General features: G+C 55.0%; 5 protein-coding genes across 19 annotated transcripts; 3 read left to right on the top strand and 2 right to left on the bottom strand.

Annotated features, from left to right (window-relative positions):
• Nucleotides 1-1,111: 1,111 nt before the first annotated feature.
• On the bottom strand, nucleotides 1,112-25,901 carry PRPF8 (pre-mRNA processing factor 8). The gene is made up of 43 exons (XM_061604677.1): nucleotides 25,742-25,901; nucleotides 23,656-23,770; nucleotides 23,344-23,512; nucleotides 22,324-22,488; nucleotides 22,018-22,236; nucleotides 20,986-21,198; nucleotides 20,384-20,509; nucleotides 20,198-20,303; nucleotides 19,586-19,776; nucleotides 18,578-18,697; nucleotides 18,146-18,335; nucleotides 17,673-17,792; nucleotides 17,353-17,487; nucleotides 17,102-17,231; nucleotides 15,830-16,026; nucleotides 15,388-15,594; nucleotides 15,136-15,299; nucleotides 14,815-14,941; nucleotides 14,447-14,639; nucleotides 13,929-14,116; nucleotides 13,251-13,489; nucleotides 12,307-12,453; nucleotides 11,963-12,173; nucleotides 11,574-11,690; nucleotides 11,214-11,461; nucleotides 10,935-11,114; nucleotides 10,600-10,735; nucleotides 10,306-10,475; nucleotides 10,075-10,204; nucleotides 9,699-9,845; nucleotides 7,284-7,444; nucleotides 6,965-7,156; nucleotides 6,230-6,467; nucleotides 5,945-6,073; nucleotides 5,740-5,853; nucleotides 5,398-5,571; nucleotides 4,935-5,128; nucleotides 4,178-4,417; nucleotides 3,900-4,041; nucleotides 2,877-3,017; nucleotides 2,557-2,696; nucleotides 2,129-2,331; nucleotides 1,112-1,492 (listed from the first exon to the last, which is right to left on the bottom strand). The coding sequence occupies exons 2-43, from the start codon at nucleotides 23,753-23,755 to the stop codon at nucleotides 1,338-1,340; spliced, it is 7,008 nt and encodes a 2,335-aa protein (XP_061460661.1). The 5' UTR covers nucleotides 23,756-23,770; nucleotides 25,742-25,901; the 3' UTR covers nucleotides 1,112-1,337.
• Nucleotides 25,902-26,126: 225 nt separating this feature from the next.
• On the top strand, nucleotides 26,127-51,793 carry LOC133374123 (apoptosis-inducing factor 3-like). Of its 6 annotated transcripts, XM_061604602.1 has the most exons (20): nucleotides 26,132-26,274; nucleotides 27,521-27,669; nucleotides 41,645-41,726; nucleotides 42,577-42,686; nucleotides 43,181-43,290; nucleotides 44,784-44,828; nucleotides 45,046-45,127; nucleotides 45,209-45,321; nucleotides 45,669-45,755; nucleotides 46,647-46,738; nucleotides 47,104-47,234; nucleotides 47,505-47,620; nucleotides 48,026-48,097; nucleotides 48,294-48,357; nucleotides 49,052-49,128; nucleotides 49,205-49,322; nucleotides 50,399-50,497; nucleotides 50,593-50,668; nucleotides 51,221-51,325; nucleotides 51,424-51,792. In XM_061604602.1, exons 3-20 carry the CDS (start codon nucleotides 41,662-41,664, stop codon nucleotides 51,455-51,457), a joined length of 1,596 nt encoding a protein of 531 aa, XP_061460586.1. In that variant the 5' UTR covers nucleotides 26,132-26,274; nucleotides 27,521-27,669; nucleotides 41,645-41,661; the 3' UTR covers nucleotides 51,458-51,792. The 6 variants fall into 6 exon arrangements, with proteins under 6 accessions (XP_061460581.1, XP_061460587.1, XP_061460586.1 ...); XM_061604597.1 differs by lacking the exon at nucleotides 49,052-49,128 and having other exon boundaries at nucleotides 26,127-26,274; nucleotides 50,399-50,668; nucleotides 51,424-51,793; XM_061604603.1 differs by lacking the exons at nucleotides 49,052-49,128; nucleotides 51,424-51,792 and having other exon boundaries at nucleotides 26,131-26,274; nucleotides 51,221-51,305.
• Nucleotides 27,705-36,040, bottom strand: TLCD2 (TLC domain containing 2). Of its 2 annotated transcripts, none has more exons than XM_061604604.1 (4): nucleotides 35,728-36,040; nucleotides 34,941-35,023; nucleotides 31,384-31,466; nucleotides 27,705-29,221 (listed from the first exon to the last, which is right to left on the bottom strand). In XM_061604604.1, the coding sequence occupies exons 1-4, from the start codon at nucleotides 35,943-35,945 to the stop codon at nucleotides 28,853-28,855; spliced, it is 753 nt and encodes a 250-aa protein (XP_061460588.1). In that variant the 5' UTR covers nucleotides 35,946-36,040; the 3' UTR covers nucleotides 27,705-28,852. The 2 variants fall into 2 exon arrangements, with proteins under 2 accessions (XP_061460588.1, XP_061460589.1); XM_061604605.1 differs by having other exon boundaries at nucleotides 35,135-35,796.
• Nucleotides 51,794-67,461: 15,668 nt separating the features above from the next.
• Nucleotides 67,462-90,575, top strand: WDR81 (WD repeat domain 81). 2 transcript variants are annotated; one of them, XM_061605430.1, is made up of 11 exons: nucleotides 67,462-67,776; nucleotides 69,659-73,263; nucleotides 74,467-74,574; nucleotides 74,991-75,181; nucleotides 78,491-78,681; nucleotides 78,964-79,126; nucleotides 79,790-79,922; nucleotides 80,885-81,577; nucleotides 82,240-82,385; nucleotides 86,843-87,022; nucleotides 89,383-90,575. In XM_061605430.1, exons 2-11 carry the CDS (start codon nucleotides 69,684-69,686, stop codon nucleotides 89,701-89,703), a joined length of 5,706 nt encoding a protein of 1,901 aa, XP_061461414.1. In that variant the 5' UTR covers nucleotides 67,462-67,776; nucleotides 69,659-69,683; the 3' UTR covers nucleotides 89,704-90,575. The 2 variants fall into 2 exon arrangements, with proteins under 2 accessions (XP_061461414.1, XP_061461415.1); XM_061605431.1 differs by having other exon boundaries at nucleotides 67,467-67,776; nucleotides 74,473-74,574.
• A 944-nt stretch (nucleotides 90,576-91,519) lies between these two features.
• On the top strand, nucleotides 91,520-104,148 carry SERPINF2 (serpin family F member 2). 8 transcript variants are annotated; one of them, XM_061605446.1, is made up of 10 exons: nucleotides 92,009-92,289; nucleotides 93,023-93,127; nucleotides 93,672-93,722; nucleotides 95,436-95,745; nucleotides 96,633-96,776; nucleotides 97,359-97,562; nucleotides 98,926-99,068; nucleotides 99,377-99,581; nucleotides 103,073-103,431; nucleotides 103,767-104,148. In XM_061605446.1, the coding sequence occupies exons 2-9, from the start codon at nucleotides 93,062-93,064 to the stop codon at nucleotides 103,411-103,413; spliced, it is 1,464 nt and encodes a 487-aa protein (XP_061461430.1). In that variant the 5' UTR covers nucleotides 92,009-92,289; nucleotides 93,023-93,061; the 3' UTR covers nucleotides 103,414-103,431; nucleotides 103,767-104,148. The 8 variants fall into 8 exon arrangements, with proteins under 8 accessions (XP_061461427.1, XP_061461428.1, XP_061461432.1 ...); XM_061605443.1 differs by lacking the exon at nucleotides 92,009-92,289 and adding an exon at nucleotides 91,520-91,649 and having other exon boundaries at nucleotides 103,073-104,148; XM_061605444.1 differs by lacking the exon at nucleotides 92,009-92,289 and adding an exon at nucleotides 91,520-91,649 and having other exon boundaries at nucleotides 93,020-93,127; nucleotides 103,073-104,148.
• Nucleotides 104,149-105,610: the final 1,462 nt, after the last annotated feature.

Raw genomic sequence — 105,610 nt, 5'->3', positions numbered from 1 at the left:
GAAGAACTTTAGCAGTTTGGGTATTAAGTGCGCCTTGAAATGCTAGGGAGGGACTGCCCTCTTGGGAGAACCCTCTAGTTCGTTTTTATTACATTTGTGCCCCACTTTTCCTTCAAGGAGCTCAATGCTCTGTGTCCCGTTCCCCCATTTTATCTTTACAGCAACCCTGTGGAGTAGGTGAGGCTGGGAGGCGATGGCTGGCCTAGTTACCCACTGAGCTTCATGGCGCAGAAGATCCTGCTGAGCCCCTTTTAACTACCTGCACCCCACTGCATGGCATAGCAAGCCTGCCTGGTAAACTGGCATCCATTAAGGAGAGGAGGCAAAGAGCCCACAGGCTGGCACCCAGGCCCACAAGCTGCACAGTGGCCAATGGAGTGCCCCAAAGGAAGCCAGCAAGCAGGCCACGAGCACAACAGCAGTGCTTGCGATTCCCATAATTGGTGGCACATCTGTTCCCTAAGGGGCTTGGCCTGCAGGCGAGTGACGGACCAGAGCAAGTGAGCCTTACCCTGTGCCAGCGCCTTTTGGAATTGCATACAACTGCTTTATGGCAGAGACAGCCTCTTTTGCCCACCAAACCCAGCACTACCTGCTCTGGCTGGCAGCAGCTCTCCAGATAAGAGTCTTCCCCACCACCAGCTACCCCAGAGCCTTTTAATTGGGAATGCTGTCAGGAGTCGGACCAGGGACCTTTTGCATGTAGAGCACAGCCTCCACCACTGAGCCGGGGTGGCCCCTCCATGCAGGAGAAGAGGAAGCTGCCTTCTATACCGAGTCAGACCACTGGTCCATCGAGTTCAGGGTTGTCCACACTGACTGGCAGCAATGGCTCTCGGGGGTTTCAGGCAGGGGGTCCTCCCCAACCCTACCTGGAGATGCCAGCTGGAGATTGAGAACCTGCATACAAAGCATATCACGCCAGCAACAAAGGCACAAAGCCGAAGGTTTCCACAGCTCTTGAGAATAAAGTCAGAGGGCAAAATTAATGCCTGTGCGAACTTCTGCGCAAAGAAATTTAATCTGGTGCGCCTCTCTTATAACCCAACATCCTGCTGTTTCTGGAGAGAACTCCACCTGCTGGATATTCATTTTAAAGACCACCCAAGTCTCCCATTTATACAAAATTTTATTAAACAATTGTGAAACTACACTTGGAAGCAGGCACTACACATACACACACATACACACTTTGCTGAAGTGCTGCAAACTGACTCAATGCAGAAACCTAAAAGGAAGGAGGGGGAAGCTGAACATTTAACTCCACAAGGAAGGTCACACAGCAGGCGGCAGTGCTCTGTTGAATGTCAACAGTGTGCAGTCGAGGTCATCCCGCCTTAGGAGTAGAGGTCTTCCCGGTCGGCAGAGTACACCTCCCCTTCCTGCAGGAGGGCGAAGTTGAGGAAATGGGAGGGGCGGTGGACCTCGTGGTAGAATTCTTTGGGGTTTGCCAACTGCAACTCGTATTTCATGTTGGGGTCGTGACGGACACCTGGAACAAGACAAAAATGAGCATACATCAGTCCCTGCAAAATGGATGCTACTTCCTCGCTGGGAGAAGCTGGTGACAAAAATGTGGAGCCAGGGATGGGGCACCGGTGGCATCGCCAGTTGTTTTAGACCCTCCCCCAACTCCCAGCAGCCAGTGTGGCCAAGGACCAGGGCTGATGGGAGTTGGAGTCCAGCAACGTCTGGAGGGCCACCGCTGCCTCCCATCCCTGGGCTAGGCGGATGCCGCTGCTACTCGCCCAGAAGAACAGAGAGCACACTCACGCCTTTCCTTTCTGAGCAGAACAGCCACATCCTGCCTGACAGGAAGCGAAGGGCCACACGTGACAGAACAAGCGTCGTGGTGGAGGGCACGGGTGGCTGATTTTCTCAGCATCCTCATCTCCTCTACCTCCCTCGCCCCCCCAGACAAGTTGGTGACGCAAAAGCTCAGAGCACAGGCCACGCTGAAGAGGACCAGAGCAAGAAATAAATCAGCCTGAGGAACAAAGACCATGAGAAGGAGGCTAATCGGGAAGAGTCGCCTCCTTCGTCACAAGGGAGGTCAGAGGAAGAGGCTCTGTTGGGCCGTGGCAAAAGGACCGGGCTCTGCAGCAGCAGGCGGCCCCTTCCAACTCACCCATGAAATTGTAATTCCAGGAGCTCTGGGCGGGCACCATGAAGAAGCCCAGAAAGCGGTCAGAGAGCAGCATCTGGACCCTCTCGTAGTGGGAGGGCAGGTAGCCCTTGGGGTTGTTCCCTTTGTCCGTGTTCTGCCTGCCCCACTCGTAGCCGCTGGGGGTCAGCTTGTAGGCCGTCAAGGTGCAGGAACCAGGGGTGAAGCTGCGCAGGAAGAAACGCCGGGATGAGAACTAGTGAGGCAGGGGGCAGAGAATGGGATCACACACCCCACTGCCGCCACTACAGAGCTGAGCGCTCCTTGCAGCAACGGGGCCCCTCATCCCTCCAAGGGACCAGAATAATCAGGCACTCAAGCGGTTCACGTGGGGGGGGGGAGACCCAAGTCCTCAGGAGGGCTCCACAACCTCTTCCTGCCCCTGGACTCGCCTGCAGGTGATGATGATCGTCTTCTCTCCATCCCAGGAGGGGTTCTCAGCCATGACTTTGGCGTGGGTCGTCACATCTTGCGGGGAGAGCTGAGGGGACTCATTGGGCTGCGTGTGGATCCATCCCAGGGGCTCCATCTCCTGAAAAACCAAGGGAGGGTCACCACTGGCTAGAAATACTTTTTGCCTGCATTCTGCCTGCCCCACTCGTAGCCGCTGGGAGTCAGCTTGCAGGCTGTCATGGTGAAAGAGGCGGGGGCAGAATACCACCCACTGGAGCTGCCTCCCCTGGTGAGTTTGGGGTGTCTAGGGCAGACCCACCTTGAGGTACTCGTGCTGTGGCAGCTGGCCGGGGAGATGGACCGTCTGGTGAGTGCCCCACTGTGGCACCATCACAATGCACCGGATCTCCTTCACCTGGGGGTTATCTGGGGGGCTCACACCATACAAATATCCTGCAATCTGGGGGGGGGGAGAGTTTTCCCACATCAGCAAGAGTCACAGGAGGGGAAAGGCCCAATAATCCCCGCAAAGCAAAGCTTTAGAGAAAGGGAGAGAGAGCCTGAGGAAGGAAGTTGGAAGGCAGGAAGGAAGGAAGTTGGAAGGCAGAAAGGAAGGAAAGGGCTTTACAAGAAATGTTCACATCCAGGTACGGGGAGAACTACAACTACCCTCCTCCCTGGCCATGCTGACTGCAAGGCCTGATGGGAGCTGTAGTAGCTAGAGGGCCAAATGTTCCCCCCACCGGCAATTAGGAGATCCAGTGTGTAGGTAAGGTTGAACAAAAAGTCTTGGCTGGAAAAGCCAGAGGGGGTAGAGGGAGAGGGCAGGATATGAATTTAATCAATCAATAAATATGTAAAAATGGCAAAAACACTGCATTGACATTGTTGTCTCTCACACACCCGTGGAGGGGGGGGAACAACTAAGTTGTCATACAAAAAAGGCACTGCTGGAAGTTCTGCCCATTTCATAGCAGAGATACGGCCTAGTTATAAGGGTCATCCCCCCTTCCCCAATTATTTACTTATTTGTGCTTTTCGGTCTCTTATACACCATGTTATTAGTTGAATTATTTTTGTACTCTCCTCTGTCCCCTCTTCCACCCCCTGAAAAATCATAGAATTAAAATGAAGAAAAATTAAAATGTTTTTGCTCAGGGAGAGAGCAGAGATGGCCACCAGGGACCGGAAGGGGAGGTCAGTGTGTGGAGGGATCAGGCAAGGCCAGTCAGGCTGGGACTGGGGTGGGAGAAGCCAAGAGGACTGGAGGGGGAGGGAGAGGAGCCTGAGGGCTTAAGACCACCCCCCCCCAACACCAGCAGCAAAGCCAAGGCAAGGGCACCTGAGCACGCAGGTCTGATATGCAGATGAACTTTTTCAAGACATTCTTGGGAAGGATGTAGGTGTAGCCGGTCTCCTTGATGTCATCCGACGAGACGTAGATGTGGTTTGTCCGCAAGTGGAGGTTGGCAGCAGAGATGGCCCTGTTGTTCGTTTGGGGGACGGAAGGTTATAGGGCATCCCGGGACCCAGACACACACACACACACAGCTCTCCCCTTGGTCTAAGCCGGCCTCATCAAGGGCCGCCACTGTCACTGCCAGCCCCTCGGCTCCTCACCTGACACGCCACTCCGTCTTGGAGGAGAAGGTCTGCGTCTCGTAGTTGCTGGTGGTGGACGTGATGATCTCATCGCCGTGCTTGTTCACCGTCCGTGTCTGGGTGGCCGTCAGCTGGGACTGCTCCTTCGTCTGCTTCTCGATCTCCGCGATCTGCTGGCGCTGCTGCGAGGGAGCTGAGATCTCCATGCCCAGGATGATGTCCCGGATCTCTGACTGTGTCAGCGAAGCCACGTTCACACTGGCAAGAAGAAAGTGGGGGAAAGGTGACAGCAGCAGCCAGGGGCCTGCAGATAATTTTCAGCCCCCAAGCTGCCAGGCAGGGCAAACACACACGCTCCTTTCCTCAAAATCTGTGGTGGGTGCCAAGATGGGCCCAAGGAGGCAGGGGTGAGGTGAATGCGGCCCTCAGGGCCTCCCCATCTGGCCCTCAAGACTCCTAAGGCCACATACACGCACCCCTCATCAGCCCTCCTCTGCACCCTCCTCCCAGAGTGTTTTTGCCTGACTGGACTGTGTCCTTCTAATGCCTCTAGCCTGCATGTAGGACACAAGAGGCCACATTTACAGATTGTAACCAATGCTACTAGCAGTAGATCCACTGATGTTCCAGACATGGCGAGCATAGGCTCATTACTTCTAACAGGTCTACTCTTGAGTAGGACTTAGGTGGCGACAACGCTACGTTTGTTGCTCTGCCCACCTTGACCCCCTCGGGCTGAAGAGATTCCCTCCCCTCTGCGCCAGGGACTACCTACTTGTTTTTCTTGCCATAGTCAGCCAATATCAGATCCTTCAGCTGCACCTCCACTTTGATCCACTCCTCGTCTGTCAGAGTGGGCCAGATGTGGTGAGGCTCCGTGACGGTGGTCTTGTCCGGCTTCAAGATGACCTTGGCCCGGTCGTTGTTCACGTGCAGGGCCCGAAGAATGAGGATCAGACGGGAGAAGGCCTGGAGGGGCCAGGGAAAAGAGGAGAGGGAGCAAAAGAGAGGCTGCTGAACCGGAAGCAAACACGTCCACAAGAGGAAAGGGCCTTGGGAGCAGGTCCTGGGCCCCGCTGGAGGCTCTCTCTAGAGCAGCCCTTGGGAAGGAAGCCTCAAGAGTTCAGCTGGAGGAGGGAGGCGAAGGCACCAATCTCAAGTCCACAGGGGGAGGCACTCCCTCACAGGGGACTGAGCAGCCAGCCTCTGCTGGAGGGGGCCACCATCCCAAGACTCACTGTGTAGGAGGAAATAGTCTTTAGCCAGTCGTCGTAAAGGTTGAAGAGAACCATCTGGGGCTCTGTCGCCTTCAGGATGAGGTCCCCAAACTTCTCCACTTTCAGGCAGGCCTGGAAGGGCAGCTGCAGCTCCGAGCCTTTGATCACAATGTTGGGGAAATCCAGCAAGTGCACCTGGGCGGGGGGGAGGGGAGAGGCTGGTTACGCTGCGCCAGCAGCCCAGATTCCCCCCCCCCACCGCCCGTTCCAAAGCACTGGTAGGAGCCCCTGAGCAGAGAGCGCTGCCCTCCTTCCCACAACCCACAGCAGAAGCAACCAAGGCTTCCTTCCTTTCCGGCCCACCTCCAGAGGGTCCAGCATGCCCTTCCGGGTGACAATGATCTGCTTCGGCTGCTCCTCCACAGGCAGGGACCGGATCAGGGCTGCCACTTCCTCGGCCGTCTTCCACTTGGCCAGCTGGAGAAGGGAAGCAGAGGTGCTGAGTGACCCAGCCCGCCCCGTCTGCCGGCCCTCTCCTCCCGCCTACTCCAGCGCCCACACCCCTCACCTGGCCCAACCGCTTCTGCCCTGCCCAGACAGAGGTGTGGATGATCTTCAGGAAGAGCTGCCCAGTCCGGGGGTTGAAGATGAAGATCGCCCCGTTGATGGGCTTCGTCGTCAAGTTCCCTTCAAAGGTCTGAAAGGGGAAGAAGCAGAGACTTGGATTTTCGGCACCCTCCACAGCCACCCAGCTGGTTCAAGACAGGCTACACACACACGTGCAAAATCCAAGAACATGGAAGCGTTGCTTATCTCCCTGCCCGCCCGCCCCTGCACTGGTGGCGGCTCTCACCTTGTGGATGGTGACCCTGTAGACGTTGGTGTCGTCCACAAACCAGATGATCTGATTGGAGAAGAGTTCCCCGTAGTTCTGGGAGGACAGGTAAGGCTCGGTGGGTTCTGAGGAGTACAGCTGCAGCCCCTTCCGGATCCGCTCCCGCAGCACGTACAGGGCGGGGTTCGCCTTCATGATCTTGGCCATGGCCTGCTGGATCAGTGGCTTGCTACCTGGGAACCAGTTCCCGTAGGCGCTGGGGGAGAAGGGCCAAGGCAGGCACATCAGAGCTATAGCAGGCCAGAACTAGCCATTCCCCTCCCTCCAAACAGCTGACTGCACCCAGAGACACCTGGCTGGTCAAGAAAACTTACAAATGGACCCAACTCCACGTGTATTTCCAGTCTGATCATGTCAGTTTGTTTATCTGCTCTTTGGTGGCCACGGGAGAATAAGGTCATCGCTAACTACTAAGCCTGGTGGCTATGTTCCACTTCCACAGCTGGAGGCATTCATGCATCTGAATACTAGTTGCTGGACACCGGAGGAGGGGAGAGGTGCTGTTGGGCTCGTGCCTTGCTTGCGAGTTTCCTGTTGGAGCATCAGGCTGGCCACTGGGAGACCAGGATGCTGGAGTAGGCAGCCCCCCCTTGGCCTGATCCATCTGCAGCCAGGCTCTTCTGAGGTTCTTAAGAAGAGGCTGAGCACCAAAGCCCTGCTCAGGACCCTTAGAAACTGTGATTACACACTCACCTGTGTAGGTTGTAGGCCAGGTCAATGGCAATGAGGACCCCGGTGGGTGAGGGATAGATACTCATGTTGTCTGTGGTGTAGTCCAGAAACTTTGCCCGGGCATAGCGCTCGATGTCATGCGAGTCATAGTCACCCCAACGCAGTTGGATGTCGATCCAGTATTTCTGGGTGGTGGTGCTGTCCATCACGTCCCTGAGCAGGAAAGGAGGCGGTCACTGGCAGGTGGCAAGCCCAGGCAGGCAGCAGCCCGGGGCCTTGTCATCCCGGGATGGGGTGGGGGTCTTCCCTTTCCCCTCAGAGGAGCAGCGGGTGGACTTACTTGGAGTCTGCCAGCAGGGAGGGCCGAGAGACGTTCCACTTGTAGGAGGCAAAAAGGAGGATGTCCGCACAGGAGGAGTTCATCTTGTAGGACTTCCGGGGGTGGATGGTCTCCTTCTGCACTGTCTCGATCTCCAGGGCGTCCAGCTCTTGGTCAAACACCTGAGGACAGATAGACTGCTCTGAAGAGCCCCAGAGTGCCAGGAAGACCCGACCCACCTCCAAGAAGGCAGCAGCAGCAACAGGGCGATCCACCTGAGCCCCTCGGAGGCTTCAGAGATTTCTGCAAGGTCCAGAAACTACCTCACTGTGCCAAGTTGGTTCAACTCGAGGACGTGGACAAGGTGCTTGGACAGGTACGTGCAACCACTTCGGTACTGGATCCTTGCCCCTCCTGGCTGATAAAAACTAGCAGGAATGGAACAGGTAGCTGGGCCAAGGAAGTGATAAATGCCTCTTTACGAGAGGGAGTGGTCCCGGGCTGTCTGAAAGAGGCAGTGGTGAGACCACTCCTGAAAAAGCCTTCCTTGGACCCAGACAATTTTAACAGCTACAGGCCAGTGGCGAATGTTCCATTCCTGGGCAAGGTCTTGGAACGGGTGGTTGCTGGCCAGCTCCAGGCGCTATTGGATGAAACTGATTATCTAGATCCATTTCAATCGGGTTTTAGGCCCGGTTTTGGCACTGAGACAGCCTTGGTCGCCCTGTACGATGACCTATGTCGGGAAAGAGACAGAGGGAGTGTAACTCTGTTGATTCTCCTTGATCTCTCAGCGGCTTTTGATACCATCGACCATGGTATCCTTCTGGAGAGGCTCGCGGAGTTGGGAGTTGGAGGTACTGCTTGGCAGTGGTTCCGCTCCTACTTGGCGGGTCGTCTCCAGAAGGTAGTGCTTGGGGAACATTGCTCGACACCGCGGGCTCTCCAATATGGGGTCCCGCAGGGGTCAGTTTTGTCCCCCCTGCTTTTTAATATCTACATGAAGCCGTTGGGAGAGGTCATCAGGAGTTTTGGAGTGCGTTGTCATCAGTATGCTGATGACACGCAGCTCTACTTCTCCTTTTCATCTTCTTCAGGTGAGGCTGTCGATTTGCTGAACCGTTGCCTGGCCTCGACAATGGACTGGATGAGAGTTAACAAACTGAAGCTCAATCCAGACAAGACTGAGATGCTGTTGGTGGACGGGTTCTCTGATCGGATGGTGGATATATACCCTGTCCTGGACGGGGTTACACTCCCCCTAAAGGACCGGGTTCGTAGTCTGGGAGTCTTTTTAGACTCTTCCCTCTCACTTGAGGCTCAAGTAGCCTCGGTGGTTAGGAATGCGTTTTACCAACTTCGGTTGGTAGCCCAGCTACGTCCCTATTTGAGTAAAGAGGACCTAACATCAGTGGTACATGCTCTGGTAACCTCACGTTTGGATTACTGTAATGCGCTTTACGTAGGGCTACCTTTGAAGACAGTTCGGAAGCTACAACTAGTGCAAAATGCGGCGGCCAGATTGCTGACAAGGACCAAGCGGTCCGAGCATATAACACCTGTTCTGGCCAGCTTGCACTGGTTGCCAATATGTTTCCGGGCTAGATTCAAAGTGTTGGTATTAACCTATAAAGCCTTATACGGTGCGGGACCACGATACCTTGCGGAACGCCTCTTCCGATATGAACCGGCCCGTGCACTACGTTCTGCTACGAAGGCCCTCCTCCGGGTTCCAACTCACAGGGAGGCCCGGAGGGTGATGACAAGATCTAGGGCCTTCTCAGTAGTGGCCCCCGAACTATGGAACAGTCTCCCTGAGGAAGTATGCCTGGCGCCGACTCTGCTTTCCTTCCGGCGCCAGGTCAAAACCTTCCTATTCTCTGAAGCATTTTAAGTTACATTGATCTAATTTTAATAATGTTTATTGTATTGTTGATTGTATTTTAATATTATTTTGTTATTCATTGTATTTTTATACTATTTTATGTTCACCGCCCAGAGAGCTATCGCTAGTCGGGCGGTATATAAATTTAATAAATAATAATAAAATAATAATAATAAAGGAAGATTTTATATACGGGCAGTTAATTGGGTTCAACAAACAAACCCTCTTAGGGGCTCCTACCCTTCTTTCTGCACATTTGGTGCTTTAATTTTTACCCTTTTTTCAGAGCGGGGGAAACGGCAGAATTGCAGGTGCCAGAACTATCTAGGGAATTCCCTGCACAGTGGCTGGGATCTGGACACGGCTGTCTGTTCAGCCTGAGGTCTCCACAGCCATGTCTGCGAAGCAGCTTTGGGGTGGGCCGTAGCGCAGCAGCAGAGCACCCAATGGCATCTCCAGGTACGCCTGGGAATATCCCTGGAGAAGGGCTGCCAGTCAGTGTAGGCGATACTGAGCTAGATGGACCAAGTTTCACGTGGCCGCCTTCTCACCTGACATAAGTCCATGACGATGCTCTCGTGGATCTTCTGCCACAAGTGAGCACGGAAGATCTGGATGAGGGAAATCTTCAAGGTGGGAATCTTGCCGTGCATGAAGATGCCCGTCAGATCAAGCTGCACCTGGAAGCCCACGTACACCTGGAAGAAAGTGGCCAGACTGGGCTTCAAACCTTTTGTGCTCAGGAGAGAGGGGGAAGCGAAGAGGCCAGATAGGAGGAGAGCATATTCGCAAGTGCGGAGAGTCACAGTCACTGCCTCCCACCTGCTACTCCTCAAGAGACAACACAGAAGGTCCCCTCTCTCCAAATCCAAAAGCTGAAGAGCCGCACTGAGGAAAGTGAGCAAGGAGGAGGAGGAGGAGACTCACATTGGCTCTGTTGATCGTGGGAGACCACCAGAGCGTGAACCTTCTGTTAGGGATCTGGTTCAGTCCTGAGCGCTGGGCGTTGGTCAGTTTCTTCCACTTCATGGACTCCTCAAACCCACTGGCTTTTTCCCTGGAATAATTCAAAACCCCACAAAGGCATCTGCCATGAGACCTGCGCTCAGGTCTGCATACAAGCTCCCCCCCCAAGCCCAATGCCTGCCCCCTCCTTACCAGAAGAGACCCTCCCAGGTTGGGAAGTAGGTCCCCTTGAAGAGCGTGTGCTCCAGAATCCCCTCCACCCCACCAAGGGCCTGGATCATGTCTGTGCGGTAGTTGTTCAGGTTCCAGAGCTTCCCGTCATGCCGCTGGTGGGTCCACCAGAATGGGTTCTGCTTTAGGACCTGGAGGGAGGAGAACATTAGCAGCAGCGGAGGCCTCAACACGACCTGGGCAGCTTGGAGAGGGGAAAGGCAGCTCAGTCAGCTGCCAATGGACCCTGGCGCCCACCTAACCCTAACCTCATACCTGGTATTGCTTGAAGTCCGTCCTGACCCTCCAGCCCTTGTCATAGGCGAGGGTGTGTCGGTCCTTCTGGAAGAGGGTGTTGATGCGAGGGATGCCCCTGTCCCAAGAGTCCTCCAAGTCCTCGAGAGTCAGGCGCCTGGAGGGAGGGAAGGAAGGAAGGAGGGAGGGAGGGAGGAAGGAAGGAGGGAGGGAGGGAGGGAGGGAGGGAGGAAGGAAAAGATTGTTGGCTTCTTACTTTATTTTTCTCTGCAAGGAAGGAGTTTCTCTGCAGCCAACGCTGTGGCAGGCTCTGGAGGGAGAGGGAGAAGGAGCTCATCCCCTGCCCGCAGACGCACCTGTTCTGAGCAATGGCCTCCTGCCTCTTGAGTGCGTACTCCGCCCACACCCGCTGAGAGTCAATGAACTCGCTCTCCCACGGCTGAATGTATCTGTACAGGTTGGGGATCAGTTGGTCCTCCTCGTGGCTCATCCCCGAGCGGAAGTGAGTGATGCCCACGTCCGTCTGCTTGGACCACCTGCGGGACAAGTAGATGCGGGAAGAAGACTGGCGGGGACAGAGAGGTTGCTGCGAGGTGCTCCAGTCCCCTCACCCCCAGGTTTCCCTCCCTGCTCACCTGAGGTCGGACTGGGGGATGAGGACGTGCCCCATGGACAGCATGCCCAGGCCCCCCAGCTCCTTGGGCGTGTAGAAGACGACGGGCGGGAAGCGGCTGGGCATCTTGGAGTTCAAGCCGATCTTGATCCGCGTTTGGATCTTGTTCTCGCACTTCACCAGCAGGTCCAGAAGCTCCTGTGTGTTCACCACGGCCTCGCGGAAGTAGGTCATCAGCCCAATCAGGGCCGTGTTCCACTTGTTCACAATCTGCAAGCGGGACCAGAGAGGAAGCCCTCACAGCTACTCCGCCACAAGTGATTAGGAAGCAGAAGTGGCCAGACCGAGACCTGACCGCCCTCCCTCTCCCTGTCCTCCTTACCTTGGTGAAGGTGGTGGAGCCCGAGGCCATCAAGATCTGCCTGACTCGGTTGTGGAACCTTTGCATGGACTCATCGTCCACCCGCAGGAAGCACTGGGCTGTGCGCTCCTTGGTCACCTGCAAGAGTGGCGGACATAAGATGCCCACCTAGTCCAGCATGCTGTTCTCACAGCAGACAACCAGATACCCATTATGGGACGACCACAAGCAGAGCGCGGGGGCAAGAGCAGTTTCGCAATGCTGTGCAATTAATCTGTGTTTTCTAACCCACTTGGAAGCCATCTGGGCATTAAGCGGTATAAGCAATATTATTGTACTTTAACATATAAGACAACAACATTCAGAGGCATGCTACGTTCCCATCCCCAGCCAAGCAGCCCGCCCCCCACCTCATTCTGCAGGTTCCAGACACCATCCTTGTGGGTGAACTCTTCGTAGCTCGTGCGGCACTTGGGCAGGATCCGGCACTCAAAGCCGCACATGTTGAAGAGCAGGTTGGGGTTGTCCTTGCTGTAGACTGACACGAAGCTGTTCTCCCACTGCACGGTCGTGACGGAGCGGGGCAGGCGGTTCTTGATGTCCCAGAACACAGCACGGCCGCTGTGACAAACAAGGGAAGCAGAGGAGGAGGCTTGGACCCAGCCACTGGCTCAGACCTCGGGCCCCCTGGGCTGGGCACAGGTCGGGGCCAGGAGGGCAACCAACTCCCCTCGCCCAGCAGCCAGCCACTCACAGGTTGACGTCGTGCTTCATGAGGCGCATGCGTGCATCTCGGGGCCAGCACTTCTTGTTGTTGTAGCCCACAATGTTCTCGTTGTTTGGGTCTGGGTGCTCCGTGAGGTAGCGCTGGATCAGGTCCCTTGCCTCATCAGCGGTGAACCTGAAGACGCAACAGAGGGAGGAGTCAGGGGGCACCTGGACTCCACACCCAGGACAGCCAAGAGCTACCCGTGGGCGACGCTGGAGGAGGACAGGCTGCGTAGGGAGGGCCTCGCTGGTTGGATCCGGGTGCAAATGCTAGCAGGGGAAGCTGCCCAGCGGAGCTCCAAGGTCAAAGCAACAGGCTTTACAACTTCCTGGGTGGCAGAACTAAGCTAAGCAATGGGAACTTTTTCCCACCTGGACAATTCTGCAGCAGGAGCACAGGACGCTCCCGCATACAGAGTCGGACCGCTGGCTTGGCACTGTCTGCACAGACCCAGCCCTCTCTGGAGACACCACTGGGCACTGAACCCGAGACCTCCCATGTGCAAAGCAGACACTCTGCCACTGAACACGTTTGTGAAATCCTTTTCGGGGGTGGGGGGGTGGGGATCTGATGGGGTTTTTTGTTCTGGACTGCCCTGAATGCCCCACAGGGGCCTCTTCCAACTCTGACTCTCGCAGGAGCACAAGGAGCTGCCTTAGACCGAGTCAGGCCACTGGCCCACCTGGCTCACTACTGCCTTCACTGACTGGCAGTGGCTCTAAGGGGTGTAAGGAAAGGGGGCAGCCTTTCCCCGCCCTGCCTGGAGATGCCGTCTAGGACTGAGCCTGGGAGCTTCTGCGCGCAAAGCAGGGGCTCTGCCACTGAGCTACAACGGCCCTTCCTCGCGTCATGAGCCAGAGCCGCCCGTCTTCTGCAATGTTTGGGGCACAGGGGAAAAACCCACTGCCGGTCCTCCCCCCGGCCAGTACCTGAAGAAGATGTGAATGCGGTCGATGTATCTGCAGAAGAGGCGGATGGGATGGGCCACCTCTGTGGCGATGTCTTGGAAGCTGAGGAAGTCATTGGGCATCTGCGGGGGTCCGGCCATCTCGCTGGCGCGGTGCAGGCCGAGCACCAACAGGTCCATCACCAGGCCGTAGTACTGGACGATGAAAGAGGCGAACTGCAGCCCTCGGATGATCCCGTAGGAGTTGGTGTGGTTCATGTCCTGGGAGGAAGGGCAAGCAGGCTGGCTCAGTCGGAGCGCTGGGGACGCAAGCCAGCCAGGGCTCCGCCTGGGGGAGGAGCCAGGGCTCCGCCTGGGGGAGGAGCCAGGGCTCCGCCTGGGGGAGGAGCCAGGGCTCCGCCTGGGGGAGGAGCCAGGGCTCCGCCTGGGGGAGGAGCCAGGGCTCCGCCTGGGGGAGGAGCCAGGGCTCCGCCTGGGGGAGGAGCCAGGGCTCCGCCTGGGGGAGGAGCCAGGGCTCCGCCTGGGGGAGGAGCCAGGGCTCCGCCTGGGGGAGGAGCCAGGGCTCCGCCTGGGGGAGGAGCCAGGGCTCCGCCTGGGGGAGGAGCCAGGGCTCCGCCTGGGGGAGGAGCCAGGGCTCCGCCTGGGGGAGGAGCCAGGCCACCAGCACAACCACCACCACACCCGGCCACAGCGAGGGCACCTTGTAGTTGATGACCACGTTGTTCTTGGCCGTCATGTAGTCGGCGATGTTGTGGTCAACGATGAGGCGCAGCAGCCTGTTGAGCAGCGTCAAATCAATCTTCTCGTACATCTTCTCAAAGCGAGACTCCAGCATGACGTTGCACTCCCCTTCGCTGGTCTCCCACACGTCTTGCAGGTTGTTGATACCTGAGGGAGGCAGAAGGAGCCCATCTCAACCCAGCCGCCTGTTTTCAGGGGAAGGAGGGCGCAGGGGAGCCCTCTGGGGCTGTCCACGTCCCACTGGAACCGAGGAAGAGGCCAGGGATCGATGGCTCATGGCTCACGGCCAGGGCCGTCGGCAAACCCACCCAAGCAGGAAGCGAGCATCCCTGACTCAAATCGGACAGCCAGCCACAACGATTTCCCAGACACAGCGGATTCTGCTCAGACTCCACTGCAGGGGGCTGAAGGCACGGATGCTTCCCACAGGCAGGCAAGAAACCAGAATGAACAAACAGGACCCTGTCCCAGTCTCACCCTGGCACCACTTGTACACCAGCAGCGGAGGGGGCTCCGTGTCCGCCGGCTTGATCCAAGGAGGGAAGAGCCGCCTCTTGTCTGCCTCGTACCACAGGTACTGGTCCAGGTAGGCGTCTGTGATCTTCTCCAAGGGCTCCACGTCATAGACAGGGACCAGGTGGCTGTAGAGGTCCATGAACTCAATGCCCACCTGGCCAAGGAGGAAGCAGAGAAGAGTCAACCAGGGGCCAGGAAAGGGCACAGGGATTTTCACTGCTGCCGCCATCGGAGACTCCATACACAGGCACACCAGTGGAGGCCTGAAGGATGCAAAACAATGCCAGCCCCTGCAGGCATCCTGAGCCTCCCTCCTCCAAAAGCCTCACCTCCTTGAAGGCTCGCTGTGTCAACAAGTGTCGCTTGATGCGAGACAAGGCCTCGTGGGGGTTGTCGTACGCCTGCTCAATGAGGCCCAGCTCCTCCCGCTGAGATTGGTTCAGACGCGACTTCACGCTGGAAGGAAAGGAGGCTATGACCAGGAGAACCACAATCGTTCCCCGCAGGTCTCAATCTGCAAAGAGAGGCTGGTTCTCCAAGCCCACCAAGGAGAGCTGCAGTATCCCAGCTCAGGCCTGGCACCTTCCCTGGCACCTGTCCCACTGCCAGCTCCCCACGGTGCCCCTGCCCGTCCCCTCCCGCCATGTTACCTGTAGGCTTCCTTCAGCCTCTCCAGGGCCAAGATCAGCAACTTGGTGTCGTGCTTGTAGGACAGCGGAGGGAACGGGATGGGCGAGAACCGGCGGCTCTCCAGCCAGTGCACAGTGGTGGTGTAGACGGCCACAGCCTCCTCTGCCGTGATGTATGGACCGTCCTGCAGGGAGAGCAGCAGCATTAGGCGTGCATCCCTGGCCCAGCCCACTGGCCCCTCCCACCCCCGGGGGCCCCCCCACGAGCCCCACCTTCAGGTAGTTGTGCTGCCGCTCCTGCTCGGCTTTCAGGTACAGCCTGGTCAAGCGGCCCAGGTTCTTCTTGCAGACCGTCTTGTCCACAGTGGCGCCACGGCGGATGCGCTCCCGGTTGTAGTGAGCCGTGTTGGTCCACCAGTCGGCTTTGGCCTTCACGTACCGCAAGATCATGTTCTCAATAGGGGTCGGCAGCCCAGGCACCTGGCAGCAGGGAGGAAGGAGGAGAGGGGCAGGCTGGTTAGAGGAGCGGGTGTCACCGCAAAGCAGCCCCTCTGGAAGCAGCAGCAGCAGCAGCAGCTCCTCAGTGGCAGAGCACCTCCAGTGGCATCTCCTGACAGAGCTGGGACAGACCGCCTGCCACGCAGGATGGGCAAGACTGTGCCGGGTGGACCAATGCCTGAGTCAGTAACAGGCGGAGGGGCCAGGCTGGACTTGCCTTCCAGGGGATGTTGGCCTTCCAGCACCGCCACGCCTCACTCAGGTGCTGCAGGATGGTCCGGGCCTTGTTCTGCTTGATCCCCTCGGGCATCATGTCAAGGATGTCGTGCATGACTGCCGCACGCAGCTCCAGGTCAAAGTGAGACTCCACACGCTGCTTGGTGACCGTCTTGGCCACACCCTTTGAATGACGGCCTGGAAGGAAGGAAGGATCGGTCAGAGGAGACGCACAGCCAGATGAGCAGCTACGCAGGAGGGAGACTCCCAGAGGACAAAAGGGAGGCTCAGAAGGTCCTGGAAGCTTCTCTGGACATGGAAGGCAGACTAAAAAAAACGCTCTTCCCTGCATAAAAAAAGGCTTGGCAAGTGCCAGCAGGGGGGCTGTGAGTCCTTCGCTGCTGCAGAGCTCTGGCAGAACCAGGCAGGCGAGTCTCCCCAGATCTGCTTATGGGTCAAGGAAGGGAGGCATGACAGTGAGCATCATCTTGTGCTCCCAACCTATTCTGACGACTAGGGGAGACGTGCAGAGCGCACAGCCTCCTCCACTGCAGGCGGGGGAGCCCATTCAGAGGCGATGGGTTGGGGGGACATGGAGGACTCAAAGGCGGGCCTTGGCCTTTCTTGCTCAGCAATTAAGCTTATCCCGTGGGAGGAAGTCTGAGACCGGAGACGCTTTAAGTTGGATTCCTGCACTGAGCAGAGGGCTGAACTGGATGGCCTTACAGGTCCCTTCCAACTCTTCTATCATTCTAAGGTCTTACTGGAGAAGGCAACAAGAGTTCAGGGGAAACAGACAGTTCAGCTGGGCGAGGCCTTTTTAGTGGTGGTGCCAGAACTGTGGGATGTCCTCCCTGCAGAGAGGATTTGCTGGCCTCCATCCCTCTCTTTTTGTTTTTAGGCAGCTTTTCACATAAAAAGCAACATATCATTGTTACTGCTCTTTATTCGCAAGATTTACACACGTCATGCACTGCTGTTTTTCTACTCTGTACTGTTTTTAACTGTACTGTTCTTGACATCGTACTCTTGTATGCCGTTTCTGAACAGCTTTCGAGGAAAGGGAGACGTAAATACTAATAAAAAAGGAAATAATCCCAGCCAGCCAAATGCCTGACATAAACCCCTTTATTTGTTCCCCACATCTGGGCATTCAAAGGTATACTGCCGCTAAACAAGGAGGCTCTGCTGCTAGCTATTGCACCCAGCACCAGCCACTGAGAAACATTCCTTCACTGGAGATTTCCCCACCACCTCCCAGATCCCCGCTCACCTTCAAACTGCCTGGCCAGAAGGTTGCCCAGCCAGCGCTCCAGCAGCGGAGTGATGCCTCGCATGAAGAACAGCCACACGCGCCAGCCTGGAGCCCAGAAGCCACAGCCGGGGCCCTTCCCCACCGGCCCCTGGTTGTTGGGAGGAAACAGAACATGGAAACTTGCAGGCTGCCTGGGAATTACCGTGTGTTTCCGCCCCCTTCCACTCCTAGCCCAGCCACACCCCGGCCAGGCGCTCTGCCGGACTCACAGTGTTGAAGCGGTAATAAATGAGATGCTTCAGGTCTTTGCACATCCGGATCTGCCGCATCAGCTTGTACTTGTACCTGTACATCCCCGTCAGCTGCCCGACGTGGGCAAAGATGTACTGGAGACCGTCTGCCAACTGGGGGGGGGGGAGAAAGGCAAATATGTTAGCAGCGTCTCCGTAAAGGATGTAAGAGCCCAAGGGGCCCCATTCAGTAAAGCATCCTGTTCTCCCAGGGGCCACCCAAGTGTCCCTTGCAAGCAGGACCCAAGGGAACCGTAAGCCCCTTTCGGTAGGAGAACAGCTGCTGCGAGACCACCTACCTGGAAGGCATCCACGTTTCCCAGCCTATACTGGACATGGCTGTCCACCACCAGTTTGGTCAGGCGCAGCACCTCCCGGCAGAGATGGAAAGCATTGCCAAAGCGAGATTTCTTCCTTTCCTGCAGGGCGAGAGGTGAGAAAGAGGATATGAAGAAGCTGCAAGATGAACGTGTCGACAGCAAATGCGAGTACAATGCGTTCAAGCCCGGCAAGAACAAGCTGTGGAGGCCTACACAGACGCAGAGGGACCCAGCAGCGGCTGCCAAGTCCCACACACACTTAGGACAGGAGGAGCAAGGAGGCAAGGTCCACCTTCCTTCAAGACCAGCACCAACTCTGACCGGCAGCATCTACACCAGACCCCTTTAGGTATGGAAGGTCCCAAAATGGACTCAGAACTGGCAAAGATGCTCTGTGCCAACCCATCGGTGACTAGATAAAAAAAGCCCCTGCAAGGGGAGAGAGCCAGCACCTTGGTGGTGAGGGTCTTAACAGGCTTCAGGTTGAAGTTGTAGTCCAGGTGGAGATAGTTGAGGTTCTTGCGGTGGATCAGCAAGTTGAGCATGTTGTAACCCTGGCGGCAGACCTGGAGCCCCACCTCCACCCAGTCCAGCTTGGTCGACTGGAAGAACTTGGTGGCCTTGAAGGAGCGGAAGAGGTACCTGGAGGAGAAGGCAGGGGGCGTCATGCCTAATCCCAGGTCAGCCCAGCATCTTGTGCTCTGGCTGGCAGCAGCTCTCCAGGCGGAGAGCGCCTAGTTGTTCCCATCACCTCCTTCCAGATTCCTTTTTAACCAGAGAGATGCCAGTGGGGAGTGAACCTGGGGCCGTCTCTGAGCTAAGGACTCCCCCCTTCCCCTCCGCCCCGGGAGCCAAACACAGCGCTTGCAGGGGTGCCTGCTCACCTCTTCTTCTGGGCCTTGGGGGGCCTGTGCTTGAGAGCATTCAGGACGTAGTACTTGAGGAGCTTCTGATAGGAGACACGGACTTTGACAGGCTGCCCAGCAGGGCAATGTTCTCGGTACCTGGGAGATGATGACAGAAACATTTCATTTCTCCAGAGACAGCTCCAAGATATTTGTAACTACAACCCCCAAAAACAGTTAGTGCTTGAAGGAATTATAGTTATAATTATTATTTAAAAGCATATCCCCACCCTTCCTCTCAAAGGAGCCCAGGGCGGCAAATACAGAAATGATTTTTAAAAATTAAATATCTTAAAAAACCATTCCAATACAGACACAGATTTGGACTAAGATCTCTACTTGAAAGGCTTGTTGGAGGAGGAAAGTAGGCACCAAAAGACAACAGAGGCTATGCCTGTCTAACGCTTAACGGGAAGGAGTTCCAATGCCTATACTGTGTGGAACAGACCTCTGGATGAGTTGGTATCTGCAGGAGGCTTTCACCTGCAGAGTGCAGCACTTAACAATGAAACCAGTGGAAAAACAGACTGGGGACGTGTAGCCAGCCAAGTTCTACTCAGAGATGCATTAAAATTAACAGGTCTAAGTTACTGCTGTCCATTACTTTAAGTGCGCCTACTCTGAGCGTGACGACCAACAGCTCAGCCTAGTGAAAGAAAGGGATGTGGAATGCAAAATGGGAAACCAATGGCAAATCCCTCTTCCCCCCAAAAAAGGATCCCGAGGATGCAAAAAGTTGCAAGGGTCTGCATAGACCAAACCAGACACATGGAGGGACAGATTCCATACAAAGAAAACTCTGCAACTCTATGAGAGGTTCCTCTATGCTACGCAGACACCCCCACGTCCTGGAAGAGCGGCCCCTTCCCGCCTGTGTAAGGCCAGGCAGAGAGCTGTCCAACCAGTAGGCATCCATCAGAGAACGGCAGCTCTGCGCCGGGCAAGGCCAAAGTCTCCCACCCACCCTCACTCCCAAAGCCACGCTACCAGTTCTTGACGAGGGGGATGTCGAGCGCCCGGCGGGTTCGGCCAGAGCGCAGGTTGAAGGGCCGAGGCGCCCACAGGAGGGCGATGCCGTTGGCCGTGTTGTCGGTGTAAAGAGGCGTCTCCTTCAGGAACGGCTCCACAAACTCCGGCAGCTCAAACTCCTCGTCGTCATCAGGAAGAGGCTCCTGGCTCTAGTGGGACCCAGGGCAGTCAGTGAGCCCCCCAAAGGGGTCAGGCAACACACACACCCCCGAAACTGCCAAAACTATTAAAGCATTCGAGTGGCCAACACACTTCCCAAGTTTCCTTTGCCACTGGAGGTGTGTGTGAATATGGCCCTCCAGGCCTCTCTGTCTGACCCTCAGAACTCTCCGCAGGCCACAACCCGCAATGGCCCCGTTTTGCACCCTCAAACTCTGACAATGCCTCTTGCCTGCCGGGAGGGAGAAGTGGGGTGGGCGAGAGAGTGTGTGGAAGCCGGACTACTGTGCAAAGGGGAAATTAACTCTGGCTCCTCTGCTCGCTTTCCACACCAAAAGGCAGGGTAGAAATTTCCCAGATTAAACACACACCCCTGGCTAAGTTCACGAGCCTTTCCCCAAATGAGCCCACCTTAACAGAGTGCCTGTGTGAGATGGGGTTGATGAGGGGGTCGAAGTAGAAAGCCGGCAGGTCCGGATCCTCGGTTTTGATGAAGACCACGTTAGGTGTGTGGTACCTGCAGCGCAGAGAGCATTAGGTGAGCTGCCTCCCCCTCATCCCAAACCAGACGAGACCCCCCCCCACCTGAAACCTCACCAGGTGAGATGGACGTGGTGAGGGAGGTTGTTGTAAAGGTAGGGAAAGGCGATCTTGTACTCGGTCCTGATTGGCTGCCGGATGATGATCTTGTTGATGTCATTGAATTCATTCCAGTCTTCATCCCTATTTGAGCCAGAGAGAAGGGAGGATCAGCTCAAGGGCAGCCCACAGCGGGAAGGGCCTGGGGGTGGCCTCTGAGGGAGCTCCACTGAAGCAGCATCCTGTGGCGGCCTCCGTGGCAGCATCTCCAGGCAGGGCTGGGAAGGACTCCTGCCCCAAACCCTGCAGTGGCCCTGCCAGTCAGCACAGACAATACTGAGGTGGATGGGCCAATGGTCTGACAGCTTCTTGATGTTCACATGATGGTGGGGATCAAAGCTAGAAAGACACAAACACAGCACCCGCCTCTATTCCCACAGGCAAGGGACTCTCCCAGCGGTTGTCGGCGCCCCACCTCCAGGACCAAACAGTGTATGCTCAGAAATGGTCCAGGGAGGAGCACCCCAGACCCCCCCCCCATAAAGCAGCCTGGCTCCTAAAGCACCAAATTCATATACACAGACACGCACGTCTCTCGGAAGGAAGGACCCCACACTCACTGCAGGTTAATGTCCCGGACAAGCGGCTCGAACTTGGGTCCCCCCGGGATGGCCATGTTGAGGGCCTTGGAGGTGAAGAAGGCCTTCAAGTCAAACAGGTAGAAGTAGTTGTCGTCCACGAGGTCCGTGAGGAGCTGGTTGGCCAGGCGGTACAGCGTGGACATCATCGGGAGGGTGAACTGCCAGCGCTGGTAGGTGGACCCATTGACGTATCTATGGCCCAGAACAGAGAGCCAAGGTGTGAGAGGGATGCCCAGACGCCCACAGGCTACTCTCAGGAGCCACAAGTTACCGTTTCGAGCACCATGACAATAATCAGGCGCTGCACACAGAACAAGGGGCGGAACAGAAACCGGCCAGCAAGGGGCCAATCAAAGAGCCACTCTGTCACAACGACAGAGTCAAAATGAGCAGTGTTCAGCGACATATACAAGAAACACTCCAGGCACCCAGAGCGGGATGGGGGGGGCACAGCTGAAGCCAACCCCAACCGAGGAGGGCAGGGAGCCTGCACCCCAGGAAAGGGATGGATGTGGGCCTTTGCTGAATCTCATACAGCTCCTGAGGGGGTCTTTGAAGGTGCACACTGGGCCGGCAGGTGGCCACCCAATTTGCACTTTCAGAGCACTCCCTTCTAAAGCCCAACATCCCAAGGAATCATCTCCCGTTGCAGCCGCAGCCTGAAGAAGAGATGCCTCTGAAAGAGCAGATCGTTCCTTCAAAGATGAAAAGCACGCACTGGGTCAGCTGCCAGCCAGCCACGCCAACACTTCCCAAAGCTCTCCAAAGGTGCTTCTCCTTGCACGGGCTGCTCTGGGCTAGTGAACCTTGACAGAAGAACGGTCCTCTACTCCTACAACAGATGGAGGCTGACTCTCTATCACTCACTGCCTGGCCCCACCCTCCTCATTTCTGAATTCAGCACAGGGCCTGCTGGGTAGGATTTCCTTCTTTAGGCAGGCTCCCAAAGCAGGGGGAGGGGCTCGACTTCACCTCTCTCCCCCTCCTAAGCCCAGGCAGGGCGCCACCCACTTGCGGTTGTCTTTCAGGGGCTGGTGGTCGTAGAACCAATCCAGGACGGGGGCATCCTCCTCGGAGTCCAACTCCAGCTGAATGGCCTCCAGCGGCTCCACATCCAGAATGTTGTCGGCATAGTCAAGGGGCGGTTCTTCGTCGTCGAAGGGCGGGAAGCGCATGCGCTTGAAGTGCCGCCGGTCCCTCTTCTCTCGCCTCATCATGATCCACATGGACCTGGAACAAATCACGAGGGTCAGCCTTGCCTCCCAGGGCTGTGTTGTGTCAAGACCACACCCAGGCCAGTTGGGAGACCTCACTTACCCCCACTGGGCAATGTAGACCGGCTCAATCACCCACGGGATCTCATTCACAAAGGAAATGGCCCCCGTGATGTGGTACAGGACAGGCACGTCACGGATCTGCTCCCAGGGCATCGGCATGTTTTCCAGGAGCTTCAGGACCGCGTGAGGCATGTATTTCAGGGCTCTGGGGAAGCGGGGCGGGGGGGAGAAGAGGGCACAGTCATAACAGGCACTGAAGGCCAGGCACTGCCTTGCTCTCAACAGTCAAGACGCAACCACAATACTCTGCAGGCAAAATTCCAGGAAAATTTCCAATACTTTTTCACATACAAAGTTCTGTTTTATGAGTTAACTGATAACAACGAATGGATGTCAAATGCAAATACGGTATTTAGCAAGCTTGGCAGTTTTGATGTTGGCAGTTTTGTTTACCAAATACAAGTAAAATAACCATACTAAATTATATCAGCCTCTAGGGCACAGGTGGTGCACTGGGCAGGCCAAATCCAGTACTGCCCAACCTTCCAGGGACCACTGTTGACAGGCGGGGCTGCCCACCTGTCAATCACCTGCTACCAGATGACATCAGGCCACTGAAAGTTCAAAGCAGGGCTGCAAAGTGCTTATGCTGCAGCTGCTAAACAGGAAAAATAAATAAGGCTATTGATGGCTATTAATCCTGATGGCTAAATGAAACCTCCACATTCAGAGACAGTCTACCTCTCAGTGCCACTTGCTACAGAGCAACAACCAGAAGGCCAACACCTCCATGTCTGCTTGTGGGCTTCCAACCTGGGGCATCTCGTCACCCACTGTGGGAAACAGATTGCTGGACTAGGCAGGCTTTCAGTCTGATCCAGATTCAGGGTTCTTCTGAGGTAAGACCTTCCCAGTAACAATACATAGGATTGTGATTGAGTTGAAAAACTCCCAGAATCAACTCTGCCTTCTGTCACTTGAAAGGCCTGGCCATTTCCCCCCAAGGTAAACATCACCAGATACATCCTACACACCCAGATCCTCCAACTCCCCTTCTCACCCCAAATAGACCCGCTTGTCATGCCGGAACTTCCTGTTGGTCATGTCTCCATGGTCACGGATGATCTTCCGCACATGCTCAGGGGGCATGTCCTCCTTCTGGGCATCCACAAAACCAAACTTCCTCTTTTCAGCATAGCGCTTGGCCTGCAGCTGCTGCCATTTGCGGGCTGCAAGGGGACAGATGAAAGCACCACTCACAAGGAACGCCTCTCAAGCCAAGAGGACAGCTCAGTCCACAAGGGCAGAAGCGGAGGAAAAAGAAGCCAAAGCCTCCTTCCATCACACAACACACACAGAGCCACAAGCTTACCTTTTTCCTGCAGCTTTTCTTCAGACATGTAGTCGGGCAGTGGGGTCAAGGGAGCAGGCATTGGGGGGCAGGGCCCCCGGAAAGGGAACACACCTGCCATGGTGAGGGGTCAGAGCTGGGAAAAGAAAGCAAATCAGGGTTAGAGAGTGGCAAGCAGATGCACCTCCTCCCACAGGCCCTGAGGTGTACCACACTTCCCAGCCACAGATTGTCCAACCTCTGCCCCACAAACACACACACACCATCTCCTAGAGAAGAAGAGAGAAAAAAATGCATGAGAAGAGGGAACCCAGTGATGCTAAATAGCATACAAAAAAACAGGAGTTACCCACAATAATATGCTGCTTCTACAATGCTGTAAAATAAGCCTGCAGGGAAATTTACACTAGCAGACAGCTCATGTTTTCCCTGTTCTATTTTTCATCATCCGAGCAGGCTCAGATAGGAGCCATATGCAAGCTCCTTGTCCGAGTTGACCAGGTTGAACCCAACCCACCCCCAATTTTCCCAACTAGATCCCATCAATGTGTATATACGCTAAAAGCACGTTAAGAAAATGGAGATAACTTTTAAACTTTTTAGAGGCTGAAGAGGGGTGGGAAGGAAATAAGCTTAAACAGTTGCATTTAAACCTTTTTTGGGTCAAGGACCCATTTGGGAATCTGATGAAAGCAATGGACACACACACCCCATTAAAAAAGAAAACAAATACAACTTAGAAAATTAATGGTTTTGCAACCAGTTCACAGACCCCTCTGAAGCCCATCCATGGGCCACAGGTTAAGAACCCCTGGCCTACAGGGCTCCAGAGGGTGCAGCTCTGCAAGTATGCTGCAGTAAAAATATGCATTCTTGCAACATCCAAAAGACTAACAGATTTCTTGTGGCATAAAGTTTTTTGCCCCCATCAGATAAACAAAGCATTACCCTCAGTTAACAGAAAGCACAAGCATGTCCCACTAAACACGCTGGCGCTTACTTCTGAGGACTGCAATGACAACCACTATTATTATTACACAGCGCCACCCACAAGCGTGGCACTTCAGGCACCTCCAAATGCTCAGGCCTCCCCAACGAATCAACTGAAACACACACACAAAAATTAGCAACCAAAGAAAGGAGAAAAAATGAGCCAGCCAGCCTCCCTCTTTCAGGCACTGCTGCTGGGTAGGAAAGAACACCTACATACGGTGCAACCTTATCTAGGCCTACTCAAAAGTAAACCCCACCACTCTCTTCTGCAATTATATCCGTTACACACACAAATAAAGAAAAACACATTTTGCATCTACAAAAGGGTCACATTCAACTACGCTATGCTCTTGAGTAGGCCCAGTGGAAATAATGGCCCAGAGTTAGTCACATCCATTAATTTCAATGGATCCGCCCTGAAGTAGGGCCAACATCAGACACAACCCAACATATACATGTGTGGCATAACGGTTAGGGTGATGGACTATGACCTGGGACTCATGACCCGGGTTCAAGTCCCCATGCAGCCATGAAGCTCACTGGGCGATCTTGGGCCAGTCACAGCAGCTTAGCCTTGTGAAGGGTTGTTGTGAAGATAAAATGGGGAGAAGAGAACCACGTACACTGCCGTGGAAAAGTGGGGCATAACTGTGTATACATACATACATATATATTTACACACAGACACACATTTGCGTGGGCGTGGATGCGTCTGTATGTGTTTCCGCGCAGGGATTTGCTCCGGCATTTTGTAAAGAAAAATGTAAATGCAGTGCCTTCAAGTCGATTCCGACTTATGGCAACCCTATGAACGGGGTTTCCATGAGGCTGCGAGGCGACGACTGGCCCAAGGCCACCCGGGGAGCTTCAGGACTGGGTGGGGATTTGAATCCGGGTCTCCCAGGCCGCAGTCCAGCACCTTCACCACTACGCCACTCTGGCTCCGGCATTTTACCTGCAGCCTAATCGCCTTCCCCGGGGCTTTCTCCCAGGGAGGCGCTGTATATAGGGATTGCGTCCTCGATCCGGATTTGGCGCGCGCGTTGCCGTTAATCCGAATCGACTGCTCCGGTTTACTTTTTCTTTTACTTATAAGCGCCGAGTCCTCCCCTACCTGCCCCCTCCGCGAGGGAGACCTCCCTTCCCCGCTCCGCTCTCCGGCCTCGCCTTCTCCGCTCCTTTCGCCGCTCCTGCTCCCAACGCGGAGAAAACCTCTTAATGGCCGCCGCCGCAACAACCGACGCTCTGCGCGAGCCTCGTCAACACTGCGCAGGCGCAGCCCCTCGGAACCGGATGCGGCGGGGCGGGTAACGAACGGCGGCCAACCAATCAACGGCCGGTTAACGAAATGCAGCCAACCAGCAATACAGGGGAAAAGGTGTCTCTGCCGTAGCTCCGGAAATCGTCATAGTACTTCCGGGTGCTTGGGTGAATAGGTGGGTTGGGGACAAATTACGATGGTATTATTTATGCTGGACCTTCCCCCCCCCAAAAAAAGAGGGGAGAAATGAGTCAACTAAGGATTGGGGTGGATATCCCTGTGGAGAGTTTCGGTCATGCCCCTTTGCGGGCTCCTGCGGAAGCCACGCCCCCTCCCCAACCCCTTAATAGGGGAGGGGAGAGATAAAACACCCCAGGACAACCCTGGTAACAATATTAACCATAATAATATTTTTAATGTAAATTCAAGTAAATGCTACTCAGAGTAAACCCATTGCAATGAATGGCCCTATTCACTTCAACAGGTCTACTCTGAATAGGACTAGCATTGAATTCCACCCTGTATTATATGTATAGGTGTCCGTGTGTGTAGCTTTTTTCGTGACGGTACAGACTACCAGCACCTCTTTTTTGGCCACCCATGGTAACATTTTGTGCTGGCACCTACAGCACTTTTACCCAGGGAGAACTGGCACCTCAGGCAGCCCTTACTGCCTCTCTCTCTCTCTCCATCCGTCAGCCCAGCCCTGGGTGCCTCCTCTGTTTACTAAGAGGCTGATCTCATTGAGGCTGCCGCTCTCTATCACCAGGGCATGGGTGGGAGAAACGTCTATGGTGACCCAATCCAGATGCTGCATGGTCCCTCCAACTCCCATCATCCTTTCTGGCCATTGGCCAACCTGGAGCTGAGGGGAGATGGGAGCCCAACAACACGTGGAGGACTACAGATATCCCCTCCCCCGCCATGTTTTTAAATCAGTTGGAGCATGTAGCCATCCCCACGTTTTGTGGCAGTGAGTTCCACAGCAGTTTATGGATATGTTAAGTATGCTGCCCTGCCTGACCCAAGCCTACTGTCCCTCAGCTTCACTGGGCAGCCACACACACATTCTAGCAGAGGGATGGAGAGCTGCAAGTCTCCAGTGGAAAGGCCCGTAGCTTAGTGGCAGAGCAGCCACTTTGCCTGCAGATGGTCTGTCCAAGGATTGGGAGCTCCTCCTGTACTCCATCTTAATCATTACAAAGAGCAGTTATTTGGGGCAACATCATCATGCCCCATTTGGGGAACAGAGGCTGCCATATACCAAGTAAGACCATTGGTCCATCTCGAGCAATATTGTCTATCTAAAAAGCTCTCCAAGATTTCAAAAGCAGAATTTTTGCCAGCCCTAGTGGCAGAGGGCTGAACCCAGGACCTTTCCCATACCAAATAACCTACCACTGAGTTATAGGCCTCACCATTACCGCCCCCCCCAGCCTGATGAAGGGTTCAGAAGAACGCAAAAGTTTTCTTTTGACTTCTGTGACATTTTGTAGGTCCTCACACAGCTATTACCACTCTATAGGGCTTTAGTTCTTGGAAAGCTATCTTCACCAAAGTGTGAGTAACTTCATGGAGTTGCCATTTCGAGGGCAACATTGTTCACCTGTGACCCTAATCTTACTCCTGCAGACTGTGGGATCTTGTAAGACGAGAGGGTCACAAGAGAACAGCGGCCCTGGCCTGACCAGCAGCACGGCTTTGAGGGCACCCAGCCCCCACCTTCAAGGCCTCAGGAGCCTCCCACCTCACTGTACGCCAAGAAACATCCCTCCTGCCAGGTAGGCCAATCACTAGTATTCACTTTATCCTTTTATTTTGATTACTTTAGCAAACATCCATACAGCTTGTTACAAAAAAGAAAAAGAAGAGATTAATCTTGTAAGTGCATTTTTTCTTATTGTCGACACAATACTGCAGTGCCCCAGAGAAAGCTGTTTGGCCCTTAGCAAGTCAACTGGTACTGCCCTCAGCATCCAGGATAGCAAGGTGGTGTTGCCAACTGGCACGGAATACCTTGTATTAATTTGGGTGGCCAGCAGGGGCAGAATCTGGCAGTGGCAACTGGCCCTGAAGATGCCAGGGTCCCCAATTTGATCTAGAGAGAGGTGAGGAAGGTGGGATTTCCTTGTAAGTCTTCTGTCCATCTGCACATGCAAGAAAGAGAGAAAACAGTGCGAGGACAAGTGCAAACTGGTGTCTTCCAGCCTCAGCAGAGCCCCAGAGGTGGCTTCTGAGTTCCAGTGCTGGCCAAGCCCTCCAAAGAGATCTCTCCCTACCACCCCTCTGTCCAAAGAGAAATGCACCTGGAGAACATTGGTTGCCAAGAGGCTGAGCTGCATGGCACAGAAGGCTCCTCAGGAGTCACATTCTGGAGAGAGACCAGCACAATCCTGCTTTCAGGTTCCGGCAGAGAAGGGCCAGGAGGGAACAAGCCAGAGGTCTAAGGGCGGATCCTGGCTCTCTGCCACTTGCCAAGGACCTCCAACAAGGGGGTCTGGCCTTAGAGAACCCCTGCCACAGCACCAGCCCCAAGGCAGAGAACATCTGCACTGCCTTGAGCCGTTCGGGGTGGGGAAGGTGCCAAAGGCATCAGACTATGAAGGTTGTGCAGGGCCCAGTCATTTCAACCAGCTGTGGGGAAGCCCCATTGCATCCTTGGCTCCTGCCTGGGCCCTGCCTCTGCTGGGTCACCTTCCTGTGCATCTGCAGAGCCCCCCCTCCTCTCTCCACCCCACCAGAGGGCACCAGACCATTGTCCCGAGAGACTCTCCAGAAACACATTCCTGCCCTTTCTCCTGCTTTGCATGGCAGCAGCTGTGGCTGCTTCATTCCCATCTGGAGGGATTAGAGGGCAGCTGCAACCTGGAAGGCAGAAGGTGATGATGGTGGTGGCAGCCCGTCGGCTCTCCTCTCTGCCCGCTTACATATAGCCAGCTGGTGGGAGGGGAGAGCCAGGTGGCCTTACTTCTCCTTCTCGCGCCGGCTGGATGTGAGGAAGTCACTGCGGAGCAGGCGGTAGAAGAGGACAATGTTCATGGGGGTCATGACAGCCATGCCCACCGTGCTCAGTGCGTAGGTGTTGGGTGGGATGTTCTCCCGGTTGAGCACCAGCCAGCGGGTCATCCAGGCCAGGGTCGTGATGCGGAAGACCATGTAGGTGCCCAGGTTGACCAGGCTGGTGAGGCGGTAGGAGGTGGTGTGGGCCAAGCCGGCCATCAGCAGGATCGTCCGCAAGTGCAGGAAGATGGAGTTGACCTCCACCAGCAAAGCCACCGTGGCAAAGCCCACAAAGCGGTGGACCAGGAAGGCAAAGCCAAAACAGAGGATGACCTGGAAGAGAGAGAGGGTGCGGGGGGGAGGGAGAGATTGCCAACCAAGCAAGAAACATCAGAAGAGGCCTTCTACTGGATCAGGCAAGAGAGATCCATTGTGTCCAGCCTCCTTGCCCCAACGGAAGCCCGAAGAAAGGACCTGGGTGCAACAGCAGCAGCACCCTCCCACTTGTGATTCTCAGCAGCTGGAATGCCTCTGAGAGTGGAAGCAGTCCCGGCCACAGGAAGCTACCACGGTCTCCGCCATGTGGCAGCATCAGGTGGCCAACGGGCTCCCCCATCAAAACTCTGCCGGGAAGGAAGGCTTGGCCAGCTCCCAAGGTCCCTCACTCTTAATGGGGGGGGCAGGGGACCCATCACTGGGGAGGGTCTGTAGCTCTTCCCAGCACAGGCTGTAATGGGATTAGCTGCCCCCGGGGGTTAAGCTCTCTGTCTGTCTGAATTAGATGTGTTATTCAAATGGCCTTTTGATCCTTCTGGCAGCAGATCCCAACAGTCTGGAAAGCCACAGAGGTGAGGGAAGCCGATCACTTTGGGTGCGAGGCTTGCATTCCAAACTAAGAGAGAGAAAAGCGGCTGCACACCTGGAGGTGACTGGTGGACAGTGCCCCCAACACATATCAGATCGGCAGGAGCCACTTAATGACCGCTGGGCAAAAGGCAATCTGTACATGCACAGATACACCCTTGCCTTTATCGCCACCTTACCTCTTGTGAGGCTGAGCTGCCTTGCGACTGAAAACTGGGGCAAAACCTTAGGAAACGCAGCGGCTTCCTCTCTTTTCCTCCCCCTCCTGCCCCCCTTCCACTACCAGCTGCTCCTCCCTCACTTGCCATGAGCTGGTCCCAATTCCCCCCCTCCCTGCAATGCTCCTAACTATTTCCGCCTGCAAAGCGACCCTCTTGCTCTCCTGAACGCCACAAGCAAATTGTTGCAAGCGACAGCAGCGGCTGGACAGGGCAGAGAGCAGCGGCTGGAGGATGCCAGCAAACGTGCCGCACCCCTCCATGCGCCAAGGGCAGAGGCCCTGGACCATCCATTTGGCTTGTGTTGCCCAACCACCACCACCCCGTACTCAGAGGCCCAGTTTAGGTGTCGCACTGAGAGGCTGGCGGGGCTCAACCGGGAGGTACCTGAAGGAGGCTGAGCTGCCCTTCCTGGAGAGCAGCCAAGTGTGGTGAGGCCATTGTGATAGAACATGCCCAGGAACAGAGCACTCGCTGAGGTTTCCCAACCCAGGAGACCAGCTAGCAGCAGCTGGGAAGAGGCGGGGGGGGGGCTGGGGCCGGAGCCTCACACTTCCTGCATGTGCCTTCACTGTACGGCACGGAGGAGGAGAGCTGTTTCACCCACCGGAGACCGGCCAGGTGCGCTTGCCACACCACAGGCTACAAAGGAGGGGGCACAAAACAAACGACAAAGGAACCCCCCCACTCCTCCAGGACCACTAGCCCTCGGCCAGTGGCCTTCAGCCGCCCCCCATAAAATAATCAATCTGATGGCCGGGGAGGGGAAGATTTGCATCCCCACCAAGGCAATGGGTCTTATTCCCCCCGCTTTCCTCTCACCACCAAAATCTGTGGGGTCTTGTGAGGGGATCAGAACTGGCCTGAGGGGCTGGATCAAGCCTCCTCTGACCTAAAGAGCGGTGCTGGTTTCATTTCTCTCCCCCGCCCTGCTGCCACCATTGTCCCTCCTGGTTCTCCTCTTCCACCCTCTGCCTCTCCCCTCTTGCGGTCCTGGCCCGCTCCCCTTGGAGTTTTGCAGGGGGTCCCACCCACGTCACTTGCTTTGCATCACACATTTGCCCACAGCCCGAGAAAGGGGAGAGACGGGTGTGAGCAGGGCCAGGCCTGAGCCACAAGAGCCCCATCAGCCAGCTGGCCAACACCCCTGGCCACAGGCTCTGCATCCTCTGGGGCTGGCCACGGGTGGCTCCTTCACAGAAGGGCCTTAGCATGCAGAAGGCCCCTGGTTCAATCCCCAACGGCGCCTCCGGGTTGGGCTGGGAAAGAGCCCTGCCGAAACCCTGGAGAGCCATTGCTGCCAGCCAGTTTAAGCAGCACAGGGCTAGATGGACATGGGCCTGGTTCAGTAGGAAGCAGCGTCCTTCAACCCCCTCCCCTCCCTCCACAGAGGGGCTGCAAGAAAGAACTCACCACCGAGTGATGGAAAAGCAGCTCCCAGCACCGCTGAAGCTTCTGGTGGCCCATTATGTCAGCGAAGTCCTGCAGGAAATAGCCTGTGGCAGGCAGAGTAAGGAAACCCTCAGAGGCAAGCCAGCCCTCCCCCCCCCACCTCTATTGCCTCGTCCTCTGTGGACCTCTCTCGCTCACGCGCTCCTTGTTTTTAAATTTCCACCAGTTAAACCATGAAGAGGCCAAGGCTGGAAAAAGTGTCTCAAGATTCCTGGCTTCAGAACCTTTCCAGCTACCCTCTTGCTTGCTGTTTAGTTTGCAGCAGTCAGGTTCAAACCGCATTAAGCACTTGCAGCAGGCGGGTGGGGGTGGAAAGAGTCCAACATGTGGCACGCGGCTCTCCCGCTCCCCGGGCAACTGGCCGCCTGGGAGTTTCCCTCTGCCCTGATGGATAAAGACCCCTCCTCCTAGTTCTGCACTCTCCGTTTCCTTTCATCTTTGGCTCAGGAAGCCAGCCACAGGGAACGGAGCCAGCCAGAGCTGATGCACCCATTTCCCTGACAAGGTTCTCTCCTAGAAAGCTGCCAGCCTCACCCTTTGCCCTAGAGCAGGCTTCTTTGCCTCTCCATGCCACAGCAACAGCCTGAGCTCAGCAGACTATCCCAGAGACCGACTCAGAGAAGCTGGCAACCGCAAGACGTTTCCATGTTCTTTTGGATGTGACTGTTGCCTGGAATTTTGCTGCGCCGCTTGCTATTTTGAAAGTCACAAGAGAAGCTTCTCCTCGCGTCCCCTCCCTTGGAGAGTCTCAGCTCTTGCAATGAGAAGCCCCTTGGCAAAAGGGGGCAAAATCCTAGCGACGCTTAATGGGGGCTATACCCCACTGGGCCTTCACCACCAGCTCTGCTATTACGCTTGGACTCCATTTCCTGCCCCCCCAAAAAGGGGGTGTCTTGCTCTCTCTCTTGCTCCAGAAGAATGCCTGTTGGAGCAAAACACGGGGGGGGGGGAGAAGGGCAGCGTGGCCCAGTGGACAGAGCAGCCTTGGCTCTGGAGGGCTGTGATCTCAGCCTCTTGGACAACTCAGCCTCTCCCAGCTCCCACTCGCCATAGCAGGCCTGGGGAACTTGAAGCCACAAGATGTGGGGCTGACCCCCAGCTGGCGATGGCTTTCAAAGATTAGGCAACTCCATGCAGGAGGAAGAAGACTCTTCTCAGCTATTAGCCACAAGAGTTTAACGTGGAACCTCCAGAGTCAGAGGCAGTCTGTGGCAGAGTAGCTTCCGGCCCTGCTGTGAGGGCTTCCCCGGGAGGAGGCATTTGGCTATTGTGACAAGGGGGATTCTGGGTGTTTGGCCTGATCCAACAGCTGAGCGCTGCTTGTGTTCTTAAAGCCAAAACATATGTTGCCAAGGTTTTACTTATATAAGAAATACAGTAGGGCCCCACTCATATGGCGGGCTACGTTCCAGACCCCACCTAGAAGCGAAACCCGCCGAAAAGAGGAACTCTTTCAATAAAATGGTGCCCGAAAAATACCATAAAAGTGGAACAAGCGCCGTATGAGTGGGGCCTTACTCTAAATTTAGCCGCTGTATTAGCGGAACGCCAAAAAGCAGGGCCCTACTGTATATAATGTTCTATTGTTCAGCCTTCCCCAAGCTGTTGCCCTCCAGATCTTTTGTACTATGGCTCCCATCAGCCTCCGCTGTCCTCCACCTTTTGGTCAGGGATGGAAAACTCTCACCTGCGATCACCCCCACCAAACCACCCTGGCTGGAGGAGCTGGAGCCCACAACACCTGGAGGCCCGCAGGTGCCCTGCTGTCTAACCACCCAGTCAGAAGGGGGGCACCTATTCTGCCCTCTGCCTTCCCCTCCACACCTGCCGTGCTCCATCTGGAGGGGAGTGCAACACACACGACCAGCAGAAGAGCCCGGAGGAGGCAACAGCTGTGCCAAGCCAAAGGGGCCCATCAGAGTGGCTAACCGGCTGCCCCAATGGAAAGTCCAAAAGCAGGACCCGAGCGCAGCCCAGCACTCTTTGCCCCACTTGTGGTTCCCAGCACCTGGAATTCCGAGGCAGACTGTCTCCGACAGTGGAGGGGCAGCATAGCCATCTTGGCTAGCAGCCATTCATAAGCCTGAATGAAAGATAAGCAAGCGCAGGGCATTCCCCAGCTAAATCGAGTATGGGGGATTTCTGAAGCCAGATGACAGCACAGCACTACCACCAAGTCTGTCCTCTTTGCTTGCTTCGTGGAGCCTCCAGCAGGAAAGGCGAGGATGTTGCAGGCAGGCAAGGTCCCACGCTCCCCCTTCTTCTTCAAACTGTAGGTAGCCCCCAGCGTGAGTCAGCAGCCATCTCGGGGGCCCAGACCCTTTCTCTGAGGCTAGACATTCAGCAGCTGGACCCCTGAAAGAGGCGTCAACTGCAGCAATAACAGCCAAGAGACCTCAAAGGAAAACAGGTTCATCCTGGCATGACTTTGTGTGGGCCACAGCCAAAACTACCTGGTAGCTGTTCACTTTGAGGATCCTATCGGTTGGGAGCGGAAGGAGCGACTCTGAAATCTTACAAATCCCTCCATCAGCACTGTTGAAGCCGGCTCTTCTTGGCCACAGAAGCTCCAGCCACCAGAAATGTATCAAGCCTTTCACCGTGGTTGGCCACTGCCCTACCTTGGCCCAAGGCTCCATCCCAGGGAGAGACATAGCTAGGCTCACCCCAGCTCTGGGCCACGCCCGCAACTTTGATCTGGCGCCTCAGGGGGAGCATGTCAGGGGTGTCTTTGAGGCAGCATGGGGGTTATGCGTGTGAATGGTTCTCCGGCCAGAAATGGCTGCAGCCGCCTCTTGGGAGTGGCAAGGAGCGGGGTGCAGCAAGGCTGAACTCTGCGCAGGAACATGTGCTGCTGCTGCTGAGAACAGGCTCCATTGTTTCCCCCCACGGCCAGCCGGTCATGTGTACGCAAGGAAAATGGTGAGAGGCATCAGCCTGAGAGTGCCTGTCACCAGCTGCCTCTCTCCCCACTCCCTTGTTCCCTGGGGACGAGCTGCTGAGCTTGCTGCCCACCCCCAGGACCAAGGCCGGTGGAAGGGCATCCCTACAGCTGGGGACTGCCCAGAAAGACCAGGCCAGACAGGGGGCAGTCATCCAGTTAAAGGGGAAGAGAAGGGCCACAGTTCCAACTGGGCCTCTTTCTGCTGCACCAGTTCTGGGGGCATCAGGAACGCTGGCCTCCCTTTCTTTTCCTTGGGTCCAAAGCTCTGGGCTCCCCGCCACGCGCCACCTCTGGGGCGGAGGGAGGTTTCAGGGCCCTTCCAAGCTGCCTGGGCCCAGCGCCTGGGACTCGTATTCAGACCCAGACTCAGCCCTGGAACGCTGCAAGTGCCTCTGAGCGCGTACAGAGCGCCATCCATCTCCACCGGGCCTATCGAGTGTGGCTTCAGCCCCCCACCCTCCTCGTTTGATAGCTGAGCCTCTCGCCTCTCCTGGAGGAGGGAAGCAGCGGCTCCAGCCTGGGGCGCCCCCTCCTCCTCGGGGGGCTGTGGGACGGCGGGAGCAGAGCCACTCACCGACGGAGATCCCGAGCAGGCGATGCGCCGCGGGCAGGTGGGTGTCGATGAGGTCCTCGGCCATCTGCGGGTGCACGTAGAAGCTGCAAAAGGAGAGAGGGCGATGAACCCCGCGCGCCGGCCTCGCCCGCGCCCCCCCAGCCGGACCCTCCCTGCCCCTCGCCGCCCATCCATCCATCCCCCGCCTGACCCACCCGAGCAGCGCCCACGAGCCGCTGAGCAGGCTGTGGGCGAGGGACGTCCAGACGTTGCGCCACTTCCAGCGGTTGCGCTGCGCCGAGGGCGGCGGCGGCACCAGGCGCTCCAGGCCGGCATTGAGCAGGCGGAAAGCGACCACCGACCCCCCTAGGACCAGCAGATCCATCGAGGGGCCGCCCGCTGGACCCGATCCCGCCGATCTCGGCTCGCCCGGCGCCCCCCGCCCCGCTGTGGCGACCCTGGGCGAGCTCCCCCCGACGGCCGCTCTGGCTCGCTTTGCGCCCGGGCGCAGCCGCGGGCAGACAAAACGAGCCCCCGGCGGTGTCTGCCATTGGCTCCTCGGCCGGCCCGTCTCCGTGGCGACGGGACACGCCCAGCGGCAAGGGGAGGGGGCTCCTCGCCGTCCAGAGCGCCGCGGGCGGGGGCAGCAGCAGCAGCGCCCCCCCCGGAGGCCGAGACGTTTCTGGCCCCGCCGGCCGCCGCGGCGCGCGGCTTGGACTGGACGGCTTGTCCGCTCGCTCGGGTGGCTCGGCTTCTACAGGGCTGGGAAAGCGGGCGGACGTCCTTCCTCGCGTGGAGCTTCAATTACCGCGCCTTAGGGCCAAGGGGAAGGGAGGCCGAGGGGGACACAGGAGTAGAGGCGTGCCGGTGAGGCGGCCCGCGGAGCTCCAGCTTGGTGTCGCGGGGGCCGGGCGGGCATTCCTGCACCCTCTTCAAGCCAGCGATGAGCCCTGGCAGGCCCTGCGGCGCGCGCGATCCTCCTGAGCGGACAGCGCTATAGAAAGGATCGCGCAAGCGGTGCGCCATGGCCGGACGGGAGGAGGGGCGGCGTTCGGTGTGCCTAGCGCTCCGCGGCCGCTTCGCCCGGCCTGGGAGGGAGGGAGTCAGGCGCGGCTCTCTCACGCTGCAACGCAAGAACGCCCAGCCCCTCGGGGCAAAGCGGAGTGGTTGGGCTCCCCCCCCCATACTTAGGAGCGGGGCGGCGGCGACGGAGCTATCTGGTTGTTTTCGAAATGTTAAAAAACCTGCCAGCGTTATAGGATCCATTTATAAATGATTATATAAGCCTGTAGGATTGCAGCCAACTCAGTTATGCTCAGAGTAGACCCTTTGCACTGCTCTCCATGTAAGGAAGGTGGGATGCAACCTGGAGTGGGCTTTTTATAGAGTGGATTTGAGGGGTGCGGGCAAATTCACTCCTGCACCAGCAGGCACGGAGAGGCGACCCTTGGGTGGACTTCAGGGCAGCCTCTGCCAGGCTGGTGCCTTCAGGCCAGCACAGCAGGGGGGGCTTGTCTGCTGCCCAGGAGGAAGGGCGGGATGTAAACTTAAGTCAAATAAGGGGAGAGCTGGGACTGAGCTGAGGTGGGTGAAGGCTGCAAATAACTACCCTCCAGTCATCTGCCCAATCATCCCGCCAGCAGAGAGGAGGGGCTGTTCGCCTGTGTGTGCATGCGAGAGGGGGGTGTTAGTCAGACCCACTTCTTGGAAGTGCTGGCCTCACCCCGCGGGTTGGCCAAAGGTGAATGAGACCCTCCGGCCAAAAAGATTGGCCATCCTGGTTCAAGGTGCTCCATCTGACTTACAGGGCAATCCCTCTGGAAAAATGTCAGCCTCACCGTCCAGCCACGGAGGCAGTAAACTCCTTCCACAGCTTTGGACCTATCCTTTCCTGTTGCCTGCTTACTTTCCCTGTGCTTTTCCACCCCAACCCTCTTTCTCTCCAGCTTGGGGGTGGGGGCTGTGCAGAAACTAGGGGTCCCAATTTCCCCCCCTAAGCTGTGCTTTTAATCCTAAATTCTCTGTCAACACTTCCCCCATTCTGCCGCTTGTTTTAAATTGCAAGGCGCACTCCTGTGCCTGATCAAAACTGGAGCCGCCACAGGCCCCACTCCCAAGGCCCCCTGGCACCTTCAGACTTGCTGATTTGCCTTGCTCTGCTCCTGAGGCAGGCTGTGGGAGGGGCTTCTTGCTGGCACTGCAGGGCAGTTCAGGCCAGATGCCTTTGCTGAGGTGTCCATACTTTTGGTGCCGGGGCTAATTTGTCTGTCAGGCGAGGGAAGCCTTTGGTCCTGCAAAGGCTCTACAGCTCCCATCCTCCTCTTCCTCCCTGGCCGTTGGCTCTCCTGGCTGCCGGGCTTGGAGTCCAGCGATACTTGCTGCGAGTGCCCGAAGGCTTCTCTTGAACCAGGGGTGATGAACCTGCCGCGGCCCTCCAGAAGTTGAGGGGCTCCAGCCACACCGTCCACCTGCAGGGGCTGATGGGAGTCTAGCAACAGCTGCAGGTCCCCCTCTGCCCCCTTAAACCTATCCTGGAATTTCCTTGGGAGTTTGTTTGCTTAAAGGAAATCTGCTGCATTGCATGAGCTCTGCGGGGTGAGGAGAAGGAAAACCATTTACCTTCAGTGCATCACCCTAACAGCGCCCACTTTGTAAGTACAACTGATGGGAATGGGGAACACCGGTGGCCTTCCAGATGCTGTGGGGCTCCAGCTCTCGTCGGCCCCAGCCAGCATAGCCAAGGATCGGGGTGATGGGCCATGGATGTCCCCCCCCCAGCCTTACGGTCTGGTGCCTTCTCAAAACCCGACATGGGGTGGCACCTGTACAAGGTCATTGGCCCTCCTGTACTGGGAGTGCTGTGGCCCTGAGGCGTGGAAGGGCCATCGTTCAATCCCTGAAGGTGTCTCCGGAAGACCCTGAGAGGAAGACCCTGGGAGCTGCTGCCAGTCCGTGTGGACAATACTGAGCTAGATGGACCAGTGGTCTGACTCGCTGTAAGGCAGCTCCTGTGGTCCTATTTAAATCAGGTTTTACTCCAGACTGTGAGGGTTGGGATTTTGTTTTTCTTAAGGGAAGGGCTGTGGCTCAATGGGGGAGCCCCTGCTTTGCGTGCAGAAGGGCCCCGCTTCAGTCCCTGGCATTTCCAGGTACAGCTGGGAAGTGGACCCGGATAGCCGCTGCCGGCCAGTGTCGACAAGACTGAGCCAGATGGGCTTCAGTGGACAGACCCCATGCTCCAGCGACTCCTCGCCTCTGCCCCCTCCCCTGCCTCTTGTGCCCATGGCAGGGTCTGGTTCTCCTGCCTGGCCTGCACACACGGACGTTCCCAGCCCCAAGCGCCATCCATGCACCAGGGCAGGCGCCACTGGCTGCTGGGATTCAGGAGAGGCAGAGGCTCCATTGCCCTGCCCAGCCTGCCTGCAAGCTGCCTCAGAGGCGGAGCAGCAGAGCCAGGCGGGTTGGAGCAGGCAGGCTGTCTCCCTGCACGCCCACTTCGCTCCAGGAAAGGGCGCGGGAGGGAGCCACACGCTGCACAGAGCCCAACTCTGCTCCTGCCAAGCGGTGAGTAGAGCAGTGGGCCCCTTCCCCTTTCCTTTCCCTGGTGGGCAGGCGGCCTGGTGTCCGGAAGCAGGGCTGCCCTGCTGCCAACATCTTCTGTCTGCGAGGAGAGGGAGGAGTCACAGCCCAGGACAGAGAGCTTTGGTCCAGTCCCTGGCACATCCATGGCAGCGGCTGCTGCTGAGTCCAGCTCCCAGCCGCCGGCACGGCCCCGTAGTCGGAGGAGGGTGATGGAGCTGGAGTCAAGCGACAGCCAGAGAGCCCCACATGTGCCCTTGTCCCTGTGCAGGGGAAGACCCTTCCCCGCTGGGACTCTTAGCCAAGTTGAGAACCTAGGAAGAGCCTGCCGGCAGATCAGGCCCATGGCACATCTAGTCCAGCATTCTGTTCTCACAGGTTAGGCGGTCCAATGGTCTGACCTGCTGTAAAGGTCGTGTTGTAGGTACCACCCCTCTGCCTTTGACAGCAGCCTTAGACCCGGAATGTTATTATCTGTTTCCCTTTTATGGTACCCTTCCTTAGGGCAGCAAAGCATGCATGCTCTCTCTCATTGTATCCTCACAACACCCCTATGAGGTAGGTGGAAAAAGAGAGACTTGCTGGCTCAAGGTCACACCACTAGATTAATGAATCAGTATTTGAACCCAGATCTCTCCAGTGCCAGCCCAGTCGTTTCCCTGCCGCCAGCCTTCGATAACCTGGTGCCTTCTGGATGTTTTGGACTACGGCCCCCATCAGGTGCACTGCTGTCCAAACTATCTGGAGGGCTCCAGGTTGGCAAACGACCTCCCACTGCTTCTTAGTGCCACTAAGCGGGAACCTGATAACATCATCTCTGATGGGCTGCTGTCGAAAAGGCACAAGAATGGAATGAGTAGTGAAAAGGGTGAGAGCCAGAGGAGAATCTGGTTTCTGCCCGTGCCAGTCAGTGGCTTCCCTTTCCCTGCCGCTGCCTTGGCTTCCCACCCAGGCCGCAGCCGGCCCCTCAGAACCCGCCTGCCAGGCTGTTCCTCCTTCTCTTGCTATGTGGAAGTGATTCAAGAGCTGCTAGAATCTGGGCAGAGGGTACATCGGGATCCACTGACGGATCTCTGGGTGGTTTTTCAGTAGGTAAGCAAAGGTGATTAGCTCCCAATTACTTTTAAACAACAACAACAGCAGATCCAACTTTGTCTCAGTTTGGCTGCTCAAATGGAGAGGGGGGGAAAGAGTTAGGCTGCAATTCAGTACATGTCTACTCAGAAGTAAGCTGCATTGGGTTCCAATAGACTTACTCCCAGGTAAGCGTGTATTGGATTGCAGCCTTAATCAGGAGCAGTGGGATTTTATGTTGAAAGGCCTGTGAGCTCGGATGAATTCTGCTACTGGAAACAAACTTCAGAGGCCATCCCAGACCTTTCAGTCTAACTGCACGTCTTTTCCCCTTGACTCTGGTTGGTAGTTCTTGGGGTTTTAGTAAAAAAACCAAGCAAGTAGATCAGGCAAGCATGAAGTCTGCCCACCCGTGATCCAAACCAGGTTTGTCTACTCTGACTGGCAGGCATCTCCCCCCAAAGTTCCAGGCAGAGAAGGATCTTTCCCATCAGGAACTGGTCTGGGACCTTCTGCATACAGACCAGGGCTGTGCCACTGGGTGGGCCCTCTCCCTAAACTCGGGGCTGGTATCAGCTGGGCTTTATCAGGGCTTCCTCCTGTGCTTTCCCCAAGGCTCTCCCTAGAGTGGATGGTGCAATAATGAAGAAGAGAATGCCTCTGAGTGCATGCAGAGTTATTTTTCTGCGTTCCCCACCAACCACTAGCAGGGCTTTAGGTGTTAATTTGCCCCACCAAATTACCTTTTTTATTTTTAAATGTTTTATTTTATTTTAAATGAGAATGATGTCTTCTAATCCGGAAATGAATCCCCCTGGCTCTCACACCCTAATGGTAAACTGGCTGTTACAATCCTGCACTCTGAACATGCTCAGACACACTTTGCTCTGTATCTAAGGCTGAGTCTGAAAACACTTCTGGGGCTCCTGTGCTGCAGATTAAGCCACCGTCCTGCACAAGGGAATCATGTGCCTTAATTAGCATAGATAAATAGCTCCTGTAATTAGCAGCTGAATGTCTCCGAGTCCATAAAAGAGCAGGCTTAGGTAATGTTGCTTCTGCTGGGCCCGGCCTTGTGCAACCTACTCTCTGGTCTGTCTGTAGTGATGCTGTTAGGCAGTTTTTGACTCTGGACTTCATGAGCTGCGGGCAAGGATGGGGAGTATGCTGCTTCAAAATATTGTAGCAAGCTGGTCTTGCTGCATTTGGGCCCTCCTCCTCACTCCCATTCTGCCAAGTGGGACTTTTGCCCAGAGAGCATCACTGCCTGTTTGAGGTTGCCAAATCTTTGCAAAGCTCCTATGCTGTTAGCGGCCAGAATAGCTTTATCAGTGTGTTCTGGGGGGAAAAGGAGTGTAGGGAAATATTTCCGTTTGATTTTTGGTGCTGAAGTTAATTGGGGAGGAAGGGTGCATCTGTCCTTTACACGCTGCGGCTGCAAGATCCTGGGGATCCTGGGGAGCGTGTGTTGACTAAACATTAGGAAGGACACTCCGATGATGGTCCAAGCTGCCGGGCAGTGGAACAGACAGCCTTGGCGTATGATGGGCTCTCCTTCAATGGAGGTTTTTAAGCAGAGGATGGATGGACCCCTTGCAGGGATGCTGTAGCGATGGACTTCTGGCACCATCATCAGCAGAGGGTTGGACTAGATGCCCTTTGAGGCACCTGCCAGCTCCATGAATGGCATGGTTGCCCCCTCCTGCCCCCTGGGTCCTTGCAGCTGCCATAGACCTTCCTGGCCCTGGCCTAGCCCTGCCTTGAGCTGGGCAGGAGTGAAGTGGCACAGGGATGCTGCAAGATCAAGTGGGGCACTTCTGGGCCTGGCGGGAGCAGGTGAGAGTCCTCCCCACACTTTTCTTCAACTCAGCCTTGTCTGTACCCCCGGGAAATGCTTGCCTTGGACTCCTGAGCCTGCAAATGGCTGAGGGACTGCAGCCACCGTGGGGGGCCACCAAGAATGGCTCTTCTCGCACCCTCTTCCACCACAGGGGGAACCTAATGGGGAAATGCAGCCTCTTAAGCACCTTGGCTGCCCCTAAATGCTATGCCGGCCCTTCCTGTTTCTTCAGGGCCTCAGGGAGCGACCATGGAAGGCGAAGACAGAGTCATTACGCAGGAGGTCTGCCGGGAGGACGAGATGTACGATGGAGAGTGAGTATTGGGGAGCCCCAGTGGGCGGGCGGCACCCTTTGGCCCCTCTGCCTGTCCTGGCTCAAGACCTGGTGTGCCTCTGAGGAACAGTCAGCAGAGACAGTACTGAGCTCAGTGCACCAATGGCCTGCTTGGTGCCCAACCTCTCCCTCTCAGTGCTGCTTCTTGGGAGATCTGCAAACAATTGGATTTGATAGAGGGAAACACACGTTTTAAGGCTGACCAATTTCCCCCCTCCCACTTTTAAGGTTTATATCCTGGCCTTGTGCACATTCCAGTTTGGTATTGATTATGGCTTCTTAAGCTGAGCCAAGTACCCTAGATATTCTGCAAAGCAAGTTTGCATAATTTCAGCTTTTCTATCTGCACACGTAGCCAAGGCCTTGCAGAGTTAACCTAGCGGCTGAGGTTTAGCAAAGATTTGTTTTTGGTTCCTCGTTCCTTTCCTAGAAACCTAAGAAGGCACCATCATTATAATTTACAAACAGGGCACAATAATCCATCTTTAAGATGGGGTGGCACTAGACTCTGAATTAGTGCAGAAATTGAACAATCTGCCTTGGTGGGTGGGTACTCCCGACAAGAAGGGAGTGGAGGTGGGGGCTGGCAACGGGGTGACTTCTGCCTGCCTGTGTGTGCACGTGGCTCCTTTGCATCACCAAGACTTCCTTTGGACCTTAAGACCCTGGCCTCTGTGGGAGGGGGAGTGTGCATGCAGACATGCTGTGCCTTGGAAACTCCTCAGGAAAACATCGCTGTGCACACACACACGCACACACCCGAAAGAGGAGGGGCAACCGCTTGGGCCTTGGGGGAGGACTTGCTGTTCAGATGCTGCCTCCCCTTGCAGGATGCGGGAAGTACAGGTGGCTGGTCACCCCGTGCTGCTGGTGAGGGATCATCTCCAGTTCAGAGGCTTGGGTAGCAAGTGCCCCCACGCCGGAGCACCACTCGCCAAAGGTGAGCGTCGTTCCCCACCCCCTCTCTCTCCCTGGGAAACAGCCCTACAGCTACAGGCGTGCTCGGCTCCTCCTCCTCCTCCCCTGAGCATGGGTGGGGGCCACCGGCTGCATCACCCAGCACACCGGGGCTCAGGAGGGCTTGGAGCAGAGGCGGATGCAGGGAAGCCTCCAGCCTGCCTGGGCAGGAGGCAGGGGAGAGCCCAGCTGTGGTCCTCCTGCCAGGAGCCTTTGTGAGGCACATTGCCCTGCGCTTCACTTCCTCACCGATCAATGGGGGGAATAACCATGGACTATCAGGCTCATTTTTTGAAAGGCAATTTGCCCAGGAGTTGCAAATTTTAAAAATAGGCCAAGGTGAAAAGGGCTGGCTCTAGAAGGCCCACTTGGCTCTTCTGGTGCCTCGCTTGGCCCAGTTTCTCAGCCTTTGGGCTGCTGGACTGGTTCCCCCCCCCCGCCCTGGTGACCCAACTGGTCCCTCCTTCTGAATTTCAGGCTACTTGGGACGGGGGCGGATTCGTTGCCCTTTCCATGGGGCCTGCTTTAGCCTCACGATGGGCGACATTGAGGAATACCCCACCCTGGACTGCCTGGCTGCTTTCAAGGTGAGCTCAGCTCTTGTCTCATTGCCCCGCTGGGCTTCCCTGCACTGAGAAGCGGCTGTGGGGTTTCTGACCTTGGGAGAGAGTCCTCCTTGGGACAGGGGAAGAAACTCTTTGCAGTCCTGCTGCACTAGATACTCTGACAAGGGGGCACCAGGGCGCATGGCTTGCTGTGTTGTGTAGGGCTGCATGCCCAGATGATTCAGGGCCGGGATGCTTGAAGGACCCCTGGCCCTCCTCCCAAGTGCTTGCCCAGTGCACTGGCTCGTCTTCCAGGCCCTCCTCTGTACCCCATTGGCGCCTCCAGAGGCATGGCTGGGCCTTGTCGATTGTGGTGCTCCTTTTCTTGAGAGGTTGGGATGGGCCCTTCCAAGATGGCCTTTAAGCATGCTGCAAAAGCATCCCGGGAGCCAGTGGTGTAGTGGTCAGAGTATTGGACCATGACCTGAGAGACCAGGGTTCGAATCCCCACACAGCCATGAAGCTCACTGGGTGACCTTGGGCCAGTCACTGCCTCTCAGCCTCAGAAGGAGGCAATGGGAAACCCCCTCTGAATACCGCTCACCACGAAAACCCTATTCAGAGGGTCGCCCATAAGTCGGGATCGACTTGAAGGAAGTTTCCATTCCATTCCAAAAGCATCCCGATTTCTCCAGGCATTCATCTGCTTTGAGTTCTTCAAATTTGTGTTGTAATGGCTTTTTTTCAAGCTACCTGCGTTACATGCTGAAGGTTGCTGGTTCAGTCCGACATTTGTAGGCAGGGCTATAGCCCTCAAGTTGCCCCGGCCGGTCATTGCAAACAATACTCCGCTAGATGGGTCTGTGCTCCAGTGTGTCACGTGTGTATTGTTGTGGTGAAAAACCTTCCTTGAGGGGGCTTTCAAGGGCCAAAAGCAGGATAGAAATCTCTATATATGTTTAATGCTAATGGATTATTGGAAGTAGGGATCATCTCCTTTGGTAAAGCTTGGCAATTGGAACAAGCCCAGCCCCAAAATGCTACAGTGGGAAAGGGGGTGGTTTACTCTCGCCTCACTTACTCCTCCCAGTCCCAGGGATGACGCAGCCCTTGCCTGGGTTCGATTTCCTTTGGAAGGAAGTCACAGGAGACCTGCTGGCATTCGGTGGTATCTGTGTTTATTTACAAGTGTACAGGTTGTAAAGGTAGAGGCCAACACAGCTTCATGCTCCAGCAGACACCCAAGTGCCCTGGCCACCCATCAGAGCTCTGAAGGGAGGCAGCCCCCCAGAAAGGCCCTGTGCCCAAGAACCCTCGGCTCTGGGTTCCCCTTGAAATCTGCAGCCTGTCCCCCGTGGTGTGCCTCACCTTGGCTGGGGGGTGGGGAGCAACCTCCTTAAGAAAAGAAGTCCCTGGCCACTTTGCCAGAGTATCAAGGAATATCTGCAGCTCTTCCAGCCCCCTTAATCCTGTTCCGTCCAAACCCCAATCAATATCCTTTGGAGCTCCCAGAGTTAAAGTCTTTGTCCTTTCAGGTGACCGTGGAGAGTGGACAGGTGTACGTCACTGCGAAGGTGAAGGTAGGGAACTCCTCATGCTCTCCCCGGGCAAGGCTTCATTGCAGATGTCGCTGGACGCCAGCTACCATCATATCCCATGGTTGGCTGTACTGGCTGGTGGGGCCTGGAGCGTGGCCTGGTGGAGGGCACCGCGCTGGCGTTCTCTGCTTTATTCGGTTCCTGCTCGTGGGCCGCCGCACAGGGTCACTCCCTCTCTCCCCACCCCCGCTTCTCGCAGGACCTTGAAAGCGGCCGCAGAGTGAAGCATATGAGCAAATGGAGCCAGCTCAGCAGCCAGACGGTGCTGCTTCTGGGGGCAGGTGAGTCCATGCTTTCCGCTTTGCGTAGGCTGGGAGATCCAAAGTGCCCTGTTGCTCACAAGACTGACATTTCCCTTCTAGGTCCTGCGGCGCTGACTTGCGCCGAAACCCTTCGCCAGGAGGGCTTCACTGGCAGGGTCATCATGGTGACGAGGGAGAATCACCAGCCCTACGACAGGACCAAGCTGAGCAAGGTCTCTGCAGGGCAGATCCAGAGGCTGCGGGGGCGGGGGGCTGTTGCCAGGAGCAGGGACGCAGGAGCCCAGTAGCTGCACATTGCTTGCCCATTGCCTTCCAAGCTGTCCCACAGCACGGTACTCAGATAACCAGGCGGGTCATTTATTAGATTGTAGGAATTATGTGGCTGCCTTTGAATAGAAATCTTGAGGGCTTTTGTGAATGACCACGTCAGCTCTTCCTTTTAGGAGACCGGAGGGGTGGGTGCGCAGAATGGTCTCGCTTACATCGGAGGGAGGGAGGGTGGAGAAGAACTGGTTGTCCCAGATTGAAAACTGGCCTCTTTCTTTGCCGCCACTTGTAGGAAATGGATGCCAAGGCTGAGAGCATCTACCTGCGGCCTCAGAGTTTTCTGGATGCTCACAACATCGAGGTCTGGATGCAGAAAGAGGTGAGTGGGAGTTGCTGCATGGAGATGGGGGGCCTTGAGATGTCAGGGGGAGCAGCAGCGGAGAGGTTTGGGCACTCGAGCCTAGGCAAGGCAGTGGCTCATCACACTCCAGACTCTGCCTTGAGTAAAGGAGGCCCCAAAGCGTGTCCAGACCCTGCGTGGTTGTGCAGGGGGCAGGCGCACCGAGGCCCACAGCTGAGTGGTGACAGGACGTCTGCTGCAGTGACCTCCTGGCTCCTTCACTGCCTAAACTAGGTCTGAGCAAATGTCGCTGCTTCTCTTTGGGGCAGGAGGTGTCTGTCTCAGGCAGAAAGCCCAAGCAGAAGTATTGGGGGTCTGTGGGACCCTCCCCCCCATGGTCCTCATCACCATCCAGGACTCTTCAAGGGCAACAGCAACATACCAGAAGTGAAAGAGGTTGATTTAGGAAGTTTCATTTAGCAGAGTGGTGTAAGAAACCCTGGTCCTAAATGCCATTTCTAAGCCAGTGTCCGCAGCCTCTGGCTAAAAGGCTCAGAGGACTCCCTCCCCACAGTCAGCGCAATGGCACACACTCCAAATGAGAGCCCAAGGAAGCATCATTTGTACCCTGCACGCTTGCATCCTGTGTGCAGATGGCGTCACCTCCACATGGGAAGGGGCTCTGCAATTTCAGTGATGGGAAGGAAAAGAGGGAGGCAGGGGCGGTGCTGAGCACAAGGATGGGGGGGCCATCCCCCCATACACTTTTCCAGGTCACTTAAGGGCTACGGATGACAAAGTTACGGGCAGATTTAGCAGTGCAGGTCCTAGCGCATCCCAAGGTGTGGGGCAGAACCTCAGCCCCTGCACCCCCCCTTCAGGTGGGTTTATCTGGCCCAGAATCAGCTCCTTTCTCTTCTCTGCCTGCAGGTGGTTTCTCTGGACCTGGATGGCAAAAGGGCCCAGTTCAGCGACGGGACCTGCCAGGGCTATGACCACCTGCTGATTGCCACCGGCAGCAGGTAAGCAGTAGCCAGAAATGGAAGGGGGCGTCACACAGTCCCCGTTTCGCAAAAGGATGGCAGCTCAGCTGGGCAGCGCTGGAGCAGTCGTTCCCTGCCTCGGGTCTCCTGGCGCTCAGGACTTTTTTACTCTGGGCAGCCTTGGAGGAGGCCAAAAGCATGCTCCACGGGCTCCTTCGCTGCTAAGCCCAGCCAAGCCACCCACTGCAAGCCGAGGCCTACCTCTCTTGCACACGGGTCCTGCTGGGGAGCCTCTTCCCATTGGGGCATCTGGTTGGCCATTGTGGGAACGGGAGGCTGGACTAGATGGCCTCCCTTTGGCTCTTCTTATGGCCTCTCTCTCTTAATCCCCCCCGCCTGCTCAGACCAAGGCGCTTGCAATGTCCAGGCTCCAACCTGCAGAACATCTGTGTCCTCCTCACCCCTGAAGATGCCAGCCAGATCCTGCACTTGGCAACGGGCAAGAGGGTGGCGATAGTGGGAGCGTCATTCATTGGTATGGAAGCCAAACCCTCTCTGTTGGGAGGGGGCAGAGGGAGAGGGGCTATTTCATGCGTTTGGAAGCAGCTCCTGTTCCTGATGAGTGTCCCCCTCCCCCAAGCCAGGCACTGAGTGCTTGCAGGAGCTGGGATGGTGAACCAGCCAGGCAGGGGCTGGCAAGGCAGAGAGGCACTGCTAGCCTCCCCCATCACCACTAAAAAAAAGGTGCTCCTGGGCTTGGCTGGCGCCTCTTGGCATCTCCTCCAGCACCCTCCTCTCCTTGCAGGCATGGAAGTGGCAGCCAGTCTCGTGGGGAAAGCTGCTTGCATCCAGGTGGTGGAGAAGGCCGACTCTCCGTACCAGGCAGTGCTCGGGGACCAGGTTGGACGTGTGGCCATGAAGGTAGGTGGGCCGCCCAGACAGGGGGGGGGAGGAAGGCAGCCCACCAGCAGAGCGCCTCCTTTGCCTGCAGAAGGTCCCAGATTCAGTCCGTAGGGCTGGGATAGACCCATGCCTGAAATCCCAGAGAGCTGCTGCCAGTCAGTGTACACAGTACTGAGCTAGATGGAGAAAGGGTCTGCCTTGGTTGAAGGCAGCGTCCCTGTGTTCAGGACTGGAGGGGCAGGAGCTCTGTGGTAGACCTCCTGTTTTGAATGCAGGCCATTTCTCCCAAGGCACTTCCAGGGCACTCCAACATGGCTGTGCTCAAGGGGATGGCTCCCAGCTGGCCCGGGTAGGGTGCCCGCCTGCAAGGGTGGCGCAGGGGTGCAAGGCTCCTGCTGGGGTAATGCCTGCCTCCATCTCCAGATGCTGCAAGCGCAAGGAGTCACGTTCCACATGAAGGCAGAGGTGGCGGAAGTGCAAGGCGAACGCGGGAAGGTCTGTGAGTCTCCTGGCAGAGCACGATGCAGGAGTCCCCTTCGCCCCCCGGCTGCGGCTGCCCTGGAGGCAAAGACACTGGTCACGCCTGCCATGGGGGGAAGCCTGCTGGAAGGGGGCGGGGGGAGAGGCGTGGTACTGTGGGGGCAGCCGCAGGCCAGAAATCTCAGCCCCCTTCCTTCCCTCCCCCTCATAGGTCACACAGGTCATTCTGGACAATGGGCAAAAGATCCCTGCAGATGTGGTGGTGGTGGGAATAGGTGAGTTGGGGGCTCTGACCACAATAAGCAAGGGGGAAGACCCAAGGAGCCCAGGCTCTGTATTCCCCCCAATGCCTCCTGAAGGAGGAAGGGTGGAGCTGCCTGGTCTGTGATGGCTTATAGCAGGACACCCCGCCCTCCGAGATGGAGACCCTTTAAGCTGTCTTTCCACCCTCTGGCCACATTAGGGTGCCGTCAAGGCAGCCACTAACCATGGAAGCGTTGCAGAGAGAAGGAGACTTGCCAACTGCTGAAGAGGCAAGGTGGACTCAGGAGCTCCCTGGGCCCGCGTTGGGTCTTGGAGGGGAGGGGGGGTAAGTTCCCTGCTCAGTAAGGGGAACAGTAGCGCCCTCTACACCTGGGGGGGCATCAGCACCTTCAGCCTGGCTGCACCCCCCCACTGCTGCCACTGCCTTCACCATCCTCCTCGGGGCAAGCCCAGCTTTTCTCAAGTGGCGCTGACTTCCAGCCGCTGCTTTGCAGAGGAGCCAACAATGTGGCCTCAGCAGCCCCCCCCCCCCGTTTGACAGGGCAGACGGACCAAGAAAAGGCAACGAAGGTGCAAAAAGGAGTCTGCTCTGGCTAACGTGGCTTGGCAGCAAGGGATGGGGGGGGCGGGTTAAGCTGTGCCAGACCAGGGCAAAGCACTTTGGTGCAAGGGGGCACAGATGCCACCTCCCTCTCCTTCCCTCAGGGGTCGTCCCCAACTCCGGCTTCCTGGAGGGCAGCTCAGTTGTGCTGGACCACCGTGGCGCTATCCTTGTGGACTTGGTAAGTGGAGGGCCAGAGGTAGCCCCCCTTTACCCTCCTCCCTGCTCCTCTAACCAGTTGCATCTTTTCCCCTCAGTTCATGCAGACCAACACCCCTTCTGTCTTTGCTGCTGGGGACGTGGCCTCCTTTCCTGTGGCTCTGCTCGGTGGGAAGAACACAAACATCTGTCACTGGCAGATTGCCCAAGCCCACGGTAGCCATCCTTAAGAGCTTCTTGGGGGGAGGGGGAGAGAAGAAATGTGTACATTCCAAAGGGTGTCTGTGAGGCGTCCTTCCCTGGCTCTCCCTGTCAGGTTCCTACCTGCTCATGGTTACTGCCTGTCTCTAGGCACCACCAGGGACTCCACCAGTCCGGACCGCTCTCTCTTATGATTTCTCTCCCCGCTCTAGCACAGATCTCAACAGATCCCCCTGCTAGGCAACCACCAGTAATGTCCCAATACTAGTATTCCCAGAGACTCTGAATACTGGTATTGTTATTCTCTTCACCGCTGCCACCATTTGTTACAGTTCCCCTTCAGCCTTGGTCATTACCTTACCCTCCCTTCTGGTCTGTGAAACCCCAGCCAAGGATCAGGCCTTTGGTAAACCAAATTAAGTATTTATTACAGATAACAAAGCTAACAAGATTAACAAGATTTCTTCTTAAGGCACATAAGCATATGGTTTTACTCAATACTAATCCGAACTCCACCTCCCTCCTTCTTCACTCTCTCCTGGCAAACAACTCTCTCAAACCCCACCAAGCAACCCACTCTTTCTCTTCTCCCCCCTATTCCACAATTCACCACCTCACATTCACCCAGATTTACCTGTCATCCTTTCATTTATACTGTCAGCCATTTTAAACATTCAGCCAATCATCAAGCATTCTATTGCCCATTCACTCCCCCTCCTCTTTCACTACTTACCATGTATACTCTAAACAACCAGCACTTACCATATATACACTAATATATAGGAACATCACAGTGGCCACTCAGCACCAGTGCAGAGTTTGGGGTTCAGTTTTGTTAGGAGTTTTCTTGTATCTTTTTTTAAGTATAAAGTTTCTAGTCCTTATCAGTTACTATGATATGCCAGAGAATACAGTTTCTTTCTTGGGGAAGTCTCTTGGGGGTGGCAGATGAAGCCAGAGTTCACAAGCGCCCCTGAAAAGGGGCTGAGTGGTGAAGCCATGCCATTCTTCTTGGAGGACTGGCTAAAGCCTCCCCCCAGGCTTCCATTGCCCTTTGAAGATGGCTGCCCTTCTTCCCCCCCCCTCCGCAGGCCATGTGGCTGCCCTCAACATCCTGCAGAAACGGGAGAGGCTGCATACGGTGCCTTTCTTCTGGACCAAGTTGCAAAGGAAGAGCATCCGGTATGCAGGTATGAAGGGGAGGGCTCTCCTCTGCATTGGCCAGCCTGGTTGCCAACAGTCCAGTCAGATCCCAAAATCTGGGCCCCTTGCTCTTTTCCCTCAGGATGCGGGATTGGCTACACAGAGACCGTGCTCAAAGGGGATCTGGACCAGGAGAAGTTCCTCCTCTTCTACATTAAGTGAGTAAAGAATGGGACATAGATGGGGCTGCCATGGGGTGCAGAGTGGGAGGCAGGCAGGTGGGGAGCCAGTTGTGGGTGCAGAAGCCGCTGATCCTGGCACTGCAGAGAGAAGTGACAGCCCTGCTGTTTTTTGGGGGGGGAGGAGAGTGAGGAAAGAGATTCAATGCTGTGATGCTATTTCTGCACAGGCCACAAACTTCCTCCCCCCCAAAACCAGCTGGTGCTTGTAGTGGCTGTTGTGCCCTCTGTGGCTCCTGTTACAGGCAAGGGGAGCCAGTTGGACTCCATAAGCGGTAGCAGCTGGCATGGCCAGCAGCCACCGCGGCTGGGAGTCCAGCGACGTCTTCCCTCCCTATCCGGGCCTGTCCCATCAGATTGGGCCTTGTGCTCACTGTCTGCAGGAAAGGGGATGGGGAGAGGGGCTTTGCAGGCCTGCTGGCATCATTCGGGGGCATGTAGCCCCCCCACCTGAGAGCTGCTGCCAGTCGAGTTCAATAATTTCTGGGCTCAGTGATCTCCTGACCTGCCTCTCTCTTACTCCTTGCCCAGGGAGGGATTTGTGACTGCAGCTGCCAGCCTGAACTTTGACCCCAAGTTGGCGATGGTGGCCGAGGTCATGTACTCAGGAAAAACCATCTCCAAGCAAGAGGCCGAGTGAGTAAGACTCCCAGCCCGCAACTACAGGCGCTGCCCCGGAGGCTGCTGGCCTTGGGGATTGGCTGCCTCACCCTCAGCTGCTTGCTTCCTTTCAGACTGATGGGGGATGACACGCTGCAGGAGACCTGACCTTTTGTCCTCGGGGCAAGACCGGAGGCCTGAAGAACACCAAGCAGCCCCTGTCCTGCTGAAAGAACCCCCCCCCCGAAACTGCCATGGAGCCTTGGCGGGGTCAGCAAGGAGCATCTTTTGCCCCCACCCACCCTGCACAGGCCTCGGCCAGCAACAGGCAAAATTCTTCTGAGGGTGGCAACCCTGATGGGCAGTCAGGCGCCTCCTTTTAGTCTAAAACTCCCCAAAGATGACTAGCTGTAAGTTTTGCGTAATTTTTGGCATTTAAATCTAAGTTTTACAGAGTCATAAATGCAAGTAAAAAGTGTCCAGGTTAAAATGCCTTGAGGTATTTGTATCCGACCTGCCTTAGAGCAACCCCCCCCCACGTGTTAAGGAGGGAAAGGCGGCAGAACATCTGCTGGAGTGGCTGTGAGGTCCCAGGGCCAATGCCCAATGGCCCTCCAGAGAGGCTCCATCTCAAACCTCGCTGCCTGCCAGTGCAGACACTGTCAGGCTCCATGCGCCAAGGACAGAAGGCACCTTCCCGAGAGTGACAAAATGAACTGTATAGTAAATTTAAAGTATTGTTAATTCAGGACAATGTGGCTGTCCACCCTCCCCCCCAGAAAAAAACCCTCCTATAATAAGTAACTGCAGCAGTAGTCATAAAAACTTGTGACAAATTCCAAGCAAGAGCCTATAATAACTTTGCAAGCCAGTTCCTATTAAGGGGCTCAGACAGACCCTCTCCCCACAAGCTGACAGCTCCTTGTAGGAGGGGAGAGGTAGGGAATTTCCACACCTAGGACAGAGCACAGCAGTTCCACTCTTTGCCAGCAGAGGGTGATCTTCCTCCCCCGCCAGGTCAGAGGGGAAGGGCTGGCGTGGACTCCCTGCCTCCACAGCACAGGACACCCCCTCCAATTAGACAGGCAGAGCAGTTGTCACACAGGACCAGCTGCAACAGCACCATCATTGCACAGACTAACGAGTGTCTCAGGCCGGGTTGTGCCCCCCCCTGCCCCAGGCAGCCAGCTCCATTGCTGGGGTGGGGGTCACAAGGAAAGCGTCAGGCAGGCAGCACCGTTTATTCTGCAGCCTGAAAGACTTGAACTGAGATTCCCTATTGGGTCTTCTTCAGCTTCGGGGGGGGGGATCTCTGCTACAGATTCATATGAGGGGAGGAGAGAGAGGAAGGAACCCCCCTGCAAAAAAAGGTAGCCTGGCTTCAGCATCACTGTTGTCCAGAACATGCCACACTACATGCGAGGAGGCTTAGGAGGCCCCCTAGAGGGGAGGGGAAGGGACCGGATCCTTGCCAGGCGCCTACAGGAAGATTTGGGGGGGCAGGCAGAGCTGCTGCTTTGCCTGAAAAACCTCCCGGGCTCAATCCTGCCACCCCAGAGCCAGAGGTGTCCTCGGGGGTCTCTGCTCCTTGGCCAGGGAGAATTCATGCATGGAGAGGTGGGGGTGGATGAGATGAGAGACCTCTTCTAGCTATGGGGGCAGCCCCCCCCGACTTCTACACACCAACATTGTTTGGCTGAAGCAGGCAAGAGACCTGCAGAAAAAGGGGCTCAGGCTGCCCTTGGCAGAGGCCCCAAGATATCCTCCAAAGCTGGGGGGGGGGAGGGCAGCCGGGACAATCACACTAGACAGCAGGAAGGTCTGTGCACGCACCCCCGTGGAGGCCCAGCCCTGGTGTTCAAGGACAGGTGCCCCCCCCGCTCCAGTTGGGTCGTCTTCCTCCACCTGCCCTGCCTTCCACCCCTTTGCTGCGCCTGGCAGAGTCCTGGGGCAGGTGCCCTCGGCCGCTGCTGGACTCCTGGGAGCACGGGCACCCGCACTCCCAGGCAAATGCAGCTTGGGTGCCCCCTTCTCACTCTCCTGCACTGTGGCTCATTAGAACCCCATTACAGACTTGGGGGGGCCAAGCAGGGTCCCCTTTCCTGCAGGAGGGAGAACAGAGAAGGAACTCCCCTCTTCTGCCCCTGCCCCAATTCACGCCCCATTTGAGTGCAGGTTCCTAAGAAGGGGCTCAGCTGCAGCCCGTGAAAGTTTGTTCCCCAGTCCTAACAGAGCAGGAAGTGCTTACGCAGAGCGGCCGGCCTCTCCAGCCCCAAACACTCTCCAGGGGGAAGGGAGGATCCTTGCGTTCACAGCTGGGCTCTGGGAACACTTGAAGCTGCCCCCCAAAGATTCCAGGGGGGCGGGAAGGGTGCCACCTCCTCCTCGCCCCCGCCAAGGCAAAAGGAGCAGCGATTCCAAGAGGAGGCCACGGGAGAAGCAAGATGTCGGACTTACCCTCCGAGCCGGCCTGCGCCGAGTCCACACCATCCAGGGGCCCAGGCCGGCCGACCGGCGGGCAGACAGAAGAGAAGCAGCTACGGCCAACAGTTCTTCAACTGGCAGCTTTAGCTGCTAGACGGGACATAAAGCATGCCACTGAAGAACTGCTGCGGGGTAGCCAGAGAGGCCCGGCGGCAACAGCCCGCGCCAGGCTGCAAAGGAAGCGAGGCACACGTTAGACGGCGGCACGGAGAGACCCGACGGCAGGCAGGCCGGCCGGCTGGCGCGGACGCACGCACACCCCTGGCTGCTCTCCTTTTTAGGCGCCCGGCTGGCCCGGGCAGGGCCCTCGACTCGCCGCGGCCTGAGTCAGCCTCCGCCACTCCTGCCCACCAAGGCGAGCCCAGAGCCTCCCGCGGCGCCCTCTGGCCTCCCGCTGGATGCCGAAGAAACCAGCAGCTTCCGCCAGAGGAGTCTGACTCATCCCGGCTGGACAGCTCGGGCAAAAGGCTTCTCCGCCCCCCCACGGCACGGCACGCCCCCTCCGTCTGCCTCGCCGTCCCCTGCCCAGACTGGGAAAGCGGCGCAACCTAAGCCCTCCCTTCCAAAGCGGACCCGCGGCACCTCTTTCGGGGGGCGCGCGGAAGGACCCGTGCCCCTCCCCCCCCACTGGCAGTCCCAGGTACAAGTGGGGGGTGGGGACGAGCCCCACTTCGGTGCCCGCACTGAGGCCGCCGCATGGAGGCCGCCGCGGGCCGGGACGCGCCGCGCATTCCACGCGCGTTTGGGCCGGATGCTCGGCATTCCAGCCCGTCTGCCGGCCCCTCCGGCGGCGCTGAACTTCGGCCGAAGGGCGGGCGGGCAAGTGGGGGAGCTCCACCCCCTCCTGCCGGGGGCTCCGAAGCATGAATCAGCAGCAGCCGGAGCCAAGGCTGCGCCTCGGACTGGCTCCTACAGCGCGGGGCGAAGGGCCCCCTGCCAGTCCTTGGGGCTGCATGAAAGGCCTCCCGGAAGGGGCGCCCAAAACTTTTTTAGAGAGGGAGTGGGCCGAACTTCCCCGGAGAAGGAGCGAAGGAAAAAGGGAGATGCAAGGAGGAGGTCGGGTTCCAGGACTCCCCCCTCTATGCGGGGGGCATCGGGGTTCCCCAGAGGGCAGGCAGAGGGGGGCAGGAGCGGCGAGCCAAGGAAGGGGGAGCGAGAGGAGTCAGGAGACCCCCAGGCGCCCCGCCACGACCCCCAATGCCCCCCCGCAAGCGCGCTTCCTTCGCAGCCGCCTCCAGCCAGGACAGGGAGACTGGAAGGTGACCTCCGGCGCGGGCGGGTGCCACCCACTTGAAACCCTATAACCGGCCTCTGCTTTCATAAGCGGCGCCGGCCTCGGCCCGCTCCCTGCCCGCAGCACCAACGCGGCTTTGGTAGCCCTTTGCCCCACAAGTCCCCCCTCCCCCGAAGTAGGGCAAGAACCCCGGTTGGCCTGGAAGGGGGGGAAGCAGAGCAGCTGCTGCGGAGGAAGACAGATAAGGCACTCCCTAGGAAGTGAGCCCCAGGGACCCCTATAAATGCAAGGGTAAGAACCCCGCAGTTGGCTGAAGGCCCCCCCAATTCAGGGGCTGGGGCCCCGACTCTTCCCCCCCTTTCTTCCTCTCTCTCTACCCCTCCCCCCGGCATGTCGCCCTCCCAGCCGCACTCACCGGCTCCCGCTGCCTCTGATCAGCTGGCGGCCTCGCCTGCCGCTCAGTCACCGCCCAGCCACGCCGCCCCCCGCTTGGTAAGCGGGGCAAGCCAATCAGCAGCTGGCGGGGGCCTCCCTCGTCCCCGCCCCCCTCGGATGCAACGTGCCAGCCAAGCCGGCGAGGGCTGAGCTGAGGGAGAGGGCCTGGCTGGCGCCGAGAGCTCGCGCCCCTTCGCAACGGCACGCTGGAGGCTGCTGGGAAATGTAGTTTTAAGCCTCGTGTCCTGCGCCCTCCCGGCATGCCCAGCGCCACTGTGAGTTGGCATTTTCTAAGGGAGAGCAGGGACGGGGGACCTTTTAATCCCCCCATACACACACACTGGGGAGGCCAGTCTCCTTCAGTTCAGGGGCCAGCAAAGAGCCGTGCCCGCAAACTCTACAACCCTGCCCCCAAATAAATGCAAAATGCTCCCCGAGATCTGCAAAAGGAAGGGGTCATGTCTTTCCATACCTCAATTAATGCATGCTATTGATTGCAATGCTTTTTGGTTAGCCCTCGCTTGGCACGTTTTGCGGAGGGGGGAAAAGCCCGAAAGGAAAAGAGACCCTCCTTCCCCCTCCCCCCGCTACTCCGGGTTGAGCGCGCTGCCGCTTTCAGAGTTCCAGTTCAGTGACGCAAGCAAGATTCCGAGAAGTTGTTGCAAACTGCGGAAGCCAATCGGAAGTGCAGCTGTCCGCAGCCGCCGCGCACCAATGGGAGCCCGCCGAGGGGCGTGGCCAAGGGAACTCAGCTGAACCCGGTGACTTGGCAATCCTGACCGGGCGGGAGGATGACTGCGCAAATTGTTTAAAGAGACAGGCGCCCAATCTCCCATCCCTCAGTAGCCCCGCCCTGGGGAGACGAAAAAGGGTGGGTGCGGTGGCGTGGAATGCTAAAACGAGAATGCCTCGGAGCATGTGCAGAGGGCTCGGCTTGGGAGCCTGTTTAGAACCCCGATGTCCATGCAGGTGTAGCTTCCTGGCAGTCACGTCCCAGGAATTCCTGAGGCTGGCGCAGCGGGGGCTTCTAGAAATAAAGGGTCTGCCTACTCGCGGCGGGAATCCGTCTAGGGCAGGCCGGCAGGCAAGCGGCTGGCCGGTCGGTGGGTTGGTGGCGCAGCGAAGAGCCGTGTAAACATCCCCCGGTTGGCGGTCGTCGCCTCTGGCAGTCGAGCGGCAGCTGTTATGCCGGTGGAAGCGTGACTCAGCGGGGTTCACCTGCTTCCACCTGGGTCCGCCTCTCGCCCAGGTGTGCTCCCTTCCCACCTTGCAGTAGCTCTTGGCAAACGAATGGCGGCGGAGGCGCCTTGGCTGGAAAGGGGTGGAGGAATTGCTGATCTCATTTGCACACATGGAAGGCAGCTCCTCTGAGGACGTGCAAAGTGCCTTCTTCCCTGCAACGGGCCAAGTGCCCTTCAGAATGCTTTCCAAGACAAAGGCGGACCTCTCAGGAAACCCTCCCAAGCCCCGGTACCTATTCCGACTCCCCAGCCCCCTTCGCTTTTCCACGCGTGGGGCCACCCCGATGCGGCGGCTGCCTCTTCCCCGCCCAGAAGTCCATGCGCGACCCCGCCCGCGCGCGAAAATCTCGGCCAGGCATGTCCCTTTAAGAAAGTTTGGCCGCCCTTCGGCCCAGTAACAGCTGATGGAGGCAAAGCGGCAACATGACCCTCAAGGGGCCAATCAGCTGTTTCCACATCCCGCCCACGTGACTACCACGCGCCCAAGGAGCCGCAGCGATGAGTGGGCAAGCCATGGGGGGAGGGGGAGGAGGAGGGGGAGCCCACGTGCGCCATTTCGGCGATGCTGGTTCTTAAGAGGGCCGCCCCGTGCCTGCTTTTTCCTGGGTGGGAAACGCCATTGGACTCCCTCGCAGAAGCATGCACGGGATTGCATTGAAAGTTACGGTTCTGCACGTGTACGCAGCATTAGCGAAATTTCCTCCCCAGTCGGTCTGTGGAGCTAGCCTCCCCCCCCCCATGACGCGTTGTTAAAGCCACATGAAAAAGGTGCCAGGTTCAATCCCTGGTGGCATCTCCTGGTATGGCCAGGGGTGTAGTCGTCCAGGGCCTCGGGGGTCTTAGGCCCCTTACTTTTTTGGGAGCAGAATTCCAGCAGGATCCCTGTGTCTCCAGCATCCCAGGAGTCAATCAGAATGAAAGCAGTGTTAACCACTGAGAAGAGTCTTCTAACATACATCCTTGTCCTTTCCTGCTGTTTGGGGCCAATCAGAGTGAAAGGAGGTGAGACAGCTGTTGAGAAGATTCTTTTCAGTAGCCAAAACTCTCCCCTTTCATGGTGGTTAGCTCCCAGGTACATCTGTTGCTGCGGGAGCAGGTGTTAGCAAGTATCTCATCCTCAAACCTAGCAGCAAAGAAGTCGGGAAGGTCATATCTGTGACTATCCTGAAGGGACCCTGCACTTCTGGATTTGTCACTGCACTACTGGGTATGGCTGGGAAACTGGGTCCTGCCTGAAACCTTGGAAAGCTGCTGCCAGTCAATGTAGACAGTACTAAGCTCGAAGGACCAGGGGCCTGGACTGGTGTAAGGCACCTTCCTGTCTGTGTTCCCTGTGCAGATGCTTAGTATGCAGAGACTGTGTGTGACTCAGTGAACCTGCTTTGCATGCGGAAGCCCCCCCCCCAGTTCGGTCCCGCAGCACTTCCACGTGGAGCTGGCAGCCCAAATAAGGCCACTTCCTGTGTTCTGGCCCTTCCACCTCACCTTTGATTGTAGATGTGGGAGAAGAAAGGATGCCTGCTCTACTGAGTCAGCCCCGCCAGAACAGCCTGTGCCAGCTGAACCACCCTCTTGGGCAGGGAGAGAGGGCTTCCTCTTCCCAAGGCACCCGTTTCAGCCAGCAGTGCTGCTGGGGACTGACCGGCCGCTTGCTGCAGCCACGCATCACCAACCTGGTGCCCTCTGGGTGCTTCCCAGGAACATAGAAGCTGGCTTCTACTGAGTCAGCCCACCTAGCTCAGTGTTGCCTATTCTGACTGGCAGCAGCTGAGGCACTGAGCTGCAGCTCTTCTGCAGACCCCAAATGCTCCTCCACAAAGTCTGGCCCACTCTGCATAGGCAGGACTGTGAACCCGCCTGATCGAGGCCCTGGCAAGAGAACAAGCCCGTGGCGTTGCAATGCTTGCAGGCCCGACGGAAGGTGTCCTGCTGGCAAGAGAGGCAGCCGCTCACTCGCGCCCAGGCTCAGCGCTTGATGATGGGGGGGCGGGGGCTGTTGGAGGTGCACTGAGGCAATTTCAGGGAAATGTAGGCACTTCCCCACAACTCCCATTCTCCTCCCCCTTTGCGTGTTCCGGCAGCACAATCTGGCATTCGCCAGGCGCTGCACACAAAGGTCCATTCTGACGAGGGAGCTCCCAGCTAATTGAGGGGGAGGGAGGGCACATTGCCAAATACTGGCCGTCAAATCAGCCACAAGGCTGAAGGAGAACCCAGGGGAGGAAGGAAGCGAATGCGGAAAGATGAAGGGATGGCTGGGGGTGGGGGTGGTGGAAGTGCAGATCCTGACAAGACGTACTTGAAAGGTTTCTGGAGCAGGAGGAGGTTGACTGGCAGGAGGGAGGCTTGGCTGAGCCCCCGTGAGTCTTAAGCAGCTTTAGGGGTGGGCTCCATCCCTCTCTGGCAAGGGGGGCTGTGGGGTGGCCCCTCTTTGGCCAGGCTGGAGGCTGCCCAGCGAGGGGGGAGCTCCAAGGCAAAGGAGGCTCCTGCCGGGCATGAAGGGGTGTCCCAGGAGGAAAGTGCCGGCCAGACAGCCCTGAGTGGGAATGGAGGCCACCCACTTGCCTGCCTCACCCCAGGCAACGCTGGTGGCCTCGTCTGTGGCCTGCATCCACTGATGGTGGGCCTCCAATTCTCAGGAGCTGGAGGCAGTGCGCACTGCCAACACCCACCCACAAAAAGAGGGACTCTTACTCCGGCCGGAAGGAGGCCAGCTGGGCTGTAACTGGGACAGAGAGGGCTCTTTTGGCCAGCACTAGCCAGACATTTGGGGGTGGGACTTTTGATAGGGCCTGTGATGAGGCACCACAGCCTGGTGGCTACAGCTCATCCAGAGGCTTCCTTGGAGGAGCCCGGTGGCAGCACTCGGGGCCGTGGGCGTTGCTGGCCACCTCCTCCTCCTCCAGGAAGGCCCGGCACTCCTTTCCTGGGGAGGGGAATCCTCTGCACTCGGCGGCGGCCACCCCACAACTGCCGGCCTCTGCTGTCCTCAGGGGACTTTCTGAGCCCAGCCGCCAAGGCCTCTGCAGACCCAACAGGGCCAAGCAAGGAGCGATAAAGCAAAGTGCGCTGCTGCGGCTGCTGCTTCAGTTGCACATGAGCGAATGCCCCAGGAATGTCAGCTATTTGCCACCACCCTTCCTGCAACATGTGGGCCTGACGAAGCGGCAGGGGCTGGCCGCGCAGCGCATGGGTCTCATCCACCAAGAGAGCCACAGAGCTGCCCGAAGGGCCACACTGAGAGGCAAAAGAGGCAGAGCTGGCCGGAACCTGACTCGGGGGCTGGCAGCCAGGCAACTTGCCGGCCAGCAAAAAGCAGCCCCTCTTGGTGTGTGTGTGGGGGGTAGGAGATATGGAGGGCGGCCTTTTCCAACGCAGAAATGTCACGTCCTTCCCTTTCCCTGGTAGTCATGCTGCTGGCTCAGGAAAGGTGCAGCGAGCCTGCCTGGGCAGCAAAGGACCCCCCCCCGGCTCCCGAGGTGGCAGCCAACCAGCTCTCCAGCGAGATGGTGCTTGCGGATGTTCGCTCCTGCCAAGGGTGGGTGAACCGGCAGCGTCATCCCAGGGGAGCCCAAGTGGAAGGGACAAACGGCAGCCTCTGCGTGCAGGCTCTCTGCCCAGCAGTGGGGTGCTCAGGAGCCTCGAGTGAGTCCTTCACTTCCAGACATTCCTAGCTGAGTCACGGGAGGAGGCCCTGGCATTTCCAGACAGAGGAATGCTCGGTTGCCACGGGGGCAGCAGAAAACCAGCCCCTCCCATCTTCAGCACTCACCCCAAGGCACCTGAATGCCCCCCCCCAAACACACACAGCAGGTCCCAAACTGGCCTGGGGTCTGTGCAGAGAGGGGCCAGTTGGCCAGTGGCCAGAGCACCAGGGCTAGCTAGAAAGAGGCAGCTGCTCCAAGACCTTGGTCAGGCCCCTGGCTGTGGCCTGGGCTTTTCGCGGCTGGGGCTCCGGCACAGCTCAGAGAGCCCCGTGCCAATTGGGAGGCCTCGGCAAGAGGCAGGGCTTTGGCTGAGAAACTATGGCCCGCCTGGGGGCTTCTGTGCCATCTCCCCTGGAAGCCTTGTGGCCAGACTGGCTATACTTTTCAAGGGAAAAGGGCCCTCTTCTCTCCAGGGGGAGGAAACTACAGCCTCTGCCTGCGAGGAGGCGGCGGCCTGCCACTGGGTGGTGGCAAGAGACCTTCCCAGGCCATCCCACCAGGCTCCATTGCAAGCCCCAGTAGGAAGCCCACCTGCTCCTGCTGCTCTGGGTGCTGCTGGGAGCCTTTAAGAGCCGCCACTTCCTCCTCCTCCTCCTCAGCTTGGCTTTTCAGATTCCAGGCAAAGCCCTCGGGCAGCTTTGACGTTACTCTGACCTCAGCAGAGTCTTTTTGCTGAATGCAACTCCTCTCACTCCAGCCGCCCTCCCTCACCCCAGGGGACTGAAATAACTGCAGGCAGGCTATCTATAGGCACCTGCCCCGGGCACCAAGCTGGCCATATGTAACTCACATTTGCTGCCCCTAGCAAAGGCTGGCACCAACCCAGGCCTGCCTGCCCACCTGTGGGACATGCCAAGACTGCATCAGTCCAGATGGGTGGCTCCTCTCTCTCTCTGTCTCTCTCCTCAAAACAAGTCTGCTCACGTAACAGAACAAGGAAGAATGCGCTTCTTACTCCCATTTCACAGATGGGGAACTGAGGGGAGGAAAGTGCAACTCAGCCCCAGGCTGCACGGGAAGTTGGCTGCCAGGGGGGGCGGCGGCACTGGAGAAACCCAGATGGCCCAAATCAATTCCCACATGGTGCTTTCCCTCCTCATGATGCCTGCCTCCGCTCCACGGTTGCCAGCTGACCAGAAAAGGGCATCCCGGCCTATTTCTGTTCATTTAATGCAACAGCAGTCAAAGAGACACGATTATCGCCTGGTGAAACCAGCATTATACGCCTGGCTAAAGGAGCCAGGTCAAAAGCCAGCAGTCCTCTCCCATTCCTCCATGGCATCTTTCTGCAGCTCCCCCATCTGCACTCTACCTACATTTAGAAGCCATGTGGTGTAGTGGTTAGAGTGTCGGGCTGGGACCTAGGAGACCAGGGTTCAGCTATCTACTTGGCCATGAAGCTCACTGGGTGACCTTGGGCCAGTCACAGTCTATCTCAGCCTAGCCTACCTCATAGGATTGCTGTGAGGATAAAATGAGAAAGCATGTATGCCGCCTTGAGCTCCAAGGAGGAGGAAAGGTTGGGTGTAGATGGAATGATGGGGCAAAATTGATAATGCACCTTTCTTACACCAATGAAAGTTGTTTTTCAGTTTACAAAAGCAGATCACTTTCACAAGCTGTGTAGGCAGCACCTTGTGCACTATTTATGAGGACGCAGGACAGAAGTCCCCCCCTCAAAATTAAAACAAATGAACAAAAAGCCCCAAACTTCCTCCTTCATGGCGCCATCTGCTGGCCACAGTTGGATGCTTATTTTTTTCAGATAATTTCTTGGCATCCCTTCTGAGAAGACACGTTCAGGATTGCAGTGTCCATCTCTTTCCATCCAAGGTGCTGTTTTTGACCTTTTAAATGGCCTGGGACCAGAGTTTCCCAACAACTGCCCACCGGGCTCCTTTGCTCGGCTCCTGAGGTCCTTCTCCGGGGCCTCCCATGATCGCAGGGATAGGGAGCCGGTGGCCCTCCAGGTGGTGCAGAACTGCAACTCCCATCCCCCCTGGCCAATCCCCGACATTATTTCCTCTACATGTTTACCCTGCCCTGCCTTTCCTGAAAGCTCAAAGTGGCTAACAAATTCAAAATTGAATTTACAAACCTTATAAACTTTTAAAAAGAGAGAGAGGACGAGAGGAGGGGATGGAGATCGGACTGTGCGCCATCACTCTGTGATGTCCTAAAAGGAACCCTCCCTCAAGCTGGCCCTCTCCAAATATTTTGGACTATGATGGCTGGGGCTGATGGGAATTGTAGTTCCAAGCATCTGGAGGGCACCAGGTTGGGGAAGGTGGTTCTGGGCCACCTTCTCTGACCACTTGAGGTGGGCGTAGGCCATTGCTCTGCCCCTCTTCCAGGGCGGCATCTGGGACTTTGCTGCCAAAGAAGCACTGAGGGTGAGCAAAGAGGAGCAGCCCAATCTGCTGCTTCCACTGGTCATCCGAAAAGGGTTCGTGTGGAAAGTTCCCAGGTGGGAATGCAGAGGGAGGAGGGTTCAAGGAGTGGGTAGGGTTAGGAATGAAGCAACTGAGGCCTCCCAGATGTTTCTGGACTACAATACCCATCATGCCCAGTGGGCCACACTGGCTGCAATGGATGGGAGTTCGGGTCCATCAGTATCTGCAGGGCCACAGATTCTACCCCATCCCCCACCCAGGGCTGGAAAATCAGATTAGACCCCCGAGATCTTCCCTAGGGCTAAAACTGACTGGGTGACCTTGGGCCAGTCACTCTCTCTCAGCCTAGCACACCTTGCATGACTGTTGGGAGGATACAATGGGGAGGATCAACGTAAACTGCTTGGCACGGCATCAAGTCATGGTGGAACGTAAATGCATTCTTAATTGTAACAACTCTTACTGAGCTTTGCAGGACTAGCAATGTGGTACCCCATAAGATTGCAAGCCAAGGGCTTCCTGCCCCCTAAGGCTCTCCAGATGCTGCTAGGCTTCCAGCTCCCATCACCATTGTCAAGAACACCTGGTTTTTAAAATGGCTTTGAGGCAAAGAATTCTGGGAGAAGACAGCATGTCTGAGATGGGCCCTTTGAGAGGCATGACTTTGCAGTTCTCACAGCTGACGCTAGTTAATTAGGCCCAAGCAAGAACACCTGCTTATCAGTGGAGACTGGTATTCAAGGCCGCCCAGCCTGGGAAGGTTGGGGAGTGCGTGACCATTAGGCACAAAAACTCCAGAAATGCTTCATCAGAAAGCCCTGATTGGCTAATTAATTCCTGACTGTTGCTGAGCATTTTCCCATAAGAATAAGATTCAGATCTTAGGACTTCTTTCCCCACTGTACCCTTTGGTTGCTGATACTACCTGGGTGAGGGTGCCATATTCCACCCATTATGCATATCTGGGGAGATACACTGAAGAACTATATAAAAGAGATGACAGGATGACAGATTCATTCACGGAGGAACCATATGATGAAGAACCAGAAATTTTAGAATGTGAGGTGAAAGCTGCTCTTAAAATACTTGGAAGAAACAAATCACCAGGAACAGATGGCATACCAATAGAGTTGCTACAAGCTACTGAGACTGAATCTGTCCAAATTTTGACAAACATTTGTCAACAAATATGGAAAAGAGAACACCTAGCTCAGGATTATCTATACTTGGCAGGAATTCTCCAGGGTTTCAGACAGGGGTCTCTCTCCCAGTCCTACCTGGAGATGCTGGGGATTCCAACTGGAACATCCTGCCTGCAAAACAGGTGCTCTACCACTGAACTACAGCCCTTTCCACTTTCTCCCTAATAGTCATCTGCAAAGACATATTTATTGTAAAAGGGGGGCACCCCAAACTGGCATCCTACAAAAGTGGTACAGTCTACCCTGAGATTTTCTATTTGTGCTCCTTGTATAGACCAGACCTCTGTTACTCAGAACACTACTCAAAAACAGTTCTGGGAATGTGCGTTGCAGAAGGGAAGGAGTCCCAACTGAAGCTTCTCACAAACTCCCGCAAGCACACTCCCCCAACTGCAACTGGCACTGACCCCAAATGCCTCCTGCATCTGCTTAGATTTATGGAGCTGTTACACCAGGGGTCAGCATCGTGGTGCTCTTGAGGTCTTCTTCCCTGACCCCTCACTGCCCTCTGGGTCATGAGGTGGTAAGGGTGGTTATCGTTTTCTCATTTGAAAATTACATAAGGAAGGAAGTTGGAAGAGTGATGCTTTCCCACTTCTTTCAGCTCTACGTACTTTTCAAGGCTTAGATTACGCCTACAGGAGGTGGCCAGAGGGGGTGGCGCTCACAGAACTTGCTCAAAAATCAAAACTTGCCCATGGGCCTAAGATGGATAGCGACTGCTATGCTACACCTAGAGCAGGGATCGCCACATTTCAAATTCTGAGAGAATACTGGGGGCACCAATCACAAAATGGTTGCCATGGGAGGTGGCATAACACAAAATTAGAAAGTAATAACGGTGAAGCTTTTCCCATAATTGTACCTCCGTCTATGATCTGTTGAATTTCTGCCAGCCATACAGCTGTTAAGGACAAGAATCCTGTTTTTCCCCAATTCCAACCCCAAACCAAAGCTTAGGCTGCCAACCTGTACCCACTTACCTGGAAGTAAACCCTATTAAACACAAAGAGACTTACTCTAAGTAGACATGTATACCATTGTACTGTAAGTTAACTACACAGTAAATTCTCAGTGAGTCCCTAGCTGGGAAAAACAGAAGGGAATACAGTAGGGCCCCACTCATACAGAGGTTTATGTTCTGGACCCCTGCTGTAAAGCAAAAACCACTGTAAAGTGGAATGCATTGAAGATAATGGTGCGCGTTGCACGAATATGATGTGAAAATGGCATGCGACGAGCAAAAACCACCGTAAAAGCGGAACAAGTGCTGTAGGAACGGGGCCTTTCTGCCACTGACAACCGCTGTATTAGCGGAACGCTGTAAAGCGGGGCCCTACTGTAGAAAAAGAGGAAGGCCAAACAAGAGATGGATTGATCCCATAAAGGAAGCCACAGATCTGAACTTACAAGATCTGAACAGGGTGGTCCTTGACAGATGCTCTTGGAGGTCACTGATTCAGAGGGTCGCCATAAGTCGTAATTGACTTGAAGGCACATAACAACAACAAGGGGAGATGAGGAACCATGAAGCTATTTTGTTGTTTGCCTTTCTGTCAGTATAGACTAGGCTAGACAGTTTTGTTTTGTGACTGTTAACTGTTAATTTTACCTAGCCTTCAGGGGTGTGGGTTTTAAGGAACCATTTTGTTGCTGTAATACTGCGCTTATTTTATTTAATAAAGCTACTTCTTATTTACCAATGTGTGTTCACTGCAGGAGGGGATTTGGCTCTGAATCCAGTACCTTGGTCATTTGAACATGGACTACTGTATATTTGGATATTTTGCGTAAGACTCCAAGACAAGGAGTGTAGTCTGAATGTTGACTGTTTGAATCCTTGGAAGGTCTATTTCTGACACTTTGAATTTCTCCTTGGCCCAGAGTGGGTGACCAGATTAAGGGGTGGCGGCGGTCTACCTACCTTGCAGGGTTGTTTTTAGTTTACTCAACCCTAGTAAGAGGGTTTGTGCCTTGCCAGGATCAATTGCCCTGAGTTTGGGAGTTGAGTCCTGGGACTGAACCAGGAGTGGTTCATTACAACCATCACCCCTGGCTGTTGGCCATAATGCCTGCTGGGGCTGATAGGAGTTTGAGGTCAACGTTATCCAGAGCGGCACAGACCCCCACCCTGACCGCCATGGTCTAACAGCATAGATCTATTCTGCAGGTTGAGGCAATGGGGGGCTCTTAGCCCCCAGGGCCTGAAGGGGACAAAACTTTTTTCTCCCAGCGGGATTGTGACCTAGTCTTTTGGAATGCCAAGCCAGCTGCCAAGGAGATACATGGTTGCTAACAGCAGCCTTTGCCAACCCACTAGCCCCAGATGGGAGTTGTAGTCGAAAGCATCTGGAGGGGCTGCTGGTTGGCAAAGACTGGCTTACAGACTCCGCATCCCCACACCAGCCCTCTTTTCCCAGGGACAGAGTGAAGGGTCGCAACAGGCAACCCCAAAACGAGGGTGCCATCCCAGCAGTTGCCACCAGAGGGCATCACAGCTGCAGATGCCACATGGAGGCAGGGGGAAAGTAGGGGGTCTCTGTGGGGGGGGGGAGGGATGAATTTGTTTATTGCTGGGCCACAGGCAAAACTCTCGCAAGCTTTTTTTTTTTAAAAGCCAGCACAGCAGGAAGGCTTTGTTGTGCTAGGTGTCTACTTGCAGAGGTTTCTTCACTTTCTGAAACAGTGTAAACATGCTTGATCAAAAACCCTTTATTTTATTTTATTATTACATTAATATCCCACTGTTTCCTCCAAGGAGCTCAAGATCGTGTACAAACATGTTCTCCTCCTCCCGATTTTATCATTACAACAACCCTACAAGGGAGATTAGGCTGACTACCAGTGAGTGGCTCAAGACCACCCAGTGAGCACCATGGCTGAGCAGGGCTAAATCCCCTGGTCGCCCAGGTTCTAGTCCGGCACTCCAACCACTGCACCACACTGTCTCTCAGATGGGATGCAAATACATTCTTAATTATTAATAGTAATTATAAAAAAGTAATAATATTATATATGTACAATTTAAATTAATATATTAATAATTATTAATATCACGATATTAATCATGACCCACCTCCTCCTAAGCCGTAGCCCATCAATATTTTTTGGAAAAACACATTTGACTAAAAGTGTATTTGATGCGCTTGTATTTTCCTATTTAACTTACACTATATCTTTTTTTCCCCTTCAGCCATGTTAGATAAATATTTTCCTCGAAGCTGGATATTAACTTTGGTCGATGGTCCAGCCTCCACCCCACCCTCCGCTTTGTATCCATCTTACGTTTTGCATCCAGCTGATAAAACTCGGTACAAAATCATGCCCGGGCCTGGGGGTTGCCCCGCGCCCCCTATATGAAGCGGTCCATAGCCCTTTAAAGGACTCTCCCACCTCATTTATGCTGGACGCGTAATCCAGGCAGGGGAAGGAATAAGAAGCCTCTGGGCCTATGCAGAGTGCTTTATTGTTTTTGCCTTCCTCACCGCCTTTCCCGCCTGGGATGACGGAGCAGGAGACTAGGTTGCATAATATTGCAAGAACCCCGGCACCTTTTCTCTCAGGCACGCGCCCCCCCTTCCTGCGTGCGCGTGCACATAGTTCTCTCTCTTCCTCCGGGGCCACGTGCAGTTTGTGTCTTTTCCCGGGACGCCGCGTCACGTGATTCGCGCATCAGCTGATCCAACATGGCTGGGAGCAGAGCAAGATCAGCCGCCGCCGCCGCCGCGGAAGGAGCCCCCGCCCGGTCCGGCTAAGCGCCGCGTCCTCCTGTCCTGTCCCTTCGTTTCCAGGTGAGGCTCCTTGTCCTGCTGAGCCCCGGCGCCTCTTGGCAGCCCGCGGGCGGGCGCACCTCTGAGCGTGTGCAGAGTGCATTTCTTTGCCGCCGGCTCAGGACGCGCGACCGGGGTGCTGGCACGCAGCCTGCAGGGAGCCCTTTGACCCTCTTCCGGCGTGAACAACACCGGCTGCAGCTAATTTCCAGCAGCGGTTGTAAGGCGCTCCCGAGGGTCCCTCGCCTCTGCCATCGCGCTTAGGGAGACCCGCGCGGCCACTGAGAGAATCCGCCTCGGCCCTCCCATGGGTGGGGGAACCGTCTCCCCAGGAGTTAGGACTTGGACACGCTGCTTGTTTCCCGCGTTATCCTGGGGTGGTGCGATATGAATAAAGTAGCCCAGTCGCCGGAGCGTGTGCAGAGTGGATTTCCCCTCTTCGTGGAAGAGCCCAGGCGAGGCGCTCCCCCGGCTGGCGTTTGCATTTGGCCAGGCACGTGACTCCGAGGCAGCCGCGGCAGGCTCAGGCGCCTCCCAGTTTGCGCATGAAGCCCCGGAAAAAGGCTTTTTGTGGCGTGCGCAGCGCTTGGCGGAAGCTTCCTGTCAGGGGCAATCAACATTCCCCGCCTGGCAACGCTGGATCGTGAAGCCTGTGCATATATCTGCAGATCTTACTCAGTCGCCATCTGGCTTCTGAGGCTACTGGCCATGATGACTGTCAAGCACCAGGGGTGACGTCGTCCTGAGTGAAGGGGGGGGTCGCAGATCCCTTACTTTTTGGGGAGCAGGGTCCCAACCAGGTCCCTGTGTATGAGCCAATCAGCATAAAAAGGGAGCTTGTTAACCTCTGAGAAGAGTCCTTGTCCTTTAGTGCTGATTGGAGCCAATCAGAGTGAAAAGAGGTGAGTCAGCCCCTGAGAGGACTCTCCTTAGCAGCTAACACACAGTCTCCTCTTTTGTGCTGATTTGCTCCTAGGAAGGTCTGTTGTAGTGAAGCATGGACTCCGGAGAACAAGGGAGGCCAGGGAAAACGGAAAAGGGGGCGTGGCTGTGAGGGAGCGTGGTGTGACTGTCACGAAGGGACACTGCAGTCTTGAATTTGCCACGATGCTACTGCCAACTACAGGATTAGGCACGCTGTGCCACTGAGTCTGAACATGTTGTGGGGGGGTCACAAGAGGGAAAGGTCACAGGGCAACTGGGCCTTCCTTGTGGGCTTCCCAGGGGCATCTGGTGGTCACTGGGGGTAATGGAGTGCTGGCTAGATGTGCCCCCTTTGGCCTGATCAAGCTGCCAGGGTCTGCTCATGTTCTGGGGGGGGGGAAGGGCCATAGTTCAGTGGCAGAGGACCTGTTGGGCATGCAAAAGGGCCCAGGTTTATTCCCTGGAAGCATCTCCAGGTAGAGCCCGAGCCTGGAAAGCTGCCGATCAGTGCAGATGGGCCAACTGCTTGACTCTGTGTTAGGCAGCTTCCTAAGCTCCTAGTTAAACTAGCCCCTTTATTTGGAATCATGAGGGCTACAATCTTTACTTTCTTTTTAGGGAAAGGGCCCTAAAAGTGGTAGAGCACCAGCTTTGCATACAAAAAAGGTCCGAGGCTCACTCCCTGACACCTGCCTCCAAATAAGGGCTGGGAAATGACTCCTACCTCCAACCCTGGAAAGCTGCTGTCAGAGTATTCAAGACTGAGCTAGATGGGCACAGAGTCTGATGCAGCTGCAGGGCTGTTGTGGGGCTGGGCCAGCTGTTCCTGGGTTGAAGGGGTTGGCCGCGAGTGTTCCGATGTCGCTACGGGGCCGAACAGGAAGTCTGGGACTCAGTGAAGCCTCATTGCCTCTTGCTCCTTGGGGCTCTGTTGGTGCTTCTGCCCCAAATGATCCGTCGCTCTTTGTGTCTCCCACAGGGAATGGTGTGGTGCCGCTGCCAGGATGGATGCCCTCCTCAAGCAGGTGGAGAAGGACTTGAGCATTGATGGCAGCCAGCTGGCAGCCTCCGCAGAGAACTCCCGTGTCATTGCTCTGGTGCCTGTCAAGTGGCTGGTGAGCTTGAAGGAACGGGGGGTGCTGCCCAGCCTGTGCCCACGCCCCGAAGGCCTCAGCGAAGTGGAGGTGCGCACTTGCCTCCAGTACTCGGTGCAGAAGCTGCCCACCGGCTGGACGAGGGTAGAAATCCACACCCTGAGGAAGGACCGGCTGCGCTATCAGCTGGCCGTGACCCCCGGCGTGCAGAGCAACCCCAAGGAACGCCCGGAAACGGTCCATGGGTTCATGCGCAATGTGGCTTCTCAGAACTATCGGAACCTGTGGAAACGAGCGCATCGCCTGTATGTCCAGCCATACTGTCATGCCCCAGCTCCTCCCACCCTCCCTGCCTTGGAGGTGCTCTGTGGTGCCCTCCAGAAGCTCTATGGCTGCCCCTTCATCCCTGTGGGGAGGGGCCCTGCCTGCACCTCCCCTGCTAAAGAGGGTTGCTCGCCCAGCAGGGTCCTGCCGCATTGCTCGAGCATCCTCCCGGCAGAAGCTCTGGTGGAGTCCCCAGAGATGCTCTACCTGCTCTTCCCATATGCCCAGTTCTGCCTCCATGATATTGTCACCTTCAGCCCTGCCAAGCTGACCAACAGCCATGCCAAGCTTCTCTTCATCCTCTTTCAGGTCCTCCAGGCTATGCAAGCATGCCACCAGGCAGGGCTGGCATGTGGCGCCTTCTCCTTGCACGACATAGTGGTGGACGAGAAGTTGTGTGCCCAGCTTAGGGTTCAGCTCCATGATTATGAGCGGATGCCTCAGGAAGAGGAGGAGGTGGGAGAAGGGGAGGCAATGAGCGCCAAGAATGTTGAGGGAGGTGGCGCCACAGTAGCAGGGAGTGAGCCCCAGAAGGGACTCGGGGAGCTGGTGCTGGACTGGGTGAATGGCTGCCTGAGCAACTTTGAGTATCTCATGCATCTGAACCGCTTGGCTGGGCGACGGGTGGGAGACCCCAACTACCACCCTGTTCTCCCTTGGGTGGTAGACTTTACCACCAGGAACTGCCGGTTCCGGGACCTGCGGAAGTCCAAGTTCCGCCTCAACAAGGGAGACAAGCAGCTGGACTTCACCTACGAGATGACCAAGCAGGCCTTTGTGGCCGGAGGGGGCCTGGGTGGGGAGCAGCCTCATGTGCCACATCACATCTCTGACGTCCTCTCCGACATCACTTACTATGTCTACACTGCCCGGCGGACTCCCAAGGCCGTGCTGTGCTCCCACGTCCGGTCACAGTGGGAGCCCAACGAGTACCCGGCCAACATGGAGCGCATGCAGGGCTGGACCCCTGACGAGTGCATCCCCGAGTTCTATTCCGACCCTACCATCTTCAAGTCCATCCACCCTGACATGCCTGACCTGGAGGTGCCGGCTTGGTACGGCTCCTGTGAGGAGTTTGTCGCGGCCCATCGGGCTCTGCTGGAGAGATGGGAGGTGTCTCAAGACCTCCACCACTGGATCGACCTCACCTTTGGCTACAAGCTGCTGGGCAAAGAGGCTGTCAAAGAGAAGAACGTTTGCCTTCACCTGGTGGACAACCACACACACCTGGCCAGCTACGGGGTGGTGCAGCTTTTTGACCAGCCCCACCCCAGGCGTCTGGCAGGAGCCACACTCCTCCCTGCAGAAGCCCCACTCATCACAAGGCCTCTCGTCCCGACCATCCGGGAGACGAGGGTCCTGGAGGACTCCAAGGGCCAGCTGGCCAATGGGAGCAGTGGGCTGGTCTTAGAAGCGACACCTTGTGAAGGCGGCTGGACTGCAGGCAGATTCGGGGCGAGTGCAGAAGAAGAGGTGGAGCAGGGAGCTGAGGCGCTGGAGTCCATCCCTGCAGCAAGCAGAGGCACAGAGCTGCCTGGTCCCTCTGCTCAGCTTTCTGGGATCCCCACGGATGGCAAGCCAGTCGGTCGAAGGGCCAAGGCCCCCCTTGCCATGACCCAAGCGGAAGGGGCAGAGACGAGGATCGTAGTCCCTGAGGGCTGCAACCTGCTTCAGGCCTTGGAGGAGCTGGAGAAGCGGAATGCTTTCTTGCTGAGGGGGCTGCACGGGGCAGTGAGCTGGCTGCAGCAGCCACAGCAAAAGATGCCCGTGGGACCCTCGGACCTGTTCCAGAGGGACATGCAGGCACTGGGGGTCCTGGTGGCCGAGATCATCTTTGCGCCTAAGCTGCGCACCTTGAAGCCGGGCGCAGCGCTGCAGGAGCGCTTTCAGGCTGCCCGGAGGCTGTGCTGGTGTCACCCCAAGGAAATCCCAGCTCCTCTCCAGCACCTGCTGGAAACGCTGCTGCAGCTGAGAGTCCCAGACTCCCAGCTTTTCAGGCAGGGCGGGGTGGGCGTGGGCAGGAGGCCGCAGCTGTTTGATTACGAGCCCATCTGGCAAGGCCTCCCGCCACCGTGCCCATTGCAGCTGCTGAGTCCTTTCAGCGCCGTCCTGCCCTTCCCAGCCTACTTGCCTGCTCTGCACAAGTTCATCTCCACCTACCTGTCCCAGAAGGCCGGAGACGAGAGCCAAGGCCGGGAGCTGGTTTTCCAACTGTGGCAGCAGCTGGAAGGGGTGCTGAGCAACATCACCCCTGAGGGCTTGGAGATCTTGCTCCCCTTTGTCCTCTCCCTGATGTCTGAAGAGAAGACGGCTGTCCACGCCGCTTGGTACCTGTTTGAGCCCATTGCCAAAGCCTTGGGCCCAAAGAACACCAACAAGTATCTGCTGAAGCTACTGATTGGGGTCTACGAGAACCCCCGCTGCCTACACGGGCGCTTCTACCTCTACACTGACTGCTTTGTGGCTCAGCTGATGGCCCGTTTGGGGCTGCAGCTGTTCCTCTCCAACCTCCTGCCCCACATCCTGCAGATCCTGGTGGGAGTGGAGGGCCCTGCCCAGGAGGAGAACAAGGCCTTGATGCTGGGCACGGCTGAAGACAACGAGAGTGGTGGGAGCAGCCCTGGGTCCTGCTCCTTTGGGGAAGAGATCAAAGTGGACGCAGAGCGGGGCTCGGCCCTGGAGCTGCTCGACTACATGTCTGGGGTCAGCTTGCACGACCAGGCATACCTGCCAGAGAGCGAGGACTTCCAGAACGGGCTTTACATGGCGGATGCCCTGCAGGAGGCAGAGGAGTCCCTCAGCTTCGGCCACCTGAGTGACAAGAGCAGCGCCAGCGAGGTCTCGCTGGGTGAGGACCGGCCGGCCACTGACGGGGAGTCCCAGAAGGACAAGGCCAGCCTCAAATCCATGGACAGCAGCCAGGACTTGAAGCACAGCGAGGAAGAGGAGGGGGGAGAGGAGGAGGAGGAGGAGGAGGAAGAGGAGGAAGGCAGCGAGCGGCAAGGGGAGGAAGAGCATGATGACTCCACGTTGGTCACAGAGGAGCCGACACTCTCGATGGGTGTCAGCGCCTCAGTGGAAGTCAGCCTGGCTGATGACGACGGAGAGCCGGAGGATGAAGACTTGCCTGACCAGGATGGAGACAAGGAGCAGACCGTCTTGCTGGGTGAGCCAACCCCCTTGTGGGGATACTCCCCCCTTGTGCCTTTTGCATCAGTGCAGCAGCTTGACATTTTAATCCCAAATTTTGAATGGTGCAATTTTACATTAAACAAACATACATACATTTGGGGGACCCCCTTTATGAACTAGTTAAGGCTGTGGTCCTGAGCGCACTTAACCCAGGAGTAATGTCCTATTGAATTCAGAGGGACTTTACTTCTGACTAAGTATACTTGGGATTGTACTGCATGTCTCTGAAGGGGCAGTGACCCTTTATGCTGTTCTTCAACTAGTTTAACATGGAAATCAGCTGCCTGCATTTTAAGGACATATTTTAGTTTGCTTTGGAGCCTTGCGGGGAGGGGGGGGGAGGACAAGCAAACCCACGAACCTGCCTTATCCCAAGTCAGGCCAAAGTTCCATCTAGCTCAGTATTGTCTGCACTGACTGGTAGCTATGGCTCTCCAGAGTTTCAGGCAGGGAACCTTTGATGCTCTGCCATTGGGCTCCCACCTGCATCTTGAGATGGTCATACAAAATACCATGCTGCACCGCCCAGGGCTCCTATTGGGAGGAAGGCCGGGATATAAATCAAATAAATAGATATCCTAAAACAATAGCTAAGCCTCTGATAGGGCTAACAGGGGAAAAAATAAGTTACAAGCTGTAGGAAGAGGAGACTTAACATTCCGGTGCAGGTCTAGGTATCAATTTACAATTAAAAAAACCCACCTAAATGGTGGCAGAGTCCAGACAGTTTCATACATTGCATCTTTTCTCTGGTCTGTGATTGTGATTTGTGGGACTTCCTGCCACAGGAGAGTATAAGCAGCAGCTCTTGCAGCAGCTGGCTCAGGCCAAAAGGGGCCCATCCTAGTCCAGCCTCCTGTTCTCAGTGGCCCACCAGCTGCCCCAAAGGGAAGAGGCCCCCAAACGGGACCTGAGTCAACTGTAACTCTCTCTGCTTGCGATTCCCAGCAACTGCCTCCAAAGCTGATGTCCGAAGGGGATGGGGCGTCTGCCCCGGGGCCTAGGACGGGGGCAGCGTTGCCTCTTCTGATCCTGGCTTGCAGGAAGGGCTACAGGGGAGGTGGTGGTGGAGGCACAAGGCCCTGTCCCCAAAGAGAGTTGTTAAGAATGAGCTTTTCCTTCAGGTGTGGCCGGAATGCCGCCTTATTATTGCCTCCTGTCCCCTCTTTTCTCCAAGACACAGCCTGCAAGATGGTGAGGTGGCTCTCGCCCAAGCTGGGGCCCACCACCACGTCCCGCTATGTGGCCAGGAACCTCCTCCGGCTGCTCACGTCTTGCTACGTTGGTAATTTCCGCCTGTTTGGCTGCTTTGGGGTGGGGGTGCCAGGCTAGGCCTTCTTGTTAAGGTGTGGCAGGCCAGGAAGAGGCTACTAATGCTGTTGGGCTCGAGTTTGTGGTTGGGGATGACAGTGGGAGTCAGGGTGCCTGGCAACATCTGAGGGGTAGCCACAGATGTTCCCCAGCCCTGCTCTAGAGGGTGGGACTTGAACCAAGCAGGCTGATAAAGGGGCTTTCGGCTGAGCATGATGGTATGAGATGCCTCAGGTGGTGGCAGACTCTCCTTGGTTAGAAGCTGGCTGGCTGCCTGTCAAGGGTGCTGCATTAGTGGATTTCCTGCATTGGGAGCGGGCTGGACTAGATGATCTCTGAGGAACCTTGCAGCTCTCTGATGTCTCTAACTGTGCTGAAACTTCTTGGCAGGTCCCAGCCGGCAGCAGTTTGTGCCAGGGGCCGAAGAGAGCAGCCCTCTGACTTCCGGGAACATCTACCAGAAGCAGCTGCTGCTGGGGGACGTGGTGTCTGAGCCGGTGCTGGCTTGCCTCATCCATATAGCACACCTGTATGGAGAGCCTGTCCTTACCTATCTGTACCTACCCTACATCAGCTATCTGGTTAGTATCCCATCCTGCCCAAGTGGCGACTGCAGGGACCTTCCCAGCCCTCCTGCAGGATGGGCCGTAGCCCCTGAGCGCCTCCTAGTACGCTTCAAGCCTCCCACTTGGCTCCTTGCCTTATCATAGGGAGGCAGGAAGCTGCCTTATACTGAGCCCCAGGTGGTCCATCTAGCTCAGTGCTGTCTCCACTGACTGGCAGCAATGGCTCTCCAGGGTTTCAGGCCTTCCCTGGAGATGCTGCCAGGATCCAGCCTGTGAATTGTCTGCAGGCAACAGCTCTTCCTCAGCACTGCATCTCCTCCCTCTGCTTCTTGGGCAGAGTGACTTCCTTGCTGCCGTAACCATGCCATGCGAGCATTCAGCTCTCAGGAAAAGAATTTGTAGTAGATCTTTGCAGGGCTGTGGAGTCGGAAGCAATTTTGGGTGGAGTCGGAGCCTGTAGAAATGTACCGACTCCGGCTCCAAAATAAATTTTGATTGACAAGTTTTTTAAAATATAAATTCAAAATGTCAAAGAAGCTTCCCATGAAGTCAGCTGTAGTTGAGCATTTCACCATAACTGAAGATGGAAAACATTTTGTGTGTCAGTGTATGACACAGGACCCAGATGAAGACAAATGCTGTGATGCCAAGATCAGTGCGTATTCAGGCAGTGATAAAAATGCTCCTATGAGAGCTTCCAATTTAAAAAGACATTTACAGCCCTTTCCAGGGCTGTGGAGTCGGAAGCAATTTTGGGTGGAGTTGGAGTTGGAGAGTAGAAAAACAGAGGAGTTGGAGTCGAAGGTTTGGCGTACCAACTCCACAGCCCTGGATCTTTGGCCCTCTAAGTGGCAACTGGCTCTCATTAGAAGAGCCTGGCTGTGCTGGATCAGGCCAGAGGGGTCTCATCTAGTCCAGCCTCTTGTTCTCATGGTGGCCAAGCAAATACCCTCCACCCATGGGAAGCCCACAGAAAGGACCTGAGTGCAACAGCAACTCTCTCCCCACGTGTGATTTTCAGTAACTGGTGTTCGGAGGTATACCGCTGCCTCTGGCAGTGGAGGTACAGCACAGCCATTGAGGCTAGTGGCCATTGATAGCCTTAGCCTCTTCCATGAATTTGTCTAATCCTTTTTCAAAGAAAAGAGCCATGCCCTAACACGCTGTTAAAGTGAATTGAGTGTGTTGCGTTGAATATCAGACTTTGCCCTCCTGTCCTCTGTAGGCAGCCAGACACTCTTCCTGACTCTGATGGGACCACCAATTTTTTTTTTTAATCGAAGTAGTCAAGGATCTCGGCTCCCAAAATGGCCAAATAGCCACATTTGCACACACACCCCTGTCCTTCCTGGGAGGGAGTTTTCGTTATTGTGTGTCCTGGAGAGGGAGCAGCAATAGGAGGAATTTTGTTCCCCCTTGTGGGAGTTTGGAGGCAGAGACTGGCTCATGTCTGGCCTTGGAGGCTCTTTGAGGGGGGCTGCCTGCCTTCTGCACTCTCTCTGTGTGTACAGACATTTCCTTGCTTTTTCATTTCTTCCAACATGGATGATCGTATTCAGTAAAGTCAGGGGAAGAAGCAGCCCTTTCTCTTGGTGGCAGGATAAGGCATTCTGGGAAGGGCTTGAGTGAGCCCTGCTCCAGCAATGTCCAAATCAACAAAAACAGGGGTGCAATGGGCCACGATCCTATTCCTGAGTTTTAACTCCACCCTCCCACTGTGTGTCTCTGAAACAGGCTTGCTGAACTGAACTAGCTATGTGGGCCATCGGGAAAAATGGCATAGGATAGCCAACTTGCTGCCCTCTATGGATGTTGCTGCACTCCAGTTCCCAGCAGCCAGCATGGCCAATGGTCAGAGGTTGATGGGACTTGTGGTCCAGCAACAGCTATAGAGGGCACTACATTGGTTATCCAAGGAGAATTGCTAGCAGGGGTGGGGTGGGGGGTAGGGACGCAAAGCTCTCCTACAAAACAACAGTGTGTGCAGTCTGTGTACATGCCAGGCTGTCAGGAGCAGTGTTGACAAGGCCTCTGGGAAGTTGCTCTTCCATTGGGTTGACCTGTCAAGTGAACGGGTGCTGAGGAGGTTACTGGATTCCATGCGGGGCACGGAAATCCCGGGGGCACCACCTGTGCCTCCTAGCTGAGGTAGCTCGTGCTGGGCTTTTGCTCTGGAGCTGGCCAAGGGCCGCTCTGGTGTGCCCAGTTGTTGTTCTTATGTGCCTTCAAGTTGATTACGACTTATGGTAACCCTATGAATCGGTGACCTCCAAGAGCATCTGTCATGAACCACCCTGCTCAGATCTTGTAGGTTCAGGTCTGTGGCTTCCTTGATGGAGGTGTGCTCAGTAGCAAGTATAAAACAGCAGTAACAAGCGTTCCCTTATGGAACGGATGAAGCAAAGATATGAAGGTTTGCAACGGTGGTTGCGTCTAGAATCTCCACAAGGGAGACGTGGGCCCAGGATCACTCTGCTTCTTCCGCCAATGCAGTCAGTTTGGGTCACTTGGTTGCTGGGCTGGACGGCTCTCCAAACCCAACAGCGACTGCAGGGTTCACTGCCAACCTGCGAGGTGCATCCACGAGACACAGGGAGGGATTCCTTTTTCCGTCCTACAGCCACTGATGGAATACATCCCTGCTTCTGGGACAGCTGCACGTGGCTTAAGATGGCTTTTCTTTCTGTCCATCACTGAGGTGAGAGTTTGGTCTGTCGGAGGTTTAGGAGCGTAGAGGAAGGTGCCTCTGACTGCATCAGGCCATTGGTCCATCTAGCACAGCCTTACGTATCCTGCCTGGTAGCAGCGGCTCTCCAGGCTCCAGGCAGGGGTTTTGACCCACCCCCACCTGGAGATGCCACTTGGGGCGTTCTGCATGCGGAGTGGGTGCTCTGCCACTGAGCTGCAGTCTCTCGCTTTCGTCCTTCCAGCTTGGCACTCTTTACAGACTGGCAGCAGTGGCTCTCCAGGGTTTCCCAGCCCTCCATGGAGATGCTGCCAGGGACTGGACTTGGGACCTCCTGATGCAAAGCATGCCATCTGCCACTGAGCTACAGCTTCTCCCCAAACAGTAAAGCAAGATTCCAGTCCTCGTGCTTCTGAATAAAGCGCTGATTTAAATAGGAACACAGGAAGCTGCCTTTTATCGAGGCAGACAGCTGATCCCTGTAGCTCAGTATTGCCTACACTGACTGGCAGCTCTCCAGGGTTTCATATGAAGGTCTTTCCCAGTCCTAACTTGAGATGCTGGGGACTGAACCTGGGACCTTCTATATGCAAAACAGGTGCTCTGCCCCTGAGCTGTGGCCCTTCTCTTTGTCCCAGGTGGCTCCTGGCGGTGGGGCTGGTGTTGTCCGTTTAAACAGCCGAAAGGAAGCTGGGCTCTTAGCCGCCATGACGCTCACCCAGAAGATTGTCATCTACCTCTCGGACACCACACTCATGGACATCCTGCCCAAAATCAGCCAGGAGGTCCTGCTGCCTGTCCTGGGCTTCCTTACCTCAACCACCATCAGGTGAATCTGGGGTGGTCACACCTTTATGGTCCCTGGCCCAGCAAGGGAGGCCAGCCCCTGGGCTGCCTCCTGCATCTCTGCAGAACTTGCTGGCAATGGCAGTCTCTCTCTTCTGGAGGCTCCTGTGACGATACTGGGGGGTGGGGACCCAAGGAAATGGCACTGTGCTTCCGGTGTGTTTGTGTGTGAGTGCAGCAGAGCCTCCCAGGGCAAACTTGGGGGTTGGTGGACTTGGGACACCTGTGAGGCCAGCGATTGCCTGACATAATGTCCTCCCTCAAGTTTTCCCAGTGGGGCCCAGGCCCGGGTCACCTTGTGCCTCAAGACCATCAGCCTTGTGGCGCTGGTTTGTTTACGGATCGGGTCAGAGATGGTGCAACAGCACTTGAGCAACATTCTCGGGATGTTCTTTGAGACATTTTCATTGCCACCGCTGCTGGAGCAGGTGAGTCTGGAAGGGACGGCAGAAGGGTGGGAGGAGGGAGACCGATGTGTCGTTTGAGCCCATGGCACGTGGGTGGGGGAATGGGATGGTTCTGGGCTGTGTCTGGCTTCTATGTGACAGGCATCCAGCCAAACTCAGGATATGATTCTCAGGCCACAACAGTAGGAAATTATCTTTTCTCTGCAGGGTCAAAACAGCACAAACTGATACCCCGCCCTGCATATCCTCCTGTGTGGGTCATAGGGAACTGTGGTGGCAGGGGCAGAGATGGGTGTGTGTGCAGAGAAATTAATGGCGGGTTCCAAATTCCACATGGCACAAAACCCTAATGCTTGTAGGAGAAGAATTTCGGAAGGGTTAGCACAGGGGTAGCACTCTCCGGGTTTTGCTGGACTCCAACTCCCATCAGCCTCAGCCAGAGTGGTCAGGGGGTGATGGGAGGTACAGTCCAGCAACATCTAAAGGGCTTCCCATTGGCTACCAGGTCCAGACACAGGCAAAACTACCCCTTCTGAAATGTGATGTTCTGTGTGCAACTTGTTGACACTTTGTGAGAATCCCCTCCTGGAGGTGAGCGCCCACAGCACTAAGCTGCCTGCCCCTGCCACATCATCGAGCGCTGTGGAGGTTCATAAGTAGCTGGCTTCCTCCCTCTCTGCCCAGGGCGTGACGTTGGAGCCGCCTGCACTCCAGACGCAGTTGCTCCCCCCGGATCTGTCTGCTGTGTTGGAGCTGCAGAAGGTCTTCAACCCACAGATGGCCTACATCACCTTCATGCCCTTCTCTTGCTTGCTAGGTATGGTGTGGCTGCCTCTTCTGCCCCACTTACTCCCAGTCCATCTCTGCTCCCCCCATGCCCAGCCCCATGCATGCTTTGTGTGTCTGTGAATGCCTTCTTGGATTACTGTTTCCAAAGGGGTTGCAGCCATGTGAGTCTCTGGCAAAGGTACAGCAACAAGCCTTGTGGCACCTTAAGGATCAACCCAACTTGTTGCCCTCTGGAACTTTTGGACCACAGCAGTTGCAAGGACTGAGGCTGATCGGAGTTGTAGTCCAAAATGTCTGAAGGGCACCAGGTGGGCAGACCAATTAGTTAGGGCATCAGCTTTTGTGGACCAGAGTCCACGTCAGAGAAAAAAACAGTCAGCAGGGAGGTCAGGTGGATTTTGCATTCCCACCTGTTACTGCTGTGAATGCTCACTTATTTTTCACCCAATTTAGGTTTTGCATAATTAGTCACCATCTACATTTTTGCATTTCCCTTCTCACTGCTAACACTTATACACACACACTCATACGTATGTTACACCTGCCAAATGAGAACCGCCCTCCATGCATCTGGAAACACTTTGGACATGGTAAATTTCTTAAGTCTTTTAGGGTGCCATGCAGAAGGGCCCTGAGTGACACCCGTTCTTCCTTTTGAACCCTGAACACCTTGGGACACGGAGTCCCACAAGTTCATTATGTGCAGTGTGAAGAATTTCTTTTTCTTTTCGTTTGTCCTGAATTCTAGTATTATGGGAGAGGGAGGAAAACTCCCTATTTTCTCCTCCCCATGTATGATCTTTATAAATCTCTATCATGTCCCTCCCACAGCACTGTGTGTTTTTTTCTTTTCAAAACATAAAAAGCCCCAGACTGTGTAGCCTTTCCAGCTCCTTGGGTCCGTTGGGCTTGGTGAGGAGAGGACTTGGAGCTGTGTGGCTGTGCATGGTCTGGATCTGGTCTTAGAGCTGTTTCTTCGCTTTCCTGCAGGGGATGTTATCCACACCATTGTTCCAAATCACGCGTTGGTTGGGCGGCTAGCCAGCCTCTACCAGGAGAGCATGAACCCTCGGAGCCTGGCCTCCAAGAGTCAGGATGCAGCTGGGTCACCAGGCCTGGCTTTCTCGGGGCAAAATGCCCCAGGCACAGACCCCTTCTCCAGCCTGTGTGAGGACACTCACTCGGGCACATTTGGAAGCGTGCTGGTGGGCAACCGGATCCAGGTCCCCACAGAAGCCCAGCAGGAGGCCTCTGGCAGCCCCGGCGGCTTCTGCCCTGCTCTGGCGCACAGGGAGGAGAGCACCCTAAAGCAAGAGCTCCTGCGCAGCACCCACCACCTTTGTGGCAACTGGCTGGCCTACTGGCAGTATGAGATCGGGGTGAGCCAGCACGACGCCCGCTTCCACTTCCACCACCAGATCAAGCTGCAGAGCTTTGTGGGCCACACAGGTGCCATCAAATGTGTGGCCCCGCTCAGCGGGGAGGACTTCTTCCTTAGCGGCAGCAAGGACAAGACGGTCCGCCTCTGGCCTCTCTACAACCGGGGGGACGGCACACACGAGGCTGAGCCCCGCCTGACCTACTCCCAGCACAAAAAGTCCGTCTTCTACGTTGGCACTTTGGAGACCCCCCAGCACGTGGTCAGTTGTGATGGCACCATCCACATCTGGGACCCCTTCACTGGTGAGGCTGCAGAGGGGAGGTAGGGGGCTCGGCCCACTTGGCCCCTGGCATGGTTGTCATTCCCATTTGGTACTCGGAGATAGACTGCCCTTGAAGATGAAGGCTCCCTCTAGCTATCATGGTTAACTCTGCTGAATGATCTGTCCTCTATTTATTTATTATTTCAATTTATTATTTCAATTTATTTATTATTTCAATTTATATACCGCCCTTAGCAGAATAGCTCTCAGGGCGGTGAACAAACAAGATAAAATACAATATATTCTACTGCAGCCTTTCCCACCCAGATGGACTACAACTCCCGTCAGCTCCAGCCAGCACGGCTATGATGGCTGAGGCTGATGGGAGTTGTAATAAAAAACATCTGGAGGGCACCAGGTTTGGGAAGACTTAATTTTTGTTTTATTTTATTTAGCCATCTGAAGCTAGTGATAGGCGCCTCATCTCCTGGCAGTGAGATCTGCTAGTAAATTACAAGTATTATATCTAAAGCTGCTATGAAGAATCAGGAGTCTTGCCCCAGCAAAGGGAGGGCTCCCCTCTGCTTACAAACGCTTTAAGAGGAAGGAGGTTGCTGGCAGGGGTGGGGAGAGGGGTTGCTGCAGGATTTTCTGCTGGCTGCTAGTAAAGTTCCGTCTAAATTGGCTGGTCCTCTGTTGCAGGCAAAGTTGTCCGCACTTTTGAGACCCCGGACTACAAAGTGCCCATCACAGCTGTGAGTGCCATGCCACCTCCCTACAGCAGCATCAGCATGGCCAGTGCCGACTCGGTGCTGCGCTTCATTGACCACCGGAAACCAGGATTGCAGGTACCCTGACGGTTGCCCCTGGGCGCCTTTGGTCAGCCCATGGGAGTCGTGCTCTCCCTTTGCCAGAACTGTGAGGAGCAGGTCATAGCCCAGAGGTAGAGCCTCTACTTTGCATGCAGAAGATCCTTGGTTCCATCTCCAGTTGAAAAGGCAGGAGGTGATAACAAAGGCCTCTCTCTGCAGGAGAATTTGGAGTCCTGCTGCCAGTCAGAGCAGACATTATTGAGCTAGATGGATAGAGAGTCTGACCTGTAGTAAGGCAGCTTCCTAGCATAAGAGCCTAAGAAGAGCTCTGTGGTCCACCTGGCCCAGGCTCCTGTTTATTTATTTATTTATTTATTTAATTTAATTTATATACCGCCCTAAGCCCAAGGGCTCTCTGGGCGGTGTACATAAAATAAAACAGTCAGGAATATATAAATACAATAAAATCAAGCCAACAAAGGTAAACAAAAATAATCAAACAGCAGCAAAATACAACAATACATATAATAAAATGCATTAAAATGCCTGGGAATATAAAAAGGTTTTCACCTGGCGCCGAAAAGATAGCAGTGTCGGCGCCAGGCGCACCTCATCGGGGAGACCATTCCATAGTTCGGGAGCCACAACCGAAAAGGCCCTATTTCTAGTCACCACCCTCCGAGCTTCTCGATGGGATGGTACTCGGAGGAGGGCCTTAGATGTTGAGCGCAGTGTACGGGTAGTTTCATATTGGGAGAGGCGCTCCACCAGGTATTGCGGTCCCATGCCGTGTAAGGCTTTATAGGTCAAAACCAGCACTTTGAATTTAGCCCGGAAACAAATAGGAAGCCAGTGCAGACGAGCCAGAACAGGTGTAATATGAGCGGACCTTCTTGTCCGCATCAACAATCTGGCCGCTGCATTCTGGACTAACTGTAGTTTCCGAACTGTCTTCAAGGGCAGCCCAACGTAGAGCGCATTGCAGTAGTCCAATCTAGAAGTTACCAGAGCATGAACAACTGAGGCGAGGTTGTCACTGTCCAGATAGGGACGTAGCTGGGCTACCAATCGGAGATGGTAGAAAGCATTCCTTGCCACTGAGGCTACCTGAGCCTCAAGAGACAAGGAAGAGTCGATAAGAACTCCCAAGCTACGAACCTGTTCTTTCAAGGGGAGTGTAACCCCGTCCAGAACAGGGTGAACATCCACCATCTGGGCAGAGAAGGCACTCACTAACAGCATCTCGGTCTTGTCTGGATTAAGCTTCAGTCTGTTAGCTCCCATCCAATCCATTATCGCGGCCAGGCAACGGTTTAGTACGTTAACAGCCTCACCTGAAGAAGATGAAAAGGAGAAATAGAGTTGCGTGTCATCAGCGTACTGGTGACAACGCACTCCAAAACTCCTGATGACTGCGCCCAGCGGCTTCATGTAGATGTTAAAAAGCATGGGGGACAGAACCGATCCCTGCGGGACTCCACAATGGAGGGTCCAGGGTATCGAGCAATGTTCCCCAAGCACTACCTTCTGGTGGCGACCCACCAAGTAGGAGCGGAGCCACTGCCAAGCAGTACCCCCAACTCCCAACTCCGTGAGTCTTCCCAGAAGGATACCATGGTCGATGGTATCAAAAGCAGCTGAGAGATCAAGGAGAATCAACGGGTCACACTCCCCCTGTCCCTCTCCCGACAAAGGTCATCATACAGGACGACCAAGGCTGTTTCGGTACCAAACCCAGGCCTAAAACCGGATTGAAACGGATCGAGATAATCAGTGTCATCCAAGAGCCCCTGGAGCTGGCCGGCCACCACCCGCTCCAGAACCTTGCCCAGGAACGGAACATTCGCCACAGGTCTATAGTTGTTCAAGTTATCTGGGTCCAAGGAGGGTTTCTTCAGGAGTGGTCTCACTACCGCCGCTTTTAGGCAGTCAGGGACCACTCCCTCTCGCAAAGAGGCATTGATTACCTCCTTGGCCCAGTCGGCGGTTCCGGTCCTACCAGCTTTCACCAGCCAAGAGGGGCAAGGATCCAGCACCGATGTGGTCGCCCGCACCAGTCCAAGGATCTTGTCAACATCCTCAAGCTGCACAGACTGAAACTCATCCAATAAATAAGGACAAGACCGTGTTCTGGATGCTTCATTGAATCCAGCTGCTATAATATTGGAGTCTAAGTCCCGACGAATGCTAGCGATCTTGTCCTGGAAGTGTCCAGCGAACTCATCACAGCGGGCTACAGATGACTCTATAGTATCCCAAGGGCCAAGATGTAAAAGCCCTCGTACAGTTTTAAAAAGCTCCGCTGGGCGGGAGAGTGATGCCTTAATACTGGCAGCAAAATATCTCTTTTTTGCTGCCCTCACCGCTGCTGTATATCGCTTAGAGCAGGCAATTACCAAGGCATAATTGCATTCGTCGGGAGTCTGCCTCCATCTGCACTCAAGCCTCCTCCTCTCTTGCTTCATTGCTCTCAGCTCCGAGGTATACCATGGGGCTGTATGAGCTCTACATAGGAGGGGGCGCATGGGAGCGATCGTGTCAACCGCCCGGGTCAGCTCCGTATTCCACAGTTCAACCAGGGCTTCAACAGGAGCGCCAGTCTTCTCAGTCGGAAAATCCCCCAGAGCCCTTTGGAAACCCTCAGGATCCATTAATCTCCGGGGGCGGACCAATTTAATAGGTCCCCCACCCTTGCAGAGGGAAAGGGCCGCTATGAGCCTAAATCTCAGCAAGCGGTGATCTGTCCATGACAATGGGGTAGATGAAAAAACCCCAACCTCCAGATCACCATCTCCCTGTCCAGTGGCGAAGATCAAGTCAAGGGTATGTCCCGACACATGCGTCGGGCCAGTAACAAACTGAGACAGCCCCATGGTTGTCATGGACGCCATGAAGTCCTGAGCCGCCCCAGATAAAGCAGTCTCGGCATGGACGTTGAAGTCCCCCAGTACCAGCAGTCTAGGGGACTGCAACAATACCTCCGAGACTACCTCTGTCAGCTCAGTTAGGGAATTTGTTGGGCAGCAGGGCGGGCGGTACACCAACAAAATTCCCAGCCTGTCTCTCTGGCCCAGCACAAGGTGGAGACACTCCAATCCAGTCGTCACCTGTACAGGGTGCTCGGTGAGTGAGAAAGAGCTCCTATAGACTACGGCGACCCCGCCTCCCCGACCTTCGGCTCTACCATGATGCTGAACTGTATACCCAGGTGGGCAAAGCTGGGAAAGAGCAACTCCTCCTGTATCACCCACCCAGGTCTCGGTTATGCACGCCAGGTCAGCCGCCTCGTCCACAATTAAATCATGAATAAGGGAGATCTTATGCTGGACCAACCTGGCGTTTAACAACAGCATATGGAGATCCGAAGGCTGACTGATAGGACAACCAGCAGTCCTGGGGATATGAGGAGAACCGGAACAGGTCACAGACACTACTTGTCTGGGACGGGTTCCCCTTACCTGGCAAGTCCTCCTCACAACACCATACCTCCCATTACCCGTCACTACGCTAATTGGGGGCCCCAAAGGTCTCCCCGGTTGGTGTATAATACATTCTCCCAGGCACATATTAAAACAGATAAAAGCACCAATACACAGACACCGAGTCACATTCCCTGTTCTCCCAGGGAAGCCTGAAAGCAGGACCTGAGGGCAACAGCAACTCTGTCCCCACCCGTGATGCCCAACAACTGGTATTGTTGCGGAGGGGGAACATAGCCATTGTTACTACTAGCCACTGGTAGTCTTATCCACCATGATTCCTCTTAATTCGTACACGTTTTTAAAACCATCCAAGTTGTTGGCCATCAGTATCTCTAGTGGCAGCAAATTTCATGTTTAACTACACACTGTGTGGGGAAAAAAATACTCCCTCTTGTCTTTCCGGAATCTTCCGACAGTCAGCATCATTGGATGGCCTTGCTGGGAGTCTAGTGTTATGGGAGAGGGAGAAAAGCTTTCTTTGGTGTAGGTGGGCCTGCAGTGGGCCCCTGTGGGTGTCAGGGGCCTTTTCCCATAACCCTAAAGCCATGAGTTCAAGTCCCGGGCAGGGGGCACCTTCCGTTGAAGGGCTGTAGCTCAGTGGCAGAGCAGCCTGCTTTGCTAGCAGAAGGCCCCAAGTTTAATCCCCGGCAGCCTCCGTAAAAGAGAAGGGTCAGGCGACAGGTGATGGGGAGGACTTTCCTTTGCTTGAGACCCTGGAGCGCCTCTGCAGTTCAGAGGAGACTCCGCAGCTGGTTGAATGGACAAAGGGTCTAGCTCAGCTTGAAGCAGTTTTCTTTGGTCCTCAGTGGCTGAGCCCCTGCTTGGCATGCAGAAGGTCTCAGGTTCAATCCCCAGTGGCATCTCCAGGTAGTGCTGGGAGTGCACCCTGTCTGAAGCCTTGAAGAGCTGCTGCCAGTCAGTGCAGACAGTACTGAGCTATATGGAGTGATGGTGTGACTCGGTAGAAGGCAGCGTCCTCTGTTCCCCTGCTGCATCCCTTTGTGTCTACAGCATGAATTCCGACTGGCCTGTGGGGCCAATGCTGGCCTCATCCGTTGCCTGGCTGTCAGTCCTAGTGGGCGGAGCATAGTGGCTGGCTTCTCCTCTGGCTTCATGATCCTGCTGGACACCCGGACAGGCCTGATCCTGAAGGTGTGGCCTGCGCATGAGGGAGACATCTTGCAGATCAAGGTACGGACCAGGGCTGGAGCAGCTTCTTTGGTTGCGTTATTCCTGCCTCGTCTCGAAGGCAAGATTCATTTAAATTATTGGCCTTTAAATGGTGGTAAAAACTGTGGTAACATCAGGTGCTGGGGCTGCTCGCCCCACCCTTGGGACTGGTCCCTTTAAGGGGCCGAAGTATAGCCCGGGAGGGGCCTTTCAGGCCCTCATAGTTAGAATTGTACCCTTGAAAGGGAGCTTGGAGGCCACACCTAGCTCAGCGCAGGGCTTCCTGATGGAGGTCTGTCCCGTGAAGAGAGACCACAACGGCATCCTGAGGCAGCATTTTCCACTGACAAACACAGCTCTTGCTGCTAGGAACGTTTCTCCTCACGTTAATTCACATCTTCCCTGGCATTGAAAATGGGTTTAGGGGTTGGAGCGATGCAGCAGCTGCTGCCAAAAGCCCAGAGGCATCCTGGACAGTTTTTGTCAAATTATGCCAACTCAGGAGTCCCCTTCTTTTGTTTGGGGCCAGGGGCACATGTGGAAATCTAGGAAACTGTCATGGGCACGACAAAGTAGGCATTTTACAGAATAAAAGCTGGTGATGCTCAAAACCCCCACCCCCAGAATAAAACAAGACAAAAATATCAGGCCTCAGGCATCCCCAAAACTAAATTACCCTAACATCAAAAAAATCTAAGAGGTCAACTTTAAAAATAAAAAATTGGGAGGCGTAGGGGTGTTAGAGGGCACTGCATTGGGGACCCCGGTACTAGCTAGTTTCCAGTGGTCCTGTGTGGATGCCTCTCCAAGTCTGTCTCTGCCCCCCCCCCAGCACCAGAGGCCAGCTGCTTTGCTCCCTGCATTACACAGCATTTGACCGGGGGGGGGATAGCATCACAGCCCCCGTTTATGTATGTTTAGGGCATTCCCGGATTGCAGGTGAAACTGGGAAATCTGGGGTTGCAACACTTCAGCACTCTGAAATTCCTACATGTTTAGAAATCACCAAAACAATGAATAAATTAAAGTTTCTAGCCCTGGTGATTTCAGAGAGAACTGTGGCAACATGTGAACAGGATCCTGTGTAATATATCCGTTGGACTGTCCTGTACTGTGGGTGGGGGAGGGGGCGCAGTTGCCCCCCATTTGTGCTTTTCTGGGACAGTTTCTGAGCCAGTAGATACTTGAGCGTGGGAGGAGGACAAAAGGTCTGTGCCCTGGCGATGGGGAAACTGCATCTGTGCGCGTTGGTGGTCTGTGCTTTTCCCACCTAGTGCTGCCTGGCTCGCACACCCCCTTTCTGGGCCCCATCCTAATGACTAACCCTTGTCCCAATTTGCCTGTCCCTGAGACCAGTGATGGGCGGGCCGCGCTCCCTCTGTGTCCTTCACCCAGCGCCAAACAAACATTGCTTACTCTTCCTCTGCTAACGGGAGGCCCTCAGCTGGCCACAGAGCAACACCGTCTCTCCCTCCACCCCCGAATGCTCTCCTGTTGAGGTGTTGGGCTGCTGGTTTTAAAAGGGGGTGGCTGTGGCAAACGGCCGTGCCCTCTTCCTGTGGCTAGGAGGGGGTTCATCCCACTTGCATTGGGGCGCAGGGGAGGGGGTGCAGAGACACTTCCTGATCTTTTGCAACTGATTCTGTATTTGGGAGGGCAGTGGCCTTGGGTGAGGCTGCCCCCCCCCCCCGCCGGAGCTGTGGAGGCTGATCCTAGCTTTACTGCTCCTGCTGGAGAGCCTAACAGGAGCAGCAAGACTGGTGGAAGCCTCTGTGAAGCACTGGGGTCTGGACGCTCCGTGTGCGGCGCATGAAACTCCCCCCCCCCTGTTAGCGCTGGGGCTGGACATTAGCCAGGCCTCACCCCTGGCATGTTAAATGAATAATGCAGAATGCCAAGAGGCATGTGCAAAGTGCTTTTCTCTCACCACTTAGTAACCACACTTCCCACACATGCAAGCGCCATCTCTGTTATCTTTTCGGCACCTGCTGAAGACCTTCCTCTTTCAACAAGCCTCTTAAGTGGAGACTTTATCCCAGTCTGTGTCTGTGTTGGAACTGCTTTTTAAGATGTTTTTAAACCTTTTTTTTTAAAAAAAAGATGTTTTTAAAGCTTTGTTAAAAATGTTTTTAAAGATGTTTTGTTTTAATATATTTTAAAGTCTGTTTTTATGTTTTAAGGTGTTTTTAGTGCTTTTGTTAGCTGTCCTGGGCTCCTAACTGGGAGGAAGAGTGGGATATAAATCAAATAAATGCATAAATGAGCAGGGTGGTTTGGTGTGTGTGGGGGTGTGTGCATCTCCTCTGCAGGACCACTGCTCCCCCCCCCCACAGTCCTAGCAGGTCCCCTGAGCTGACACGTGGCTTCCCTTCCCCCTCTAGGCCACGGAGGGCAACATGCTCATCAGCTCCTCCTCTGACCACTCGCTGGCCATCTGGAAGGAGCTGGAGCCAAAGCCGCTGCAGACCTACAAGTCCTCCTCGGAGCCCATCCACGCCTTCGACCTCTACAGCAACGAGGTGGTGGCCGGGACGGTGGCCAACAAGATTGGCGTCTATGCCCTGCAGGAGTTGCTGCCTCCCAGTATCACCAAGCTGAGCTCAGAAAATTTCCGGGGGACCCTCACCAGCCTGGCCGTCCTTCCTACCAAGTGCCAGCTTCTGCTGGGCTCGGACAATGGCACCGTGCGGCTCCTGGCATAGCCCCGCCTCTCCCTCCTGTCACCTGTGACGTGTCTCCTTCGAGGGATGGTGGCAGAGCCGCTCTCTGGCTGAGAGAGGGAAGAGGAGACCTTGATGAGGCCTCCACCCACCTCAGCTGTCCAAGCAGGCTGCTGAGCAGCCAAAGGCCCCCACCCTCCCATCACCATATGTGCCTGACTCTCTTTGGGAACGGAAACCCACTGAGGAGGGACTGGGGTGCCCTCCTCTGCCCCCTCCCTTCCCCCCATGTGGCATTCCTGATCTTTTAACCTTTTCAGGTGGGTTGGAGGGGCAAACGCTTCCTTAAGGGCCATTGGCCCAATAACGGTGTCACGCAACACCTTTTCTCCTTGCCTGCCCCACCACCTGCTCCTGTGGGCTCCATTTTGGCACACCTTTGCTGTTTATTCTCCCCCATGGACGAGCTGGTCTCCGTGCAAGGAGGGAGCAGGCCCTGCCCGGGCCAGCTTTACACCTGGAAGGCGGCACAATCTGGGCACAGGGCAGCTCCTAATGTTGTTCAGTAGTTGGAACTGGAGAGTCTCTCTCTCTCGACACACACACAGTCCAACTGTGCCCTGCCATTTTGAGCATGGGGGGGTGTTACTTGGCAGGGGTATTGCTGAGTTCTGGCTCCCTCTATAATTGGCCTCCCCTGGATGGTGGGGCTTTTTTTTCTGGGTGGGGGGTGGACAGGAAAACCTTTGAATTAGTTTGCTCCCCCCTTCCTCTATGGGGTGGGGAGAACACCTTTATAAGCACTTGCTCCCTTCTCCTGGGATTGGGAGGAAGGAGCACCCCACCCCACAATTGCTGATTAACTGACTGCAATAGATTATATACAAATGTTCTAATAAACACTCTGAAGCTTGTGAAGGTCTTTTCTCTGGGAAAGGGTGTGTGTGTTTGTGTGTGTGTGTGAGAGAGAGAACTAACAAGGCGTACCTCTGCTGTTTTTTTCCTCTCCCCATGGGAAAAACTGGCCTCCATAGGCAGCCATTGCTGTGACATGCATCCATCCAGGCTTTTCCAACATTTTCAGTGACTCAAAACGTAATCCATGCCAGACATATAGATAACAGCATGGCTTCTACAGATAACCGTGACAACGGGCTAAGATTTCAATGGGGCTTAGAAGTTAGATTGTCTAGAACGTGGCCAACATACTTCCCAACTGCCCCCCACCAAAAAGGTCTGAGGGTTATTGCTTACAAATCCTCCATAACTGTTCAGATCTGGTGGGGAGGCAGCTGTTGTGTGACAGACGCAGGGGTGTTTTATGTGTAAGCAAGTCAGTTGCAGTGCTGTGATGTGAACACTTCTAGGTGCTGCAGTTTGATGTTGCAGCGTGGTGTATGTGAAAGGAGGCCTGATGTTGAGTTCCTGGCTCCCAGTTGCTTTCTTTTTCAACACAGAGGTACAGAAACAGCTGGTTTACCTACCAAAATCAACTTTGGGAAGCGCCTGGCTTGCTGGATCTGAGCCAAGGCTTGCCTACTCCAGCATTCCATGTCCCACAGTGGCCCACAAGCAAGGCAAGGGTGCAACAGGCCCATCCCTCTCATGATCCCCAGTGACTGGTTATGCAGAGGTGGCAATGGAAGCCTGCAAATCGGGTGGTGGTGGATAAAAATAGATGAGAGACTGCGCTCGAATGGAGGAGGCGGCACACGTGGCGTGCAAAGAATGCTGGGAGCATATAGGTCCCCAAAACCGGGGGAAGCCAACTAAGGTTAGGGTTCGTGAGAGGCACAGTTCTTTCAAAAACTTCTAACTGCCTGCAATGTCCTTGGGTACTCATTAATTCCATTGGCAAGGCTGATTCTCTTTGCCAGCAATGCTGCAAAAGAATTTTATCGTTCCTGCTTTCTGACCATATGGTTCTGAAGACGACTTACAACCAAACAAGTTGGATTTGTTAATGTTTCTAGCCCTCAGCAGTGGTGGTAAGACAACTTAGATGCATATGGGCCACATTCAGCTTGGCAACAAGCAGCCGTGTGCCCCCTTCTTTATCTGCCTCGGCTGTGAGGCCTCCTCCTGAGACAGGCTGTTGCTTCAGCCAGCACTACAAGGCCCAGCTGTTTCCGTTTTCCATTTTTAAAGGGTTTCCAGCATGCAGAGCCAGGTGCTTTGCTGTTGCGCTATGGGCCTCCCACTTTCTTGCTGCCTGGTTCCCACTTCCTCAATGCCTGTGCTTTGGCCAGAATCCAGTGAGTTTGTCTCAGGGCTCAGTCTCAGTTGTGCTGGGTAACCTGGTCCTGCTACTCAGCCATGGAGGCTGCCTCAGGGCTCAGAGTGGAAGTGTCCCTCCTGCCAGGCAGCAGCAATAGCTCTCCTGGAAATGGGATGGGGAGGTAGCTTGGTGGCAGCCACTGCTTAGCAGTTCCCTCTGCGCTGCACTTCCCAGACAAATGTTTAACTGAATGCAGAAAAGGTCAATATTTGCCCACGGAAGGGTAGTGAAAGGAGGGGGGGGAGATTCCACAAGTAGGCGTTGTTGCGGCTGGTCCCTGGCAAGGCTTGGGGGGCACTTCTGCACCCCCTCCACGAAGGCAGCAGTGAAGAGCCACTTGGAGGGCCAAGGTGAGGTATGGGGCCTTGGAGGAGGGAAGTGGGTGCCCATGGCATGGGGAGGGAAGGGATCTGGAGCTTGAAATCATTGTGCAATTGACAGCTGTGGCTTCTCTCGAGTCAGAGAGGGGCTGCCTTGCCAAGCAGGAGTTTGGCGAATCTCCTGGACTTTGATGGGGGCCCTGAAGTGGCAGATGGTCTGGGGTGGGGAGGAGGAGGTAGCCCTGCCTTCATGTTGGGCGCTGTGAAAGGAAGGAGACACAGCCTCCCCACCTGGATCCATCCTTGCACTTTCTATTGGTCTGCAGCTGGGGACTAGGCTCCGAGTCCCTAAAGTTCACAGGGAGACATCCTTCCCCCCAGCCCGGCCCTGCCAGCCGGTTCCAAGTAGGCTCTTTTGAAAGCCTTGTGACTGGTGGAATGGGAGAGGGAGCCTGGGAAGTGAAGCACCTTCCTAAACACTTCCCCCAAACACCTCCAAAGCACACAGGATGGCATTTTAATTTGCACAGCCCTCAAACTGGAGGGTGATGATGGAGGGCAAGGGAGCTGCCCCCTCCCCCATCAAGGCAGAGCAGAAGAGGGCTTCCCAAGAGGGGGAGGGGGGAGGCCCCTTACGTTTGCAGGCGGGGGTGAGCTTCACGGAGGACTCTTGGGAAGGCTGTTGGTCCTGCCCAAGGGTTTTCCTTCTGCTGGCGTCTAGGCCACTGAGAAGCCTCTAACAATCACTCTTCCTCTCCAGCAGATCTCCCCCCTTCAGTTCCCTTTTCTGCCCATTTAAACAATGGCTGCATCATCCTGTACTCTGCTGTTTGCCTGCCTGGCTGCTCTGCACACTACGCACCCTGGGGTAAGTCACAGGCCTGCCTAGCAAGCTGTTTCTCTTTTGAAAGGGCCCCAAAAGCACAGGCAAAGCAAGCCTGACAAGGGCCAGGGGCTCTTGTTGCTGCCACCCATTTGCAGAGGCAGGCAGGGAGACGAGAGGGGGCTGACTTGGGCCTGGCCACTGAAGTTTGCTTCTGAAGATGCTGCTGCCCCTGTGTGTGTGTGTGCCTCACTGTGCCCCATTCTGGAAGGCTCTCTAGGTGGGCTCTGTGACTGATCTGGTGGTAGTGGTGGTGAGTTGCAGGGGCAGGCAGGAAATGGGTTGCAGTGTCAACATTAGCGTTCCCTTCGTCTTCTGCATTTTCAGTGCCGCCTCCTTCAACTTGCACGCAAAATGATTCTCGTGTGGTTTGGCATTACAGGGGGAGAGTTCCCCCCCCCCATTGTTCCATTTTATGTATGGCTTGGGCTCAGGGCAAAGAGAGGGAGATCCTGAACAGCTGGGCCATAAACCTCTGCCAGCTGTGGGCTCCATTCTGGGAAGCTTACAACAAATGGTTCTCTTCCAGGTGCCATTTGTGTCTGCCCTGGACTTGGATGCTCAGAGGAACATTCTCCAGGTAAGAGAGATTAATCCCACAGCTTTTCTTTTTAAAGTTGCCAAACGGGGGGGAGGGATATTGTTTGGAGTTGCTTTAATGGAAGCATTGAGCCCAAGACCGGTAGCGGTGTGTGTGTGTGTGGGGGGGTTAATGCTGCTCAGTGGTACCAGTTCACCACCCACCCTTTCTTAAGAACACACGTAGGTCATGTCAGCACCCATAATGTGGGGAAATTTAGTCAGTCCTGAATTTAGGTTGCTCAGTAGGAAGTTCAAAGCCAGGACCTTCTGAAACACTACCCATCCCGTGTGCAGGACCCAGCCAGAGAGGCAGGCTGAGGGGGTCTGAATGTGTGGATGAGATGGTGGTGTCAGGAGGAATGGTCTGGCTTTGTGACAGCTGGACCTCTGGATGACGAGGGAGTCAAAGACGTGTTAAAGGAGGAAAAGGAGATTGCAGGGAAGATGTGGTGGAACTGACATTTTCAAGGTGGGGTTCTCAGGAGCAGAGGGGAGTAATGGTGGCAAGAAATGGAGTTACAGGCCTCACTGACAAATTAACAATCTAGATAGTATTGCCTGAGAGTTCTTAAGGGACTCAACGTGAAACTGTTGTTCTTCTAACAAAAATGAGCAGTGTTCCTACAACTGTTCTTTGTGCCAAAGGACTGGAAGGCAGCCAGTGCAACACCAATATTTACAAAGGGATCCAGGAAATTACAGGCTTAACTTCTCTTCCGGGTAAACTGGTGGAAAGCATTATTAAAGATAAAATCATCAAGCATATGCAGAGCTTTCTCGACGGTGGCCTTGGGAACTCCCTCCCAATATGCATGTGGCCCCATCAGTAAAGGCCTTTAACTTATTTTGTGTGGCTTTCTGTTAAACGGTTTACAGTGTTGATGGTTTTGAAACTGTTTTTAATTTGTTTTAGGGCTTTTTGTTTGCTTTTGCTGGGCTGTGTACTGTTTTGGACTGCTGTATTTAAATGATAGCTTTTACTGAAATGTGATGTTGTTTTTAATACGTGTTTTTGTGTGAGCTGCCTTGAAGGGGGCTTAGAAATATTTAAATAAAGGTGGTCTGTCTCTAAATGTCACAAGTGGGGAGGCTTGCTGCTGTTGCACTCAGGTCCTGCTTCCTTGCAGGCCTCTTCCCACTTGGGAGGGGGGCATCTGGTCGGCCACTGTGAGACGAGGAGGCTGGACTAGATGCAGCCCCTTTGGCCCGTTCCAGCAGCCAGGCTTTTATTATGTTTAAGAAAACTACCACGTACCAGGTCAGGCCCTTTGTCCCTCTAGCCCAGATGAGCAGAGAGCATACCACACAAGAGGCTTTTAACTAGTGAGGGAACCTGTCCCCGCCTGCCTGCCTGCCAGCCACGCCTGTCCTCTGCCACTCAGCTAGCCACGTGTCTCCCCTCAAGGGATGAGCTGCTTCTTTGCTCCTTTCCATCTCCAGAACACAGAAATCTGCCTTCTTTCAAGTCAACCATTGGTCCATCTAGCTCAGTATTTTCCGCACTGACTGGCAGCCGGTCTCCAGGTCTCAGACGGGACATTCCCAGCCCTGCCTGGAGTTGCCCTTGGGGAGCTGAACCCATGGCCTTCGGCATGCAAAGCAGATGCTCTGTGCCAGGGCGCTGCAGCCCCTTTCAGTCCTCAGTGCCCATTTCTTCACAGGCTGATGATCTTTGGGAGAAGTGTCACTATCTAATTTTGCTTTGCCTAAGGAGGAGTTGCGCCTGCCTGCACCTGAGACCCAGGAGGGCCTCCCTGTCACTACATCAGTGCCCTCCAGCCTGAGCCCGGGGGATGAGATTTCAGCCAGGGTGTTGGGAGAGAACTCTTCTGAAGCAGCGGAAGACGACCCCCAAAGAGGCTGTGGCAAGGACATCCCTCCTGAGAAGATGCACAAGATAGCTGAGGCCGTGATGAAGCTCGGGGCCGACCTCCTGCGAGAGGTGGAGCTGGAGGACAGCAGAAGCAACCTTTTCTTCTCTCCCTACAGTGTCAGCCTGGCGCTCGCTCATTTGGCCCTAGGTCAGTATTCCCAAAGGCCTCTCAAGCCCTCAGGCAGATTTCTGAATTCTTCTTCTGAACTCAGACGTGGATATGTCTTTGATGGTGAACAGTCACAAAGGGTTTTTTTTTTCGAGTGTGGAAGGGGCGAGGGCAGCTCTCCCTCGGGGGAGCTCGCTTCTGTGTGTGCTTTTGTGTGGGGCAAGCAACTCATACAGAGATTCAACAGGCAGACATCCTCTGAGGGCAGACAATTCAGTCATCTCTCTGAATTATCTGATTGCAATTGATGCAGAGATGGCAGCGGAAATACATGCCTTCTCCTCCCCGCCCCCCTTGCAGAGGCCAGCTGAAAAAGGGCAAAATACTGCATCGCAGAGAGACACAAGGGGCAGCCTCCCAGCCAGTGATGCTCTGGACTCCCATTAACTGAACTTCTCCCAGCACATGAGCCACTGGTGGTGGCAGTGCGAGAACTTCTGCAATGGGGGCAGAAGCCATGAAAGTACAGGAAGCTGCCTGGTGCCGAGTCAGTCCATTGGTCCCTCGTGCTTGGCATTTTCCACACTGACTGGTAGCAGCTCTCCAGGGTTTCAGGCAGAAAGTCTCTCCCAGGCTTACCTGGAGATGCCAGCAGGGACTGAACCAGGGACCGTCTGCATGCAAAGCAGGGCTCTGCCACTGAGCTACAGCCCGTCACCAATCCAAGAGTGCCTGTGCATCTGTCCTTGGAAGCACTTGTGCAGTGGGAAAGGTGCTTCCTGTGTGCTCAGCCCCCTTCCTGGTTGAATGCTGGGCTTAGTGCAGTAACTCTCCTGCTGCTGCCTGCCAGGGCTTGCTGCTGCTGCTGCATCCACAGGGGCAAGTTGCAAGTCCTCCCAAGTGGCATGAACCCGGGTCTCTTTCAGGAGCAGCCAACCAGACAGAGAAGCAGCTGCTGGAGGCTCTGCACATGGAGTCGGTGCCCTGCCTGCACCAGGCTCTGCACGGCCTTTCCCAGCACCTCGGCAAGGCGGTGCTCAGCATAGCGGCCCAACTTTACCTGCAGAAAGGTGAGAGGTGTGGGCAGGCAGGTGGGGAAGGGCAAGAGCAATAAGCCTGCTCTTGCTGCGAGAGTGGGCACCAACACACCTGGCTTGTGACTGAAGCAGACGCGTGACAGATAACGTGTGAATGCATCTGGGCCTCTCTTCTTTAACAAACAGCAGGCATTTTGGGATGGGGACAGAATCCGGATTGTTTTTTTTAAAAGCCCTTTTCTCCATGTCGTTTTCCCAATGAGAGCTGCCATCTCCAGCTGCAGGAAAAACATAATGTGAGAGTGGTGCGAACAGCAGCTTGAGTGGAGAGGTGGGGGTAATTTCCATTTGGAAAACAGCACATGGGGGGAGGCAGTAACATCCCCCCACAGTCCCATTCTGGATCCAGACCCCCCTCCCTCCCACGGCTGCTGTTTATACAGCTTGACTGCAGAGGACCCTGAAGTGCAGGTGGAGAGAAATTGGTGGTTCAGTGCCTCCCCCTGAAACTGGGTTGGGGGAAATGCTAACCTAACTGGCTGGAAATGACTTACGCCCACCGAACTGATGGGGAGGACTAAAACTCTCGGCCCCTCATGTCGAGCTCTCTCCCAGGATTCCCATTTAAAGAAAAATTTCTGGAAGACTCTGAGAAGTTCTATGGGGCTAAGCCAGCCACTCTGACCGGTAACAGTGAGACAGACCTTGCAACCATCAACAACTGGGTGAAAGAAGCAACAGACGGACAGATCTCCACCATGCTGACGGAGCTGCCTGCCAGCGTCGTGATGGTGCTTCTCAACGCGGTGCACTTTCAAGGTGAGCTCGGCTGCCCTCCCCGTCCCACTCCCACCGCCACCCGGTCCACATCCACTGGCCAAGAGGAGGTTGCATGCTGATGTCACCTGGCTTGGGGACCTCACACTTTCTTTCTGAGGAGTACAGGAGCTAAAGCTGTGGTGAGAGTTTAATAAATGTGAAGTACCACACCCCTTTGGGGATAGACTGTAGCTCAGTGGTAGAGCATCTGCTTGGCATGCAGAAGGTCATAGGCCTTCAATCCCAACATCTCCGGATAGGGCAGGGCAGAGATTCTCTTCCCGAACCTGGAGAGCTGCTGACAGTCACTGCTGACAGTACTGGGCAAGATGGACCAGCGGCCTGACGCAGTATAAGGCGCTTCCTGTGTTTCTAACTGGGGTGCACCATTTAATCATATATGCCAGCTGCTGGGAATCTTTGGCCCTCCAGTTGCTGCTGAACTACAGCTCACATCATCCCTGGCTGTTGGACATGCTTGCTAAGGCTGATGGGAAGGCCGAAGGATCTCCGCACCTGATATATGCTAACAGCAATCTCAGTTCTCCAGAGTGGTGGCCTTTATGTAATCCAAAGATAATCAAGAGGGAGGAACCTTGTGGTTTCCAGAAGTACAAAAAAACTGGGGGGAGGGGAACCTAAGGGGATGGGGGAAATGAAGGTAGATAACGTGCTCAGCGGGCACAGAATGCTGGGCAGGGGTGGAAAACGGGGGGAATGAAATGGAGTATCTTGGAAAAGGGTATGACGGCAGAACAGTGAACAGAAGCACTCAACACTGCAACACTTTGTTGCAGGTCACACTGGTCAGTTATATTGATTTTAAAAAAACCCTTCTAATCAACTAAAAAGGTGCCCCTGAAAAAGCAGGCAGAAAACTTAAAAAAAAAAATACAAGCACTTAGGAAAACTGCAGATGACAAGAACCATCTTACAAAATGCACCTCTTGTAAGGCATGCACCTGTCATAACAAGCTTTTGCATTATCTAAAAAAATGTATAAGTTGCTTGGAGACCTTAGGGTAACAAACTACTAACAAGCCTAATAAACAATAGTAATAAAAACAAAAGTGTGCTCCTTGCTTCAGGAAAATTGTGTTTGCCCCAACGCAAATAATGGATTAATTAAGCAAAACCCATCATATTAATCAATTTTAAAATGACTGGATCAGGTTGCACCCCAGATGTAACTTGCTGTGAACAAGGTCTCGGCTCTCTTTTAATCCGTCCTAATGACTTTTACTATTGTTGTTGTAATTTTATGGATTATGACTGCTACCGCCTGCGAGTTAAAAGGAAGTAAAGCTGCCTACTGACTCTTTTCTCTTCTCACTGATTTTTATTCGCTTTGCTTTGTCGACAGGGTTTTGGAAGAACAAGTTTGATCCCCTCCTGACTAAGCCTAGCGTATTCCATCTGGATGACGAACACACTGTCTCTGTGGAGATGATGAGGGCTCGGGACTACCCCCTCAGCTGGTTTACGCTGGAGTCCCTGGACGTTAAGGTGGGCATCCGTGGAGATGGGGCAGGGCTGTTGTGCTGCTGAGTCGGCAAAAGTGCATGGCGTTGGCTCAGAGGGTCTGGGAAATGGTTTGCCTTCTTGCCTCCCCAGGATGATGCAGGGGCTTTGGGGTGCCTGCAAGAGGGCTCCAGGCAAAGGCTTTTCAGAGCCCCACATTCTCCGCCTTCCACTGATGCTTCTCTCCTCCTGGCTGTTCCCCTTCTGTCCCCAAATGATGCGTCAGTGAACTGCTTCTGCTGTGCTGCCCTTTGGCCAGTCCCTGTTTCGATTCCTTCCTGTGCTTCTCCTAGGTCGCCAGGTTCCCCTTCAAAGGCAACACGAGTTTTGTGGTTGTCCTTCCAAACCACCCCGAGAGAAACTTCTCTCGGCTCCTGTCTGATCTCAGCCACCGCAACCTCCACGGCACCTTCCCCAAGGAGAGGCCCACCATTGTGAAGATGCCGAAGCTGCACTTGCAGTATCACCTGGATCTCAAGCAAGCCCTCAGCCGATTAGGTGAGAGAAAGAGAGGGAAGGGAGGGCATCAGGCAGGAGGGAAAAGGGCCAGCCAGCTTTACTGCTCCCCTCCATGAGATTGCTTTGGATACCCGCAGCCGCCTAGTGGCTGCTCTAGACCATCGTATTCCAAAGATGGGAAGGGCCCTAGCTCAGTAGCAGAGCCTTGCATGCAGAAGGTCCCAGGTTCAATCCCTGGCATCATCTCCAGGTAGGCCTGGGTAACCCTGAAGAGCTGCTGCTAATCACTGTAGTCCAGGTGTGGGGAACATCTGTGGCCCTCCAGACATTGGTGGCCTACGACTGCCACCAGTCCCAGCAAGCATGGCCAATGGCCCGGGAAGGTGATGGAGGCCAAACATTCCCCACCCCTGCTATAGAGAATCCTGAGCTAGATGGACCAGTGGTCTGACTCTGTATAAGGCACCTTCCTATGCGCCTCTCCAAGCTCTTAATTATGCACACACACTCGTCTGCCTTGGACCAGCTAATGTGCTTCAACATTTAATCCGGGTCCAATCCTCCCGAAGCAGCATCTCCAGTGAAAAGGGTCAGGTAGCAGGTGATTGGAAAGCCTCTTCTCTGCTGCAGAGCCGCTGCTGGTTGACACAGACCAGAGCTGGAGAACCTGCGGCTCTCTGATGTTGTCAGACCTTGTCTTCTCGGCCCCAGCAGCCAGCATAATGCAAAGGCTGGGGATGATGGGAGTTGTAGTTCAGCAACAGCTGTAAGTCCACAGGCTCTCCATCCCTGACGCAGTTGCTACTAGGCTAGATGGGCACATAGTCTGATCTGGTGTGATTTGAGGTTGTTTCAGTTGTTTTCAAGGATGTATTTTAAAACTGCTGTAACCCACCCTGGGACCTCCGGGTGCAGGGCGCGTAAGAAGTTTAAATGATGATGATGAAAGATAAATCTCTGTGTTAAATAAAGTTCGTGCCTTAGGGCTCAATATCTTTTATTTTTTTAAGGTAAGCAAGGAGAAAGGGCTTGCAGGGAAGGAACAGCCATTGTACTCTTCCAGCCTCAGACACAGGACTCGCCTGAAGCCCTTTGTTTTTCAAAAAGGGTGCAGGCAGCATTAGTTAACATAAGAACATAAGAAGAGCCTGCTGGATCAGGCCAGTGGCCCATCTAGTCCAGCATCCTGTTCTCACAGTGGCCAACCAGGTGCCTGGGGGAAGCCCGCAAGCAGGAGCCGAGTGCAAGAACACTCTCCCCTCCTGAGGCTTCCGGCAACTGGTTTTCAGAAGCATGCTGCCTCTGACTAGGGTGGCAGAGCACAGCCATCATGGCTAGTAGCCATTGATAGCCCTGTCCTCCATGAATTTGTCTAATCTTCTTTTAAAGCCGTCCAAGCTGGTGGCCATTACTGCATCTTGTGGGAGCAAATTCCATAGTTTAACTATGCGCTGAGTAAAGAAGTACTTCCTTTTGTCTGTCCTGAATCTTCCAACATTCAGCTTCTTTGAATGTCCACGAGTTCTAGTATTATGAGGGAGAAGAACTTTTCTCTATCCACTTTCTCAATGCCATGCATAATTTTATACACTTCTATCATGTCTCCTCTGACCCGCCTTTTCTCTAAACTAAAAAGCCCCAAATGCTGCAACCTTTCCTCGTAAGGAAGTCGCTCCATCCCCTTGATCATTCTGGTTGCCCTCTTCTGAACCTTTTCCAACTCTAGAATATCCTTTTTGAGATGAGGCGACCAGAACTGTACACAGTATTCCAAATGCGGCCACACCATAGATTTATACAACGGCATTATGATATCAGCTGTTTTACTTTCAATACCTTTCCTAATTATCACTAGCATGGAATTTGCCTTTTTCACAGCTGCCGCACACTGGGTCGACATTTTAATCGTGCTGTCCACTACAACCCCGAGGTATCTCTCCTGGTCGGTCACCGCCAGTTCAGACCCCATGAGCGTATATGTGAAATTAAGATTTTTTGCTCCAATATGCATAATTTTACACTTGTTTATATTGAATTGCATTTGCCATTTTTCTGCCCATTCACTCAGTTTGGAGAGGTCTTTTTGGAGCTCTTCGCAATCCCTTTTTGTTTTAACAACCCTGAACAATTTAGTGTCATCAGCAAACATCAGTTCTTGGAACCTTCATCAGAGGCAGGCTGTGTAGCTTCCAGAGACTTAAGTATAGCACACTGTGGGGGAGGGGAGTGTGTTCATGTCCGTTTCCCTCTCCTTTCTCCCCCCATGATGTCTCTTCAGGCACTTCCAGATGAGGGCTTAATATTGCAAGCAGGTCATTCAGGTACTACAAACACGATGTTGGCAGCAACAGGGTTTTCTTAGTTTTATCAGACATTCCATGGAAAGGGGTCCATCTGGAATCAATGGGGGTGGGGGACATACAAGCTGGCATGTTGATGCAGACCATGCCATGTGGATGCTGCATCAGGCATTGCACACATAAGCAGCACCACTCCCACAGCAAACACCCACCGTGAAGCAGTCTTCTGCACCATTTCTCTTAAGCCTTCCACCAACTAGTCTCAGGCTCTGTCCTCCTGTATTGCTCCAGAACTCTAGATTCTATTGCAAGCCGAGCTCTCAGAAGCAGCTGACGGGGAATTTTATATATAGCTAATGGGGAATTCAATATACATAAATAATAAGCAATATATATATATATTTATAAAGCTATAAAGGTTCATAACATTTTAATAGTTTAGTAGGAAACCAGATCCTTTTCTCTTTGGAACTGACTTCCCTGACCGGGCTGGTTTGTTTGGAACTATTTGTACTCAAAACAATTGATAACACTGTGCTGAATATCTCGGTACCTCTAAGATGTAGAAGAATTGCAGAATAGCTAAGATGCTTAGCTCACTGTGAAAATGTACTTTCATGTGAAGTACTGAACACTGCCAAATTCATTAGAACACCAAATTCACTAGAACACAATGCAGAGTACAGTTATGCAATGCCTATGCAAATGCCTGTGTAATACTATCATGTCTATGTCATTCTGATGTGTTAAGTCCTGATTGGTAGATGCTAAAGTCTTTGTCCTGAAATGTATAAAAACCCCAGGCAAACAGTGCCAAGTGGCAGTTCTCCATTCACTAGGAGGGAGACTGACCAAGTGTACACTTGTCATCCAATAAAGGCCTACCTTTTTGCTGCAAGCCTGTGTCTTTTAAAAATTTATTCAAGGACCCCCAGCAAAAGAACCCAAGGAGAAATACAAAATTCTCCAACACAGCAGCAATTCTGCCTCTTGGCAAAGCATATGGGTACTTTATTTGAACACTGTATTGCAGTTGCAGAATTTGGAGTAGGGAGGGGGAGGGACTTCTCCTCATTCCCAAATAGGCACAGCCCTGGGAATACCCTTGGGACACAAATGCTGGTGGCGTTCTATATCAGCCTCCTTTGATGGCACTTGCTTTCTTTATCAGGGCCTGTAGCTGTCCCCTTGGCAGCGGTTTCACTCCTTTCTCTGTTTGTTTCTCTATAGGCCTTGAAGAGTTGTTCTCTACCCCAAATTTCCACCCCATAGCGGAAGGACCCCTCTTTGTCTCCAGTGTCCATCACAGAGCTGCCCTGGAACTTGCTGAGGCCGGGGTAGAGGCGTCAGCTGTGACCAGCGTAATGATGTCACGCTCGTTCTCTGCTTTCCAAATCAACCACCCTTTCTTCTTCATTATCTCTGAAGACATAACTGGCATCCCCCTCTTCCTCGGCACCATCCGGAACCCCAACCCCAGTGCTGCCCCGGAGAGGAAGACGAAGGACTGCATTCAAATAAACGGCAAAGAGTCATTGCTGGCCTGCACTGTGAACCTAGAAAAGCCCTGAATGTCTGGAAGGCAGTTGGTATGCATGAAACCCAGAGCAGCAGCCCTTGTGTAACAGTCAGCCTGTGGTGGTTGTTTTTTTTCCAGGAGCCCCTCCCCAAATGGCCACGCAATAGCCTCCCTCCCTCCCTCCCAACCAGCCACTGGAGTTGCTGTGTCTATTCTGCGCCCAGTCTTACAACCTGTTAGCCGCATTAACATGTCTGCCTCCCAGTAGCCATTGGGATGGGATCTTGCACCATGCCCTGCAAGCCTCTGACCCCGGGTAAAGCCAAAGAAAAGGCTGTAGAGGTATGCTGGCAGAGGTTGGACCCTGCCCAATTGTGCCCTCTCCTTGTGCTCTGTATTCTGCAGGAACGTTGGCTGAAGTTCCTGAGTGGCCACAGGAATGAACACATAGCTGAACTTTCAGCATTGTGAAATAGCCAGAGGCCCACTGTCAGTTGCAGAGGCACACCAGGTCTTCCCTCAGACATCCCATCGCTTCTTTCCTGCCACCATTTTGATACTACCTTTAGCATACTTCAACTCAAGAGGACTTACAGGCCACCCTGTGAAGTGTTCTAGTGTTACAACTTCAAAATAAATCCAGGCAAAAACCTTTCCTTTCAAATGGCCACAAAAAATGCAGCAGGATAGAATGTGCTACACAGTTGTGCAGCTGGAGTCAAGAAAATTAAAAAGTGTTGGGAGTTACAAGGGAAATAACTGAAAATAAAACCTGCCAATATCATAATACCTGTTACTACAGATCTATGGTGTGGCTGCGCTTGGAGTTCTGTGTACCGTTCTGGTTGCTGCATCTCAAGAAGGATATTTTAGAGCTGGAAAAGGAGCAGCCAAGGGCAGCCAAGATGGTCACTGAGTAGGAGCAGCTTCTCTGGGAGGAAAGGTCGCAGCATTGCCCTATGGGGATTTTGAGAGACATGGTGGGTGAAAAGGAGATGTGACAGAGGTGTGTGTGAGATTATGCACGGTGTGATGAAAGTGGATAGAGAGGAAATAACATGGTAACTCAGTGTAGTCAGCTAGTGAAGCTGAACAGTGAAAGATTCAGGGCAAACAAAAGGGAGGCTGGCTGTATGTTACTTGCCGGATTTTCTCCTGCAAGATGGCAAAACGGCCCCTGGCTCAAACTGACTTTAAAGGGGGATTGGAGGAGCAGGCAGCAACATCCTATCAACAGCTCCTAGCCACAGAAGTTAAATGGAACCTCTATAACCAGAGGCAGTCTAGCCCTGAATACCAGATGCTGGAGGTCTAAACAGCACAGAGAGGGCTGTTGCCTCCCTGCCCTGCTTGTGATTGCCTTTCTAGGTGTGTCAGGGCAGCCACTGAGATAAGGACCATTAATCTAATTCAACAAGGCTCTTGTCTCTCTCTTTCTTCCCCTTCCCTCCCCCACAAAAAAACCCATCTCCACACTTCTACAATTGAGTCCAGAGTATTGTGACAAAGGAGGGAGATTGTTTTCATGCAGGAGAGGCATCAATTCCTGCGCAACGACCCGAAGTTCATATCTGAGCCTGACTTGACAATACAGAACCAAGAGATCCAAAGGTGTACCTAATCAAGACAAGCAGTGATAGAAGAAATGAAACATTTGCAGCCTGCAAGGCTCACAGGCTTTCAGAGGAGGGCAGGGGGAGAGTTTGGTTGTGGGTACTCTGCCCATCCTGAAATGCTTGGGGGGGGGAGGCAGGATTATGGGTGCTCTGGAGCCATAGTTTCCTTTCTAGCATGGAGTGCCTTGCCCTTACTTCCTGCTGCAAGAGTGAAATGGAGGCTCTTGGTGGGTATTTGTCTGCACTGCAGGGGACCTGTGAGAGCTTTTCCTTGGTTCTCTCTCTCTCGCGTGTGCGCAAGGTTCTCCTCCTTTTGTGTATGTGCAAAGATCCCACTGGTGCTCTTGTACACTTAGACAGCTCTAGGCAACAGAGCTGGCAAGTGCCAGTGCTTTGATGGGCAAGAAGGCTTTCCCCTGGCTGGGTCTTCTCTACTTCTGTGACTGACTACTATTCTCACCACCACGCCATAGCAGTGGCAGGGGGCTGGAAGGAGAGAATCATCTGGGGATCCTATGATTCATTTGGAAAGGAGCTGAAGCCAGTTACGCCTTCTGTATTCCTAGATCCTCATCTGAAGCAGCTGCACAAGCAGCCTGAACAAGGAACTGGAGGTTTATATGCTTCTAGCTG

The sequence above is a fragment of the Rhineura floridana genome, chromosome 21 (assembly GCF_030035675.1).
Source record: "Rhineura floridana isolate rRhiFlo1 chromosome 21, rRhiFlo1.hap2, whole genome shotgun sequence".
NCBI classification, from domain to species: domain Eukaryota; kingdom Metazoa; phylum Chordata; class Lepidosauria; order Squamata; family Rhineuridae; genus Rhineura; species Rhineura floridana.
Note: the sequence above shows the minus strand (reverse complement) of the source record. Positions and strands in the feature narration are given on the sequence as shown.

What these genes read in the sequence shown, in the direction of transcription:
- TLCD2 (XM_061604604.1), bottom strand. Translation starts at nt 35,945, where the DNA reads ATGGCGCACCGCTTGCGCGATCCTTTCTATAGCGCTGTCCGCTCAGGA. An exon ending in CCTGCTCGGGATCTCCGTCG is followed by an intron (nt 31,467 to 34,940) that starts GTGAGTGGCTCT and finishes TGCCTGCCACAG; the next exon opens with GCTATTTCCTGCAGGACTTC. An exon ending in TGCTTTTCCATCACTCGGTG is followed by an intron (nt 29,222 to 31,383) that starts GTGAGTTCTTTC and finishes TCTCTCTTCCAG; the next exon opens with GTCATCCTCTGTTTTGGCTT.
- WDR81 (XM_061605430.1), top strand. Translation starts at nt 69,684, where the DNA reads ATGGATGCCCTCCTCAAGCAGGTGGAGAAGGACTTGAGCATTGATGGC. An exon ending in GCTCACGTCTTGCTACGTTG is followed by an intron (nt 74,575 to 74,990) that starts GTAATTTCCGCC and finishes ACTTCTTGGCAG; the next exon opens with GTCCCAGCCGGCAGCAGTTT. An exon ending in TACCCTACATCAGCTATCTG is followed by an intron (nt 75,182 to 78,490) that starts GTTAGTATCCCA and finishes TCTTTGTCCCAG; the next exon opens with GTGGCTCCTGGCGGTGGGGC.
- LOC133374123 (XM_061604597.1), top strand. Translation starts at nt 41,662, where the DNA reads ATGGAAGGCGAAGACAGAGTCATTACGCAGGAGGTCTGCCGGGAGGAC. An exon ending in AGTGGGAGCGTCATTCATTG is followed by an intron (nt 47,235 to 47,504) that starts GTATGGAAGCCA and finishes CTCTCCTTGCAG; the next exon opens with GCATGGAAGTGGCAGCCAGT. An exon ending in TGTGGTGGTGGTGGGAATAG is followed by an intron (nt 48,358 to 49,204) that starts GTGAGTTGGGGG and finishes TTTTCCCCTCAG; the next exon opens with TTCATGCAGACCAACACCCC.
- SERPINF2 (XM_061605443.1), top strand. Translation starts at nt 93,062, where the DNA reads ATGGCTGCATCATCCTGTACTCTGCTGTTTGCCTGCCTGGCTGCTCTG. An exon ending in TGCACACTACGCACCCTGGG is followed by an intron (nt 93,128 to 93,671) that starts GTAAGTCACAGG and finishes GTTCTCTTCCAG; the next exon opens with GTGCCATTTGTGTCTGCCCT. An exon ending in GCAAGCCCTCAGCCGATTAG is followed by an intron (nt 99,582 to 103,072) that starts GTGAGAGAAAGA and finishes GTTTCTCTATAG; the next exon opens with GCCTTGAAGAGTTGTTCTCT.
- PRPF8 (XM_061604677.1), bottom strand. Translation starts at nt 23,755, where the DNA reads ATGGCAGGTGTGTTCCCTTTCCGGGGGCCCTGCCCCCCAATGCCTGCT. An exon ending in TCGTCATGGACTTATGTCAG is followed by an intron (nt 7,445 to 9,698) that starts GTGAGAAGGCGG and finishes ATCTGTCCTCAG; the next exon opens with GTGTTTGACCAAGAGCTGGA. An exon ending in GCATGCTGGACCCTCTGGAG is followed by an intron (nt 5,572 to 5,739) that starts GTGGGCCGGAAA and finishes CCCCCCGCCCAG; the next exon opens with GTGCACTTGCTGGATTTCCC.